The sequence below is a fragment of the Camelus dromedarius genome, chromosome 34, assembly GCF_036321535.1.
Source record: "Camelus dromedarius isolate mCamDro1 chromosome 34, mCamDro1.pat, whole genome shotgun sequence".
NCBI classification, from domain to species: Eukaryota; Metazoa; Chordata; class Mammalia; order Artiodactyla; family Camelidae; genus Camelus; species Camelus dromedarius.
In genome coordinates, this window is record NC_087469.1 from 10,092,645 (window position 1) to 10,233,919 (window position 141,275).

At 54.3% G+C, this 141,275-nt stretch overlaps 1 protein-coding gene across 1 annotated transcript; it reads right to left on the minus strand.

Moving 5' to 3' along the window:
• Positions 1-50,267: 50,267 nt before the first annotated feature.
• NECTIN1 (nectin cell adhesion molecule 1) lies at positions 50,268-112,270 on the minus strand. The gene is made up of 6 exons (XM_031443493.2): positions 111,776-112,270; positions 63,237-63,587; positions 62,390-62,692; positions 61,845-61,962; positions 60,234-60,385; positions 50,268-51,306 (listed from the first exon to the last, which is right to left on the minus strand). The coding sequence occupies exons 1-6, from the start codon at positions 111,852-111,854 to the stop codon at positions 50,759-50,761; spliced, it is 1,551 nt and encodes a 516-aa protein (XP_031299353.1). The 5' UTR covers positions 111,855-112,270; the 3' UTR covers positions 50,268-50,758.
• Between the last annotated feature and the right edge of the window lie 29,005 nt (positions 112,271-141,275).

The window sequence follows — 141,275 nt, forward strand, 5'->3', positions numbered from 1 at the left end:
CTGAACTTATGCCTTTGTGAGATTTACAAAAAGGCATCCCTTCTGGGAGGATGAATTACCAAAGGCATCCTTTCCTCTGGATGGTCTCAGCCTGATGAGCAGGACAAGCTGGATTTTAGTTCCGTTTACCCCCTTGACAGACCCCCTGTACAAAGCACAACCTGTATAGCTCTATGGGGGTGGCCTCATCTAGGGAACAGACCACCAGTCACCCGTCCCAAAGCCACTTCAGTGGCAGAGGCAGGCAAGGGAGAAAGCCATGCCTCAGGACTGCGGGGGACAAGCTAGCCCTCAGGGGAGGACAGGGTAGCCCTTGCTCAGGCCCGTGATGTTACATAAAACTCCTCCCATGAGTGAGGCATCCTGGGGAGGAGAAAACCAGAAGCCCTGACAGGGAATTTGAACTTAGAGTTGACTCTGGAATCAGCTGAGTGTTGACCCCAAAGAGACTAAAGATTTCAAAGGAAAGTGACTCGATTATCTTTACTTGGCGAGATGAAAGGTTCCCTGCTGTATCAGTAGAAATAGGGCTTCAGAACTGCATTGGTTATCTATCGCTGTGTTACAGATAACCTGAATGCTTAGTGGCTTAGAATAACAATCACTTTTATTGTCTCTCACGATTTCTGTGGGTCAGGGACTCAGTGTAGACACAGCAGTGATGGCATGTCTGTGCTCCATGATGGCTGTGACCAAAGCTGGAAAACCCAAAGGCTCAGGGCTGGAATTATCTGAGGACTTCACTGGGTCTGAGGATCTGTTTCCAAGGCGGTGCACTCACATGGCTGGCAAGTTGGTGCTGGCTGTTGATGGGGTGGGGTGGGGCTCATTCCTGTTTGTGTGGGACTCCTCACTGGGGTGCTTTAGTGTTCTCATGATGAGAGGGAGAGAGAGCGTTTTATTATCTAGCCTTGGAAGTTATGTAGCATCGCTTGTGCCACATTCTGTTAGTTAAAAGTGAGTCACTAAATTTGATCCACATTCAAGGAGAGGGGAATTACACTCCACCTTCCAAATGAAGGACTGTCAAAATATTTGAGGACATTTTTTAAACCACCACAAGAACGAAGTTGAATTCAATTACAGAGAGATAAAGAAAATCATATATCTGCACATCTTGGTTATGACTGTATATGTTTAAACCTGCTACACCCATCCTGAATTCTTGGATCTGACCTTTCCTCTCCATCTGCACTGCTACTTCTTTTGTTTGGGTAACCATTATCTCTCACCACGACTCTGTAACAGCCTCATAACTGTCAGAATTTCTCTGCCTCCAGTTTTGTTTTCTATCCTGTTGCCAGAGCACATTCTTTCTAAAATGCAGACAAAAAAAAATCACTACCCATCTTAAAACCATTTAATGTCTTACTTTTTTTTTAAATTGACACATAATTCACATACCATAAAATTTGCCATTTTGAAGTATACAATTCAGTGGTTTTTAGTAATTTCACAGAATTGTGGAGCTATCACCACAATCAATTTTAGAGCATTTTTATCACCCCAAAAAAGAAAGAAACCTGGGACCTATTGATAGTCACTCCTTAAATCCCCTCAACACCCCTACTCCTAGGCAACCACTAACCCATTTTCCATCTCTGTAGATTTGCCTATTCTGCCTATTTCATTTAAATGGAATAATAATACATGTGGCCTTTTGTGTGGCTTCTTTCGCTTAGCATAGTGTTTTCAAGGTTCATCCGTGTGTCAGTACTTCATTCCTTTTTATGACTGAATAATATTCCACATTTGGTTTATCCATTCATCAATTGATGGATATTTGGGTTGTTTCTACTTTTTGACTATCATTTGAATAATGGTGTTATGGATATTAGGGTACAAATTTCATATGGGAATACATTTTCAGTTCTCGTCAGTATATACGTAGGAGTGGAATTGCTAAGTCATATGCAAACTGCCATCCTAGTGGGCGTAAATTTGTGTCATCTTGTGTTTTGCTTTGCATTTCTCTGATGCCTAATGATGTTGAGCATCATTTCATGTGCTTATTGGCCATTTATATTTCTTTGGAGAAATAACTATACAAACCCTTTGCCCATTTAAAAATCAGGTTATTTGTCTTTTCACTGCTGAATTGTAAGAGTTTTGTTTATTATAATCTGTATGCTAGATCCTTATCAATGACTTTCTTTTGTCTATAGGATGAAGTTCAGTCCTCTTCGTCTGGCCTACAAGGCCCTTGCTGATCTTCCTGTGGCTCCGTCTCCTGCCATTCCCTTCCTTTCACTGCTAACCTTTTTTCACTTCCTCATCCAAGAAATGTTCTCTATCACAACTGGCCTTTTTGCAGATGGCTGTTCTCTCTATCAGGACACTGTTCCCCCTTCTTGCCTGGCTCATATCTACATCCTCCACGTAAGGTCCCTCCCCAAGAGCTAAAAAGATAGTAACAGCAGGCAAGTTCCATGGCTGAGTGTTGGTCTGTGTTCAGGGCCCAGCCTCTGTGGGGAAACCTGCATTCTGGTCCTTTGATGATGATAGTGAGGTGGTGAAACTGATTGCAGCACTAACCCAGTGACTCAGGATGGGCAGTAAATCTCTTAGGGTTGGATGCGATTTGAAAGGTCATTTAGCCCAACTTCGTGCTCTAAAGTGGGAACTTCCCTGCAGCATCTCCATCCAGCCTGTCCTGTCCCAAGGACAGCAAAATCAGGATTCTTGGGATACTCCACATTGTCTTTGGGAAAAGGGGATGGTATGTTTGTCTGTAGTCAGACCACCCTGGGCTGGAATCCTGGCTCTGCCCTCAGCTGAGGAATCGAGGGTAGGTCTCCTTAACTTCTGTTAGCATTAACTTGTTTGTTTGTTTAATCTGTAGATTGGGACTAAGTAGTAAAACCCACCTCACTGGATTGGTGTTTTGGCACAGAGCAGGCACTCGGTGATGTTAGTTCCCTTCTCCTACTTGAAAATTCTGTCTTAGACTGACCCTTCATCTGTTTACCTGTGTATTTCAAACGTCCGGTCTTGGAGACCCAGGAAACACATCTGTCTTATCCATGATATCTGTCTCATATTTGGACTCTATGCCCTTAAAAACCTCTCTTCTGCAAACTTCACTTCTCTACTTCCTTTAGCTGCCCTGCTCCAGTCGCCCATGCTGATGTGAGCCTCACGTAGACATCCTGGCAAGGCAGATCTGGATAACTGCTGAATTATCCATGGCTTTAGGTCATTTCTGTTAGGATGGGACCCCTGGCTGATCCACTACACCTTGTAGAGCCTTCTGCACATGGTAAGTAGTACTCAATAGAGATGTGTTGACTAAGCCTGCCGCCCGTGGTCAGAGTGAGTCCTCTAGCCCTGAGTCCCTTTTCCGGTCCTCGACTACTCCTTGAGACCAGGGAGAAAGGCAGACAGCAGTATTGTAGGATTATTCATTCTTTCTTTTAGCATCACCAGACCAGGGTCCCTAATAAGAAATCTGTTAGTTTCCTAGGGCTAAAGTAACAAAGTACTATCAACTAGGTGGCTTAAAAGAATAGGCATTTACTCTTTCAATACGTCCTAGCGTATTGGACGCTAGGAATCAAAAATTGAGGTGACAGCAGTGTTGTGCTCCCTCTGAGTTTCAAGAGAAAAATCTGTTCCATGCCTCTCTCCTAGCTTCTGGTGGTTTCTGACAGTTCACGATATTCCTTTGTTTGTAGAGTCATCACTCCAATCTGTGTCTTCACATGCCATTCTCTTAGGGGGGGTCTCTGTTTCCAAATTTCCCTCTTAAAAGGACACCAGTCGTATTGCATTTAGGGCCCATCCTACTCCAGTATAACCTCATCTTAGCTAATTGCATCTACAGAGACCTTATTTCCAAATAAGGTCATTTTCACAGGTTCTGGGTGGGCATGAATTTTGGGGGGACACTGTTTAACTCAGTACAAGAAACAATCTGTGCTCTCAAGGGGTTCCTAGTCTAGTGGAAGGGGGTCAGACATATTAACAGGAGTGATTCAGTGATGGAGAGAAGGGCATATTGGAGCAGAGAGCTCATGCCAGGGGAAGGGGGAGGAGGACCATCTGAACCAAGCCTCCCAAGGGGATAGGAGTTGGTAAGGGAAAGGATGTGAGATGGATATTCCAGGCAGAGGAAATATGACTAAAGGCATGGAGAAATGGCCTGGGGAGTGCAAAGAACTACTAGGAGCTGGTGATGCTGGAGCATAATGTGGGGGTCAGGAAGTGATGATGAGAGATGAGGCTGGGGAAGTGAGTAGTGCCTTGTACATCACTGGCCTTATCCTATAGGTGATTGGAAGCCATCAAAAGGTTTTAGGCAAGAGAATGATAAGGCCCAATATGTCTAGAAAGGTGACTCTGAGGTCTCTGTGGGATGAGTTGGAGGGGTGAGACGGGAGGCCAACTGCAATGGACTGAATGTTTGTGTCTCACCTCAGATTCATATTTGAAATTCTAACACCCAATGTGATGGCATTAGAAGGGCAGGTCTTTGGGAGGTGATTAGGTTATGAGGGTGGAGCCCTCACAAGTGGGATTAGTGCCTTTATAAAGGAGACCTCAGAGAGCACTTCCACTCTCTTTTCTACCATGTGAGGATACAATAAAACGTCTAACCTGGAAGAGGATCTCACTGGCACCCTGATCTTGGACTTCCAGCCTCCAGTATTGTGAGAAATAAATTTCTGTTGTTTCTTAGCCACCCGGTCTCGGGTGCTCCATCACAGCAGTCCGAGCTGCCTAAGACACCAGCACACGGGCTTTCAGCTGTTGCTAGGCCAGCCTAGAGATGTGAGGTTGTCAGCTACTGATGTGGATCTTGTCTGGTTTGCATGGACTATTCTTTTAGAGGTAAACACTGTGGACTTGCACCACAAACTGCACTTTGCAGATAGAACTTGACCTTTGTAAAAGGAAGGCAGAGAAAGACATCAGAGATTGCTTTCCCAGAACAAAGGTTGGATTTCCAGAGGATCTGAAGTCAAGGCTGAATTTCTCAATGAGCTAGCTGGGCTCCACTTGGCACTTAGACATCCTAGGGTTTGCTTTCCATTGATTTTGCAGTGGGAGCCTCCTCCACACTCCTGGTCTTTCTCTTACACTCTCAGTCCTCTGTCAGGTGCAGTTTCTGGCGAGACCTGAAACTTTTCAAAGTGCCCAGTTGGTAAAGAAGCCCTTGGGGCCTGAGTGACCTAGGAATGCCCCTTTCCTGTAGGACTGTGCAATGCACCTCTTTTCTGGGCTACAGAGATCTTCCATGGGCCAGTGCCAATGTGAGTAGCTGGAGAGTCCAGGCACTGCAGGACCCTCCTCTCCCCAGCCTACCTGTGCCCTTGATGTTGGCTGTTTGGCATGAGAGGCCCCCCCTTTCTTTTAATACCTTGTGTTGCAGCCTGCTTTCTCCAGTCTAGACAAAGGAGATACTCCGCAGGCAGCTGTGGATGTGAGTCTGAGATGTTAGTATCATTGTGAGTGGGAGTTGATTGGCAGTTGAAAGGCCTAGGGGCCAGTCTTTGGGAGCCTGGTGGAGGCCCTCGTCTGGTGGAGGTAGGGCGATAAAAGACGTGTGCAAAAATGCAATCCGAGAAAGACAGAATAAGGGGGTTGTTGGGGAAGTGGAAACTTCCCACGGCAGCCCAGACAACTGCTTTCATTGATTCGTTGATTCATTCTACAGGGAAACACTGTGAAAGACTGAAATGGGCCAAAAAGATTGTTGTGATTCTTGTTTTTTTCAACTTTTCATTGTCTTTGAGCTATTTTACAGCTCTGGAAGTGGTAGGAAAATGATAATAATGCAAATATTTGTTGTCTTTAAAAATGTAATTTAATTGTGTGCCATGGAATGCAATTGATTATTGCCTGTGGATAGTCCCATTTTACATCTATTTGTAGATTCATTTCAGCTTGCCTTATTTGCACGTTGTTATGGACTGAAGGTTTGTGTCTCCCTCCCCTCAAGTCATATGTTGAAGCTGTCACCTCCAGTGTGGCTGTATTAGGAGTTGAGGACTCTAAGGAAGTAACTGAGGCTAAATGAGGTCATAGGGTGGGGCCCTGATCCATAGGATTAGTTTCCTTATCAGAAGAGATACCAGAGAGTTCACTGTCTCCCACTCCCCTGCACTGCACCCACCAAGGAAAGGCCATGTGAGGGCATAGTCTACAAGACAGAAAGAGAGCTCTCACCAGAAAGGAGCATGCTGGCTGGCATCCTGCTCTTGGACTTCCAGCCTCCAGAACTATGAGAAATACATTTCTGTTGTTTATTTAAGCCACCCAGCCTGTGGTATTTTGTTATGACAGCCCGAGTAGACAAAGATACACGTAATTGAGGTTCTTTGAGTTTTCCTTTGAATCAATTGTAACATCTCACTGGTCCCCTCATGAATTAATGAGTTAAAGAAGATTTTTGATACAGGTTGATTTTATGTTTGTATGTGAGAGTCATGATTTTATCCTTTAGACAGAAATCATTCTTTGACCATCAACCCTGCAGCTGACGTTGATTGATGCCTTCCATGGCCCAGGCACTGCTGAGGGTTGAGAATACGAAGATGAGTTTAACACAGTCCGTGTCCTCGCAGTGCTGGGTGTCTGGTGCAAGGCAGGCAGGGAGGCACATCGGGGATTGCCCTAGAGTGACACTGCTGAGTCTGCGTTGGCGGAGGTGGCTTCAGCAGGGATTTCAAGCAGGATTGAGTTTTTCGTAGTGGGAAAAGCTGAGTTTTGGAATCAAGCCTAGGTCCAAGTCCTAAATCTACCACTTCAAATTTACTAATTTCAGGTAAATTAATTTTCTTATCTTTAAAGTAAGAATAGTAGCATGTTAGTTTAAGGGGTTATAAGAAATAAAAGAGGTGCTGTGGACAAAGTGCTTAGCCTCGCACTGGGCATGTAATAAATGCTTGGTGCTTGTTTGCCCTCTCATCCCGCCTTGGCTGGGATTTCAGAAGTGCGAGGAAGTCCCCCATTTTCTTTTGCTCCCTGCTAGATGACACCTGAACTTCCTCTAGAAATGGAAAACCCTTTCATTACACAGCTAGTGAAGGGCTTGCAGTGTAAACAGCCTGGGACAGGAAACACAATGACTGCAATGCACTTTAACGAGTAATTTGCTGATGCCAGGGCTTCTGCTTAGAGAAGGTTTTGATAAGAATAACCCCTTGCCTGTGAGTGCCTTGGAAAGCACTTTCACATCTCTGACCCCGTTTAATCCTCCCAGCGCCTTCTGGAGAGGGCAGGGCCCGGATGATCATGCTTATTTCAGGGAGGAGGGGATGTGGGCTCTGATCAGTGAAATGAACAGCTTGCTCCAGGTTCACCAGCTAGCCAGCAGGGAGCCCGGCTTCAGACCTGGGGCTCTGAACTCAAACAGCTCACCCTTTCCTCCAAAGGGCAAGAGAAGGGAGAAAAGAAAGGAGGGAAGAAATGGAAGGGAGGGGAGGAGTTGTCCTAGAGAAGGGGACTTGGAGACCCAAACGCAGAGAAGCTCAAGGTCAGCTCTGCTTGGAAGAGGCAGAGCCTCTGAGGGTGGTAGATCAAGGTTCTGTGATCTGCAAGCTGCATGGTTTTTAACCACATTCTTTTGTAAAGTGGAGGTAGTAATGTCTATTTCACAGAGTGGCTATAAGAATAAATAGGGTAGAGGAAGCCAAGTGTTGAGCACAACAGTAGGAGAGAGGGCTGCAAGCTGCACGAGGGCAGGGATGAACCTGTCATGTTCACCATCGGATCCCCAGCAATCAATAAAGCGCGGGGCATGCGGTGGGCGCCCCGTAAGTATTCATTACATGAATGAATACGTGAGCAGCCTATGCTCAATAAATGGCCACTGTTGTAACTGCAGTGGAGAAGTGGGATTGCTGGGGGAACTAACCAAGTCTGGGGATGTGGCAGGGAGGCTGGAGGAGGGGTCTGCAGGCATCTCCCAAGTGGCTGTGGGGAGGGCAGGCTCAAGGAAGGACTTGAGTTCTTTGGGTACCAGGGCTCTGGGACATCTCTGCTCTGAATCAAGGGGCCAAGAGCCAGGGTACTCTGCACCCAGGCAGAGGTTATAGGCACACAGGGAAGCCCCCGAGGGCAGAGGGACTCAGAAGCCCTAGTCAGTACAGACCTGCAGGGGCAGCTCAAGTGGGTGGTCCAAGGGCCATGCAAACAGCCCCTGGGCCGGTTGGGGGTGGGCAGAGAGCTTTTCTGGGGTCCCTGTGCTCAGGGTTGGGGGTAGGGGGTGGTCACAGAGGACGCAGAAGGTCCCTAGCTGCTACTGCATTTCCTTAGCACTGCCCCTCCTCTGCCAGCCTGGCTTCACAAGAGACTGGGGTTTTCTTCTGGAGCCATCTCTTCTCCTTCAATGATCCTCTTCGGACCGTGGATTCATGCCCAGATCTCTAATGGATTTCTGTGGATTCAGATGTTTTTGACAGAGTCTTTGGGAGAGGCTAGTGGGACCTTCTGTCCCTGAGCCATGAAATCTCTGGTCTGTCTCCATCTGAATCTTCACTTCTTTCTTTTACAACTCCCTCCAGCCGCTGCCTGGAGCCTCCCACCACCGTTTATTTACTCTTGTTAACTCTCTCCTTACACAACAAGCAAATAAAACCCTCTCTCCCTTGCCTCTGCCTGCCTCTTCTGATAACATCTTTTTTTCTCCATATCATGCTGTCTTAGGTTCTCACCTCTCCTTTGCTTTTCAAACTGATATAAATTGGCTTCCAGATGTTATTCCTCTTGAGGGGAATCACCAGTGATCTCCGAAGTCCCCCCCGCACCCCAACACCCCACACCTCGTTTCTAAATCCATCCAGTGGTCACTCTCAGGATGTTTCTGGAGCAGCACTGAAGCAGCTTTGGACAACGTGGACCTCTGCCTCTTGGAATACCCCTCCCCCCATTGGATTCCCTGATGTGGAGCCCCCAACCCCCACCTTCCCTCTAACTGCCTGGCTTCTCTTGGTATTCTCTGAGATTGCTCTCCCTGGGCCCCTCCCTTTCCTGGGGGTGGTCCTGGGGTTCTGTCCAAGGTCCTCGCCTCCTCTACCTGCACACGTTCTCCCAGCATGAGCTCATTCTCCTGTGGCTTTAATTATCATATATAGGCCTGTGGCCTCTCCAGTGCAGACTTGCCTCGGGAGCAACAAACCCATACACGGAGCAGCTTGTGAATGTCTCTGCATGGATTCCTCATGGGCACCTTCGTCTCCACATGTGTGCACTTGAACGCGTTGTGAATGCCCCTCCCTGCCTGCCCGCCGCTGTGGTCACCACCTTGGTGAACATCCATCACTTATTGCCTGTCAGAAGTCTGGGCGTGATTCTTGGCTCTTCTCTCTCTTTCACCCTCCAAGTTCAAGCCTTCTGTTTGATTTGATACACTTTTCCATTAGGTTTTCCCTCCTAATTAGCTTCCCTATCCACTCCCTTATCTCCTTTCCAGTGCCCCCTCCCTAGCATGGAGGCCTCCCTCTGTTCCAGCCTCCTCCTGGGCTCCCTGCCTCCAGGCTTCCTCTGCTCACTCTCCTCAGCTCAGCTGGTCTCAGGCTCAGCCTCTCTATCCGGCACAACTCCTTCCTTCAAGGTTCCCTCCAGCCTTTCCTCTTTGAAGATTACTGTCATGGTTAAAAGGGATAGTTCTGGAGCCTGACAGACCAGGTTCAAATCAGATGTCACCACTTACTAGCTCTGTGACTTTGGGCAGATTTCTTAGCCACTCTCAGCTCAGTTTCCCTGTGTAAATGGTGGTCACTGTGTCACAGACTGTTGTGAATCGAGTTTGTGTTATTCTAGAGAAAGGTGCCAATTGCTGGCAGAGAGACAGGGATCTTTGCTTTGGAAGATGACACGCTTTGGAGTGTGACAGATTAAGCTCTCCAGCCGGCCCTCTCCCTAGAGTGCAGTCTGGGAAGGGAGGGCCAAAGTGGGGCAGGTGTGAGGGAGGGGCCAGCGGCAGGACTGGAGGGCCCAGGCTGAAGGGAGAGCTCAGCGGGATGTGACTGGTGGAGGAGGAACTTGGAAGAACTGGAGGTCTGGTTTTTAAATTTCAAGTTCTTTGCTGGGCTTAGAAAAGTCCCAGCTCTTCCCCAATGACTCCCAACTTTCAGTAAAATTCCGTTATAAGTTCTGCCTCATGTTAGTAGTGTTTGAGGGAAAATTAAGGAAAAGGCAGAGCCACCTGACCTGTCATTTCTCCTAGGAAGCCTTCCTGGACTCTCCCCATCCCCATCCAACGTCTGGTTAAGTATCCCTTCTTCTGTATGTCAAAAAGAAGTAAAAAAAAAAAAAAAGCCATAAACTCCAGAACTGAGTCAGAACAGAATTGAGAGAGAAGCGGACATCAGAATGAGAGGGAATCATAAAAATGCGAGGTCCTGGCAATTCTTGGGAATCTTGGGGAGCATGGGGAGTGGAACCATATGTATCTGAATCTTAAAGGAAAGAGGACTCTCAAAGCCTTAATGGGACTTCAAGAGAACATCTGGATCATTGAGAATTAAATTAGATAATGTACCTAAAGCTCCTAGCACCGAGCCCGATATGTGGGATACTCTATGAAATTTGGGAGTCATAATGTTTCAAACACATTATAAATCCTATTTTATATTTAGTAAGGATGCAGAAATCTCATCAGAAGTGAGGTGGGCACACATCTGCAGGAGCAGGTGTGGCACCTCCCCTGTGCTTCCCTTGGCACCCAGTCTCCCTGGGGCGGGGGGACACACAGCTGCTAGTGACAGTCTCCAAGCAAGGGACAGTCTTACCGTATCTGGAAATGCCTGTTGTTACTGTTAGCTATACTGTTATTTTCAATAACACTGTTCTTCATCCTCTTGTATTCCCAGAGCATTTGTTGTCTCCATCCTCTGTCACTGAGTACTAATCTTAGATGGCTTTTTTTCTCCTTCATATAAGAAACCTGGTTGGTTTTCACATGTGGTTTATGAAAATAGAATTACTATATTTTGGTCCCATCATGTATTCTGTCTCCTTCCTCCAATTATACTGTAAACTCCTTGAGTCAGAAATTGGATGGACAGTTTTCCTTTGGTTCATTTTGTCTTACACACAATAATGGCTCCACAGATGTCCGTTGCTATCACGGGTGTGAATTCCCTCCCTGGCTGGGCCCCGAGAGCCCACACCTGGGTAGAAGGAGGCTGGGACTGGCCCTTGCTGTCTTTGCCTGTGTCTTCACTCCAGTCTCTTGAGATGGTCTGAGATGCCCAGATGTGGTAATGGAGAGAAGACAAAGTAGGGGGTGTTTGAGAGAGAAGGGTGAGCAGGGGTGAGGGCCACCCCTGGGGCTTGGAGACTGTATTCAGTCATGAAGTCTGCTTCATGAGATCTCAACCAGAGATATGGTCCTTGTTTGAGGAAATGTGAATACTTGGGAGTCACATGGAATTATTGAATTACAGAAGATCGACATCTTCTAGACTAGAAAAGGACCTCAAGTTCATCACATCCAACTCTGACCCACTACTAGAACCTCCTCTTATATCTCTGGTGGGTTTTATTCAGTCTTTACTTGAGCATCTCTAATGATAGAAAGTTCTCTGCCATCAGAGCAAGGACTTTTGATTCCCTTATCATACCTCTTCTCTCTGTCACCCCCTTTCCTCCTTCCTAACTCAGAACCTGATTTTGATGAAGTATCCACTCTCTTCAGTGTGCCAAAGGGAGAATCATAACTGGTCTAAGGAGTTGTAGAAAGCCCATTTCTCTTCCCAGTGAATGATTTTGATAAGGACATGGGTATGTGACATGGTCCTAGCTAATGAAATGGAGGAGAAGCCTGCTGGGGGCGTCCAGGAAAGGTTTCTTTTAAAAAGACACAAGAGCTAGCCTCTTCCATTAGAACTTTGAGCCTAGATGTAATGCCTGGAACTGTGGCAGCTATCTTGTGACCATGAAGGAAGCTAAGTTGAAGGCAGGGTGGACAGACTGGGGCTAACAGCAAAAACATTTAAAAACAAAACAAATAAGCAAGCAAGTAAATAAACAAACAATGGAGGCATTGATGTAGTCATTGAACAGCTAAATTAACAAGCATTGGGCTATATCTACCAATTTAAGCAAACCTCAAAAGCTGCTAACTCATTGTAAACATGTAGTCAAAGAAATAGTTTACATGTTTGTTTACTTGCTTGTTTATTTTATTTTTAATTGTATGTGACTGAATTTTGAACCTAAATAAAAGGACTTTACATTCATCTCTGTTAAATTTTTTTTTCATTTCTGTTAAATTTTACTTTTTGGTTTTGATCTAACCTCTCATCTTTTACAGACCTTTTGGATGACCAACTTAACTATACAGAATATTCCTAATTCCTCTCAACGCTCTCTTTTACCCATAAAGTTTCAATAAGCACACTTTCTTCATTCAGAGAAATGATGAGAGAGTTGAAACAAAGCCAAAGACAGTGTAAAACTCGAACCTCAGGACACCAGTGTACAGACATTTTGAGCCTACCTTGCTGTACCATGCAGCCCATATTTCTCTGTCTTGTCCATATTTGGACAAAAGCCTTGCTGAAATCAGGAGGTAGTGACTATGATACACTGATCCGCCCTGCTCTATAAAAATGGAACTAAAATGAGCAGACCTATGCTGGGTCTGTGTGCTCCCAGGGTTATGACTGTCTGTGCAAGTTTGTATGTGGTGAAGATTGGTCGTCCGTCTTCTCCACGAAGACACATGGCTGGGTCCACAGTTCTGGTTTGGGGCTGAGGGCTGAGGTCAGGTCAGCAGGGGCAGGGCTGGGGAGCTGGCTGGAAAAATAGATGATAGTATAAGTTTTTTCTTACCAAAGGCCAGAAAGTTTATCTCTGCCCCCCTCAGACAAGCTATACACAATTCCACTGCCCTGGTCTTCCACTGGGCCTTTCCCCTGCCAGGTTCCTGACCCTCGGGGTAGGGCTCAATCTTAGTGATCCTAGAAATGGATCTTGAGGGGGTGCTTGAGAAGTGAAGCATTGATGGGGGAGATGGAGGCCCCCTGAACTCTCTTCAGCCCATGGAGTTCTGGATGAAACTGGGAATTCTGGGAGAGATTTATCCTGCCCAGGAGACCGGGGCTTTCCTGAGCTGCGCTGGCTGTGACCCATCCCTGCTCTCCACCCACTGTTGCAAACAAAAACCAGCCTGGTCCCCTGCCTAAATCCTTTGTCCCAGGAGCCAGAAGGCTGACTCTGTGATGACCATGTCTCGGTCCAGTTCTCTGAGGTCTGTGACTGCCAGGCCCTACCGCCCCCTTCCAGCTCTCCAGAGCCTGGTGTCTTGAGGGCAGACGGCAGATATATAGGGCCTGGCCCAGATGCCCCCAGGGCCTTCTCAATCAATGGCTTGCGGCACTCTGGAGAATACTCTGCAGGTCCGAGGGTTTGAGGTCACTAGAAGGTGGGAGCCTCTCCATGGCTTCCTGGGTTGGCTCTTTCCTAGTCGGAGGAAAGCCAGGTTGGAACAGAAGCTGTGTTAACTCCTGCAGGAGGAGGATCTCACAACTTGGGAGCCCCCAGATCTCCTAAATCTCTTCCCCTGATGGTGGGCAAGGGGACCTGGCCAGGCAGACATCCCAGGCTCTAAGTGGCCAGCAGAGCCTGTGGTCTGGTCTGAGGGGCTTAACCTTTTTAGGTGAATGCCTGAGCTGGTGGGGAGTGGGAAGAAGGAACTTGATATTTGAGTTTGGGGGTGATTTGGGGGGTGCAGGAAAGCTGGGGGAGCCACCTCATGGGGTCACCTCTATTGCCCTCTTCCTGTGACCCTAATGGCCAGCTCCCCAGCAGGAGAGGAGGGGCAGCAGTCCTGGGCCTGACTTCAGGGAGGCTTAGGGGGAAGTCAGGGCTGGAGCTCTGTCTGGAAGCTTCAGGGAGAGGACAGAGAGTGTGTGTATGGGGGTGCATACTCAGGCACGCCCACTCACTCTCATCCAGATTCCATGTGTGCCCGGGAAGGGTCACACTCAATTGTTTCCACAATTGTTCACTCACAAAAAAGCCCCGTGTTTGTGCTGGAGGGAAGTGGAGTGTGAGGGCTCTGTGGGTCTGGGTGGAGGGGACTGGGATGCAGGACAAGGCTTCTGTCTAGGGCTGGCCTAGAGCAGCAGCTGGGGGCCAGGGTGAGTCTGGGAGGGGGACGGTGTCCTCTACATGGATGGCCATTAGAGTCAGGTGCCGAGCCCACGGAGGCCAGTGGAAAGAGGCTGGAGGAAGTGGTCTGGGGGCCACAGGTAGGCAGTAAGCTCCAGGTAGTGGTCTTCCCAGAGGTAGTGGTAGCTCGGGAGGGCCAGGGGCCTGGCAGGTCTCGTCCAGCTCTAGGCAAGGAGAGGAAGAAGGAGGGCAGGGAAGAGAACTAGTGATAACAGGGCCAATGGCCCTCTGGGCACCTCCCAGTCCCTCTCTCCCCACCCCCACCCCTCACGTGGGAGGGGGTGGTTATTCTTACTCCAGTGGGGGCAGGGGAGAGGGTTAACCCCCTCACCCATGGCCACATGCAAGTAAGTGGCAAAGCAGGGTTTGAACTCAGGTCTGTCCATGACCGACCTCCTCCTACAGCAGAGGAGGGGCTAGAGGAATGGAAGGGAGGGAGGAGGAGGAGAAGGGGGTTCTCTCTGGGGGTGGTGAGTAGCAGTAGGGTGACTGGGATCCTGAACTCATCTTTGCTTGGCTCCCCAGGACCATGAGTCCAGATCAGTATGTCTTGGTGTCCCAGTCATTCCATCCCCCAGTCACTCCGTCCAGTTTCCGAACCCCCACCTGAGCTCCCTCTGGGGGAGCTCACCTTGGGACAGAGGGGTTCCTGGCTGCAGTACCTGGAGGCAGGGGCGCATTTCCAGGGCTGCCCAGCAGGGGGAGCTCTGCCCCACTCACCCAATTTCCTAGTCTGACTGGGCTGAAGGGGCCGAGGCAGTGACTTCCACTCGGCCCTCTGAAGACAGCTAAAGCAAGTGAGTGGAGGAGCCTGGCTGGCTCTGGTGGGAGGCTTCCTGGCCCTCTTCCCCCTCGCCTTCCTGGCCCTCTTCCCCCTCGCCTTCCTGACCTGCACAACTCCTGTCCTCCCACGAGGTTGGAATTTAAGACTTCAGCAGTTCGGCTCCAAGCCCCTTCCTGGGGTGAGCCTGGGCCTCCCACCTCCTCCAGGCCTAGAAGGAAGGAGGAACATCTGAGATGGTGAGGGGTCCCAGGAGCAAAGGCCATCCTCAGAAAGGGAAAGAAAAACTAACCAGGTCCTGGTGGATACCTGGGCTGCTGGGCTCCTAATCTGCACACCTGCTGCAGGGATTTGCAGGGTCAGGTGCTGACTTGCTTCTGGTGCAGGGCTCCACCCTCAATCTCCCACCCTGCCCCGTGCCTGGCCGGATGTGGACCATGGCTACTTAGGGCCACTTCCAAAGTCTCCACTGCTGAATGTGCCTGCAGAGGAGAGGGGCAGAGGCCAGGCATTTTGGTGGCACCTCCATCTGTGCCATCCAGTATGACAGTCCCTAGCCATGTATGTCTATTTAAATTAAAATGAAAGTCAAGTAAGATTACCTTGACATCACTTGTGGCTAGTGGCTGTGTACTAGAGAACACAGGTGTAGGGCTCCTCTGTCAGCGAGGACTGTCCTACTGGGGGTCCCTGGAATGTGTCGGGGGTTGAACCAGGAAGCAGGTAGGAGCAGGTTGCTTTCCTCACTGTGTGTGTGGGCAGGTGATCTGGAGGGTGAGGTGCTGCCATCCAGAGTCCTGGGAGTAGGGTGTCAGGGAGGGGCTTCGGAGGAAGGGGGCAGACAGCCAAGGGAGGGGCCGGTGCTGAGCTGGTGGGGAGGAGGCAGCGGGTCCTAGCATGTGGGGCAGGCCTGCAGCGTTGAGTCCGGCCTGTGTGCCTTGGCTCTGAGCTCCCATATGCCCATTTACTACCTGGGAAGAATCATCCCCATCAGATGGTGTAGGAAGGGAGCCTGAAGGAGGCCTGGGCTGGCTCTATGGCTCTGCCTTGCTGGCCTTGAGACCTGGGGGCAGGTCCCTTCACCTCCGGAGCCTCAGTCACTTCCTGGTAAAGCAGGGCCAGCAGAGGCTTCGGTGAGCTGTGTGCTGGGGGCTGCCGCTGTGGGAAGCAGAACAGACAGAACTGACTGAAGATCAGCTCCTCGACTCCCGTCCTGAGGGGCCTCAGAGGGCCTTGAGTTCTACCTCCTAGGTTCTTTAAAATTATAATGTATGCGGAGCCTGCTGCCAAAGGAGGATTTGAGGCAGCTAACCCCTTATTTTACAAATGAGAAAACAAGCTTCAGGAGGTTTAGGGACTTACTCAAGTCACGTCTTCCTGAAGTTCCCTGATGTTTGTAGCCAAGAAAAGTTTCATAAATGCAGCCTCGGCCTTCTAGCCCCACCTCCCACCCCATCCAGACGCCATCATCCCCTTGAGGGATGTGGGGCTGGGCTGAGGCTGAGGGTGAGGACTTAGGCCAGAGGCTTGGGGAGAAATAGCCAATGGGGCAGGAGAGCCTAGTCTGGGGACAGAGCCAGTGTCTGGTGGGGGTGATGGGGGCAGCGGGGTGGGATGCTGCCAAGTGGCCACTACATCCTAGTGACGTTCAGGCTTAGAGATCTGGGTTCAGGTGGAGCCTCTGCAGAGTGACTCCTTGGGGATGCTAGGACCCTTGTCCTGCCAGGCAGCAGTAGACCTTACTCCCAGGATTCCTCTGCCCTTGTCTTTACATGCTCCCAGTCCTGGGAGTAATATTGTAATAGCAGTAATGTTAAGAGTAACAACTTATTGGCCATCAACTATAAGACAGGCTTAATACTACATATTTTACCTGTATTCTCTCCTTTAGTGCACTCAACAATCTATCAAATAGATTATAGTCCCATTTAAAATGTAGCTGTGATTCAGAGAGGTTCAGTGACTTACCCAAGGTCACACAGCCAATAAGGGGTTGGTTACATTAGGTTTCCAGCTAGTTCTTTGAATCCCAAGTGCTGGGAGCTTTCCATCAAACACAGTGGCCTTTCCAGCACCAGGCTCTGGCTGAGACTATGCTTCCCGGGGTGCTGGGATATGGGACTCTGGCCTGTCAAGGAGAGTTACAGTCTAAGGTTGGGGGGATGCTCCTGGCAGAGTATGGTCTTTGATGGAGGGGCCCAGCTTTGATCTCCTTTTGAAGTTCTGGCCTCTGGAACTAGCAACTTTGGTGGGGAGGGCTCTGGGAGGAGGGAGATGAAAGGGCAGAAGCAGCCAGGGTGGGAGAGAGAAGGGGGGCCATGAGGGGGGTGTGAAGAGACTGGAGAGAGAAACAGATGTGAACCGAGAACAGGGGTGAGGCAGCTGGTGAAAGGGAGAATGAGAGGCTGGTGGGGAAGAGGCACTGGGTGACAGGAAATGCTGTGGGCGGACAGGGGGCCTGGCCAGGCCGGGGACAGAGAAAGGGGACAGGGCTGAGTGGGCTGTGGGGGGCAGGGAGGGATTCCCAGGACAGAGTGACCTGGCTGCAGAGGCAGGCCGTGGGACCCCAGCTTCCAGCCTCTTCTGCCCAGGAATCTGGGCTGTTGGGTGAGCCTGTGCCATGGGGCCCACTGATCCCTCACCCACCAGCTCCCCTCTCCTCCCGGGGGGGACACCTCTCTCTCTGGCTAGTTCCACCAATTGTTGGTGTCTCATGGTCTGGATGGTCCAACAAGTTTCTGGCCAAGGCCTCAGTGAGGGCAGCAAATGGCCCAGGGGATGGGGTGAGGGGGAGGTGAGGAGCTCCCATCCAAGACTTTTCCTGGGGTTTACAGCTCAGGCCTGTGCCCAGGCAAGGGGGCGGGGTAGATGATGGAGGGTCTGCCCGTGGCTGTACACCTGTTCCTGTCTGACATCCTCCTACCTCCTGTGGGGCTGCTGCAAGCCGAGGGGTGGTGGGGGGAGTGAGAACACGTGGTAGGAAGGGGCCAATGGCTGGCAGCCAGCTAATTCCCTGTCTGGCGGCCTCCTTCCGCTCCACCAAACTGCCAGCTCAAAGCCCCCCGCACACCCCCACCCTGTCCCTTACTCTGTGCTCCCAACCCCCCAACTCAGCCCGGCTTCCCCTGAAGCTGTCAGGTCCTTACAGCTTCTCCCCTGTTTTGGGCACCCTTGCCCAGCACCTTTCAGACCCTGGACCCAAACAGAAGGCCTCCCTGGGCCCAGGATGGCACCCTTAGCTCTGCTGATGGTGGGAATGTTGGGCAAGATGGGCTGGGGGTGGGAGTTGTGGTGGGGAAAGGAGCCCAGTGAAAGCCGATGAGGGAGGTGGCAGAACCCCTCCCTTTCCTGGGTTTCCGCCAGGAGCACCCAGGATTATACCCACCCCGACTCCTTGTACTTCAGAGAGGCCGGGAGAGCTTCCAAATTAGGATTTATGGGATTAATGGCTTTTTTCTGCCTCCCCCCAGCCTGTCTCCCTCACTGCAAGCCTCATGCCCTCCTCCCAGGGTTGGAGGGGGGCGGCGCCCAGGGACCAGACCTCACAAGAAGTCTCTGCAATAGCTGAGCTGCTTCCCTTGGTTATAGGGGCTGGGGGGGCCTGACACCCTGCCTGGCTTCCAGCCCCATCCTCATGCCCACAGCACCCCTTCCTTGATGAAGGAGAGGACAAGTCGGGGTAGAGACAGCCAGTTCCAGAGGCTGGTTCTCCAAGGATGCTGTGCAGGGGCCTTGGGGAGGTCCCTGCATCCCTTTGGGTCTTCACTCATCCACACCCGATGGAGAGGGGAGATTTGAGTTCAACGAAATTCTATCTGTAGAGGTGGTTGGGGGATGAGATGTTGCAGGAGCATGAGAGGTTGAGATGCCGTGGGGTGGAGAACTGTGGGATGTCGGGGAGCAGAGTCCTGGCCCTTCTCAGGTCCCGGGACCCACCTGGCTCCTGGTTGGTGGGGAACTATCTGCAGGGGCCACCAGTAAGTCCCTCCCGAGTCCTTCCCCCACGGCAGCCCTCACGGGCCTTGTGGGACTTATTCTCACACTCAGCACTGCCGTGTCTCCTGGCTGAGCCTTACCTCCTCCATCATACCCCTTTCTCTATCTTCTGCTCATCCCCCAAACCAGCACAGGCACAGGGCCCCAGGGTCAGCTTTCCTCTTCTGTAGCTGGAGAGGTGTACCCTTTGACTCAAGTCTCCAGCCCTATGATACTACATGCTTAGTTTGAGGGGTGTCTTTGGCTTCCTTTGACTCCCCAGGGGAGGCTATGTGTTTGCTGAAACCCCTCTGACCTCACTGTGTCCCCAAGTCAATATCTGGGTTCTCGGCCCTGGGGCTTCCACGTGACTTGGGAACCATCCTGCAGAGAGAGCCCTGTTCACCACTCCCTGAAGCGCAGCCGGTCCCCTTTCAGCTCACGGGTCCTGGGTTGTCATTCTTCTAGGAACCCCTGGAAGGGGCAGGGACCTTGCCTTGTCCCTCTTGGAACCCTGGGCTCTCAGCACAGTGCCTGGCACAGAGCAGGTGCTCAGTAAATTTGGTTGAATCAAACTGTTCAATTGAACCAAGAGGGTATCAAGATCAAGAAGAAATATGGGTGTGCAGCCTTGACCCATGGTTAGAAAATAAAGTGTAGCACCCAGGTATCCATGGCTTAGCACCCAGGGCTAAGAGGCATCTATGATGCAGGGAGTAAGGCCATTTCTGGGAAAGGCGTGTGCCCATTGGAACCACAGAAGAATAAAATGGGGACTGTTGGAGCAAGGAGCCCTAGAGATTATTGGATCCAGCCTACCCATTTCACAGATGGGGAAACAGGTTCCAAGAAAGGAAATGATATGCTCAAGTTAACCCAGAGGTGAGACTGCACTCCAGACCTCTGGGCTTCTGGTCCAATTTCCTTCTGCACTTGTCTGGCACCACCTGCCTCCCCATCCCTGTCCACTGCCAAGGCCCCCAGCTCTCCATCCCTCTGGCCCTCCATGGAGCTGAGCATTTGCACTGCTGGGAAGATGGTGAGCAGAGTGTACCTGTAGTCCAGAGGCAGGGGTGGGCAGCTAGGGGTCACACTAAGGCGGGCTCAGCTGGATGGTGGCATATTCCACAACCTCTTCAGACCCCAGCATGGTGGTCCGTGGCCCTGGCATGAGTTTGAGGGCTGACGTGTCCAGCTCTGCATAGTGAATGTCAGTGTCCTTTGGGCCAGAACCCTAGGAGTGAGGCAGAAGGGAGAGATGGTAGGAGGGGAGTAAGGACCAGATGAAGCGCCCCAGGGCCAGGAGTCGGGGTGAGATGGGGAGGTGTAGGGGTGAGGTGGATGTATGAGGGAGAAAAGTGAACCAGGGAGAATTGTGGGGTATGGAGGGAGGGAGAGAGAGAGAGAACCAGGAAAGCAATCAATCAGTGACAACAGAGAAGACATGGACTTGGAAAAGGTGTTTACAAAATTGGCCACAAGCATTTGTATGCTCTGCTGAGTGGTGTCCCCTTAGACCGCTGTGGGAATGGGCAGAGGAGGGTGGGTTCTGCTTCTGGGCCCGCTGCACTCGGCTCCCAGAGACTATTAGGGCCAACCCTCTCATTTTGCAGAGGGGAGAGACTGAGGCCAAGATTGGGGAAGTGTTGTGCCCAAGGTCAGGGAAGTTGCTGGCAGAGCAGCAGTGGCATAAAGTCGAACTTGGAGCCAGAAGACCTGACTTTGAATTTTAGTTGGGCCGCTTGCTGTGGCTAGTCGTATCATTCAACCCACCTGAGCCTAGTTTTTTCATCAGTAGAACGGAGAAATAAAACAATTCATGACATGAATAATCATTGTTTTTAGAACCCAGGGCTCCAACTTGCACCCCGAGCCTTTTGGTGGCTCTGTCTGACATCTCTTGTTTTGATTTGGAAATAACTAGATAAGAGTGCTCTCAGGGCAGGGGTGGCCACGAAGTTGAAAAGGCAGATCCCTTTCCTGCCATGCACTGGCTTAGCTCTCCAGCTTTCCGAGCTGTGGCTGCGCCTAGCCCCCTTCCCTCTCAGGGCCTCAGTTTCCCCTTTGGCAAAATGAAAGAGTGGCTCTGTGATCTCTGAGGCCCTTCCAGTTCCTATTCCTGGGCCGTTCCTCCCAAGTACCCCCTCCTTATAGCTCACTGTCGATATTTAGGCAGACAGACGGATGGACCTGTCCAGAGAGCAGGGACTGAGGGAGAGGTGGCTCTCCCCAGCATGGAGAGCAGGGAGGAGGGTTCCACGCCATGGCAGGCAGATCCCAGAGACCCAGGCTGGTGCCCCACTCTTCCCCTGGTTGGGGCAACCTGCGAGGCAGGAAGGTCGAATGTCCTGATTTTAGTGACACCCATCTTGCGCCCATCGGTGCCCATAGTCAGGGACACATGGTAGGGCTAAGATTAGAGCAGTTAGCTCCTGATTTCTCAGAAGTGAAAGTCACACCCTCATGACTTTCCTTCCTCAGCCCCCTGTGCTTCCAGAGCCCTCCTGGAGGCGAGGGTGGAGGAAACACCTCTTTTCCAGGAGGAAGGAGCCCAGGGGAGGAGGTTGGAGATACCACCAGAGGCTTGCGGCAGAAGGAGGGGAGAGGAGGCTGAACAGAGGCTGAGCTGGAGGGCCTGTGAGGGTGGCAGAGGGGCGAGAAGGTAGGCTCAGGGCAAGCAGGGTAGTGTGTGAGAAGGAGCTACTGAGGGAAAAAGCCCCAACTCACTTTGTCCCCCTGGGCCCCTGGAGGCAAGGTGGAGTGTGGACTCCCACAAGGTGGGAGTGGTGCTGGCGCTCTGGGATGGCATGGAGACCATCCTGTAGAGGCAGGGGGCGGATACACTGACCGGTCTTCGTTCCATACCAAGGTGCAGCAGGATAAAAGATACCCCTCTGTCCTTCCCAACATCATGAGGATGCCTGGGCACAGATGCTTCAGGACAGGATGTGCGTCCAGGGGTGTCCCTGGGCTGCCAGCCTCTATGGATTCCCACTGAGGCTGTCTGCTGAGAGATCACCAGTGTCCCTAACTTCTCTATGTGGGCCTGTCCCAACTGAGTGCCGTCTGTACTGAGCAGGCTTAACTCTGACCGCCACAGAGGCCTGGGAGATTGCAGGGCAATGGCAAAGATGGTTTGGGACCATCTCCTGCTGGTGGGTGGAGAGGAGTTCTCCAAGGCGGGTAAGGCTGCATTGGAAGCCCTGGCACTTTGCCTTCTATCTTTACAGAATCTACTCAAAGAGGAAAGGGAGCAGTGCCCTGGGACTGCTGCTTGGACTAGGGGAACCTTTGGTGACAGGTTGGGGAGCCAGCACCTTACAGGCCAGGCATGTCCCTAGCCCTGGGCACTGGCCTTGCCTGGGCCCTGGTCCCCATCTCATCCCAGAAGGCACACACCTCTCAGCACAAGTTCAGGGAGCCGTAGAAGTCTCACCCTGAGTTGGTCCCTAGCAAACTCAACCATCAGTTCCAGCCCAAGGTCATCTGTGCCCTGGAGTTCCCATACTCCCTGCTTTGTCTGTCACTGGAGCAGCCGTGGAAGCATGCTGCTCAGATATGCTGTGGGGAGCATGACTAAACGACAGTCCCACTATCACCTGGCCACACAGACCCTGGCTGCCCCCATCCGTGACTGAGCACGGCCGATACCAGTGGACACCTATTCCCTGGGGGCAGGACTCCTCTAAGGCTGGTGGAAGGACGCCCCACTGGCCCAGTGGAAGCTTCCTCAGAGCCACGCTGCCATCCAAGGCTCCTCCTTCCTTACCCTCTCCTTTCTCAGGGCCAGACCTGTGTGGAGGCCAGAAGCTGGTCCCTGCCTTCTCCTGTCCCCTGCCCTTTATCCATCGTAGGCATTTCCCCCAATGAAACTCTTGTACATCGAGTCTTGTCTTGCTGTCTCTCCTTGGAAAACTCAAACGGGCACAAGTAGTACCAGCAATGGTCTGAGAAAGTAGGTGACAAGAGGGAAAACAGATCTGAGCCTGGCATACTCACTGCCTGGCAGCCAGGAGGCTGCCCACCAAGTGGAAAGTAGGGCCTAGAGAATCCCTGGCATGTGGCAGCCCAGTGGTAAAGCCTCCACCAGCGGGGGCCTGGGAGGACATCATGGTGGAGGGGAGTGCTCTTTCAGGCATAGTGGTTCAGGCTTTGAGACGCCCAGGAAGCAACACCAGAGGGGCAGAGAGTTGGCTGGTTATTATATAGTGATATTGGCACTTACAGAGGGATAATGAGAAATTGAGGGCCATTGACAGTTAAAGTTTCAACGTGAGAGCCAGAGACCCTCTCAGGTAGCTTACCCAGAGGCCGCATCTCCTCCTGCCATGGGGCAGTGGACACAGCGGAGGAGCGGATGCAGAATTTGAGAGAGAACCACAGGGCTCTGGAGATGCTTGGCCACGCCAGGCTTGTTAGGCTAAGTAAGGGCTCGGGCTGGGAAAATCTGCAACTCTGAGGTGAGGATAAATGGATAGAGGTCCTTGAGGATGTGTCCCACAGAGGCACAGAGGTGCCCAGCCTTCTCCTATAAGAGCTAACACCATTCCAGGCTTGCCCTGCAAGCCCCTGGGGAGCTGCCCCCACCTCCGTTCCTGGCTGCTAGACTGATAGCTAAGTTTAAAGCCCAGCATGACCCAGCGGGGGCAGCTGGACCTGATGAGGAGGAGAGATTACACCCATGGAGCAAGGAGTGGCGGGAATTCTCTGGCATGTCCCAGCAGAAGCCAGGAGAGCCCTCCTGGGTGGGACTTGGGGGGATAAGCAAGAACGCATTGACCTGGGGCACTTTCTTAGGACATGGGATTCAACAGCCTGGCCAGGACCCTAGAGAGCAGGGCAAATTCACTGCTAGGGGACATGCATTTCCAAAGGTGGAACTGAAATTGACACGCTGACGCCACATTGGGTCTCTGGTCTGTGGGACAAGGGCCAAGTGGAGATTTCTGACACTGCCCCCACTAGCCAAGAGAGTAAATCAAAAGTGATACTGTCTCTGAGGTGAGGGAGAGGTCAGTGTCATCATAAAGCCCTAAAGGATGCAGGGGTGGGGGGCCCTATCTTATCTTCATTTAATTTCTCAGTCTGGCCCTCAGGATGCTAGGGGGCGACTGCCGACCACCATAGACACAGCGGTCTTCTAAATGCCAGCTCGGGGGCAACACTCCGTGTGGTGCTGTGTCCCCCACAGGAAGAACACCAGGGGTGAGAAAGGAGTGGCCCCACTCGCCATCACTCCAGATGGTCCAGGCTGTGGGGATTTGTGCTTCCCCTTCCTGCACCTCTGGGCTCTGCAGGGTGCACCTGGACTTCTCGTGTTGACTTGCAGCAGGCAGGGTGTTGCATCTTGGCAGGGGTATTGGCCTCGACCAGCAGGAGATCAAGCTGCTGTCACATGTGCCACGAGGACAGGTATGTGGAGGGCACAGGACACTGCTTGGGCCTGTGCATGGACATGTGCATCAGCCCTGGCCCGAGAACAGCGTGATTATCACAGGTCTCAGATGCTCAGGAATGAAGGTTTGGGTCGTGGCACTAGGTAAGCTCCCAAGCTGTGTAGGCAAAGTTGAGTGAGGGGAGTTTAGAAGGAATTTGGGAAGGAGAAGATGAGCACAGTTGTGGCCCTGAGATCTACTGGAGCAATGAGGCTCTGCCCCCCGCAGGAAGAGAGACCCCCGAATCACAGAGGGGTAGACCCCTGTGGCGCCAGGCTGGCTCATGGATCCACCTCGGTGTCAGTGTTGGGCCCATGCTTCCCCCGGGCTGCTCCCACCAATGACCAGAGGGGATGGAGACCTGGTGCAGCCGCTTTCTGGTATGAGGGACTCCTCTGTCGGCAACTGTGGCTGGAAGGAGCTCTGTGGCCCACTTGAAGCTTTTGTAGAATGTATGACAGTGCGAGACTCCCTGCTCAGCCGTCCTTCCCTCCTCTCCTTTCCCAGGTGTCAGAGCTGCCTCGTGGGCTAAGGGCTCTCCCCGTCTACTACTGCTCCCTCCAGGGACTCTCTGTGTCTGATCCCATCTTGGCATCTCCTCCTTGGGGGACCCAAACCAACACAAAATCTTCAAAATCTTCAGAACTTAATCCTCCCAGATGTCGTTGCATCCAGTCTTCTACTGTCCATCCACGTTGTTTTGTTTTGTTTTGGGGGAGTGAGTCAAAGCTTTATTGGGCAGGAGGGGCCACAGGCTGGCTGCGGGGGCAAGTCCACAGTAGAGGTAGTCAGCCTGGGTGCTGGCGGCAGTCTCGGCCTCCCACTTGTCCCCGTTGTTGAGCTGCTTCTCCTTGTACAGCACTTCCTTGTGCGTCTCCATGGAGAACTCGAAGTTGGGGCCCTCGATGACGGCATTGACGGGGCAGGCCTCCTGGCAGAAGTAGGCATCCACTTTGGAGCCTCTGGAAGTCCTCCCTAAGATCTAGGCTAGAGTACCCAGCCCTTCAAATGATACCTGCCATCTGAAACCTTGACAGAATTTGAGGGGAGTGTCACACCTCAGTTAGTGCCCTTGAGTGTGTGGACAGCATGGGGCCAGGGCCCACCCAGGCTGGGGCCACCGAGCTTGGACGAACCTCTAATTGGCCCCCCCGGCCCCTGCAGCCCTCCTGCTCTCCTCTGGAGCCCCGTCGGGGTGAACAGTGCGTGCTCTCTGCCTGGCTCCAGCTCACTACTTGTTGGGAAGGAGAATTGATGATAGCATCAATAATGTGACTTGTATACAAGCTGAACCGCCAACAGACCGAGTGCTGGGGATAAATCCTCTCCTGGCCCGGTAATTGCTCTGTAAGCCAAAAGGAATTACACTTCTCTTGGCAACACCACCAGTGCCTCCCCAGGATGCCAGAGTTGACCTCCATACACCACCCCACAGGCTGTCCTCGCAAGCACCCAGTCACCCTGATGCCCCCTGGGTTCAGGACATAGACTGGCCCTGTCACCCAGCCTCTCCTGGCTAGGTGAGTAGACAGTAGCTCACTCTGCTCGCTGTCCCAGGTGGCCTTGTCGAATGCTTAAGCTCATTTGAGGTTTATGTCAATCCAGTATGAGCAGAGCCTAGGGAGGGAAGCCTGTCAGGCAGCGGACAGGGTCAGAGCCATGTGCTGGGGGGAGGAGTGTGCATTGGGAGGGGTAAGGTTGGGGGGAGCTGTCCTTGAGCTGGAGCTGCCAGGCTTGGCCTGGCTCCTGCCGTGCCCCCAGGGAGGGCTGTGCATGTCAGGCTGAGGGGGCAGCAGTCAGAGAGCGGGGCCGAGAAGTCGTTAGTGGGGATTAGGGCCAGCTGCAGCTGTCCTGTTACATCACAGCGAATTTTATGGCGAGCCTGGGCCCACTCTTCAGGAGATCCCACTGGAGTCTTCCATGACTTTCCAAATTGCTCCCTGCCATCATCTCTCCCTGCCATGGCTCAGGCCCCCTCCCTGCCCCATTCCTCTTCTGCTCCCACTCTTCTTCCATCCAGGGCTCCGACAAGGTTATTGACTCCTGCTTGGGCCCGAGCCAAGGGAGAAGGTTGATTTGGAGAATTCTGAATGGGGCATGGCTTTCTCTTTTCTGGAAACATCGGGGTCTCTACACTCACTCCTACCTTACTTTCAGGCCTGGGGATAATGTGCTTTCTCACTGTTGAGGCAGGGGTGGGTGAGATGAGGCTCTCCAGGTGGGAGATTCTGCCCTGCCTGGTGCTGGTTGTGTGGCCCAGAGGGACACCTGATCCCCAGCTCAGGACCCTAAACCCAAGCTTTCAGAGCTGCCTTGTAGCTCTCAAGGCCCCCGGAGCTGAGGGGCAGGCAGCCAGGCAGCAGAGCGGGGCGTTCTGCTGTGCACAGGAAGTCTGAGGCCGAAAGGGCTCTGCATCAGCTCATGCCCACCCTGAGGGTCTTGAAGCCTCTCCTCTGTTTTCAGGTAAACTCCCCACAGCTCTGGCCATCACAGTGACACTGTGTGCCTGGGCCTCAACTTTGGGGCCTGAGGACCAGGGGTTTGAATGACACTTTCCCCAATTACTTGCTGGATGAACTTGGGCAAGCCTCTTGACTTCACTGAGCCTCAGTTTTCTCTAAAATGGGGGCAATAGTAGGATTTACCACATCGATTGTTGTTAGGAGTCAGCAGAATAGTGTTTGAAAAGTCTCAGTAAAGTGCCTGGTACCCAGTACATGCTCTGCCCTTCCACGAGGATCCCTCTGTCAGAACGGGCAGGGCCACACACTGCAGCCTGGGATGTGGGGGTGTGGGCGCCCTCACATGGGACGAGCTTGTCCAGCTGCTGTTTGAGGAATGGACTTTGTGTCCACAGTGAGTTCCAACTCACTTCCAAGCCTCTAGGTTGACTGAGGAATAGTTAATGGCTAGTGGTCTTCTTACCCCCTGAGTAGAACCAGAAGGTGGGGGTTGGGTTGGTCCTCTGGACTTGGCACCCTGGGATAGAAATGCTATCTCCCTTGGGGCAGGATTTGGCATCTCAAAATGGGCTCACTTTGGCACTTCCAGGTGAGTGGAAGGATGGCTGTGTTGTGGAAACAAAAACCTGGCTCTCTCTGCAGTGCCAGGAGAGAATGTGTTATCTTTGGGCCCAGGCGGTCTGGCCTGGGCCTCTGGGCTGGCACCGTATGGGTACTGCCCCTGCCCCCAAGTCTGCTGAAAGGAGCAGCTTTGGGCAGAGGTGGCAGCCATTCAAGTGGACGCTGGCCCTCTGCGCGGCTAGGACTGGGGCCAGGAGGAGGGGCTGTGGCTGGCTTTCTGGCGGTCATTGGCAGGACCAGGGACTGGGGTGCAGGGTATAGAGGGTGTGGGCCTAGGGGAGGGAGAGCTGGACATCAGGTTGGGGCTTCGCCTCACTGGAAACCGCACCCTCCTACCCTGGCCTGTCAGCATCCCACGCCCGCTTTGCCCAGGGTCCCTGCAGTGGTGCAGCCATGAGGGGCCTCCCCTGTCCCAGAGTGGGCTGCCCAGTACCCTTCCTGCCCCATCTCCTCAGCCTCCTCTGTCCTGTTTCTCTCTGAGGCAGCTGGGCTCATGGCCAGGGTGGGTGGAGCTGGGTTGGGGGCAGCAGCCTCGAGGTTCAGTGGTCCTTACCGAGGGGCAGTAGGAGGGGGAGGCCCTCAGGTCATAGTAGTGGGTCTGCAGGGGCAGCTTCTGTGGGTCTTCCTCTTCCTGCTGCTGCTGCTGCTTCCTGGGCTCCAGGCGAAGAATCTAGAAGAGGGTGAGCGGCTGCACGGCCTCTTCCAGGCCCCTGCTCCAGGCAGCCCTCTTGGCCCCCCAGCTGGATGGGGATTCCCCTGCTCAGTCCACATGCACCCCATCCTGGCAGTCACCACTCCAGTGATGTCCAGGAGGCACAAGGGGCGCCTGAGCGTTTAGTTTTGCAGGCTCTCCCGGGGGTCAGGCATCAGTGGTTTATGTTTTTTGTTTTTCTGACTGAATGAATGGGCTGAGAGGTGGAGGTTGAGGTTCCCGCAGGAATCCTGGGTAGGAAGGGTCCTAGTTTGTCATTTCTCAGCATGGGGGAGGGGAAAGCCCTAACCATGGTCTCTAGCCTGGACCTGGCTTTGTGGGAACCAGCCAGGGCTAGTGGTGCTAGGGACGGTTCAGGGACCCGTGGAGTTGGGAGGGCTCCGCCTTCAGGTTGGGCCCCGTCCCTGAGGCCCATCTTCCATTTTTTTCTCCCCACCCCCTCATTCTAGGGACCCGGACCCACCTGGATGTCCTCAGGTGCAAGGTGGCTCTGCCTGTTGGGAGAAGGCTCCAGCTTCTGGGAGAGGGTCAGGGCAGTCCTGGAGGAACAGAAAGGCTCACATGGGGGTCTCTGCTCCAGTCAGGCCACCTGACACTCACTGGCCTCTGAGCCCTCCTCAAGGATGACCCCGAGGCTCTGTTCCCAGGCGGCCTCCTGAGTAGCCAGAGCTTGGGGTGTGGTTAGCGTAGTGGGGTGGAGGCTGAGAGGCTGAGAGAGCCCCCTTGCATCTTCCCAGGTGTCTCTACCCCCAGCCCAACCTGACCTAGCCTGTCCCTCCCTCCAGCCTGGGCACAGGAACCAAGCTAGGCACCCTAGCTTGAAGGACAGTGGGAAATCCCTGTGGGCCTTCACTCGGGGCCAGGACCAGGGTGAGGGGACTGGGGCCTCAGGTGCAAAGCCTGTGGGGGCACCGTAGGTATCAGACATCATGATAAAGAATGTTTTAACGCAATATTTAAAAAATCAAAATGTGAAAAATCCATGATGAACAAAATATCAACATTATAAGTAAAGACGAGATCAGTAACTGGGCCATGCCAAGCATATTGGAGCCTGAGGCAGAACGAAAAATCGGTAATGCTGATCCTGTGTTTAAAGTGTTGACATTTTGTTCATTGTGGATTTGGGGCATTAAATTTTGATTTAAAAAAAAATTGCATAAAATTTCTCACAGTGACGGAGGTTTTTGGCACCTCGTTAAGCTTGGTGTCAGAGGCGAGAGCCCACCCAGCTCCCCTGGCCCAGGCCCTGCCCTCAGCCTTTATCGGTGGCCGGGAGAAGGTAGGCTTGTGTGAGGTCTTTCGCCGCTGTGCCTCGGTTCCCTCACCCTTAACCTATGGATTATAATCACACCTGTGCATCTCAGAGTTGCATCTTCATAACCCAGTGGGAGCCTTTATAACCCAGGGTGGTGCCTGCACACAGCAAGTACTCTGAAGAAGGGTTAGTTCCCTCCCGCCCCACAGGTGGCAGGAGGAGGAAAGGAGGCCTTGGGGGCAAGGTAGCCCTGAGTCTCTTATGAGTGCAGGTGTTTCAGCAGGAGACTGTGGGAGTGGGCAGCAGGGGGTGGGGGGAGTTAAGTGGGAGAGGATGGGCTTATCTGCACTCACCCGCCCCCATCCATCTCCATCTGGCTCTTCTGCTGCCGGTGATACAGAAAGGAGACAGTGAGAGCCACACCAAGGATGAGGACCACAGCCACGGTGCACCCCAGGAACCTGGCCACACTTCCTGGGCCCCCCTGGGGGAGGGGCTTTTCTGGAATCAAGAGACCAAGGCAGAGAATGAGAGAGAAGGGGAGAGAGAGGGAGGCCGGGCGGGGAGAAAGAAAACTCCTGGAGTCAGAGGGGTGGGTAAAGGGTAAGAGAATCAGACCCTGAGGCAGTGCCCTGCCCGAACTCTCCTCTTTGCTCCCCTCCCCCATCGTACTCCAGTTCTGTCTCAGTTAGGGTAGGACAGACCTTATATTCTGGCTCCCTGGGGCCCTATAATCCCGGCCTCTGCTCTGATCTTGGGATCTGGGGCATGGAGGTGGGGTTGGAGGATGGGGAACACAGGGCAGGCAAAGGGGTGCTCAGAGATGGGGGTCCCCACCTCCTTGTTCCATCTCTGGCCCTGCAGGGAAGATCCCTGTTGAGTTTAATTTCCTTCCCCTTCCTACCCAATTAAACAAGCAAATGAACTAATTGGTGCTTTGCCCTCCCAGTTCTGGAAAGAGCTCAAGGATCCGGGGAGGGGAATGATGGGGATTCTTGGGTGAAAACTAGCCTGTCCAGTACCGAGAAACTGAAAAACCCAGAGGGCCATGGTCTAAGGTGAGGGGTCTAAGCCCGCCTGCTGTCTGGACCCCCCTGGCCATTGCCCTGGGAGGGCTGGCCCATGGATGGGACGTGGGACTGGGCTATGCAGCAGTCCCTCTTGCCTTGCTCTGTGATGACCGGGGCAAGTCCCCCAGTACCTCTGGGCCTTGGAAAGAAAAGGGCTGGGAGGCTGTGAAGATGTGTTGAACAATTTCTCAGCCTGAACTGGGGCTGCTGGCCATCCCTGAATATAAGGACATCACGAAGCTGCTGGGACTGAGCTCGTGGCCAGGAGCATGTGCTGCTGTCCAGCCGGCCCTGCTGGCCCAGGCTTAGCGTCGGAAGCCATGGACAGCGCCAGGCCTTTCCCTTCCCTCCCTCTGCTGGGCTCCATTTCTCACCTCTGACCTTCCCAACACTCAGGGAGGAAGGGATGGAGGAGAAAATCATATACACTCCCTTCCCTTCTTCCTCCCCATCCCGTATTATATATAATTAAACAGGAGAGCACCTGAATAGAGACGCTAAATTGCAGTTTGCAATAAACATCATGGAGCCAATTTTCCTAAAGTGGGATTGACGGGCACCTGCCTCTCTGTCTCTGTCTCTGTCTCTTTGCTCCATCCCAGTGCCCTGAAGGAGGGGCTGTCTGACAGAGACCTCAGTAACAACCTGGATCCCAGTGAATCTGCAGCCCTTCTGGCCAGGCTCCTGACAGTAACTGGAAGGAGGACTCTTAGGAAAGGCCCTGGGCCCAGCATCCATCCCTCTGCAGTCAGTAGGCTGTGGTCCCACTGGAAGGGCAGTGTCTGCTTGTGTGTATCTGGGGACTTGGGAGCCCCAGACTCCTCCGTGGATCCTGGACACTCCCCAGCCCCTGCTCTCCTCTCCTTCACAGACCTCTTGGGCTGGGATACTGCGATCAATTAAACAAACCTTGTTCCCTTTCTCTAAATCTTAGCTTCTTAGCACCCACCGTAATCTCCTTCCTGTCTCTCTTTTTAATCCTCAAGCTTTCCTGCTTCCGCACCTGCAACCTTCTGACTCTGCTTCTTCTTTGGTTTTGGAGGCATTTATGGAGCATCTCTTGTTCCAAGGCACTGTTCCGACACTGGGCAACAGAGTGTACATACCCTGCCTGACTCATGAAGTTCAGGTTTTTCTCCTGCAATAGCCAGCTTAGCTGGGTGGGCCAGCCCTGCATGGGATCCCAGCCAGAGGGAGAGACAGCTTCATGTCACCCCTGCCTTGGCTCCCTGCTTCCGGGTGCCCTTTCTCAGGGGTGCTCACCCATCGCCCCCTCAGTGACTCTGGGGCCACGTAAGCAAGAGAGGGAGGCAGCGGTCCTTCTTGGGGGCCTTATAGTATGCCTGCAGTGCAAACAATAATATATGCCAAATGAGTTTGTAAAGGCACTAATGTGGTTGTTTGGGAGGTCTAGGGCCAGAAAGGGTGCAAGCAGGGCCCAAAGGTTCCAGGACCAGAGTGGATAACTGATTTTGTTCCCTCAAATTGCCCTCTCTCCATGTCCCACCTTCTCAGAGTATAAGTGCCAGTTCCCTTGCAGCCCCCGGGCCCTGCCTGCTCCACCTGGAGGGCCCCGTGCTGGTGGAGGAAATACTAGTGGAGGGAAAATGGGAAATGCAGACGAGAAAAGGGAAAAGCAAAGAGGAGAATCGACCTGAAGTCTCAGGCATGCCAGGCACTGCCCAGCACCTTGGCTGATTTGGGTTTTCTTTGATTCTCACATCAGGCCTGCATAATTAATGTTATTTCCGGTGAGCAAAATGAGGCTCAGAGAGGTTAAGTGATTTGCCCAAGGTCGCCCAACTGGTCAGTGGCAGAGGGGGCACTGGAACCAGCATCTGTGTGACATTCTCTTATCAGGCCGTGGGGTCTTAGCGGTCCTGGTCCCTCACGTGCATGGAGCTGCCATCTTCCCACCCTCTCCAGACACATCCCTACCTACCCCCTTGCCCCTGGTTGCTTTGTCTCTCAGCCTCCTCCCCTTGACAGCTGTGAGGTGGGGGTCTGGCGCTGGCCCCAGCTGGAGCCCTGGCACTGAGCCCCCAGACACTCTCTGGTTACACCGGGACAAATCCGTTCCCCAGCCCCAGCTACACTGGCTTTAAGACGGGACGGGTCACCTACAGGCAGCTGAGTCCAGCCAGGGCTGGAGTGCAGGAATCAGGGTGTGAGGGAGGAGGGTGGGAGCCTCCACCGAGCATCTCCTGTGGGCTAGGCTGGGTACTGGGCCAAGGCTGGTCATGTTGGCCTTACTCTATTGAGAAGGCTCAGAGGCATTAAGTCAGTTGTCCAGAGTCCCATAGCCAGGAACTTCATAGCTGGGATTGGATCCAGGTCGATGTCTGAAGTCTCTCTTTTCCCTACTGTGTCAGCAGGACTTGGTTGCTCTGTGTCCTGGGACCTCCCCTCTCCTGGCAGAGTCTGCATCTGTCCTGGCTCAGGCCCCAAGGATGGCAATGACCAGCTCCCTTTTGCCTGTCTCTGGGGTCACGCCAGTGACATCCCCTAAGCTTCACTTCTCTTACCTGTCAGTTGGTGACAGGAGCTCTGGTTTTCCCGTCCCTCAGACTAAGAAAGTGAAATCCCCAGTTGCGAGGTAAACACAGACCTGGATTCCAGTCTTGAGGGGTGAGGAGCTGCGGGCCAGGGACAGTCATGGGCTTCTTGGCTCTTCCTGGAACCGGACCTGCCCACTGCACTGAGGTCTCATGGTGGGGGAGGGAGGAGCTTTGGATCCCACCCAAGTGTCCAATAATCTCAGCCTGCTTCTCCCCATCACCCCCACCTCAGCCAGGTCCTGAGCCTCAGCCTTTGGTTGGTGGTGGAGACGCAGACCTAGACCCAGGCAAGGCCAGCTCCCTTGCCTACCTTTTGCCTCTCCTTCAGTTCTATAAACATGTCCTGACACCTTCTACGTGCCAGGCGCTGTGCCAGGTGCTGGGGATCTTGCCCTCTGGCTAATGGAGTCAGACAGGTCCCCAAAGAAGCACTCTGTTTTATGATTCATCCCTCAAGAGACGTCTGTCCAAGGTCCAGGATAGGGGTAGGGAAGAGAGTGATTATTTCTGGGAGTTCATGACTTCACAGATAAGGGGTCTTCTGAGCAGGGTTTTGAAAGCGTAATAGGAGTTCACCAGGAGAATACAGGGAGAAGAACATTGTAGCAGGATGAGGAGTGCTGCAGGGACATGTGTGTGAGATGTGGGGTATACCAGGGAAAGTTCAAGCATTGGCTATGGCTGGGAAACGGGGTGCAGGAGTGGGTAGGAATCCAGGGAGAGGTATGGAGCGGGCCGACCTGGCTCAGAGGTTTTGATTTTATCTGTGGGTAACATAGTACCCTCTCTCCTGCTGCCCCTGCCTGGGGACAGACACATTGCATTCTCAGGGGCTGGACTGACCCGGGCTCTCCTGTGGGCCACCCTTCCCAAAGCCTTTTCTCTTTGGCCACAGAATTTGCTCTGGTTCTGCACTTAGGTGGAGGTCAGTTTGCCATCACGTTCCTCAGACCTCCTGGATGGAGGCTGGGGGCTCTGGGCTCTGGAGCCCTGCCCCTTTATCTCCCTTGCCTCTGACTTCTGTGTCATTTGCGTGGATAGACATGAATTATGAAAAGTGTTTAGTACAGGGCCTGGCACATAGTCAATATGTGATAAATGGCTGCTAGTTTTGTTATTAGCTACTCAACAAATGCATATTGACAGTGGCGATGTTGGTGCTTCCCCCCTCCCTGCCGTCCTGTCTTCCTCACCTAAGCTGGCGCACTGGGCCAGGTTACACCGGCGGCCACCTTAGCAGATTCACATATGTAATATGATGCCTATATATCTTACGTGCGCTTTTACTTATATTACCTCATTTGGTGCTCCCACCCCTTTGCCTCTGTTGATAGGTGGGTAACTGGAGGCTCGGAGAACGTTAGTGAAATGCTCAAGGTCACACAGCTCACTGATGACGGAACTGAGATGGAAACCCTGGCGTCCGGGACCTTGGTGTGGAGCTCGGAGTGGTCCTGATGAGGCTCTCTCCCCGTCTGTCTGGAGAGGAAGACAGGCCAGCTCCCTCTTGAGTTTGCCACTTACTGTAGCTGTAGGATCTTGGGAAAGTCACTCAAATTCTCTGAGCCTCAGTGACCTCACCTGTGAAATGGGAATCACTACAGGGTTGTTGTCAGGTGTACATGAGCTCAGGGATGTTCGAGCCCTCAGCCCAGTGCCTCTGCCCAGTCAGTGCTTCATAAGCATTGGTCCTAGGAGGGCAGCTCCCAGGCAGCTGGGACGGGGACCCCTGCTCTAATCCTGCCTGTTGCCCAATCTCATCCCTGCCCTTGGCTTTTCCTAGTCCCTTGCGGGTCACAATGCACAAACCCCAACTTGTCTAGGCATGTGTGAGCCTTAGGGCATCCGTGTGTGTGTATGTATGTATGTGCATGTGAGTCTATGCATGTGAATGTGTGTGTGTGTGTGAGAGAGAGAGAGAGACTCTGACACTCCTTCGGGAGCGTTGAGGACAGTCACTTCCCACTTTGCACACCTGGAATGTTCTCCCCAGTGTCACCAGGGTTCCAGCCTCTCCCACCCAGCACTTCACACCTTGTCATTAGGAGGGAGAAGGAAGGCATTGAGGCTAACATTCCTAGAAGCCCGGCCCTCACCACAGGGTTTGCTCTCAGAGCCCCCTCCAAAGTCAGGCCCAGCTGGAGAGAGTTACTGGGATTTCACGCACATTCCTGAGGGGAGAGGGACTGTTGCCCTGCTGGGGACCCTGCTAGGCAGGGTTCTGACCCCCAGCCCTCTTGGAGGCAGAGAGGTGAGTGAGGATATGGCCCGGTCAGGTGGGGAGGGCGGGGAGCTGATGGAAGCCACTTGTCTGTCACACACCCTGTGCTCTGGGCACTTCCTCCCACCCCTCTGGGTGCCCTCTTCCCTCACCTGCCAGCTCCTAACCCTTCCCTCCCCTTCTCACAAAGGGCTGCTTTGAAGGGGGAAACTGGGACCAAATCTGAGGAGGCTCACATAGCACTGGGGAAAATAATGGCCTGGATGCACCAGTATTTCTAGTGCTGTGACCTTGGCTGTTCTGAGCCTCAGTTTTCTCGTCTGTAAAGTGGAGAAGCAGTAGAAATAGGTGAGATGACGCACATGGACAGCCTGGCACAGGGCGGCCTCTGGCGACAGCAGTGTCTCAACATTAGCGGTGGTGCTAGTTTTCTGATGTTGAAGTACGGTGTGATGAGGAGAGAAAGTTCTCTCCTTTGTCCAGATGGTGGTGGAGGGACTGGCCACCTGTTGTGAGCTCCAGATTCTTCCAGCACCAGGAAATCTTCCTTCATCACCTGCCACTGCTGCCCTCTGCAGCCAGCAGGAGAGCTGGGCGGAGCAAGGGGTCCCAGGCTCAGTCCCCACAGAAACTAAGTCTTGCTGGCTTGGCATCTGTCACCTGAGGTCCCAGCCAGGCTTTCCGGCCACCTTCCCACTCTCAGCTGCTGGCACCGCACAGCCACTCCTCGCACTGATGGACCCTCCACTGTCTCCTGCAGGTGGGGATTCCAGTGGATCAGGGTGTCCCTGAGGGAGCCTTCTCTCTCTTCTAGTCTGGTTGAAGTTCTTACAACCTTGGCCTGCCTCCCTGAGGCTGGGGTGAGACGGTGTCAGTGACAGTGTTAAAGCAGTCAAGTCTGACCCTGCCCCACTGCAGCGTGGTGTTATCAGCACTGTCCTTGGAGCAGAAAGATGTGAGGTCAGGGGCAGCTGGGACACTCCCTAGGCATCTGGTGATTAGACTGAAGGCTGCAATGGCCAGTGATTCCAGAGCAGGCCCCAGCCACAGAGCACAGTCTGGAGCCAGTTCAGGGTGCGAGTGGTGGGTGGGGGGAGGGGGCAGCAGCCTGTCTGCTCCTCCCCCACCCCGATATACACAATGCCCCAGGTCGCAGAGACAGGCTGTCCCCTGAGCCCCCTGCTCCCTGTTTTGGGGGCTCATTACTCCTCCCTTCACTTACCCACAAACCCCAGGACTTGCCCTGTGTGGCTTGAGGGATGGCCTGGGAAGGGGCTGTACTTCTAGCTCTTTCCAGCTCTTCCCCTCCTGGTACCCCCTCAACAGTCTCTGGATTTGGGGGGATCCTCCACCCCACTGCCTCACAGCCTGAGCTTCCTGCCATGACAGTCAATGCCTATGAGGATAAACTTCTTCCACTTAATTTTATCTGACACAAGGTGAGCATTTTCCAAAAAGAATGTTACTAGGAAAATAAGAAGAATAAGAAATACAAAAACACAGGGACAGCCGAGTTCATGGAGAGCCTATTTCTTCTCCTGATGTAATTTACCATCCAGCCACAGACTAGAACACTCCGAAGGTCAGCGCTGCTGGCAGAAAGCGCGGGCTGCCCTGGGAGGAAGTGAGGGCTGTCACTGGAGGTATTCTAGCAGGGCCTAGACGCCTCCCTGGTGGGGGATGACCTTGAAAGCTCCCCACATAATGGTGATGCTTCACTTCTGCGCAGAACTTCATGGTTTACCAAGGGCTTTCACTTGCTTTCTAGTGTTTTTGGTGTGCTCCTGGGAAATAGGCAGAGCAAGGATTAATATCATTGTTTTACAGGCAGGAAAACTGAAGTCCAAGAGAGAAGTGGCTCTTCCAAAGTTGCAGGGAGGTGGTGACCACACTTGCTAGGATTCAGGTGAGCCCCGGGGAGGGGGTGCGCAGAGCTGCTCCACCCTCAGGGCACCTGTGGTTCTTTACTTGCATCTCCTGTGGGAGCCAATCCCCCTCACCTGCATATTTAAGAGGTGGCTGGAGGTGACTGGAGTTAATGGACCCTGAGCAGGGAGGGGGAATCATCTCCACAGAGATAGTTGGTAAGATGGCTGGCGGGGCGGGGTGGTGTGTGGTGTGGTGGGGGTGGCTGGGGGATACTCTTGAGGCTTCTGGGAGGGTCTGGGTTGGGAAGGGGACGGGAAGAGGCTAGAACTCCGTAAGCAAAGAGCTGGAAGCCGAGGGGCTGTCTCCCTGGGAGTCTTGGGTGTCGATGGTCTAGCTGTCTATCCATCCTGCAGGACCCCTCTCCTTGTGGCGAATCCCCAGATCAGTGTATTGAGAGTAACCTCAGCACCATCTGAACTGAAAATGAGGGGATTTAGATCTGGAAATTCTTATGTTAAAACGTCATGAACTTCAATGCTGCTCCTCTGGGCCTTGCCAAGGTGGAAGGCACAAATGTACCCCACTCAGGAGCTCTGGTTCTTAGATGGGCTGTATTGGGGCTGGGGAGGGGATGAGCTCCAATACGTTGGGGTGGGGTGGGGTGGGAGATTCAGGAAATCCAGAGGACTTCAGAATCTGGACACATCTAGAGGGTGAGGAGGAGTGGGCTGGCTTAGTTCTGCCAAGTTCTCTGGGTAGCACTGTGGGAAGCCTCAGAGAGAATATTTGATTATCTTGTTTACAGCTCTTGAGGGGAAAACCATCTTTAGAAAAGAAACAGGGGACACCTCGACTCTGGTGTGGGAGAAACACTGGAAGACATTGGACTTGGACTGGGGTGGGCATCTGGGTAGGGGGCATGGGGCTGGGTGCAATGTGGTGTGCACAGGCCACGTGCATCATGACGCCGGCCCTTCCTGCAGCTTTCAAGGTAGGTGGTGTTGTCTCCATTTCACACCACTTGCCCCAAATCACCAAGCTACTAAGAAACAGATCTGGTGACTGAGCCCAGGCCTTTATGACTTCAAGCTGGGCCCGTTCACCAGTGTTTGCGTGTGCCACAGCTGTGCCCCGAGACTCTGGAGTACTGCCGCAAAGGGGACTGTGTATGGTCTGTGCATGTCATGAGTTATAAGCCAGTGTAAAACTGTGACCATGGTGGCATTTTGTTTCTCTTTAATGGGAGACTCATACAGTGCAAAGAGCACTTGGCTTGGAGTCAGAAGGCCTGGGTCCAACTTAGGAGTGTCCTTAGCACCACCTGTGTGACTTTAGGCCAGATGTTTAACATCCCTGAGCCTCAGATTGATCATCAGCTAAATGGGGCCCCTTCTTACCTCCCCAGCTGGCTGTGAGGGCCCTGGGTGCCGCGTTCCCTCTCATGGCCCTCGGCACCTGGCCTAGTCTAGTTGATTCCCGCTGCAAACATTTACCTGGAGGTCCTCCCCCGTGCTGGATATTCTACAACTTTGCCAGATCACTTCCATTTTACAGAGTCATCCCTGATACCATCTTTTCCCGGAAGTCCTTTCACATGAGCCCCACCTGCCTCTGATGACTTCATCTGATACCAGACGTGGTTCCTACAGGCTCAGTGGAACTCCGCCTGGGATACCTGCTGCTTTGTGTACTGGATGTGTCAGGCCCAGGGTCCCCCCAGGAGTTATGCTGGTGTGGCTCCCTTTCCGGGCTCTCCTCCCACTCCGTTGTCAGTACATGGCTCTGCCCTTTAGGAGAGGCTGCGGGCAGTGGGCAAGGTAGTAGAGTGGTTAGAGCATGGCCTCTGAGGCCAGACTGCCTGGGTTCAAAGCCCAGACCTCTTCTGCCCCAGCAAACTGTGACTTTGGGCAACTGTCTTCATTTTTTCGTTTCCCTAGTAATGATGGTAATAATAATTTTAAGTCCGAGGTAAGGATTTAATATCATAAAGTACTTTGAACAGTGCCTGGTACGTAGTGATATTATAAGTCTTAGCTGTTATTAAAAGATCTTGATGTACTTTGTAATTTCTAAGCGTTATATAAATGTAAGAAATTCTTACTGTTGTTAGCCTTCTGGGACTCACTTTCCCCATTTGAGGGTGGGGCAAATGATCTTTGAGGATCCTCTGGTTCTAATGGTCTGTAATTCTAAAATAGGTAGATAGATGTCTTGCTTTGGACCTGCATGTGTTGCCCTGTAGGGGCAACAGAATAGGGCACAGCGTGGGGCACCCCAGGAACCGGGCTCAGGAAGGGAGAGCTGATCACCTGGGAGGTGATGGCAGAAAACACCCAGGAGGAGGCAGCTGCTGTCGGAGGGCGAGCCTCCCCAGTCAGGGAGGCCCTGCAGTTCCACTCGGCTCTGGGCCTGGTTCCTATGCGGGCCTGCGATGTCTCCGGAAAGAGCTGCATGTAAGGGACCCATACTTTTCATTGATCAAACCCCCGGATCTTCCTAGAGTGAACCTCTGGAGGAAAGCCTGGAGGCAGATAGCCGCCACAGTCCTTCCTGGGGGTCTGGCCACCCCTCCCCAGCGCTCCCTAAGTGCACTGTCAGAGGAGACGTGGGGGGCCCGCTTCAACAGCAGTTTTCTCAGGGGGGACCCCTTCTCTGCTCAGCTCTTACAGAGGCTTGGATCTCTGCTCTGCTTTCAGGGCAGATCTGTCACTTCTCTGCAGAAGAGGACAGCATGGGGTGTTCTCACCAGGGAGGGGGCTGCTGCCCACCCTCCCCCACACGCCCACTGCTGCAGAGCCGGTCTCCTCTGGAAGCTGCTCCTGGCCATATCACTGAAGGCACCTGGCCGCAGGATCAGTTACAGTAGACAGAGCTGATGAAATGGGGTGTGGTGATTCATCACTGTTCAGGGCTGCCGCGGGATCTTCCAACCTGGCCCTCACTTTCTCCAGGATTAGCCCAGGAGAGGTCACCAAGCTCCCATCTCCCAGGTTCTTTGTCCTATACATAGAAAGTCATGGAATCAGAGAGGCCTTGCTCAAAGTCACTTGGTGAGAAGTAGAGAGGAAGCAGAGCTCAGCCTTCCGACTCCCAGTCCAGGCATCTTTCCAGCATGTTACCTGCCTCCCACCTGTGGTCCAGCCCTGACCACCCACACTTCCTTGCTAACCCATTATAGTCATCAGTGAAAACCCCATCTGAGTGTGGCTCACTATCCCCTGCCCTTTTTTTGATGAAACCTCAGGAAATCTGCATTGCTTAGGAATTGATCATGGGGAGCAGAGGAAGGTTTCCCAGCTAATTCCACCCAGTGTGGTCATGGTGACACTTCAACAGCTTATTTCAGCCGCAGGGAATTGCTTTGTGTTTGTGTCAGAATTCCTGATGGCTGGCCCTTCCTTCCTGCTACTCTGGGTCTCCTCCAGGGCACACTCTATCCATCCTGTCTGCACCTCCCCACTGCCTCCTAGGCACCCAGGACAGGGTCTTCAGAGGACCACAGCATGACTGGATGGACGCTAACCCCTCCTCCAGAGAATGCATGACAATGGGTTTTCAACTTTTTTTTTTTTTAAGTCTAGGACTTCTTCAAAATTCCAAATCTCTGATAGTCATATGAAAGGGCTCCACATCTTTAGTCATCAGGGAAATGCAACTTAAAATCACAGTGAGATACCACTATGCACTTGCCAGACGGCTAAACCTAGAGGGACAGATGACACTAAGCTTGGGTAAGGAAGTGGAGGCATCAGACCCTCATATACTTTTGGTGGGGGTAGAAATGGACACAACTGCTTTGGAAAACTGGCTGTATTTACTAATCCTAATTTCATGCTCTCTTAGGTATATACACAACGGAAATGAGTGTTAATGTGCCCCAAAGTTACATGCAAGAATGTAGCAATTCTATTCTTAATTGCTCCAAACTGGAAACCACACACATATCTGCTGAAGTCAGAATAGAGGAATAGATTGTGGCACATTCACACAATGGAATACTATACAGAAAGGAAAACAGCCACACCAGTGCAGCTCACAGACATCATACTGAGTAAAAGAAGCCAGACACACAGGTGTACACTTTGTCTGATCCACTTATGTGAAGTTCCAGAGTCGGGTGAGAGGGAGCCTGAGAAGGAGCTGGAGCAAGCCTCTGTGTCTTGATCTGGGGGTGATGACATGGGTGTACACATATGGAGCTGTTCCCTTAAGATTTGACACTTTACTCTTCATATTCCTCAATAAAATTTTTTTTTAAGTTTAAAAATAACATAGTAAAACCTTACACAGAGTCCTGGTAAGTAAAACAGTGGGAAGTTCTTTCTTCCCACCTTAGGTGGCTCTGGGGGCATTTCTGCAAATGAAACTTTGGAGGACTCTGCGCTGGAGTAAATGTGGCCTCCTGTTCCCACAGCTGGCCCCAGTCCCCCCACATGGGGTTGGCCCAGCACAGGGATCCCCACCAAGAAAGACCATCCCCTGAGGGACACATTGCAGCCCTTCCATGCCTGTGTCCCTCTCACCAGCCAGTGGGTCATGAGGTGGGATGATGCGAATCAGGGAGGAAGAGACTAAGGGGATGGTGGCCACCAGAGCCAGGAAGGCACAGAGCTGGGATTCTACTCAGGACTTGGCAAATGTCCTGACACCTGATGTTTCCGTGCTGGGTTCTGTTTTCCTGCTGCAGTTTGCTGCTGCTTAGGGAAGATGCACGGTGGTGGAAATAATGGTAAGAGATACTGTCATCCTAGCTTAACTGAGCACTCACTCTGCTCCAGGCATCGTGTTAAGGACTTTACAAAGGGGTGATTCTCCTTTAGTCCCTACAGCAGCTCTCGGTGGTAGGTGCCCCTATTATCTGCTTTACAATGAACTTTTTCTGTGTACAACTATCTCTGTTCATCCCAGCAGTCTGTTCACATGGATCGAGAAATAAAGTTCAGGGAAGGCAAGCAACTCGCCTAAGGTCCACACAGGTGATAAGTGGTAGAACCAGGGATTGAATCAGCGTCATTGGACCCTAAGGCCCTGCCTCTTTCCTTTTACCAGGTTTTCCATAAATGTCTGGTGTGAACTAAACTGATGATAGAACCAGCCTCTAAAAGGATCACAACAGGCTGAAATGCTGACTCTGTCATTAAGATAAAACATAGCAGAGATGCACTAAAATCACATTTAGGGGAAAAATTGCCCAAGCACAGGGTGAGAGAGACCTGCCTAGAGGCAGCACATGTGAAAAAGACTCAAAGGTTTACTCATCCATCCAACCATCCATCACCCGCCGAGGAATTTAACCACCAGGGTTGAGCCCACCTGGCTCCACGCCACCACCATGAGGTCAGCTGTGTTGGCTGTGCCCACAGCGTAAGAGAGGGTAGGCCAGGCTCAGGGAGGACGCACGGATAATCCCTCATCCCCTGCTGGTCAGATCAGTTCCAGGAAACAGTATTTATTCCCTCAGAATGAGAGGGAGCTGGTAATGTATTTTTTTCAGCAACAGCTGGAGTAACTGGGATTTTTTTTTTTTAAATGTAAGGGCTATTTTTTTTTAGAGCAATTTTAGGTTCACAGCAAAACTGAGTGCAAGATACAGAGATTTCTCATACCCCCTGCCCCTCTATATACGCACAGCTACCACTACCAGAATCCCACACCAGAGTTGTACATTTATTACTATTGGTGAACCTGTATAGATACATTATGACCACCCAAAGTCAAAAGGTAGCTGGGATTTTTGATGTGGTTTTGAGAGCTTTTCCTGTGTTGGGCGTTGTGCTAATGCTTTTCTGTGGCTGCTGGTCAACTCAGCCAAGACTTGAACCCAGGTGTGCCTGACTCCTAAGTCCGGGTTCCTAACAGATGTGTTGCCAAGTGGCCTGATGGCTAGAGCAGAGGGAGAAGTATATGAGAAAGAGGTTTGGCCAGGAGTAACCATCTCCGAATATGTGAAGGACTGTCCTAGGAAACCCAGACCGTGTAGCTTCTCAGGGAAATACCTAGACCAGTGGGTGGAACTTGAGGGACATTTTTTCTGAACAGAGAAGTTGCCCTCTGATGGTAGGGCTTAGTTCCGGAGGTAGTGAGCTGCCCATCTCCAGAGGCACCTGGGATGCCTGGAGGAAAGCCTTGCCTCCGGGAGGTTGGAGCACCAACCTGCAAGTCTCTTGACTCTCACTTGGATGAGTTCAATTCAGTTCAACCTTTACTGAGCACCTGCTCTTCCTGCCCTGGGCCAGGTGCTGGAGATGAAGAAGACAGGATCCCAGCCCTCAAGGGGCTTACAGCCTCGCGGGAAGGCAGCTTGTGTGGTTCTATCACTTGCTGCCTTTCTTTTCACCCGTGGAGGCTCTTGTGGGGCTGAGGGTCCCGGGCTTGTTGGACCCCATGGAAAGGAGCTGACCACCAGCTGAGGGGAGAGTGGGTGTGAGGGGTTCAGGCTGAGGGGATCCCAGCCTGCCAGTCTCTGAGTCAGCCATCCCCAAAAGTCTTGGCTCCCTGTGGAATAGAATACCTTCCTCAGACGAGGCTCTCGAGGGGCCCTCCCGCCAGTCCTCGGGCAGAGAGGAAAGGGCTTACGGGGCGCCGGTGGGCCACCTTCCCCTTCTGCCTCTCTCCGAGGGCCCTCCCTCACCTGCCTAACAGGGCTCTAAGGGGTCTGTTGTCCTTTGTAAACCTCGTTTGCTTCTTCCAAGGTGGATAACACTATGGAGCAAGATTCCCATTTGGAGAGGGCCTGTGGGACTGGCTGCCTGGCTTTTAACTCAGAATCCTACTTTCTCCTCCAACAGGCACCCAGAGACCAAGTGCCCAGGAATGGTCTAAAACCAGAAAACTGGCTTCGTTAGCATCAGAAGCATGGCTGCATCCTGCTCCCTACTTGCCTCCAGGCTCTGGCCTTCCTTGCAGACACTGTCTTCCAGGATCCTGTCTCAGAGGTAATGAGGATGGCGATGATCAGTGATGATGAGATGGGAAACTGGGACTGAGGCGGCAGTAGCTGGGTGATTTGATGAGCTAATACACATTAAAGTCTGAAAGGATGCGTTTGGAAAGCTTCCAGGTTGGTGAACACATGCAGGGACTGGGAGAGGGGTCCTCCTGGAGAGGGCATGGAGACCCCATACCCCTTCTGAAACACCTTGCCCTATGCATCTCTTCCATCTGGCTGTTATTGAGTAGTATTCTTTTACAGTAAACCAGTGATCTAGTGAGTAAACTGGTTTTCTAAGTTCTGTGAGCTGATTTAGCTAGCAATAATTGAACCCGGACTGGGGGACATGGGAACCTCTGATTCATTCCCAGTTGGTCAAATCACAGGTCACAACCTGGACTTGTGATTGGCACTCAGAGTGGGGGCAATGTTGTGAGACTGAGCCCTTAACTTGTGAGATCTGATGCTATCTCCAGGTAGATACTGTTAGAATTGATTTTATTGCTTGGTGATGTGGGAAAAAAACACGCCAGAATTGGTACCATCCCACCTTGTCCAGGAAGTCTTCCCCATGGGCCCTGACTGACTCTGATGGCTCAACTCAACACCAAATATGGCTCCCGGAAGCCCAGTTGATACCCTATGGGCATTCACACTATGCTGGGAGAGAAAGTGAGACTTGGGTCAGATCTGGTATCTCCTCAGGAATTAGGCTGGTGCCACCCCCTCCCCTGGTTTCTTCCTGCTCCTACTGCTCTCAGAACATGGCTTTGTCCTTGACCATGATTAACACATGCTTTCTGATGATCTGGTTGCCCAACCTTAGTTTCCTTTCTAGGTTTCAGTTCTCTATGTGCTGAATGAGCATGTTGGACTAGAATGGTCTCTTTTTGAGCAATCAATATAGGATGCTAAATTCAAAGGTGGCCTGGAATACTCTTAACATGGCTCTATTCTGGAGAACTCCTACGCACCCTTCAAAGCCCAGGGGAAATGTCACATGATCTATCAAGCCTTTCAGACCTTCCCAGACAAAATTAGCCATTCCCGTTCTGTGCTACCATAGCACTTTATATATAGCTCTGCTTCAGTTCACAGCTAGCATGGCATTGTTTTGGGGTTTGGGACCCTGGAGGTTCTGAATTCTTTGAGAGTGGGTACTCTGGGTGGGACTATCACAATGTCTCACAGTGCCTGGCCCAGGATGGCCAAATGAATGTATCTGTAGATAAATGAATCCCTCAATTCATCAAGTTCGTTTTCTTAACTATCTGCAGGAGGTAAGGTAAGGAGGCTGGGAGAGAGGTCTCCATGGTATACAGAGAGGAGCTTTGCCCCCCAGCTATCTCAGTTCTGGGCCCACAGTCGAGGCAGGGCAAAGGTGGGCACACCCGTGGGGGACCTCAGCCACTCAGGTGGATCCTGTCTCCAAGCCATCCAGCGTTTGGTCCTCTGCTCTGCTGAGTGTAGGGGTGGGGGGATGGGGGCAAGGGCTGAGGTTTGGGCAGAACTAGCCTAACAGAAGTAGCAGAAAGTTCTTCCAAAGCTTAGCTCAACTGGAAAGCTAGGTGTGTCCTGGCCTCCTGGTGTCCTGGGGGATGGGGCCGGGTCTGGCTTCTCCAGCCTGGAAAGGCTGTGCCTGGGACTAATTGGCTTGCCCTCCTTCCGCTGCCGGAGAAAGTCTTGGCTAATTTGCCGGAACGCTCTAGTTAAATGCCAATTAGGACATTCTGTCCACTGCTCTCTTCCAATATATTAATAATGTAATTAAGCATTTATTGCCTGCACAAATTAAAAATTAACTTAAACGGACAGCCTGGAAAACTGAGGAAGTGACCGCTTAAACAACCAATTTGCATCTCATTCAAGTATCAACATCTAGGCACAGTCTGGGGTGCTGGGTTTGGCTTTCCAATGAGGGGTCCAGCTAGCTGCCAACAGCTGCTGGCTTCTCCTGCTCAGGCCAATTCCGCCCCAGTCCTAGGTGTGAAGGGTGTGGTCTTGCCCCAGATGGGCGGGAGGGCTTTCTGCTAGGCAGCCACCTTGGCTTCCCGCATCCCCATCCCCTTTTCTCAGGGGTGTTTGGTGTGGATTTCAGTGAAAGGAGATGCTGCTGGGGGTGGCTGGGAGGGGGCAGTCACCGAAGCCCCTGCCACTCCCACCCCAGGATCGATTTGTCCTGCATTCCAGTCCGGGAGATGGGAAGCAGATGGTGCTGGAGTGGGGAGGAGGGGAGGTGACCAAGGAACTAGGAGACCTTCCCTCCAACCAGCCCCCTGGAGGGAGGGGGGTGGGGTCTCTGAGAGAGCTTGCGGGGGGATGGGGCCAGCAGTATCCTCCAAAAAAAAATGATGAAAGGATAAAGTTCCTGTCTCTTCCCTGTCCCCAGGGATCTGTCTAACACAACAGGTGTGACACTGCTGGTTTTCTTCTCCAAACAGCCACAAGGGGGGACTTGGCAGGAGGAGCAGGACAGTGGGGAGTGAGGGGAACTGGAGGGGCCTGAATGGGAGCTCTGCAGCCCTGGGGCAGGAGGGTAGGAGGGCAGGGAACACCAGCCAGCACTGGGCCCTCCCTCCGCACCGTCGGCCCCCAGACTCTCAGGCCTCACATTGAAGGCCTCTCTGCCTGTGCCCCCGCGGCCGAGCCCTCCTGATCCACGGTCTTCCCACTCATGTGGAGGGCGGTTCAGCAGCAGCCCGTGCGCTGTGGTGAGGACCCCGGCAGGACTCCTCCATTCTCCCTTGGGGCGTGGATTGGGTTCCTTTGGCCTGTGCAAGGGGGCTCTTTTGGGGTCTGAGTCATTGTCCCAGAACCATGGGACCCGGGCAAGGGGTGGGGACTGCCTTCCCTTCACCAGGGTGCTGGCCTCACCCCGGCTGTACGCTGTCCCGCCCCCAAGGCCGTGGGGAAGGGCCCGGTCCCTAAGGGAGATGAAAGGAGTGACTCGAGGCAACTTGTTTTAAAGACTTTATTTATAAAAAAGTACATTTTTTTTCCTCAATACATTTTCAATCCATCATTTTTTTTTTTATACAAGTAAAAGGGGGTGATGCAAACACCCCCTGGGTTAGAACCAGGAGAATCTGCTGGACCGTCCCCGGGACCAAAGAAGAAAACGGTGACTCAGAACCTGAAGCAAAGGTGGTGCATCACACTTGGGGACTAGGGGGCGGGGAAGAGGGCAGCTTCTCCTGGATTTTGTTTCCATTTATACAAAAAAAGAAAGCCATTTTTTTTTCCGGCCGCGAATCCCATTCCTCACAGCAGGAGTCAGAAGAGCAGCAGCACGAGTGGTGTGGGGGCTCCTCTGGCCTTAAAAACAGGCAGCAGCAGTGAGGCCCCAAGATGCCCTCACCGCCTGGGCCATGGCACAGGGGCTGGAGCAGGTGTCCCTGCGGGCGCGGAGCCTGGAGGAACCCACCTACTTCTCACTAGGAGAGGGTGCCAGGTGGCAGTCAGGCCTCGGAGGTCTCTGTCTGGCTCCCTGGGGGCCTGGCAACCCTCCCCTCCTCCCAGGTGAGCTGCCCACGTCACCTAACACAATCCCCGATTCCTCTGCTTGGAGGATGGCGGAAAAATTATTGCATCAGTGACTTGGGCACGTGGGAGGAGTTTGGCAGAGGGGGCAGAGGCCTGGGAAATGGCCCCTGAGTCTCTCTTAGGGCCCGAGCACTGAAATCACTGTTTTGCTGAAGGGCTTTCAGCAGGACCAGCCCATCCCCCTGGCCTGTATGTGGGGCTGTGAGCACGCGCCTGTGCTGGTGCCCAGGCACCTGTGCTTAGGTCTGTCAGAGGGGTGTGCGCCCCTAGGTACGCGTGTGCGGGCCCCAGGTGGCTGCACGCGCGTGCCTGTGGTCCCCCATTCTGTGCTGCTGCTCTTCAGATCCTTCTGATCAAAGAGGACTCAGAGGGTCTGTCACACATTAGAACAATATCAAAATCTTAAGGAAATAGGGGTATCGGTGGAGTGGGGTGCGGGCAAGGATAGGGAGGGTAACACGAGGCAGAATGACAACTGGGGAGGTCTTGGCACAATGAAGACCAAGTTTATTTCACGTCCAGCAAAGGCAGAAGCTCAGCTCACGCTGGGGGCACGGAGAAGCAAGACATCCTTGTCTCTTGATGGGGCCAGACCTCCCCTGTACCAGCTTGGCTGTGTCTGGGCCTATCTCCCCACAAACTTGGGGCACAGAAAACCCTGTCTCCCCAGGCCCCAGTGCCAACCCTGGCCTCATACCCACTCTTGGCCCTGGGTAGCAGCTGCCTGCTGGGCAGGTTGCTGATGGGCCCCTGACAAGGCAGGAGCCTCCCACGTGGCCCATGCATGTGGCCCGGACCCCACAATTTGTGCTTTGCAGGAGGGGAGGGCTAGGAGGTGTCTTAAGGGGGACTCAGTGCTTTGGCTAGGCCTGGGGGCCTCCTAAGTCCATCATATAATGAGGAAGAGGAGATGGCAGTGCAGGATAAAAAAGACACAAGAGGAGTCTTTTCAATCTTGTGATTTCAAGGGGACACAGTGCCTCTGTCAGGCAGGCCCCTGGGATTTCCTCCTGCCTGGGGACAAGGGGACCAAGCGGAGGGGACAGAGTGGTGTGAGGTGGGATGGGGCAGTGATGTAACATGGAAAAGGTCCTCTGCCCTGGGGGGACACATGCTGCTGGGACATGCAGCCCAGCTCCTCCACCAACCTCTGCCTTGTGGTTAGACCCCAGAATTTTCTCCCAACTCTACCCCATCCAGTACCCCCAATACCAAGAGGGGAGAGCCGCCCCAGGGCTGGCATGGCTTCAGACTTCTGCTACGTGGCTACTGGGCGGCCTGGGCTGGGGCTAGGGCAGTGGGGGCCAGGTGAGAAGGGTGGCCCATTTGGTGGGCCCAGGGTTGCCAGGGCAGAGAGAGAGCTGGCTGGGGGTCCAATAGCAGCACCAGGGAGGGGAGGAGTAGGGCGGGGGCTGGGGGCTCCCTTGGGAAGCCTATGGCAGGGTAGATTGGTGCCCGTGGGGCACAGAGTGGTCTGCCTCCCTCCCCCGACACTTGTCATCCCACAGAGCCCCTGCACCCTGGGCTGAGCTACCCAGAATCCTGATGGGCAGGCATGAACCTGCCTCTCCCATCCTAGAGTCCTTCCCATCTAGAGTGCTGGGGGGACGGGGTGGGCAGATGGAGGAACTGAGGCACTTTGAGCTGGGGGAGCTGAGAGAGGGCTGAGAGGGGTCTTCCTCCATGGTATAGATGGGAAGACCATCAGTCTTGGGTGACTGGCAGGAACCCAGAGCCCCATCTAAGGAGGGAACCTACAACTCAAAGGGAAAGCTTCTCCAAGGCCCCCGCTCATCCAGAATGGAGACCAGGGACAGCTGAGCAAGACGGGGAGGGTGGCAAGCAGGAGCTTCAGACTCAGGATCCCTGGCTACCCCACTCCCCTTGAACTTTCTGCCAGGCCCGGAACATCTACGTTGACCTTTGTGGGTGAGGAGCTGCCTACACTCTCCAGGGTCTTATCAGACTGTGTCTGCAGAGCTTCTATCGTGCGAGCTTTTTTCTCTGTTGCCCTCCACATCAATCCTCCTTCACCTGTAACTCCTGGAGGTAATCCCCTCCTGGGATCCCAGCTCTGACTCCCCGAGAGAATCAAGAGTTAGTTGCTAGCACTTGATAGATAAGGGAGAAATCTGAGGAACTTCCATGCTGTAAGAAGCAGTGAAGGGTCAGCCTGAGATCCTAGGGTCGAGGCACCAAAGGGCCTAGTTGCTGCTACCCTTGGCAGCTTCTGAAGGCTGCCCCCATCCTCAGCTGGAAGGAAGGGGGAAGAGGCAGAGCAGAGAGGCGGGCCTTGGGCAGTGTCCAGCCTGGGTAAGGCATGTGACCCCAGGGGAGCACAGGAGTAGACACGAGTGGCGTGTGTGTACATGTGGGTGTGTGTATGTGTTGGCAGAGGTGTATGGATGTGTGGGCCAGAGTCTACCTGGAGCCCCGCTCTGTGGGGAGCGGACTGGGGTAAAGAGGAGGACACACCAGATCTGGGCCAACTAAACTCTCTGGAGGCCAATGAGGAAAAAAAATGTAAAACCCACCTTGCCAGGAAACACACTGTCCAAGGCCGTAGGTGGGGGCCTCAACTTGATTCACTTAACAAACAAGGACAACCCTGGGTGCTCTGGAAAAGCCACCCCCACCCCCACCCCTTGGGTGCAATGGCTGTCTAGACGGGAGGCCGAGCTCCCGCTGCGCCAGCTCGTGGCGGGGTGGGGGGGTGGGTGCCAGGTTCCCTCTCCCAGGGAAGGAGGAGCAGCATCCAGGGTTGGGTGGCTGAGGGGTGGGGGCTCTCCCTCTTGGAGCCCCTTCAGCCCTCCACCCGCAAGGGAGAGGACACAAACAAATTCCAGTGTTGGGGGGGAGGGCTGGCTCCCCAAACCCTGGAGGGATGCCCAGGTACACAAGACGAGAACAGGGCTCCCTGCAAAGGGCAGCAGATGGGGTCAGGAGGGAAAGGTACAGCAACACCAAAGCCACAGTGAACACAACTCCATGGGGGAGGGTGGGGGCCAGGGAGGAAGTCAAAACAAAGCCAGGTCCAGGCCCTGGGCTCCCGGTTCCCTGGGGGCGTGGGGCCAGCTTTGGGCAGCTGAATGAGTCTCTGCTGAGCTCCTGGAGGAATGGGAGTTGGGGGGTGGGCAGGGGGCGTGCGGGTCGGGGCTGGGACCCAGGGGGTGCAGACAGAGGCTCTGGAAAGGGGGGCTACACGTACCACTCCTTCTTGGAAATGAAAGACCCGTCGTTCTGAGAGACCATGTTCTCGGCCAAGTCCAGCTGCTCGGGGTCGTACTGGTAGCCCAGAGTCCGGTCCCCATAGCCGTCCTGACGGGCCTCTGCCTCATCCACGGTGAAGTAGGGCCGCTTGGCATCCTCGTCGTATTTGGGGTGAGGGCCGCCCACCTTGCGCTCGCCCCCACCACCGCCCTCCTCCTCCTCTTCCTCCTCGTAGCTGCTTCCACCCAGCGGGCCGGCTTTCTTCTCGTCGTCTGAGTCCTCGGGGTACTGCAGGTTCTGGGCCATGGGCGGGTGGTGCTGGGGGATGCCCGCCTTGCTGTAGCCGTTGCCGTACACGTGCTTCTTGGTGCTGTAGTCACCCTTGAAGGTGTGGCGGCGCCGGCGTAGGGCCACCACTATCCCGCCGACCACAATCAGCACCAGCAGGATGCTCCCCACCACGCCCCCAATGATGGCCGTGGGCACTGGCCCTGCGCGCCGCCCGTGTTCGGGAGGAGACGGGGTGTAGGGGAACTCTGGGTGAGGAAAAGAGATGGAGGGGGACAGAGTCAGTGTCTGCTCCTGGGGAGTCAGGAGGTAAGGAGGGAGGGAGGCAGGGGAGGGAAAGCCAGGAAGTGGGCCCAAGGCCCAAGGAAGATTCTAGTTCCAGAGGCCCCGCGACCACCCCACCCCTCCAATGTGCTGCAGCGTTGGTTGCTAGAGCAAGGGAAGAGAGAGGCAGAGACAGTCCCATAGCCCCAGAACCTCCCTGCTGACTTCTCCTTGGAGGGGGTGCTTGCTCACTCATGACCCAGTGTCCACTAGATGCCAGTCACTGCCACGACCCCCCGTGAAACAGGTATGCTATTAATTTTCATCCAGTACACGAAGATATGGGGCTTAGAGAGGTTAAATAACTTGCCTGAGGCCACCGGCCAATCAGGCATCATTGGTTCTCTTGCACAGAAAGCCCATGCAGATCTCACCACCGTCTGGTCCGACACCTGCTGGTCACTGTGCCCCGGCACCACACCGTGGCTTCCGAGATTCAGAGCCTAGAGTAGACTGGGTGCCCTATGCCTATGTTATCTGCTCCCAGAGTACAGGGAAGAGAACGGGCTCCCAGGTGCTCGCCCTGTAGATACATCCTGAGTGCCAGAAACCCAGGTTCTTGGCTGCGTTCTGGCCCTGCAGGCTAAGGGGGGAACCAGGGCGTGCAGCCATCCAGGGCTGTGATCATAGGATGCTCAGCATGGCTGCGCAGAAAGGGGGAGTGAGAGCATGTGAGCAGCACAGATGACAAGTATACACAAGAGGGCACGCGCGTGGGCACAACGAGCCCGCACACCTGTGCTGATGTGATGAGTGTGTGTGTACACACACGTCCACGCCGAGGACAGAGGAAAAACAAAAAGGCAAAAAAGGTGAAAAGAAAAAGGAAGTGGGTGGGTGGAGAGAGAAGGCTGGGTCAGTGACTTGGCCAGTGGGGCCAGGCCAGAGGCCTTTTAAAAGGGTCCCCAGGGGAGGCTGAGGGAGGCGGTTCCCAGCACCACCACAGGGTGGCACTGGAGACCACCTCTGGCCTTGGACCGAAGGAACTGGTGGGCAGGTCCAGGGCAGGCCTGGAGGGCTGACCTCGGCAGCTTGCACCCCTCCTCTCTTCAGGCCAGAGGAGAGGGTGGATTTGGGCATACGGTCAGGCCTCTGGGAATCGGTTTCTGCCAGCTCACTCCCTGATTCAGCATCACTCACTCCGTGGGAATCCTGTTCCTCCTAGGAGACCAGTCCCTCCCCCTGGGGGTGGAGCCAGTCCTGTGTGTGTGAGCATGTAGGGTGCTGTCTGCAGCAGGCGGGAGCAGGGCAAGGATTCTAGACCAGAAGCGGGAGGGCCTTCCAGGAGTTCAGGCTGGAAGAGCTAATGAAAACACTGGGGCCAAGGAAGGGATGCGATTTGCCCACGTCGAATGGCTGAGCGGGGACCGCCCAGATGCTCCCATTCCTGGCTTCCCCACAGGCGGGAGTTGGCAGAGAAGCACAACCACTGAAGACTCAGCTTCCCACTTGTCACCACCATGTCCTCAGTGCAGGTCACGAAGTGACTGTCCAATAAATATTTATTGAATATTTGTCCTCACCGCCCACTTCCAGAACAGCCTCCCTGAACCTCAGGCTGCTTCTCCTGGTTTACCAGGTCCCATCTGTTTACTGCCTTGAAAAGGGCTGTGCACCTGCTCCCTGTGAGATGGGAGCTGCCACCACAAGAAATGCCCAAGGGGCAGCTGGCAGGAACCTAGCTGCCTCTGTACTTTCAACCTGCTGGCTCCCTCATCAGTTCTCACCCCATACCTGCGTGCTCTCTCCTCTCGCCACCTGCCTCATCATCGCTCCATCCACCCGCCCACCCACCCAGCAACATGTATGGAGCGTAGACTTTGCTAGTCACAGGATACGAAGAACTAGCCGCCCAGCTGAGGAACCAAACGACACTCTTAGAGACAAAGCAGCACGTGGACATCAGGGTGCTGGCAGTGCTTCGGGGGTGCAGGGAAGGAGAGCACTGTGGCCTGGTTTTTGAAAAGGCCTCTTGGAGGAGAGAAGACGGGCCAAGTTGAAGGATGACTAAGACTTGGAGAGGCCAACAGAATAAGGAAGGCGTCAGGTGGAGGGGCCTGCCCTTCCTTTCTGACATGCTTCCTTTGCCGTCTGATACAACAAGTCCTCGATCCTTGTCCCCTCTGAGTGTTCTGTCTGCAGACAGCATTGCTGGGCCTTCTCTCTGCTCCAGCCGCCTGGCTGCGGGCTCTGTTCTTGGACCTTCAGCCCTTACCCTCTGCTTTCTTTCCTAGGGATAGACCTGATAGCAGTGTCCTGAGTTACCTTCATCCTGCTGGCTCTCCAACCCATCTTGGGTAGCTAGCTCTCACCCAACTCTGGGGCTTAATCTCCAAAGGCTTCGTGGATAGCAGACCCAAGCTGTGGCCATGGGACCCTAAGCCATTGGCTCAGAGGGTCAGCAAAAACACTGGGGTCAAACTCTTTGGGAAACATTGGTGCAGACAAAGCCTCAGAGCCCCTCGTCTTCTCAGGCACACTGTGAACTGTATGAGGAGCACGTAGGCTGCAGTGTTTCCTAACCTACTGGAGCATGAACTCTGCCCCTCCTGATGCAAGGACCATTCACAGGACGAGTATTTGGGTACCCACTTTGAAAACTCTTTTTTGTTTATCTAGCACATCCTCATTTGGAATTCTCTCTACCACCTTAAAGCCCATCTCTCTCAATCCTGGTTCACCATCTTCCCTCCAAACCCTCTTCCCTTCAACACAACTCCCACCACCATTTGTCTGCTCTTCCAGCTTAGAATCTCATTTATCTCTGGTGCTTCCTTCTTTACCTCTTGGGTCCAAATCTGCCATCAAACCTTGTTAACGTTTCCTATTTAATAGATTTTACTGTTACAGTAGATTCCTGAATCTCCCACCTTCATTCGGTCTCTGTCCCCTTTTAGTCCCTCCATCCACAGTCACCAGGTTAATTTTCACTGTGTAGACACTACCACTCCCTTGCTCCAAGACTAGCAGTGACTTCCCCCTTGCCTGTTCATCCACACCAGGCTGGTCTTCAAAGCTTCCATCACACAACTTGATCTTGGGTTTGGCCAACTCACTGTCCTTGCTGTCCAAGTTGATTCTTCACTGTGAACCTTTGCTCATGCTGTTCCCCCTGCCAGGAATGCCCTTCCTCATCCCCTTCTGCTCATTTCAGTGCTTCAGTCCCTTCTTTGTGCAGCCTTCTCTTCTCCAGCTCACACTTTCCTCTTGAGAATTTTGATTTACCCATGATCTGCAGCTCTCATTTGCTATAAACAATAGCTTATTCCATGCCATTAATCACATACTGACATATTAGAGTAAAGCCTGTAATAGAACACCCTGCAATAAATGCAAATTAGGATCTACCATGATTGGCTCTGGTCTGTCTGCCAGTTTCCAAATGGCTAAAGTTCTGTTCTGCGGGAACGGGGAGAGGGGTTGAGGAAGTGGCAGCCTCCTGGTAATGTGGGGCTGACTCAATTCAGCCTGTTACAATTGTGTACAATGTCAGCTCCACTATATTTACTTTTGTCCTTTCTGTAGCAACAGACACCCAAGGAGAAGTAAATCCCTCCTACATTTTACTCAACTGGATTGAATTTTTTTGGACGCCACGAATCACAGTACAGTAGAGTTTACCCATTTCACGAGAGTGACTAGTGTCCCAGACTAGTCTGTGAATTTGAATTCAAGGTAAATCTAGAAGCTGACCGCTTCTCACCATCTCCATCACTACCGACCTGATCCCAGCCACTGTCACCTCTTACGGAGACGATCACCTTCTCACAGAGGCCTTCCCTAACTACCTTTCTGAAAATGACAGCTGACGAACCATTGCCCCCAGCACTTGTGAACCCCTTACCTGCTTTGCTTTTCTCCGTACCATCTTCAAAATGACTATATAACTTTTAAAATGCATTTTATGTGTTAGTTGCCGTCTGTCCTTCTGTGCTAAAATGCAAGCTCCACAGGGACAGGGACTTGGTTTGGCTCCCTGTTGTATCCCCAAGCACCCAGCCTGCCTAGCTTGTGGCCAGAGTCCAAGAACATTCGGTGAATGAATTCTACAAAGGCAAGGCCATGTCTGAGAGGTGAGCCTCTAGGTCCCTTTCTCCTCTCGGGCCTTCTGTTTAACTTTCCCCCGCTAAGTCCTAAGTAGCTTTACTCTTCCCTGGGGATTCTGGGGACCAAAGGGAACCCTGATGATTTTGCTTACTTAAAGGCCAGCCTGCCTAGAGGCAGGAGACGGGTTAACATGACCTTCCAGCATTGCAGACTTCAAAGTGAAAATGCAAGGTAAGGGTGCAGGAGGAGTGGCTATGGGGACCTAACTCATTTGTAAGCAGGGGTGGCTGCCTGGTGTGGATGGAGCGCCCTCCCCTCTCATCCCTCCAGCTGTCACATTCAGCTAGTAGCTCCTGTCTTTGTGCCAGGAGCAGAGCCTCAAAGGCCGCAGCTGGCAGGAGAGAGAAGAGCTGGGCCATGGGGGTCATCTGTGCTTCCTGGTGGGGGGCCCAGCCGGCTTCCCTCACTTCCTCTTATAAAGAGGGCAGCCCGGCGGCCCCATTCCTGAAGGCTTGCAGCTTTCACCCTGGGACTGCAGCCGGCTGGGACCCTGGGCAGTGGAGGTTCTGTATTTCCTAACTGAGGGGGGGTGGGCTGGAATGGGGGCTTTGGATGGATCAGAGGCCACATGAAGGTTAGGGTTTCCAGCCTGGATCTAGGATCTGAAGGAGGTTTGGGATCAAAGAGGATGTTGGGCTTGCTTTGCAAACCAACGTCTGCTGCCTCCTCAGGCAGGCAGGCGAGGCTCTGGCACCAGAAGACTAGGCCTGGAGGCTGGGGGAACTACAGCTCCCAGAGTGCGGTGCTGCCGGCCCAGGGACGGCGGGAAGGCCTGAGGTCAAGCTCTGGGAAGCCCTTCTCCCCATCCTGCAGCTGCAGCAGCTGTGCACCACGGCGGACCAGCAGGCAGGGCCTCCGCAGGCTGGGGGAGAACCGAGACCTCCCAGGGGTGCGGACACAGCTGCCTCCTCACAGGCTCCCCGACGGCCGGGAGCAGGCACGTCCGCCCGGCGCGCCGCCGCGGGCCCCCTCCTGCACGCTCAGCATGCAGACAGTCACTGCCTGCTTGTCAGTGCACGTTTACACACTCAGAGGCACACACCCGCACTCACAGGCTCACATGCCCGGGCACGTGTGTGTGCCCGGGCATGCACACTCACAGGCTCACACGCCTCCTCCTGGAAGGACCTCGGAGTCCCACTAACCCTTGGGCTGAAGAACCGGCCTAACAGGCAGACCCCCTGGCCTGCGCCCGCAACAGCACTTCACTGGAAAGGGAAACTGGGACAGACACCCCGCAGCGCTGCGGCCTCCCTGCCCCGCTCCTGGAGTGCCCTGTACACTCTTCTGCAGAAAGCCCCCGCCCCAGGGTCAGTGCAGCCTCACTTGGCCTCTTTGGTCTGGTCAAGGCCATACCCTCGCAGCGCCCCCACCCCCGACTCTCAGCATTGCCCCAGGAGGGAGAAGGGAGGGGAGCCCATGGGTTTGTTTTGTGACTTGGGGGCCAACCCCATGAAACTGCTCCTGGGAGTGGGCTTCTCTGAGGGCCCCAGGCCCCGTGCAAGTGTACATGCAGATTCCGGTGAGCCTGTCTCCTCCGCTTTCTCAGCGGCACGGCCACAGCCTAGGCCTGTTGTTTGCCTCTAGGAAAACCCTCATCGTACATACAGCCCCTAACTGGTCCCCCAGTGCCATCCATCCAGCCTCCCAGGTACTCAGTCTAAACCACCCTCCTGGCCACACTGCTTCTCTGCTGAGAACCCTTCAGAGGCTCCCATGGCCAAGAGAGAGGAAGTCCTGCTTCTTCGGTCCCTGGTCACTCGGCTCCACTCACCCCTCCCCGCCGCCTCCCTCGCTTGGGAACCTCCACCATCCATCACTGCCCCCGACTCATCCTTGTCAGAACAACTCAAAGGCCACCTCCTGTGGGATATAGGACTCCGAGAAGCCTGTGCCAAAGTGTGCCCGTGCAGGCGATGCAGCGTCCCTGTGCATGCGTGCCCTGCACACGCGTGTGTGTCTGGCACGCACCGTGCCACATGCCCTCTCCCGCCGTGCTCTTCATTTCCCTCTCCAGATGTGCCCAGGGCAAAACTATTAGCCGAATGGATGGCCAAAATAAAAAATTAAATTTTCACTTATCTATCTCATTCAGGCATTCCCTCCAGACCAGCGGGGCTTGGCGCACAGGGCATGGCTGTGCCCCCCGGAGACTAGCCAATGTGGGAGGAAGGCTGCTGGGGCTGGTGGCTGCATGGAAATTGCCCTCGAGTACAAGACCATACAGCTCTGAAAAGGCTCAGGCCGCTGGGCTGAGTCTTCCTGAGGGGGCTGAGAGACCTTCCCGCAGGACGGCCAGCTCAACAGCTCCTGGGCCATCAGTGATTCAGTGGGCATCACGCTTCCCTGGCTCCTAACTGGGCTGTCAACAAGAGTCGCCTTATGCAAGGCCCTTCTCACCACCCACGTGTGCGTCTTTGGTGACCACCCCCGTCCCACTCTGTACTCAGGGAGCACAGGGGGACGAGCTGCTTGCCTCTTCCAGCCCACCTGCCCGCAAGGCCACCTGGGCCTGACCAGAGATCCCACAGAGGGCACCCCTGGAGCAGTCAGGCCCCAGGAGATGGCTCACCTGCACGGCTGGTTTCCCTCCCTTCCTGTCCTCTCGTTTCCCAGCCTGGGCCTGGGCAGTTGCCCCCTTTCCTTCCTCCCTGCTCCTGGACCTGGTGTGACTCCCTGATGAGCAGCCCTGCAGTCACGGTTGCCTGCAACATCCTGAGCTCTGGGAGAAGGGAGGCCCCGACCTTCCTGTCCCGGCCCTGCCTCTGGGGTTGGGCAGCACCACTTAGCCCCGTAAGCCTAGCAGGGCCTCTGGCCGGTTTGCTCCTGCTGGGGAGGAAATCAATGGGAGGTCATTGCTCCTGGGTTTCTTGGCCTCTGCCCCTGATTTCTCAATCAGCAGCTTCCCCAGAGAGCCCGGGTGGTGAAGGGGGATGCAGTGGTGGGATGGGTGGTCCACTGGGGGAAGGCATCCCCAGGCAGGGAGTCCTCGCTGTGTGCCAGGCAGTGGAACACGGGTTTGGTGTGATCATCAGAAGCCTGAGATGAATACGATTATCTCCGTATTACAGACTGGGAAGCTGAGACTCAGAGAGGGGAAGGGCACACAGCCAGGAGGAGCCAGTATGTGAGCACGCTCAGGGCAAGTCTGTGCTGTCCCTCTTGTGACCTGCCTGCCCACAGGTGGTCACGCTCTCTTAGGACCACTGATCTGCCGCAGGGCCCCAGGGCCAGAGCTCAGGCACCTAGGAGGCTCTTACTAAGCTTTGCTCAGACTTTCTCCAGGGGGTGAGAAGTGTGTGGCTCTGGCCTTCCTATCCTTGCTAACCTGTGGGAACCCCCAGACCCTAGCCTGGGGGAGGGGCTGTCTCAGCTTTCCCCAGGCTTCACCTCTTTCATTTCCACTACCTCCACTAGCCTCAGAGCCAAAAGCAGGGAGTTGAATGAAGAAAAGAGCAAGTGATGAGTGACTCCACCCTCCCCCCAAACCCTCGTGAGAGTGAGGACAGAACAGCCCGGAGGACAGGCAGATGCAGCCCCTGGACAGCTCTGGGCTGTACTGTCTGCAGCTGTACCTTGAACGTAACCACAGATGAGGCCTCTCAATTCCGAGAAATAGGCTCAGAGCAAATGACACCTCAGGACTTGGCCAAGCCCTGCACCCGGAGCCCAGGAACCGCTGCCCAGCTTCCTGGGTCCCTGAGTCTGGTGCAGCATCTCCTTGGGGTCACTTTCTGTGCATGACACACACCCTTTGATGTCACTTCCTGTCCATCTCAGTAGCAGCAGTATGACATCACTTCCTGTCCTAGGAGGTTCTTTCAGTCACTTTCTCACCCTGCAACTAGCTCAGGTTCAGGGTTAAACACACCCCAGCTGTGAAGTTGTGATGGTAATTTACCCCTCTATTGGCCTGTTTTGATCTTTCCATTAATGTGATAATGACAGAGTCAACATAGTAATCACAGAATGTGGGCCATTTATGGACAGACTGGTCTGTGCTAGCTACTTGGCCTACATTATGTAAATTTTAACAACAACCTTCAAGGCATGTCATGCTATCCCCATTTTACAGATGAGGGCTTGTCCAGGGTCCCAACTGTCTGACGTTGGGACCCACACACCTTTCACGTCCCATGCGATGTCTCCCCCAGAACATCCCACCCCTGGTCTCCCTTTGCCTGAGGGGTCAGGTGGCTGCATCTCCCTCCCATCTGCACTGACAGGGGAAAATGCAGGGAGAACAGCGATTCATTGGCAGGGCACACACACCACCATGGCTTGGCTCTATCCTGGCTTCCCCTCCGGTATCCCTGCTTGAGGTAAGCCTCGCCCTCCAGCACATGCGAGTTTCCTGCGGGAGCAGTGCTGGGGGGAGATGAGTGCCTCTTGCAAGCCCACCCCACCAAGTCGGCGTCACACTGTGTGCTCTGGAGGCAGACCCACGGGTGGGCTCTAACCACCCCCCCACCCCCAACAGCACTGCTGTAGATGACAGCACTGACTTCCTCCCTCCTAGAGCCTCCCTCCTGCCCCTCTCGAATGGGAGTCATCCTGTCTCACACACAGCCTTAACACAGGAAAGAGAAAAAGCAAAGCAAGACCAACGGCCAGAGCTCAAGGGAGAACCAGAGAAGCAGGAAGAGATGCAGACTTCCTACAGTGACACAGCCCACAGGTGGGGAACGCTGGCGGCGGAGAAGGTGGTGGGTGGGGAGAGGCAGGGAGGGGTGCAGCTTCCTACCTGTGACATTGACCTCCACCTGGCCCGAGCGGGTGCCGATGGGGTTGGTGGCCTCACAGATGTAGGTTCCTGCCAGGCTGTAGTTGATCGGTCCTCTGAAGAAGAGAGTTCTGTTCTGGGCCTCCACGCCCTTGGGGAGGGAGCCATTCAGCCTGTGGGCATTGGGAGAAAAGGCAGAGGGTTATGACTCTCTAGACCCAAGAAGCTGCCCCTGTGTTACCCACCCAACTCCAAGTCCTCTAGCCCTCTGGCTGAGTTTAATAGGCAGGGTCGGTCTTGGAAGGAGCAAAAACAATGAAACAACAATAATCTCTTGCATTTGGCAGTTTTGTATTACTCAGTGTTCCATATTTGATCATCACAGTACTGAGATGTAGGCAGGACAGGTAGATTCTGGCCCCACTTAACAGATGAGAAACGAGGTTCAAGGCCAGGGAAACACAGTCAGTGACAAGTGGAGGTCTAGCCAGATCTTTGGACTCCTGGCACAGTGCTCTTTCTACTAGTCATGGTTCCTGGCAGTTGGTCCTTGGTTTCCCAGGTAATGAGTTAATAATCAGGGGTCCTAACCCCAGATCTATTGAAGCTGCATCACTGGGGTCATGGCCTGGAATTTTAACAAGCTACTCAAATAAGGAGATGTGACCCACGTTTAGTAATTGGGTTCCATTTCACTGTCTCATTTTCTTGCTGGGCATGTCACAGGCCTTTTCGTGTGGGAGGACATCCTAGAACACAGGGGACCCTCTTCCTTCTTCCTGATCCTCGATGCCACAAAGCTATTATTCTGTTGGACCTAGCAGCTCCTTGGTCCACAGAGCTGATATTGGCAAGCAGGCCCTGCCCTCTCGCACCTTCGCAAAAGCGCCTTGTTCAGGAAATGGATGGTAACAAATAGCTAGGGTGTGCCTGTGCCCTCTACTTCCTGGAAAAGGAATGGAGACACAGTCTGGGCAGCTGTCTTCTGCCACTCGTGTCAACCTGCTTCTTGGCTTCCCCACGCCCATCTTTCTGTGTGCTCCATCTAGCTCTTCTCTAGGAATAATCTTGGCTCAGGGCATCAGAGCTGGCTGGAGGGGGAGACTGGACCCTCTGAGGTCCAGGCTGGAAGACTGGGAGCCAAGGATGGGATAATGGGAAATGGGGTGAGCACTCCATGAACATGCATTCTAGCTGACTGCTGCCTCCTCCCTGAGAATCTGGAGGTGCTAGAGAGAAGGAGTAGGAACAAAGAAAGATCTAGGATGCTCCAGAAAGCCAGCTTCCCTGGGGACACCTTGATAAAAATAAATACTGGGGGCTGGGGTGGGAGTGATTCAGACTGAATCACCAAAGAATGACAAAATTCTTTATTAGGGAGGAGAAAGAAGGCAGATCACGAGGGAAGCCCCCGCTGGCAGAATGGTTTGTTCCACTGACCCTGATGCTGTCAAATATGGGGGTATATGTGTGTGTGTGGGGTCTCTTGTGCCACATCCCCTTCTCACTGAGAAATCTGAGCCTAGACCCTTGTCTCCTCCCTGCCTAAGGCTCCTAGAGGTGGGGTGGGTGGGCCTCCCTGTAACTAGCAAGGTACCTTGCAAGGTGACCGGCCAGTCCCGCAGAACTTACGTGGTCCAGTGGTACTCGGTGGCTGGGGGGTTGGCATCAGCCTTGCACGTGAGCTTAACATCCATCCTCTGCAGGTACCAGTTCCCATCAAACCCCTCGATGGTCACCTCAGGCTCATCTGTGGGGCAAGAAATGATGTTTGAAAAGGGTAAGGTCAGGAGAGCAGGACTTGGGAGCTTCAGATGGGGAAAGGCTGGAAGGGACAGTGACATGGAAATAGCTGGAAGAGGGGGAGGAGTGAGAGGGAGGGTGGAGGTCATGGACCCTCAGAGCAGAAGCAGCAGGGGAATGAGGGAGGAGGAGAGAGAGGATGGGCAAAGGGAGGAGATGGGGGAAGAGAGGAGGGTTGGACAAAGTACCCTCAGAAAGAGAAAGGGAGGAGGAAGGAAAAGAGGGGAGGAGGAAAGATAAGGGGGTGAGGGACAGAGTGGGTGGGGAGAGTGACAAGAGGTGAGAAGCAAAGGAGGAGGTACTGGTGAGGATGGGGACAGTGGCGCCTGCCCCAGGAGGCCCAGCCCTGCCCATCAACACTCTGCTCCGCTCACACTGCACGTTGAGGGTGAGGCTTTCCCGGAAGCGGTCCATGTGGTAGTTGACAATGCAGGCCAGGGACTGCTGGTGGGCTTCCCGGCTGGGCACCAGGCGGTAGCGGCTGATGACGGTCACCGTGCCATTGGGGTTCCGGATCTCCTGGTACTCTGCCTCGCCCTTCAGCCGTGTTTCCCAGGACACCACACTGGGAGGCTTCCCATTGGCCGAGGTGCAGGTGGCCACTAGGACCTTGTCATCTTGCCCCTTCTTGGCTCGAAGCACTGCCTGGGTGCCCTCTATCCAGTTGGTGGGTTTGGCTGTTGGGAACCAGAAAGCACCATGGGTCCGGCTCTGTTGCCTCATCAAAGATGCACAGGCCCCAGAGGGTATGCACCTGCCAGGCCTTGCTTCCGGTCACCTGAGCATCCCTGCCTCTCAGCTGTGCTTTACCAACACGCTCCCAGTGCTTCTCACAGGGACCTCTTCATGTCTAACCCACGGCCTTCCTGCTCTACTCTTTGTAGCCCCTTTTGTCAGGTGGCAGCCCTCCTGGAGTCTTGGTATGCTCTAGGCACACGACTCAAGTGGCTCTTTCCCTTACCGTGGTGTCTGCCTGCTTCCTGGCCCCCCCGAAAGTGCCCCATGGTGGGGCTCCGACCTGAACACGGATCCTCAGTTCTGTCCGCAGCTAAGGCCTAGCCCCTAGTGAACTGGGACAGTCTCACTAGAAGGGACTGGAAATGCCACACCCAGACCATAGGCGCATGCCAACCTAAGGAGAGCATCCCGGGCCACTGAGGATGCCAAGCCTCCAGGCCACAGGCCTCACCCAAGCAGAGGGGCGCGGTCAGGTCAGCTTACCCATCACAGTGAGATTGAGCTGGCTCTCTCGATTGCCGGCAGGGAAGGTGGCAAACTCGCAGATGTAGACGCCCTCGTCCTCCAGCTCCAGGCGGGAGAGGCGGATGGTGCCGTCGGTGAAGGAGGGCCGCAGGAACTCCACGCGCTCGCGGTAGGGGGCCAGCACTGAGACGCCCATGGCGGGGTTGTAGATGGCCACGTTCTGCTTGGAGCCGTTGGTGGCCTTCTGCCACGTGACCTGGGTGATCTTGACGCCAGGCAATGGGTTGGCAAAGCTGCAGTGCAGCACCACGTCCGTGCCGATGAAGCCATACATGGAGTCGTTCACCTGGACCACCTGGCTGTGGGCACCTGGTCAGGGGAGATGGCAGAGGTGGTCAGGGACAGCCACGGCCCCCAGCCCAACTCCCTGCGCACTGTTTTCTAGCAGTCATTATTTAAAAAATTCTGACTATAAAAAGAATAATTGCTTATTAGAGAAACACTGTGAGCGATACTGGAAAATGGAAGGAAATGGAAGCAACCTGTGATCCCACCACTCGGACGTATCATTGATGACCTTACAGGAAGCATCCCCTGTGACAGTTTTCTCTGCATATCTAGGTAACGACCTTTTTTTTTTTTCTTTTAATAGAATCAGAATGCACCTGTACATATGGTTCCATAGCTGCCTTTCCACTTAGTGATATGTTATCAAGGTAGTCAATATCCTTTTTGATGAGGAGGGTGGAACAAGCTGCTTTTTGAGCAGAGGCCCAGCGTCTGCACCCTCCTGGGCCTCAGTTCCCTCATCTGATAAACGAAGTGGATAATCCAGTCCTTGCTACCTCGCAGGTTGCTAGGAGAACCAAGTGGTATGATGGATGAGAAAGCGTCAGGAGGCAGGAAGCACTGTGTGAGCTCTGGGGCCCACAGTGAGTGGCCGTCATTATGGCTACCCCCACTGCCTTCTCCCTCAGGAAGGGCTGAGTGCCTAGGCCCTGGGGTGCGCTGGCTCGGCCCCTCTCACCCGACCAGACAGAGAGCAGTAGGCGCTGCATGAGGCTCCGCCCCCTCTGGCTCCTGCTTGCCTTCACAATCAAGTCTGGAGGTCTGAACTTGGCATTCAACGTCCTTGTCAACCAGGCCCTGCCTTTTTGTCCACATCTCTCCATACATGAGGCCTTCCAAACCCCATCAGCTTGGGCCCCTCCTTGGAACACGCCATGTTTCTGTGTCTCCTGCTTCCCTCCTCCCACGTATGTCCCACTTGCTAAGTCTGTTATCGGCACCTGAGTCACGTCAACGAGTGATTCAGTCCCAGCCTCCCGGGAGCCCAGAGCCTGTGGATGCTACACTCCTGCTCCTGAGGTTCCCTAGAAGGCCCCGAAGACCCTTCCCCTTCTCCACTATGGCTATCCCACTCCAGCTGACTCCTTTGGGAAGCTTCCCTGATCCTCCCAACTCGATTACAGCTCCTTTCTGCCTGGGAATGTGGCTGCTCACACCTCTGACTTCTCCACCAGATGGTGAGCTCCTCCGGAGCAGCATCCGTGTCTTGCCCATCGCTGCATCCCCAGCGCCCAGCCCAGCATCTGGCATAGTAGGTGCTCAGTGAATGCTCATGGCCAGACACATGGCAGTAACGCCGTGAGAGGGGAGCTTTGCAAGGAGGCTGTGATCAGCGGCATCAAATGAATGAATACATTCCTAGTTTCCCTACTGATTTTGCTTTATTCCATCCAGAATGGCTTTTGTTTGAACTTTTCCTTAACCCTGAACTTGGCTCAGCTTCTTAACTGGGGGCGGCCACCCCCTCCAGTGGGTTCACTCCTGAGCTCTGTCCTCGGCCATTCCTTGAAAACTTACTTCACTCAGTTCATTTGTTGGACACCATCAATAAAATCAATGCCAGGCCGTGGACTGACCCAGAGGCAGGGGGATGGCCTGAATGGTACCCCCAAGGGAGTGGAGACTCGGGGCTCACACTTCCCTCTGTGTGATGGGATGGGAGCAGGCAGACTCCTCTGAAGGCACCAAAGACCATGGTCAGTGAAGTGTGCTGCCCTCCACTCCTCCCCTCAAAAGGTACAGGCCGGGTCTCTCCAGGTCACTGCAGTATCCCCTGTGTTTGGCACACAGTAGGCACTCAAGAAATGCTTGCTGTAAAAATGTATCTTTGGTCCTCCAAGCCAGGCCCTCGCTTTGCTTGGAAAGCTTCCCTGATGCTCCCTCCTCCTTTACGCCCATTCACATCCACATAGCCCTCCCACCTGGGGTATCCCCACCCCACCCCGCCTGCTGTCCCCTTGGCTGGTCTGTGGGGTTCAGACGTGTCCCCGGCAGAGAACACTGTGGGCTGGTAGAAGAACCATGGAGGAGGCACCCAGCAGGGAGACATGGGGCTGGGGGGAGGTTCTAGTCCGGCTCTGTCTTGAGTTCATCTTGGCACCTTAGCTGGTCACTTCCCCTTCCTGAGCCCTACTGTCTTCCCCTGTAAAACAGCAGGCTGGACTCCCCAGTCTCAAAGGTCCCTTCTGGCCCTAACTGTCTGATTCCCTGAACTGCGGCCCAGCCCAGCTGGGGCCCCACCCCAGAGACAGTCCCACGGTGAAGTCAGTGGGCCAGTCAGCCCAGTACTCCTGCTGACTGGCCAGCTGGCAAGCACTAGACCCTAGGCCTCCCAGCAGGATATGTGGGTGCTCCTCCCTCCCCATGAGCCTCTACTCACCAAGCCTGCTGGAGGCTGCCCAGCAGCTGAGATAATATGGGTATAATTGGGGAACTTTCAGCACACAAAGCCAGGAACAGGAAAAGCCAGTTGGGAGGGCTGGGGCCACAGGCAGGGGGTGAGGGGAGGAGGGGTGTGGGCACCGGGATCCATCTTGGGATGTGTGCCAGGGCATGGTGGGTCCTACAGTGGGCCGCAGCCCCCTGAGTCTGCCTTGACCCCATCTCCTCTCACCCACCCTTGGGGTATGGGGACAGGCGGGGTTCAGTGCCTGGCTCACAGGCTGACTCTCATTCGCCACGTTCTCAGCAGTGACCTCACCCTGCAGCACTGTGAGAGCCAGGAGGGGAGACGGCTGATAGTGGCCCAGGGGTGGGGAGGGGAGGCTGCTGCAAGGGGTTCAGGCGCCCAAGAGACCCCCTCTCATCCATCAGTGCCTCTGCAGGCCGGGCTGGCCCTCCCCACCCCACGTCTGTTTGGGGACTCAGACTGCTCTCTCCTGTCTGGTATGGCTCCCCCAGAAGCAACCCTATGGGGGGCAGGGCTGTGAGGAAGGTGCCTGGGTGTCCGCTCGCTGCACACCAGGTGGGTTCCCCAGGCCCTTGCCCCCTCTGCCCCAGTGAGGAGTCGAGGGTGCGGGGGGCGGGAGGGAGCAGGCGGGCTCGTCCTGACACGGCCTCTCTGCCCACAGCCCACTGGTAGCCTTGTCCACTGTTTTCACTGGAAGCATCTTTGCCATAAACGTTTTTGCTGCATAACTTACTGGCCGTAGGCAATTTTGCCGAAAAAGATAAAATAATAAAAAATAAAATAGGGGCATTAAAAAGGACATCATGGAACGAGAGAAATGAATAACTAAATTAAAAACACTTCATTTCGAAATACAAAATATTTGAATTTAAGATGTGTGTAGATTCACGGCAATTCAGTGCGAAGGACTGATTTTATTTTGTAGGTTGTACCTGAAGCAGGAAGCGCTTGTCTTCCAAGTCTTTTGTTCATAATATTTTATACATTTTTTTTCTTGTTGATTTGTCTCCTCATCTGGCATCAAACTTTTTCTTTTTTGCTAAAATTTCTTCCTTTATTAAGAGAGGTATCAGTTTCCAAACACCAGGATGCGTGACTGTAACTGAACTTTGTATTGTGAAAGCGTCCACTCCGTTGTGTGTTCTTGGCACATTGTCCCATGTTCTTTGATAGACTTTCCAAAATTCTGTGGGAAACCCGGAAGCAACTCTGTGCCTTCAAGGCCCTTGTTTTCTTTCTCCTCCAGTGTAGTGTGTGTTTGAAAATACAAAACCAACTCTTGGAGCAAATCGTCGTCTTCTGTCAGCTTGATAAAGCCATCAGTAATGTCGCTAACTGGAAGAGACCCTCGTGCATCTCAACCAGTTGAAACCAAACTGTCAAACCAAACCGTCAACCAGTTTTTTTTTTATCTTTCACAGTGAAACTGCCTCATGGCCAATCAGTTATGCAGCAAAATGTTTGCATTAAAAATGCTTTGGGTGAAAGTACCTAGAACCGCTGTCAGTAGGGCCAGGGGAGGGGACCCTGGGGGCTGGGTGTAAGGCAAAGTTTGTAGTATGGGGTTCGGGGGTCATTGAGGGTGGGGACCTCAGAGTTGTGGAATTGGGAGGGGCTGGGAAGACTGACAAGGTCTGAAGACTCTCCCTTACCCCTCCCCCTACACCAGGCTTAGGGACCCAGAATCCAACACACCTGACTTGGTCTGAGGATGCTGGGTGGAGGAGAATGTCCTTTAGACTGGGCAGATTGGGAGGCTTTCAGAGAGGGGGGCACACCCCACCCTAGCAACTCTCACAGGCAGGTCAGTAGACTGCAGTCAGTGAGAGAGCACGGCTCACCATGGAAAAGGGAAACAAGGGGCTGGATGGGGGCAGGGACCCAGGACAGGGCACTCCTCTGTGGAGGAAGAGATGGATCGTACGCTCCCCCTGGAAGGCCTGGGAGAAGGGGCGGGCAGCAGGGGGAGGCCCCTTAGAGACCACACAGCCCCTCTCCTCGGCCGGTCTAAGCTTTTCCACCAAGCACTCCAGCACCAACAGCCGGAAAACTGATGCTTGTGTCTCCCCTACGTTGCCCAAGCAACCTTCCTGTCACCGTCCCCACCAGGCAGTATGGTGGGTTTGCATTCCTTCTCTATCTCTTATGAATTAACCTCTCTGTGGCTCAGCTTGCACTCAGGTTGCACATCTGTAAAATGGGGATTACGGTAATACCTACCCCATAAAATTGTTGTAATGATTAAATGAGTACATGTGAAACTTAGAGGACAGCACTTAATGCAAAATTAAATGCTCAGTATATGTTCATTGCTATCATCATCATCACTATCATCATCACCACCACTGTCACCATCATCACCACCATCATCATCATCATCATCACCACCATCGCCACCACCATCACCACCATCATTACCACCATCATCATCTTCTCTCATTTATGAAGCAGTAGGCCTCCCTCCCTGGAACTTCATTCAACAAATATTTATCAAGCATCTACCCAGTACCTAGGCACTGTACTGGATACTCCTAGCCCCCCTCTTCCGGGAAGCCCTTCTGGACTCTCTTCACCTCCTACTTAGCTGACACCTCTATTCATTGCCCGACTGCAGATAACACAAATCTGTACCCCTTTCTTTCCTCTTTCCTAGCATGCATGTCTAGTGTAATTTCTGTTGTGTCCCTCTATCTCCCAACAGATTGCAAGTCCCCATGGGAGAAGGAAGGAGCAGGCTTGCCTTGGGTTGAACTGATCATGTCATGGCTGATGCTGGATCCAGGGCTTGGAGAGTACCCTGCAGACTCTCCAGTTCCCCAAGCAGCTAGGGCTGGTCTACAGGAGATACATATCTTCTTCCTCACAGGCTTCCTCTTATGTGAGAAGCAGAGGCTACCCTAGATGTGGGAGCCAGGACCACCAAAATGGTAGCACCATGGAGCTCAATGGACTATGCAAGCCATCATTTTACAAAGGAGACCAAGGCCAAGAGCAGTTGGATCAATTGTTCAGGGACACAGAACAGCAGCGCCCAGCCCAGTCCTCTTCCCACCCTGCCATAAAAATAGACTCAGGTTCTCAATCTAACTCCGCAGGGCCTCATTCTGGGTGGTATCCCTCCTGCAATGTAATCTAAGCGCCGTCATTGCTTCTTTTGAGAAATAGCACCTGTTATGATACTGTGGCCACAGTGTCCTGAGGCCACCCTGCCCTGGGCTTGGCGGGCACGGGGGTCAAGGAGCTGGAGTCCAGCGAATGGTGCTAGGTCTGAAATGGACTTTTGGGAGCCCAAGTCGGGGGCACCCATAGGAGGCTGCTCTGGGCAGAGCAGGAAAGAGCCAGAGAGGTAGGGAATGAGGGTGGAGAGACTCACAGGAACCTGTGTCCTTGGCGGAGCGGTTCTTGCATCCCAGGGTATCAAAGGATAAGCCTGTTCCTTCTGGCCTCAAGCACTGCCTGTCTCTCCCTGACCACTCTATGAGCTCCAGGGCCTGGGGCCCAGGTGCCTGGGGCCTGTGCACAAATGCCTCAGTTTCCCCACTGGTGCTGGGATTGGGCAGTTCAGGCTGCCTTCGTGGCTTCTCAGAAGTGCTGAGCCAACAAGGCAGGCGTCGGGCCGGCCCCCTGAGACGTCACAGACCTGCAAAAGCCCCAGCTCAGCAACAAAACACAAAGGCTCCTCAGTTGTGGCCGACAAACCTGCTCCCCAGGGCCCTGCCCTCCTGCCATCGAACTAATCTGAGGCTGGGGCCACGGGTTCCCACGCATTGGGGTGTGGCCCAGGGAGGGGGGGTGCTCTCCTCCTCATACCCACCCCAACCAGTTTCTCTTCCCAACCTTTGAAACCTCAGACCCCCTTCTCCCTAGTGAAGCAGCCTAGGACTGGGCCCATGTAGTGGATGAAAGCGAGGACTGGGGAATTCAGGGCTCTCTGGCCTAGGCCTCTTCTTTCTCTGTGCCCTACTCCTTTCCTGAGATTCTGCCCGGGTGCCCTCAGTTGCATGGGCAGAAATGGCAGGCCTGACCTGGAGGAAAGTGGAAACACACTGGGTAAGGGGCACTGGGCCCCCCAACGAGGGCCTCCCTGAAACCAACATCCTTTAGGATCCATCTCTAGGGCTTTCCAGGGATGCTCCCCTGCTCCCTGCCCTGGAACTGGCAGAAAGGAACAGGATATCCGTATCCTTAGCTAAGTGCTAAGTGGGAATGACTCACCCACTGTTGGGGGGGGGGGAGGGGGCCTCCAGACGAAACTGCTGAGTCAGCACAGTGACCTAAAGGTTATAGGTCCCCACCTCCCAGCGCAGCTACTTCTCTAAATGTCAACTCCCAGGGCTGGCTGGCTCCTCACTTTCTGATGCCAAGACCCAGCCACCTGGGGGACAGGCTGGTGAGGTAGAAGGGTGAGATTCAGAGGGAATCTCCTTTCTAGGCTCCCCTCCTCTGGGAAGGTTTTGCCAATCAGTGTCACCTGGACCCAATCTTTCTGCCAGCAAGAACCCACGTGAGCAGGAGGGCGCTCACTGAAGTCCTTTGCTCTTGTCCTGTCTTGTATCTATGCCCTGGGCACGTTTGCCTGTTAGTCCAGGAGCTCCCCAAGTGACCAGGCTGCACCTCCAGCATCCAGCCTCCAGCCTCCCCTTCACACCCAGGATGGGGTCCAGGGTGAACCAGGGCAGAAGGCTCAGTCAGGAAACAGAGAAATGATATCCCTAGCCACCCCTGCCTGGGGCTGGGCATGGTGGGAAGGTGTGAGAGACAAGTCTAGGCTGAGTTCCCCTGCCCTGCAAGGATGTTAGCTCAACACTAACGCTTCCCTGGCCTCCAGCAATGCAGGGGCTTTGCATGGTGGGAGTGGGCCCTGGGGGATTCTCTCTGGGAGCAGTGCCTGCTGGGATGGCCCCAGGTGCCTTGGGGCCTTGAGTCCCCTCCACGTCCACCTTGCCAGCAGAGGTGATAACATCCCGTGATCCCACAGTCAGGGGCTAATTGCTACTGTGCAAACCCAGGCGCCTCCGCCCCTCATTTGGGGTCACAGAAACTGCCGATGTTTTCCTCTTGGCTGATGCACAGCCCCCCCAACTCCCCACATGGAGCTGGTTAATGATGGGCTGTGGGGCTGGCGCCCGGCGCCTTGGGCAGATGAGCACAGTGCGTGGGAGACGAGGGGGCGCGGCAGCCTGGGAAAAGCCCCAGCAGGAGCCGGAGTGGGAACCCAGGAGCTTCCCGACAGGCTGGGCCGGCCCTGCTCTCCGACAGTGCAGAAGCCCCGGGGTAGTGGTGGCGGAGGGGCTGCTCTGGCAAGTCCTATCTCTCTGAACCCCAGCGGGACAGGTTGGGGGACAGGGATGAATCAGGGACCTGAGTTTGCCTTCTCTCACTGAGGAGCCAGTGACCAGGGACACCTGGACTGCTCTACAGGCCTGTATCATGCCAGCCGCTCAGCCCCAAAGCCCAGGGCAGGGCTCGTCCTGAGCAGCTCCTGATTCCACTGGGGTTCCCGGGAAGAGGGAGCCTCTCTGGGCTCTGCCCCTCTCCATCTCCAGCTTCACCTCCCGGTTCTCTCTGTACTGCTCATCTCATACCTGCCTCCTTTCCTCCGGCCAGGTGGTGGGGAGGGAGGGTACCTACTGGAAATTGGAAGAAGTGGGCTCTGGTCCTCACTACTTGGTCGCTTTTTTTCTGTATGGACTTAGGTAGGACAGTTTGCTTCTGTGACTTTAGTTTCCTGTTCTGTAAAACGAGCGTTGGACCTGTGACCCTGGAAGATTAGACTGTGGATGTCACCCGTCCAGCACTCTGCCCCCGCTCTGCGCTTTCCCTGGATCAGCCTCTGGAACTTTTCTATGAAGTGGCTGTTCTACCTCTGCATACTGACCAGCTCCTCCAAGAAGACCTCCCAGATTGATTAAGTGCAGGGCCAGGAAAATGCAGGCTGCACGACAGCAGAGCCGGGGTGCACAGGGCTCTACCACGGCCACATGATGACCAAGTGCAGCTGATGCTAGCTGCTAAATGCTTTTGAATTCATCTTTGTTCTCCTTTCCCACTGGCCCCAATCCAGACTCCTTCTAAGCACTCCCCACCCCCAACCAGCTCAGCCCCTTCCCTGTCCCCCCCACCTCCAGCAGAGTCTCACTTCCTTATTTTCTCAACATTCCTGGGCTGGGACCAACCCAGTTAGGTAAATCCCAACCCTCTTCCTTTGATCCCAGCACCTACCATCTCATCCCTGCCCCCCTACCCCTGGCCCCTTCTTCTCCCAAGCCTTGCCCCTGGTACAGGCTACAGTCACCTCTTACCTAGTCTACTGTACAAATGCCAAGTATACATACCTGCCTCCAGGATTCCCCCTCTGACCCATTCTCTGCTTTCTAAAATATAAATCATTCCCTATTTAATATCCTTCCATGGCTTCCTGAAGCCCTCAGGATCAAGTCCAAAGTCCTTTTGGGCTTTGGACCTCATCTCAGGCATCCCAGCCTTCAGCCACCTCCTCCCGCTCCCCTCTCTCCCCTGCCACATGGGACAAGACCACCAGTTCCCTGCCCTGCTACTCTCTCCTCTAAAAACACATACCCTACTACCTGCCCCAGTCCTCTTCATCCTTCTCAATGACCTTAGCCTTGACTTTAGGGGAGGTTTCCCCCCGTTTCCTCCACTATGAGTGAGGTGTTCCTCCACCCTGAGGGCCCCGGTACCCAGCATACACCTGTCATAGCATTTGCCCTACTGAGTGGAAAGACCAGGACTTCAGCCCAGTGCCTGGCATACAGTAAACGTCAGGGGGCCCCAAATGATTGGTGGGGAAGGCTGTGAGCCAGCTGGGGTCCCAGGCCAGGGTCAGCCATTTCTCAGGTCTGTCGGCAGCTTCCTGGAAATTGCCAAGGAGCGGGGTCATACAAGCAGACACAGCCCGGTGTGGGCAGGTAGGGCTGGAGGACGGAGACAGAAGCTGAGGCCTCACCCCTGCACGGAAGGGAAGCAGGTCAGGCCTGAATCTCCTCCTTTTGATGGAAACAGGAAGCGACACCCCCAAAGGGTGTAGGCCTGCCTGACCTCTTATCTGCCCCCAACCCACATCCTGGGCTTACTTCCCACTTGTCGCGTCCTGAGTTTCTTTCCTCTTGCCTCTGCCCCAGTTCCTAGCACCCAGCCCCACTTCCCTCCTCACTCCAGACCATAATGTGAAAATGCTCTTCTCACCCCAGCGAGCTGCAGCCCTGAGGCCCTGTTCCCAAGGTTTCAGCCCTGCAAAGCCAGCACGCTTCCCAGCGCCACACCCCTCCCAACACAACCTGGATTTCTTCAGGCCCGGCCTGGCTTTTGAGGCCTCAAAGACCTGGAACCACCTGGCTCTGAGGCCAGGATTCAGACAGGTCCCGGCTCTGAGGCCAGCCCTCTCCACCCCAGCTGCAGCAGACGACACCGTCTCGCAGCAGACACGCGGCAGCCTGGATTCCCCTCAGCAAGTGTGCATTTTTAATGACACATTTTGGGGAGTGTAGGCAGCAGCTTCTTTGGAAGGCTAGTGTGGGGGTGGGAGATGTTGGGGGCTGCCGAGAAAGCAGAGGGAGAACTCCCCAGGCCTCCCCAGGAGAACCTTTTAAAAGCTCAGTGGTGACAGATGCACTGCCTCAGCCCTGTGGGTTCTGGGTCGACGGTCACCACCTGTTTAGAAGTGGAGGTTCTCAACCTGCCTCCTACCAGGAGGGGCCTGGCCACCCCGGTGCCCAGCTCTGCCTAGCTCTGCCCAGCTCTGCAGACGCCCCGTCCAGCTCCAGGCAGCTGCCTTACCGATGGCTGGGGTCTGGGCCTGTGCGGGGAGGGGAAGGCAGTCAGCAGGTAGATGGTGCCAGCTTTAGGGAAGGCTCATTCTAAAAAGATGGGATAGGGTTGGAGACTGACAGGGAGGGGCTAAGAGGAATGGGACATATATAGGTAATTCATCCACGAGCACTACTCTGGATTCAGATAATCTAGGCTTGTATCTGCTCCTTATTAGCTGGGTGACTCAAGCTGCATCAACCTCTCTGTGCCTCAGTTTTCTCATGTATAAAATGGAAACAATTATAGTACTGTCCCCTAGGGGGGATTTGAGGATTAAATGAGATAATTCACGTAAGCACAGTGCTTGGCACACAGTCGTGGTACACAAGTCCTTGTATTATTTTTTTTTGTTGCTATGATCATCTTGGGGAAAGGAGCTGCCTAGGAGTCAGGTCAGCTGGTTTCCATCCCATCCACGTGTGATCCTGAGCAAGTCCCTGCTGTGACGAGGCCACTCTCCCAGAGCAGAGGTCCTCCACCTCGGCACTGCTGACACCTGGGGCCTGATCATCCTTGCTTGCGGGGACCGTTCTGTGCACTGTGGGGTGTTTGGCAGTATCGCTGGCCTCTACCCCGCTCCACGCAGTAGCGCCCTCCCTCAGGTGCGACAGCCAAAAACATCTCTAGACATGGTCAATCCTCCCTGGGGGGCAAAACTGCCTCAAAATAAGACCACTGGCCTAGAGGAAGGGGCGCGAAGCTCAGGCAGGGGCTGGATGTGCAGGGCAGCCAGGAGCCAGCTGGGTGCAGAGGGAAGCGCCCTGATCTGTCCGGGGGCAGAGGAACTGCAGGTTCCCGTCTGGAGAGCCTGCTCTCTGCCAGGCAGGAGGAGGGGCAGGAAGGTGAGTTTGGAGAGAACAGGAGACCTGGGGGAGTTTGGACCGACTGTTGTTTGCTCTCAGGGTATGGAGTGGTGAGCAGTCCTCAGAGAACGGAAAACATGGGAAGGGAGAGCCAGGGGCAGAGACGCAGACAGGGAGACACGCAGTGCAGGCGTGGCTGGAGCCCCTGGACAGGGAGGCAAAGAGGCCGCAGAGATAAGTGGGCTGTGTTTCTGGGAGCAGAAACCAGGTCGGGCAGCATCGTTCTTTGGCTGGTAAACTGCTATCATTTCGGAAGGATTTTCACCTCATTTGGTTCCTGCTTAAGTGAAATCCACAACATGTGTTCTCTGCATTAGTGGAGTGTTTGTGCTTAATTAGTGGCAAATTCTTTCATATTAAAGTCATTAAGTTTTGCCGTTTGCTCTTCTCACACCAGGCTGGGCTCGCCTCTGTCTCTCCCTTTAACGCAGGCGGCCTGATGGCTGCCGCGCAGGTTGTTCAGCCTCGAGGCCTCGGGAGGCGAGCGCGCACGCACGCGCACAAGCACACACATATACACATGTGCACACCACCCCCTCCCTGTGGCATTTGGACCCTACAGCACCAGTCCTTATGCCTGTTCCACCCTGGACTGGCATTCGTGGCTCCCAGCACCTCCGTCCACGCCCCGGGCTCCTCCACGTGGGTGCGAGCTCTGCCTCCTGCTCCCCCTCCCACCTCTGGGGGCTCCTCCTAGGCAAGGCTTTAGGGTCAGAATTCTTCCTGCAGGGAGGGACTCTAGGGCTGGAGTCGGGGGGACCGTCCAGGTCGCAGGGTATGGGCTGGGTCACTGCTGCTCCTGGAACAAGCAGAGGAGGCAGCTCTCAGCTCAGGATGCCATGACCACGTACTCCAGGGCCACATACTCCAACAAGGCGGCAGGGCTGTGGTCGGCTTGCACTGCTGGTGCCGTGGAGAGGGTCCCTGGAGGGATACAGCGGTGCAGTGGGGAGATTGGCTCTTGATCGTGCCCTGAAGGAAGGCCTTGGTCTCACCCATCTCTTGTGCTGAAATGCAGCGGCCTCTGTGAAGATGCTTGTAGCCACAGCATGGTGATGCCCCTGGACTCTTGCACAGGGAGTCGGGGTCAGTGATTAGGGCCCAAGGCAATTGCTTCCCTCCACCGGCTTCTGAAGCGGCTTAAAAAGGAGAAGGTGGCTGAGAGGGAGAAGGTGGCAACAGCAGTCACCAAACCTGCTATTTCATTTCTGGGCAGGATGTGGCGGTCTGGACCAAACGAACGATACTGTAGCTACATTGCAGCCGGCTTAGCTATGACATAATGTTCCCAGGCAGGGCTGGAGGGGCCGGGTCTCTGCTGAGCCCCCTCACTGTACAGATGGTACAAGAATGGAGCTAGGCCTTGGGGGTGAGCTCCTGGGACTCTCTCTGCAGACCTCGGGGGGCATTGGAATAGGGTGTTCTGGGGCCTGCAGATGGGGCCTCCTCTGGACTTGGACTCGGGTGCCGCGAGAGGGACTCAGGTGCAGCAGGAGCGGCCCTCCCTGCACAGTCCCTTCTTGATGAAGCCCCTCCCGAATGTCTCAGTTGCCACAACCTGGTCCCAGACGCCAGCATGTCAGCCTCCCTCTCCATACCTCCCGCTTCAGGGCTGTCTCCATCCCCTAAAAGCCTCCCCTGACACCCTGTGAGCTCTGCTCCTGGACTTCAGGTGGGAGGGGAGCGGTCTTGATCTGCCATGCTCACTCCGGGCAGTATTAAACTTCTTTACTGGGCAGGGTTGAGACAGCAGATAAGAGGAGGAAGCCGGAAGCAGGGGACTGGAAGTCACTCAGGCCACAGTTTCTGTCTGACTGACCTTCAGTGAGTGTTGCCCTAGGCGCCTCCCGTAAAAGGTCTCCAGCAGGAGGTGGGCCAGGAAGGCAGGCCCCTGGGCTCCAGATCAGGGCTGAGGGCCTGCTGAGGTGGAGAGGAGGGGGCAAAGGCCAGTCAGTCCTTGCGCTCCCCTGGCCGATGGGAGAACCCAAACCCCACACAGGAGAGACTTGCCGATGCCTCAGAAATTCAGGCTTACGTCTGGGTGGCATCTGAGTGGGGTCTGGACCAGAGGATGTGACAGAAGTGAGCAGAACTCCATGAAAAGGGGAGGAAGGGTCTTTCAATGATCCTTCCGTCACATTCAGAACCCTCCCCCCTTTTCATACCCTCCACGTTCAACTTGCTACCACCCCCAAGCCTGATTCTCCCCCTAGTCCAAGGCTCAAGTGAAAACGAACATTTCTTCTCCAAACATAAGCAGTCGGTGCTGGATCCCCACCACCCCAACCTCTCTGATAATACCCCTGAGCTGTGATATCCCCAACTCACTGTACCCACCCCAGTGATACCCAGAAGAGCAATCTTCTGAACCACCAGTGTTAACCCCAACGACAGCCCCAGCCCAGTTTCGCTGTCAGTGCCAACCTAGGCCACAAGACCTGGGTCACGACCCTAACCCTCAGGCTAAACTCTTCTTGGTTTTAACCACAGAATGAAGCAGAATCCTACGTGTGGTTCTAACCTCAACTCACTCCAGGTCTGTGAGTTTTGTGGCATCCCAGAAAGAAGGCAGTCATGACTAATGGTTTTCTTCCTACCCAGCAGTCCCCTACTTGGGATGGTGAGAGAGAGCAGGGTCTTCAAATGGTCCTGACAGTGCGTTGTTGGGAAAGGCCTGTGTGGGTGGGTATGCCTGACTGCGGGCTCACGCTGCTCCCTCCTCCCACTACCCCACGGCCTGGGACCTTGTGGACATGTCCAGTCCCTGGGCTATCCCTTCCCCAACGCCCAGGAGGCTGAAGGGTAGGGAGGCACACACTCTCCAGTGTCCTGATGCAATTTCAGTATCAGCGATCACTAATAGAGGGACCCACCGACGCGTCCCACAACCTTCCTGAAGCCCAGCCTGTTTCACCTGTAAAATGGGCCTAAGCACGTCCAGCTCTTTGGCGGGGGTAAGGATGGAGGGAGGGCATCTGTGTCAAATGACCTCCGCGGTCCCGGGCTACCTCCTGCCAGGCCCCACTGTGCTCCCAGCACTGGGCTGCCATCCTCCCTTCCTCCCCCTCCCTTCTCCTCCTCTTCCCTTCTCAGTGGTACTGAAATCATCACCCTCTTCTTGGCAAAATGCTGAGAGGAGCAGGTCCCTGCTGTTGTCACAGCCTGTCCTCTTCCTGTCCTGCTGGGCAGGGGCAGGTTGGGTGAGGGGACCCAAGACGCAGGCGGAGAAAAACCCAAGGCCTGGTCACTTCCCCTCCATCCTGCCCACTCTCCCCCGCCACTGGCAGTGCCAGAGCTTTGAGTGTGTGTGGGGTTCTTTCCCATTTCCCCCGCCCCCTCTAACCTGCCATCCCTCTGCCTAACACAAATCTATCAAGAGCCTCGCCCAGTCTCACTTCCAGCTCAGACTTGTTGGGGTTTCAGGAGTCACTGGGTAGGGGCCCGGCATGCCAGGACCTGCTCCTCGCCCTGCCTTGCAGAGAGAGCTAGCACGTAGGCAGCGGGGCACAGCGCCCAGCTGCAGAGATGCAGCCCAGCCTCTGCGGCCACCTGCTTCCCTTCCCCTCCCTACCCTTCCCATTCCCACGCCCTTCTCACCCCGCCCACTGCACTGCCCAGAGTGGTCCCCGAAAGCCCAGGAGTGGCTCTGGTAGAAGTGTGGTGTTGGGGCGGACCCCCATGTTCTACCAAGTCTGGGAAGGGTGCTGCCTGCTACCTACAACCATGACAAGACTGGGGCCATCCCCTTAGCAGCAGAAGCCAGGGTTCTCACATGGTCCCCTTCCTCCCTAGGAGACAGAGTACAAAGAATGATGTCCCGGCCAGGCCCCTGCCGACGGACGGCAAGAAGAGTTGACACATGTACGTACACATGTACCGGTCTGTGCCAGGCCCAGGTCTGAATGTTTACAGATATTAACTCGCTTAATCCTCACAACAACTCCAGGAGCTACATACATACCACTATTGTCTGGATCACAGACATGAGGAAACAGAGAGGTCAAGTAACCTGCCCAAGGTTGCACAGTCTTTGAACAGATTCAACAGGGCAGTCTAGCTCCAGAAGTTATGCTCTTCCCCACCACACTGGCTTCCCATGGCCTCCCTCTCTCTCCTTCATAGGAAGATGAGTGGCCAACACATACCTACCAAGCCTCAGAATTGTGGGTGAGGGTGCACACAATACACGGGACCCTGACCCCATGGGGCTGGGTCTGGGAAGGGATCTTAGTCAGGAAGGCAGACATGCCACCCCCTTTCCACCTCTCATCCAGGCTCTGGGTGAGGCTGAACCCCCAGCTTCTCTCCTATCAGGCACAGCCCTGGCCAAAGGGACAATTCTGGGCACTGCAGACACCTTCTTCCCCTGCTCTCTTACTTCTGGTCCAGGAGTTAAGACATTTGACTTCCAGTCCACTCTCTGCCTATGGATCTTCCTCTTTCTGTCCCTGGGATTCCCCATCTGTGAAAGGTGGGTGGTCACATCTTCCCCCATTGCCTCCGGGGCCGTGGGGCTGTGAGGACCAGGCCTGCAAAGGGCTAAGACTGGCCACCATTAATTAAGCACCTATGATGCATCAGGCATTGGCAAATGCAATCTTACTTAATCTTCACAGCCCTCCCATGGGGGGGGGGGGAGTCCCTTTAGCCTCAGGCCCAGAGAAGAGAGTGACTGCCAATGTCTGCCTTTCCCAAGGCCCCAACAACGTAGGATTTTTCTTTTCCTTCTCATTCTTCATCCCTGCTCCTCCCACCTGGCATGCACCACACCCCCAGCCCCGCCCCGCCCACTCTAGGTTTATCAGCTGCCCTGAAGCCTGGGAAGTGGGCGGAAGGCTCATGACACCCCTCCCTGACTAGGGGGCTGGAGGGCTGAAGGGGGTCCTGGGGGCCCGGCTCAGCCCCCAAGGTGAGCAGGAAGCTTGGACACATCTGCCCACGTCTCCCCCGGCGGGCTTCCGGTCAGAGGCTGCTGGGATGGCTTGTCAAATTAGCTTAATGAGTGAGGCCCCAGCTTTAATGGGCCTCTGCTTTGCAGCCCCGGCTCCTGCTTTCACTTTTAATGCTGGGAAAGGGTGGGTTTTCCTTCTCTCTCATTCCCATGCATTTTCACCCCGGCTAATGGCTCCTCACTCAGAAAGGCCCCTACAACTGCTAATTGGGTTTAATTACTGGGGTAATTAATGATGCTATTGGAAAACTGAAATGTTGTGGGTGAATTCTGTGTATAAATAGATAGGAAAGTCAAAGGGACAGAGAACTCAGAATGAGACCCAGGGAGGAAGGACCAGGCTGAGAATCCTTCAGCTGTGGTGGGGGTGGGTCCCTTTGATGGAGACCATCTGGCCGAAGTTCTCCGGTTTATAGATGAGGAAACAGAGGTGCAGAGAAAAGCAACTCATCCAAGGTTGCCAAGAAGTTGGTGGGGATGGGGGAAGGAGGAGCTGGCAAAGCTGGGCCCCAGAGAACAGCAGAACAGCGGTGGGAAGGTGGGAAGGTGTGACGTTAGCCTGCCTGGACTCTATGCTGTGATAATGGATGCGAGGGCACCTGGGGATGGTTATCAGCCAGACACCAGCCCATAGTAATGTACTGTGGTTGTTTCTCTTGTTGTGGTTACAAAGGCCCTGCCTCTGGGTAATTAGATAAGCAAATAGCTCATCAAGCCAGGAGCCAGGCAGGTGTAGAGAGAGAGAGTGGTGGGCAGGTAGTGGAAGGCTAGCTCCTCTACATCACCTCCAGCTGTAGCTCTGTCTCCTGGCTGGTCCCTAGGGAAAGGGCTGGGCGGGAGTCTCTTAAGGCATCTCCTGTGTCTTTCCTGCTTGGCTTACCCCACCAGCCTCATCCCGAAGTGATGGGGAGGAGGCTGAGGTGGATAAGACATTTGCCCCTCGAACTTCAAGGTGACTTACAGGTCTTGTACTATTCTGGGGAGGGAGGAGGCTGGGGGGAGTAGCATGAGACGACGGGAGGAGAGAGGACTGGCTGCCTGGGGGTGGATGTTTGGTCCATTCTAGGTTGGCCCACATGCCCCCATGGCCTCAATGATGCCTCCATGCGGAGGGCCCCCCAAATCCACCTGGGCATCTCACTCTCCCTGTGCCTACACTGAACTCCTCTCCAGCTGCTCCCTCACCCACCTGCATCCTTCCCAGGGCCCTATCACATCAGTCACCTCATTATATTCATTTGGCCCTCTTTCCCGTGAATCTCTAGAATACAGCCTTTGACCTCCCAACCCTATTGCAGCTCAGCTAGGAATTAGGACCCCACCACTCATCTGGAATCCTGGCCAGGATAACTAAAAACAGCAAACCTTTAATGAGAGCTCACTGTCTAAGAGGTATTGTTAGGCCCTGATCCTCATCTCATCCTCACAAAAATCCTCCCAGAGGAGTCCTACTGTTCATGTTGGGAAACTGAGGCTCAGGCTGGTGAAGTGGCCTGTCCAAGCCACAGCTGCTCATAAGTGGATTTGAACACAAATCAGATCTTGCCACACAAGTCCCAGCTCTCCAGTGCCTTGGGGTAAATCTAAGGCAAATCTGAGCTGCTTATCAGCCTTCACAATCTGTCCCTGCCTGTATCCCCAGCTTCTTCTCTGCTCCCTCCCACGTCCCCACCCTCCACACCGGCCCCTGTGGAAAGATCCTACCCAATTCAACATTCAGGTCCCACAGCCACCAGCTCTCCCCAGGCGCACAGTGCGGGTTATCTCTGAGTTACTCTGAAGCCCCAGCACCCTCACAGGGCAGGACCCTGATCTGTGTTTGCTCAGTGAACTGGGAGCCCAGCTAGAGTCAAATCTCAGAGAACAGACTTGGGGACGGGGGGCTCTGTTGACTTCTCTGGTCGCTGAGATCTTTTAATTAAGACTTCTTAGGAGGCTCACGATCAAAGGAGGACCAGACTCCCTGGAGAATGTCATGATTATTTATAAAAAGGAAGGATTCCCTATAAGAGAAAGGCTGAGAGGCCCCATATATGGGAGATGCATCCATCCAATTCCAGGCCCTTTGCAATCCTGTCCAGCCTGTCAGGGCTAATCCCATCCCTCTGCTCTTCCAGCCCCATTTGCCCTGATGATCCCAGATTCTGGAAAGATCCAGAGCAAGGTGCCACCCATTTGGTGGATGTCGAAACTGAGACCCAGAAGAGGGAGGTGATTGCTCGAGGCTATGCAATAAATTAACTGAAAGCAGAGAGCGAATCCAAGCCTCTTGACTATTCTTTTACTTTGGTCTCAAAGGGATGAGGGAAGGGGGATGGCGTAGAAGCAGCCCCCAGCTGAGTGAAGGCCTCCAGGTAGGAGTCTTCGGAGGGCTGGTTGTCGTCCCCTACCTGGTGCTTGGAGACCCAGGCTGGCCCAGACCAAGGTGAAGATGGGCAGCACCCCTACTCCCCTGAGTGGTCCCAGGCTGGGCCCCTTGGGGGTACAATCAGGAGGTGCTCTGGAGTTCACCCCCTGCCTGCCCCCTGGGGATGGGGGCGGAAGAGGGAGGGAAGCCTGAAGAAGCAGGTCAAAGCACATCCTCCCCACGTGCCCCACCCCCACTGAGAGCGAGCAGAGCCAGAGCCTGTAGGACCAGAACCTGGATGCCCTGCCCGGACACGTCCCAGAGAACAGCTTGAGTGGGAAGTGAGGGAGTGAGACAGGGCGGGGTTTGGGGGGGAATGAAGGGGAGAACAGAGAGGGGCGGGCAGGGGGCTGGGAGGTCTGTCCCACCTCAGAGGGCATGGGGACAAGGGCTGGCAGGAACCAGGGAAAGGGTGCGTTCCCAGGGTGGGAAGGGAGCAGAGTTGGCTTAGTGGGGCTTTGGTCCAAGCCCCCCTCCGCCTCGAGCCCTCCCCACCAGGTTACAGGCGCAGACAAGTCCAGGAAGCAGGCCTGCTGGCTGCAGATAGGGGCAAGGTAGGAAGAAGCATCTAGCCTCCATTGTCTGGGGAAGAACCTGTGAGGCTTGATAATAGTGAGATAGCTGTGCCACTTCACCTTGACAATGAGCTACAATCCCCAGGAGGCCTGGCAGGCAGAGGTGGGGGGAGTTGCCTTTATCTGCCATCTCCCATCTCCCCACTCCCCACCTTCCATCAGGCCTGACAACTCTGGGTGCTGCCCACCGCGGGCAGGGGAAGGAACCTCTCACATTAGACGGCTGCAGGGGGTGGGGAGGTTGGGGTGAGGATTAGGGTGGGGAGACGCTTTGAACCCAAGAAAGGCTGGTGGGAACTGGTTCTTGACTCATGGCAGAGAAAGTGGGGGATGGGATGGTCAGGGCTGGGGCCTTGTTTTTTTCTTTTATGAGATGTGAACTCAAACAATTAAAAACATGCATTTTATTTTATACCATCTGCCCGGCTGTGTCTCTTCATCTTTGCTCCAGCCCTGGTCCCTTCAGAATGGCTGGCATTTTGCAGCAACTTTTCATCTTCAAAGTGGTTAGACAGATTGTCCCTAAGTTTTTACAAGGCTCAGCCCCCCTCCTTTACAGGCTCCCCCACCCCTAAAAATGAGTATTTGTGCTTCCTGCCTCCCAGAAATCTAGCAGTAAGTTATTTTATTTCCTCCAGTACAAACTCAACTCTCCCTACGTACCAGGCACTGGGAAGTGTTTCCCATTTAGGATCTCATATTTTCCCTTCCATCCTTTGGAGCAAGTATTGATATTCCCATTTTACAGAGGAGGAAACTGAGGCCCGGTAGTTGAGAAATATGACAAGTTGCATAGCTAAAAAGTGGTGGGTCCAGAACTTGAGCTGCAATCTTCTGGCTTCTGTGGACTTTCAGAATGAGGCTGCCGTCTGTCTTCAATTGGAGCCTCTCCTAAAACCAGATTCCAGTTTTCTGGGCAGGCAGTGCTCAACTCACTGGCCAATGACATTCATAGATTCTCTGAAGATATGCTGAAGTGAATAGGATGGATTTCCCCACAGGACAGGGTGGGCATCAGAGGCTGAAGCCCTCAGTGACCTGCCCAGTCTGGGGCTCCTCCCAGCCCAGCTCCGGGAGCAAAGATTGGGGTTTTGGAGTGGCTGAGCTCTCACTGTGGACGCAGGTGAGACAGATACCCGGGAGCCACACCTACACAGGCCCTGCCCTGTCCTATATGCCGCCCCAGGCACCAGTTAGCAAGGGCTCCCAGTGGACGTGGGCAAGAAAGCATGTCCTTGGAAAGGTGACATCTATGCCTGACCCTCTGGGCCAGGTGGCAGCAGCAGAGGATAGCCATGCCCAGCCAGAGGTGGAGGTCTGAGCCTCTGAACTGCCCAACCAGAGGTTACAGAGAGGGGCTGTCATCCTCTGCCCTCTGCAGCTGACAAGGTTTTACCCCTCAAAACTCCACCTGGGTGACTAAATAAATCTCTTCCCCTTCTTTCAAGGTCTTCATAGTAGGAGCTCCTACCATTTCCCCTGGGAAACTGCTAAAATGTTCATTGACAGAGAAGTTCTTCCTAATGTTTGTTTTCAATTCCTTTTAACTACAATGGAAGCACGCTTTGTCCCGTGGTGTACTTGGACCAGAGCTGGAGATCAGGCAGGTCCCCCTCTTAAGGAGGGAACAGGAAAGGTAGGGAGGGCACTTGGGTAGCAGACAGACCTGGGCTGAGCTCTTCCACTCATCGGTAGTGAGCCTCAACTTTCCTTATCTTTAAAACAGACTTAATATTTGATCACAAAATGGCTATAAGAATTCAATAAAATAATGTTATGTTCATGGAGGGTGTGACACAGAGTAACTGCTCAGGGGGTGGCAGCTTGTACGTAGGTAATTTGGGGTCATGGATAGAGCCAGTAAGCTGAGACCACCCCTCAGGCCCTCCCCCAAGGCCAAGGCTAGCCACTTCCATTTGCCTGGGTTCTAGTAGCTGTCTGGTGCCCCCTGCAGAAGAATGGGCCGTCTCAAAGCTCCACGGCACGTCTCAGTTGATATTCCCCCCAAATCAGCACACTCGCTCTGGTGCGTGGCCTGGTCCTGGAGTCCTACGGCAAGTGGACTGGGGAGCCCTACAAAGTGCTGGCTGGGGTGTGCTCCCCACAGAGGGTAAGGGGCCTTGGTGGGGGGAGGGTGCCAGCACAGACCTGTAGTCACACTGTGGGCCCAGAGGATGCAGAAGAAAGAAGGACCAGAGGTTCGACGTGGGCTGAGGGGCTTTCCCCAACCTCCTTCCCCAGTGCCGGGAGTCTAAGAAAGTTCAGAGTGTCCTCACGGGAACTCTGGGACTCTTTCCCATGTCCGGCCAGCAGACGCCAACTCTGCCAGCTCCACCCTCTCCCTGCGTCCTTCTCCCCACCACCCCAGGCTGGCCACACCCAGCACTGTCAGTGCCCAGCCCTGAGTCCTGGAGAGCAGGGGCCCCCATCCCACCTGCCTGCCGTGCCCCTGCACTCTGGCACCTGGGGCCTCTGGGCCTGGCCGGAGTCACAGGATGGCTGGGAGGGCCCCTTTCTGACATCTCTCCCTGCTCCCTTGTTGCTCACAACTGTGCAAGGGCCGGTGGCAGGAGGCTGGGGTAAGGCCTTTTGAAAGACACTGGCGGACTCACTGGGATCGGCTCACCTGGCTCCTGTGTCCTCAACACTAACTTCCAGAGCAGGCATTGGGAGACAGCAGAGGGGGTGGAGGCTCAGAGGCACTCATCCTGGGGCTGCCATGAGCCAGTGAAACATGTGACTTTATCTTTTGAGGCCTGAGTTTCCTCATTTTAAATTCAGGAGCTGGACAGTTGATGCTGCCTTCAGGTTCCCTCCAGCCTGGCCAGTCCTGGGGCGGGGCTGCGGGGTAGGGTACTGGCTGGGTTGGGGAAGGTGTTCACCGATACATGTTCCCAGGGGCTGGGAGCTGCCAGCTAGCAGAAATGGGACCTCTGCAATGCGACCACAGCATGGCAGGCTAGAGAACAGACTGGATTTTGCAACCAAGGCGTGGCTGACTCTCAAGGCCTCCCCCCCAACCTCAGCCCCGGTGTGGAGAGGCATTTCTCAGTGCTGGTTGTTCTCTGAAATGGAAGGGCTGGGCCCCATTCTGGGATGGGGGTGGAGGGGCTGGGTGGTGAGGGAAGGCACCAATCCTGCAAGACGAATTCCCACCCTTGCCCAAGTCAAGGGGCAGCTGGAAGGAGCTCCAGGTAGCGAGGGGAGGCTCCTGGGCTGGGGATCTTGAGCTCAAACCCAGGAAGTGAGGTGTCTGTTAGTAAGTGAGACTCTGGCCCTGAGTCAGGTTTCTGCAGAGCCCAGAGGTGGGGGTGGGATGGGACAGAGCATGTGCCCAGCTGAGTTCTGATCCTCCCTCTGCAGCGAATTTGCTGTGTGGTCTCTATAAGGCATGGAACCACTCTGTGCTCCCTTCTGGTCATCTGTGAAATGAGAATACCAGTGACTGCTGCTTAACGCCTCTTGAGATTATTGTTAGGGTCAAACCAAAATGACCTTGTGAGTATGAAGGAACTCTGGGACCTGCCCAGTGTTTCACTCGGGCTTCGTCTCCCAGAGTGACATCTGAGAGTTCCATCTCCCTGCGAGCTGGCCGAGCGGAGCAGGTACTTCCTGCTTCGCGTTCTCCCAATACCTGGTGGGGGCAGGCGCTGACTTGGTTTTTCAGATGAAGCAGTAGAAGCCCAGAGTGAAGTACCTGAGACCTGGTGTGGGGGGGGGTTTCTGGGACTCAGCACCCCAGGAAAGTAGACAAGAGAACTTGGTGGGGTCCTTCTCAGCCTGCAGTCCCTAGAACGGAACCCCAAAGCCCAGATCTAGCTTCTTCCAGACTCCTCCCTTTCTCCTGCTCAGGGGGGCAGCTGGAGAGGAGATGAATCTGGGGGAGATGTTAATTAGTTCTGACAAATTAATAAAGAAAGCCTCATTTATTCTCCAGATCTAATTTCCTTCCCTGCGCTTTATTTTCCCACCCAACAGGCTGCTGATAGGGAAATGGAGGGGAAAGGTGGTGGCGGTGGGGTCAGTCTGGATCGGCGCAGCCCAAATCACCCGGCCTCCTCCTCGCCCCTCCACTGCTCCAGGAAGCCAACCCCAGACATTAAGCTGTCAAACCACTCCCAATTATCTCCCTCTACGCTCCCCAGCTCCAGGGGCGACAGTTGTAGCAAGCTGGCGTTGACTCATTCTGTCACTGGCCTGCCCTGCTCTGGGAAAATGCAATTTAATGAAGTCTGATGGCAGGACTTGGGCAGACAGGGTCCCGGGAAGAGGGTGGCACCAGCTTGGGGATGGTGGAGAGACTCTTTCTGTGGGACAGTGCCTGTGATCTGACATCATCTCACCTTCGGAGCCAAGCCGAGACCCAGCAGGAGGGGTCATCTCATACCTCCCCTGCCTCCGCTTCTCTCTTCTGCAGTTCTGAGCAACCAAGACATTGACCTTCTCCACAAGGGCCTCCACCTCCCTTGGCTGCCCGTTTTAACAGCGTATGGTCATGACAGCTGGGAAATTCTTCCTGCTGTTTCATCTTGATCCCTTTCGCTGAAAAGCAAGTGCATTTCCCCATGCCCTTTGATACAGCGCCTGGGAGAGGGGCAGTCACTGCCAGACGCCATCCAGGCCAGTCCAGGGTTGGGGAAAGAGGCTGTCTGTGTACTACCAAGCCAGCTCTGTGCTGGAAGAAAGTGTCTACCCTTTTGATTTTGGCTGGTCTGGGTCTGGCCCTGCCATTTGCCCCCATCCTGGTCCTACATGATCGGGGGCATTTGCTGGAGACCTGAGTTCTTTCTGGTTGAATAGCAGAGAGGCTCCTGGGTTTAAAGCCCAGCTCAGCCCCTGGCTAGCTGGGTAACTGCAGACTTTCTGTATTGTACCTATTCTTTCATCTATAAAAATCGAGCAAATACCAGTAACTTCCTCAAGGTTGCTGGGAAGTTTAAATGAATTTCTATAAGCAAAGCACTGAGAGCAGAGCTGGGCGCGGGAAATGTGAGCATGACGTGCCGCTGCCCATCAGGCCTTCTGTTGATGCGGGGCCCACCCCCCACGTGCTCTTCCCTTTTCTTTTCCCTCTCTCCAGCGTTCCCTCATCCGTTAGGATCCCCCGGACTGGGTTAAGCCCCCTTGCTGTGTGTTCCCACCAGGCCACTCCTTTGGCCATTGTCACACCTGCAGTATCCTGTTTACTGTCTGTCCTCCTCCCCGCCCCCAGTCCATAAGCTCTATGAGAACACGGATGGTGCCCGCCTGCTCAAGGCTGGATCCCAGCACCCTGCCAGGCCCTGCACCGGGCCTTAGTGCTCAGCCACTGAGAGCTGACTGATGGCCGGCATGTCTGGGAGGCCAAAGTTCTGAGCTTGCCCCACCCCAGTGGAAAGAGTATGGGACCCTGGTAGGTCTGAGAATGCTCCTGGCAGAGATGGAGGGGCCAGCAGTTCCTGCCTGGCTCCACTCTGAGGCCCAAAGGTAGTTGGGAGAGCCTTCATGCTAGCTGCCGGGGACAGAGAAACATCTTACAGCAAGAGCATTTGGACATCTCCAAAGCTCAGGGAGCAGCCGGCCCCTCAGAAGTCACAGCACCACATCCTCCTGTGCCCCTCTTGGTCCCTGAGTGCCTAGGACTTCACCAAGTGGTGAAGCATAGTCGCTGGTCCCACATACATCACTGAGCACTGAGGATGGGCCAGAAGAGACTACACAGGGACGACTAGTCTAACCCTCTTGTGGTACAGATGGGGAAACCGAGGCCAGACAGTGCCCAGGGTGACTCGGCCAGCAAGTGGCTGAGCAGGACTCCTAACCCGGAGGCTGGTGCTTCTTCCCCACAAAGCACCCTTGGCCCATGTTAGCAAACCCACTTCCTGTGTGACTCCTACATTCGATCCCTGTCACCCTGCATTATTGCTAAATTAACTCCCCGCTTCCACGCTCAAAGGGAGATCCCAAAAGGATCAATCACATGCGATGTGAGGTAGCTCTCTGCCTGGTTAATTTAATGCACGCTCGGCCCTTCCAGACGGTCCACTCCACCGCACCACGCCTCTTCTCCAGGACCAGTCACCGCTCTTCCCACCCACTTGGGCCCAGCTCCTGGGGGAACCTGCTCCAGCGAGCCCCTCCAGCTCCCGGCTCGGGGATCCCACCCGAGCACCAGGGGACATGGATCTGGGGTGGAAGGAGCACCTCACCCGAGGCCACACAGCTGGAGTTCCCTGTTAGCCACTGTGCTCCTGCTGGTGCACCCAGGGCAGGTCTGTCTCCCTCTTCCCTCTGGATCTCTCCCAGGCCCACCCCAGTGTTTCTTGAGATGGAGAGAGCCCAGAGCTATGAGAGAAGGGCTTCTGGAGGCACAGGGCCGACCTGAGCATAGGAAGGGGTCCCTCAGGCCCTCCAAGCTTCCGCTTCTCCACCTGTAACTTTCCTAAGTGCTGTAAGGGCTCAGAGAACATCCAACTCTCCTCCTCGGGGCAAGGACAGGCCACCCTGCTCCATCTCAGGAGGCTCTTTCCAGCCAAGTGGACAGATGCAGAGAAAGGGCTAAAAGATCAGCTATGCCTGTGCACACGCCAGGGAGTGAGGGGAGGAGGCGGGAGGGGACCCAGATGAGCTGGGACACGAGGCAGCAGGCGATCAGTGGGAGCCAGGCCAAGACCCAGACTGCCCTTGGCTGTGGGCGGTGAGCTGCTCCCAGGACCAGACAGCCTGTATCCTAGGCCAGGGTGTCAGACTCGAGGCTTGGGGAGGTCTCGAACATTCTTCCACTCAGCCCGGCTGGAGCTTCTGTGGGAAATGTGCACAGCTCTGGCTAAGAGCCTGCCACTCACATGTGGAATTCTCCAGCGAGTTCTGGGCCTCACTGGACCTTCCTCATGCATAAAACAGGGATGAGCACCCTAACCTGCAGAGGTTGCCAGCAGGATAGGGTGAGAGCATTCCACAGATGCTATAAAGCCTTGCAGGAAGCAGGGGTGCTGTCAGAGGGGCCGGGATGCGCTCGTCAGGGACAGCCCCTGGAGCGCGCTGTGGTGAGCAGGACTTTCAGGGGACCATGTGGGTGGTTTGTATGGACATGTGCGAGGGCTACTTGAATTTAGATCAAGGGTGGCCAGCGAAGGCCTCACTGAGAGAGGGGACATCAGAGGAAGGAACCAAGGAGGCGAGCATGCCAACCATGTGGCTGCCCGGAAGAAGAGCATTCCAGGCAGAGGCAGTAGAGGTGCAAAGACCCTGAGGCGGGTGTGTGTTTGGTAAGTTTGGCCTGTGTGGGGAGGGGTGCATGGGTCAGATGCTGGAGGGCCCAGACTTCTGTGAGCGAGATGGGAGCCGTTGGAGAGTGTGAGTGGAGGAGGGACATGAGTTAGGTCTGGACAAGACTGCTGACACTGGAGGGAGTGGAGGCAGGGGCACTGGTGAGGAGGCTCTTGCAATCACCTGGGACATCTCATCAGCGTCTACAAAGATGGGGAGAGCCAAGGCCAGAGTCAGGGGTTGGGGGGTGGGGGCAAGCTGCCTCCAGGTCTCCGGAGCCCACCTCTCCCACCTCCCCAGGTAAGACAGCTGGCAGCCCACTCCGTCTCCCTGCAGACAAGCTGTCTGCCCCATCCTGGACCTGAAAGGGAGGCTGGGAGGGGCAGGGGTGAGGAGGAAGCCTGCACAAAACAATGGCCTTGAGCCAAGACAAGAGCGGTGCTTGTTCCCCTTTATTTATGATTGTTTTAGGGAGAAACAAAGCCTCAGCTCGGCCTGGAGCCAGGCCCTCACTCCTCTCTCTCCTTCCACCTTCTCTTCCGTTCCACCTCTTCCCTGGGCACAGGCCTTCCTCTGACACAGAGAGATCAAATAACTTTTCACTCAAAGGGAAAGATATTATCTCCCCTTACAATTCAGCACCAACACCAGCGGCCCAACATCCCCAGATTAAAAGGCAATTAGGCAGCTTTGTTTTTGCTGGGGCAGAAGGTCTGCCTGGCACCCTCCTTGGGAATCGGATCCCACCGTGAGGAGGGCTGGGGCTCTGGTGATTCCCCGCGGAGAAGGCTGCTGGCCTCACCTTGGTCCCCACCCCAGCCTGGCCCCCCAGCAGCAGGAAGGACCCGCTTCCCTCAGCTCCAGAACTGCTGGGTGCACAGAAAGATGGAGGGAACCCCTAACCCGGCACCACACTCTTTTCTCTACATACCCAAACCCTCGGAGGAGGGGTGAAGGCTAAATTTGTTCCCCTCACTCCCCTCCCCTGAAAGAAAATACAATTCTGATTGCTTTCTAGCCTATTTCAAATAAACAGCACAGAATTGTCCCCATCAGAGTTTCTAGTCCCTTGAGAATGACATAAAAGACAAGAAAAGAGAAGGGGCCTTGGTGATTCCTTCAAACTGGAGACCCCAGGCCTCCACTTCCCTCCCTCAGTTAATTTGTGCTGATAGCACACGGGAGAGCAGATTCTCCCTCAGCCCTTTCAGAGCACCTGAATGTCCCATCTCATTTAATCCTCACGCAAACCCTTGGAGTAGTATTGTTACCATCCCACTTTTATACTCAGTTGGCCAATATTTATAGGAAGAGAAACTGAGGTTCAGAGAAGACACTCAACTCTTCCCCATGGGACTGGGTGAGGAGGGAGAGGGTTTTAGAATCCATCATTTGCCTTCTGGTAGTTTCTATCTGGCAAGGACAATAGGACCACTGGTATCCCTGCAGGCTGGGGTGGTCAGGGAGAGTCCATCCGTCCTGCAGTGACCCTTGAAGGATGCGGAGCTTTTCACCAGACGCAGGTGTAAAGGCCACCGCCCTAAACTTGTCACAAAACTCCCTGGGCAACTGGGCTCTTGCTGACTCCACTGGCTTAAGTCTCACGCCGCCCTCCCCCTCTGTGTCGGGCTCCTCCTCCAGAATGTCTTAGGCACCGACTCCCACATGCCTGTGAAGCATTACTGAGCACATACTATGTGCCAAGCACAGCGCTAGTTCCTTTGGGTAGAGGTGATAGTGATGTTGTTAAGAGGCAGGAAGGTAGAGGAATAAGAAAGAATATGCCATTTTTTTTTTCTGTGCAAGTTCAGTCTAGTAGGGGACCAGACATGAAAACAAATAATTACTGAGTGGTAAGTGCTGTGTTCTGTTTGTTTGTTTTTTCAAATATGAACCAAGATTGATGGGAATTCAGACGAGGAGTGATTCTGAGGGTGATGGAGGGGCCACAGAAGAGGTGAGATGTTTAGCTGGGTCTTGCAGGATAAGCAGGGGTCCCTCAGAGAAAGAAGGGAGAGGGAAGAGGGTCTTTAAAGGCATAGGTGTGGCTAAATCACTGGCTACGTGGTGCAGGGGTGAAAGGAAATGGAGGTGGGCACCAGTTAAATGAGGGCTCTGTGTTAGGCAAGGGTCTGCACTTCACCCTGCCGGCAACCGGAGCTGTTTCAGCAGGAGGAGACGCAGAAAGAGGCACATGGGATGCTCAGCAAAAGACATCAGCCACAAAAGGCCACACACTGTATGATTCTACTTACATGACCTGTGCGAACACGAATCTAGAAGCATGGAAGTAGACAGTGATTGCCAGGGGTTGGGGGTGGGGTGGGGTAATGGGGAATGACGGCAAACGGGGCACAAGGTTTCTTTCTGGGGTGATGAAATGTCCTATATTAGGAAGTGGCGATGGCTGTACAATTTTGTGACTATACTAAAACCTACAGCATTGCACACTTTAAGAGGGTGAATTTCATGGTATGTGAACTGTGTCTCAATAATAAAAGAAGAGGCACATGAAGCAGGATGGATGGCGGGGAGCTAGATCCCACCCAGTCGAGGCAGGCCGGCTGCTGGAAGACCTCTGCAAGGCTGCAGCACCCCCTAAATGTGGAGGGGGGGTTCCCTGCTCAGCACAGCTGCACTGAGGATCGACTTTCTGAAGCCCGAGGCTGTCATTTCCTCCCTCCTCTGCCCAGGACTGACTCTGCTGGGGTGGGGGGCACCAAAGAGACCCAGGGACCCCTATCTCTGGGCAGGCTCCTCTCCACCCCTCACCACCCGGCATCCAGGAGGTGTGGCCGCACGTTATGCCTGGGACCAGAGCGACAGACAGGTCACCTGACCAGCCACATCACTTATTTTTGAAGACAGGCGGGTCCCCTGGTAATAGAGCAGGCACAGAAGAGGCCATGCCATAGATGGGGAAATTAGGGCAGAAGATAACACCATGAAAACAGAACTGCCTGTCTAGAAATAGGAGAGAAAAAGCCTCACTCACGTCCCAGTGTGTCAGGGCCTGCCTGAGTTCCTGGGAATCCAGGGACCATCCAGCTGCAGAGGCACATTTTCTCAGCCAGGTTCAGGGTTCTTCTATCTGCCAGGCACTTGCTGGGGCCACTCTGCCATCAGGGTGAGGGTGGGAGAGCCTTGGGGGCAAGGGGCTCTAACAGAGTCCTTCGTGTGAGCCCCTGAGAGTCTCTAACAGGGCTGAGGGAACATTCACTCCCATGGAGGGAAGCAAGGGACCCCACTCTCAAAGCCCTGTCACCTGGAAGGTCCATGGGGACTGAGATCCCCTGGACACTGGCGGGGAAGGGGAAATGCATTAGCCATCACAAGTGGGTTGAAAGTTCTGATGCTTGTAAAGTGGTGTGTGTGTGTGTGTGTTTGTGAGAGAGAAAGAGAGAGAGGGGGAGAGAGGGAGAGGGAGAGAGAGAGAGAGAGAGGGAGAGAGGGAGAGAGGAGAGAGGGGGAGAGGGGGAGAGGGAGAGGGAGAGAGAGAGAGAGAGAGAGAGAGAGAGAGAGAGAGAGAGAGAGGGAGAGAGAGAGAGAGAGAGAGAGAGAGAGATCCGTGGTTGAAGGAGATTTTAAGATGCCTGGATGGGGAGATGAAGTGGTTTGGAGGCAGGGGTGGCTAAGGCTCAAAAGTACAGGCCAAAACTATAGGCTTCACACCCCAGGTTTCCCTTCCAGTCCCAGGTGTGGGTAGAAGGGCAGGGCTAGCTCCCCAGCCTGTGGATGGCAAGAGCTTATGAATGGAAGCAGGAGGGAGCCGTGTGTGGGAAGCCCAAAGGAGCCGGTGAGAGAGCAGGGCCGGGCTGGGCTGGGAGAGGGATGCTGGGGCTTCCGACACCCTGGCAGGCAATGGCTTTATTTTTACTCTGGGCTTGGGGGCGAGGGCAGGGCAGAGAGGAAAAGGCAAGGCGGATCCGGTTTGAGGGGGAGGACCTTGCTGATTTTTCCCAGCATCCCCCAGGCCACTTCTCTCACCACAAACCTCAGTCTCAAGCCACTTGGTTGTCATGGAAACAGGATGGAATAGAACAGATGGTCTCCACTAGCCAAATTCCAATTAAACAGGGCAGAGATGGATCGGGAAGGGGGTGTGATGTGAATAGGCCACAGAAGGCTCTGCCCTCCAACCCAACTGCCCACCGTAGGCTACCCCAGGATGCACAGGAAGCCCCTGGTCACTTCCAGCAGACTGGAGGCTGGGGTCAGAAGGGAATTTTGGGAGGGGGATCTCAGGTTGGTGGAGAAAGCTGCCCGGGGGGGGTCACCACTCAGCTCCCCTCACCCTCACTGCTTCAATTCTCAGAGGTGGGGGGCTGCACTGGGGGGACACACATATTACAGAAACACTGCAACAGAGACGTGCGTGCATACACGTACACCCAAGCACACGTGTGCAACTAAATGGTGCTGTATACGTGTAGACGTGTATGTATGTGCACGTTTACAGGCACAGAAACACATGGGGCGCATGCAGAAAGGTTGAACAAAGTCATTAATTAGAGACAAACTCTTAGAACAGTACAAAGAAAGTGCTTTAGGAAACAAAATAAGCACTTTATTTAATAAACGTGTATTAAGAATCTATCAAGTGCCTGAAAGTAGGGATTATAAACACACACACACACACACACACACACACACACAAGTGATATGGTCCTGGGCTCAGAAACACAGGATAAGTGAACTATACCAGGATCATGTGCTATGGTAGGAATGGTCACAAGTGCCAAGACAATGCCAGGAAGGAAATGATGAATTTGGGGGGAGGTGGGTTAGAGAAGAAAGGACCGTGAAGGATGAATGGGACTTGGCCAGGCAGGGAAGTAGGACCAAACTGATGGGACAGCGCAAGCAAAGGCCTGGTGGAATGAAAGGTGAGAGATGGCGTCTCTCAGGGATGGGTCCGGGGCGCATGGGGGGGAGCAGCATGGAAGAGCTTGTGGAGGACAAGACCCCTGAGAAACCCTGGTGTGGATGGCACAGATGCCGACTCAGACACAAACACCCGCGGCTAGTAATGCCCCAGCATGCACCAGCCAGGGGGACCACACATCCACTCACAACTTCACACACACACACACACGCACGCACATGCACACGCACAACCACAGAGCCCCCTGCTCCCCATGGCTCCACGCATGAGGAGGACTTAGTAAATGTTGACTAAATGGAAAAAAGATGCTTTTGTTTGTTGCAAACCACATGAGGTGAGTATGGGAGGTGGCGGGAGACAGGGAAGCAGCAGAAGTTCCCACATCTTAGCTGTGGGGGTTAAACCAAGTGCCAAGAAAACAGAGAGGTGCGCGGAGGAAGAAAGCTCATAACTTACTGGGCTTGAGAAGGAGGGGAAGCCAGCAGCTCCCATCAGCTTACTGTACATTTATGGAGCACCTACTGTGTACAAGGCATTGAGCTAGAGCCTGCAGAAATTGTAAGGCAATCCTTACAGCTGTCCCCTCCTTCAAAGAGCTCAGTGTCTAGGGTGATGGAGGAGAGAAGGACTGTACCAGACGACACAGTACTTGGAGACTGGGGAAGACGTCAGGGGAAGGGGCCATTTGGGAACCAGGTATTTTCACATGTTGGGGCCCTGGGCTCAGCCAGCAACAGCAGCCAAGGCCCAGGGGCAGGAGTGGAGGAGCTGGGCGCAGTTAACTTTGACTGGAACCTCAAATGTGTGCATGCCAAGTAGGGGGAGATACTTGAAAAGAAAAGTAGCTTCTGGCAACAGCAAGAACCTAGACCAGGGATTCTCAACTGGGGGTAACTCTGCCCCCAGGGGACATTCAGCAACGTCTAAAGACACTTTTTATTGTCACGTGCTGGGGGGTGGAGGGAGGATGCTACTGCCATCGACCTGGTAGAGGCCAGGGATAGTGCTAAACATCCTATAATGCACAGGACAGCCCCACACAACTTATCTGGCCCAGGACGTCAGTAGTGCTGGCTGGGGGTGAGAACCCTGACCTAGATCGTGGAGTCTGTGGCACTGGGGGGCCCATGAGGGCTTCAGGCAGAGCAGGAGTGTGTCACGCCCCAACTTCTCCTCGATTTGATGGTGTGCAGGCCACGCAGGAATGGGCAGAGGCCTCTGGGTGTCCCAGAGGGTGGTGGTGCTGGGACTGGGGAGGGGTCCTGCAGAAAGGGAACAATTAAGAACTGACAACACATCAGAAGCAGAGGACAGAGGAGAAGGGGTCGCAGCATCAGTGAATGGCAGAATTGGGGTTCCGAGCAGAGAAATGCGGAACAGGGCTGTGTCCTGCGAAGAGGAGGATTGTACACAGGGCATGAAGCGGGGCTATCCAGCCGACAGACAAGCTTGCCCGGGGCGCAGGTCAGGCTGAGACTGGACAGAGAAGATTGGAGGATGGTTCTCTTGAGTCCAAAATCCTCCACGCGGTCTTTCCAGTCTCTTCCTTGGCTGTGGGTTCCCAGCTCCCTCATCCTGAAGACATTCCAGAAAATTCTAGTCTTCTTTCATGTGTGTCCCCATCTGGCCTCCCTCAGGCTGCCCTGGTCACTCTCCTCTGGCGCCTCCTCCAGCCACTCCTACTCAGACTTCAGGTCTCAGCATCAAGGCCACTTCCCCAGGGAAGCCTCCCCCAGGCTGGGGCCTGGGTGTCTCCTTCACAGCCCTGTGCATACTTTAATCACTGGAATAATTCCCTGGACAGCTCCATGCGCCACCCCAGAGCGGATGACACCTGTTTGACAGTAAGTACATCACAACTCCGCCCCAGCTCGTGCCAAGGACTGAAACAGGCAGGAGAGGCTCCCTGGGTCCCTCGCTTCAGCTCTTGCCTCCTTCCCTTGGTCTCTTTCTGCCCTTTCTTTGCCACCTGCCCCTCCCCTGATCACCCGGCTTACAAAAACAGTTCGAGAAAGAATTGCTCTGATAGCCACCAGGATGGGGTGGCAACAGGGATCCAGGAAAAGGCACAGAAACCCAGACAACCTCCAGTGGGAAGTTTTCCAGCAATTAGAGGGAAAATGCCACCAAAAGGCCAAATCTCAAAAAACACGTGGCCCCCTCTCCTCCTTACCTTAAGCCCCTAATCCTGCTTCAACTTGGGAAGTTACCTGGTTTTCAGGTTGTTCCCCCAACACCCTGCTCCCCGCCCCTCCCCCAGCACATCAGCCTTTGAATAAAGCCTTTAACCTCAATTTAAGTCGCTAAAAGTACTTTTTCTCGACATGCAGTACCTGGCACATAATAGATGCTCAAAGAACCTCTGTTGACTAATGGACCTCACCTAAAGGACTAGGGAAGAGTTACCCACAGGATCACCCCAGGACCGCATCTGACCAGCAGAAGGACCCAACCAAGTGAGCCAGTGGGGGCCAAGAGGAGTGAGTACTCAGATGCTCTCTGGGGTGGTCGCGGGCTGGCCCTCCCAGCAGGAAATATCTGGGTGCATCCAAAGAGTCTGTCAGGGGAGGCTTGCAGGTCACTAATCTCTCTTGGAGATTAAAAACCATGTTGATTCTGGAGACCAGAAACTAGCTGGGGGAGGAGGTGGGGCGGGCAGGGGGACAGTGTCTTTCCAGAGGCCTGGGCAGAACCTAGAAGGATCTCCAGGGTTGGAGGTGGGGAAGCTGAAATTGGGGAAAAAACACTAATGATTTATTAACTAGAGTTACTAATTATTAACCAGTTGGACTTGAGGGCCCAATTTCTGGCTTCTCGCCTTCACCAGTGTTGGAACTCCCCACCCCCGACCTGGCCTGCCGGCCCCTCCCCGCCCCACCCGCACAGACTATCTCCAGCCTGGCCTTGCTCTTTATCTTCCCCTGCCCTTCCCCGTGGCTGTTACTACTGAATGTCAACAATATTCCCTGCCCTGGGGTGGGGGGAGGCAGGAGAGAGGGATGACAGTGATTGAAATTGTTTTGGGGGAGGGTGTCTAGGTGGTCTGGAAGCAGCCACAGGGAGGACCCATCCCCACCCCAACCCTCAGAGGGTAGCTCAGCTCCTCATCTCTCCCCCGCTCAGACTCAGGGTTTGGTAAGGGGAGGTGTCTGGAGGAGGGGAGGGGTCGCACTGAAGCGTGCCACCCTGCTGCAGAGGGGTCTGATGGCAGGGGGAGTGACAAGGAGCAGCAAGCCTGTGGGACACGGGTGAAGGGGCTCTAAGCCATGCCTCCTGGGTTTTGGAGGGGGCTGAGTAGGATGGAGACGTGTTGGGGGACAGACCCTGAGTAATCTCTTGGGGTTCAGGAAGGAAGGAGGCTTCTGGGTTACCCTTAGGATAAAGGGAAGCCCAGACTCTCCAGGGGCCAAAGACTCATTTAACTGTTGACCATGGGAACCACAGCTAAGAAGCCCACTGGGGTCTTCCTGTGGGGTTTTTAGTGCCTGGACAGTACAGATGGACTTCCCACTGCAGAATCTGTACCATAAGGTCAGATGGCGAGGTGCCTCACCCGCCGCATGCTGTGGCTCACTCTCCCGGTGCCGTGACATGCCACAGAGCCACTGTGCCATGGCATGAAGCACTGACCGGCGACATGAGAGGCTGCCGGGAGATCACCCCACCAGCAGCATCCCCATGTGCACCGCCTCCCACTGGTGACCACGCCCATTCGAACCGGCCAGACCCATGACCACTAGGGCACCGGCTGCTAAGCCAATGAGGGGGCTGCCCCCACAGCATCAGGGTAAAGGGACTGCATGTCCTGCTCCTCAGCCCCACACTGTCCCCCACCCTCCCCACTGTCCTCTTTCTGCCCTGAATCTCTGCAATATGTTCCCTCTCTCGGGCCCCTCACCAGCTTAATTCCTTAATTCCCACTGGAGATAAACAGATCTTTCACTGCAATTTATTGTTAATCCAAAGGAAAACAGCGGTGGGAAGGGGTGAGGTGGAGGTGGGGAAGTGTGAAGGCAAACACTCTGCCTCCTCCTGACTCCTGGGGACAGCGGTTCCAGCTGGGGAATCCTAGGCTGAGCTCCCTGGGCCCACCTTTGGAGCATCACACCTGGTAGTGGGGAGCTAGACAACTCGGTCTCTAGGAAAGCGTCTGAGATGGTCGGTGTGTCAGACTTGGCTGGATGAGCTTATGGGAAAGAAGACTCTGGGAGCCAGAGGCTGTCTGTAAAGGCCTGAAGGACCCCCATGCAGAATCAGATGCAGTCCACACAATTCCAAGGGGGCAAAAACAAAACTAAGGTGGGAGCTTCAGAGATACAGATTTCAGCTCAGCACAAGGAAGAATTTGGGGCAGGCAGAGCTGTATGGGCTTCTGTGTAGGGTGGTGAGTTCCCCATCACTGCAGGTATTCAAGCTAAAGCTGGGCAATCAACCAACAGGTAGGGATGAGGTTTTATGAAGTGAATGGGCATGACATTATTTGACTCCCCTTCCAATGCCGAGACTCTCTGGTTCTGTGACTCGCCCTTCTGATCCTCCCCACCTGCCCCTGCAGGGCAGGAGGTACCCTCAGCTAAGAGCCCAGCTAGTGGGAGGCTCTTTCAAGACCTGGGGCTGGGAGGGGATAAGTGGGCTGAGATGTGTAACCCACCTTTAAGGGTGAAGGAGCATGTAGCCCCCTGCCTAGTCACACCTGCCCCTTTGCGTCCAAGCAGGGAGGGCTCAGGGAGACATGAACTCATAAGGCCCCAGCTCTTTCCCTGTCTCCCAGGCAGCCCACTGCTGCAGGGGCATTAAGAGGTGGCACCCTCAGGTGTCACCTGCTGTGTGTGAGGTCAGGGGGCTGATGCTGTCCCATGCTGGGCTGGAAGCTCTGGGAGGCACCAGTACACACACGGTCAAGTAGGTGCAGGAACGGGCCTGCCACCCCTCCCCCCTCACACGCCCAGGGCAGTGGGATTCCCATCATCACTGCACGCAGCTCTCATGGCAGCCAGACTCCTGCATCTGGGGTTCCTTAGTTGAGGGTGTATAACTCTTGCTTCTAACTACCCTTTAAAAAGGGAGCACTGGATGGCTCCAAGGAGTCACCAGGCACCTTCCCAAGTGACCATCTGAGCATGGGGGTGGTTTTCCAGGAGCCCAGGAGCCTGAGTGCCTGACCCCTCCTGAGTTCATGGCTCTGGAGAGGTCACAGGAGCCCCGCTGAGGGACATCCCCCACAACAGCGTGCTGGGTCATGAACTGCTGGGAGGACTCCTGGCCCTGGCTTCCCAGCCCCAGGGAAGTGACCTCCCTCTAGACACAGGGTCCCTGGGCAGGCAGTAGCTAATAACAGCCAAGTGGTGTGAAGACTCACTCTGTACCAGGCACAGTGCTAATCGCGCCACATGCATCACTTACTTCTCCTAAACCTCCCGTTATCACATCCCCATTTTACAGTGATGAGAACTCAAGTTTCGAGAAGACAGGATACAGATATACACATGGCCACATGTAAGTAATAAAAGGCAGAGACCACTTGGCTCCAAAACAACCAGTTGGTTCAGTCAATTTGCTGGGGAAAAAAATAGTCAAGCCAGTTGTTTGTGATCCTATAGACAAAACAATTACCTAACACTGACCTTCTGCATGCTCTAACTTGTGGCTGGAGGGCAGTGCAGACCCTGCCTCGACAGTCATCATCTTTGACTGCCTGTCTCTCCCCTCTTCTTCCCCTCGCCCCCCAGGATCTGGACTCTGTCCCCCCAGGCAGCTGGGTTAGAGCCCCAGCTCCCCATAGAAGAGAAGATGGCGATCAGAGTCTGATCAGGAGCAGACACACACACACGCACACACACACACACGGAGCATATGACCTCGTGCGTGTGCGCACACACATACACCCATAAACCTCTCTCATACACACACAGAGGACATAAAAACACTTGTAAAGAAACACATAAACCAGCACAAATTATCATTACAGTGCAAACTGTGTACATAAGTGCCGAGGGGTTAGGAGTAATGGAGTGATGGGAGATGGGAGAGGATAATGGAGCCATTTCCTGCGAAGGGTGTTTCTGAGCAGAGCTGGGGGGTGAGGTGGGGGGGTGGGGAGGTGACCTCCAGAGAAGCTACCTAGTGGCACTGTCTGTTCCCTGTCCCAGGCTCCCAGGGAGCCAGAGACCCTTCCTAGTTATCCCACAGCAGTGCTGAGAGGTGGGGGTTAAGGAATGTGTCTGCCTCCCCTCTTCCATCACCATCCCCTCATGACTACCCACTTTCAGTTCTGACCTAGAGGCCCATTATCTGACTCCTGGGAGGCAAAGAGGGTTGGGAAGGGTGCTGGGGCCTGGGCAGGGGCGGGCACAGGGGAGCAGGGGCAGGGGGCTGTCATCTAAGTTCCCCAAAGGCCCATCCATCAACTGAGCGGAGATAATCAGAGTGCGCAACCGGCCCAGGACACTGATTACTCTCTGGGCACCGTAAACACTGGGAATAAATCTGGGAAGGGGCCGGGTAGGAGGTGTCTCGGGAGCAGGGCCAGCCATCCTGCCTGGGGAGGGAGAGGCAGCTCATCCATCATTCTGAGAGATGCAGCAATCTAGGCCAATGAGATCAGGACAGTTTGGGGGCGGGGGAGGTGGGCAATCATAATAAAATAATCCAGTGCAATGTGGCTGCTCCGCTCGGATCTTATTTATACTCGGGGAGAAGTCTGTCCCTGCCTCTGCTCCAATTTTTACCTAGGAGCTCCTGCAGAAGCCTCTGCCATTGACTCAAAACCCTCAAAGGAGGCCTGGCCTAGAGGGCAGACAAGAGGGGCTTGAAAGTGGCTTGGCTCGAGAGCGCCGTGGGCATCACGGACCCTGGGGCAGGCAGGCTCTGTGCAGAGCTGGCCCCTTTGTGCTGATGAGGCAGTCCGTAGGTCTGCATGGAGGTCAGCCGGGTCTTAAGTCTTCCTTCCCGCTATTGCTTCCAAGCACTTCCCGGGTGCTGGGCAGATTCCAGCGCCAGGAACTGATCACACAGCTCTGGCCTGTGTCTGGGCCGCAGAGGCCGCGCCGTAATTCAAGCTAACGGAGCATGGATAATCTAGAACAGCGGAGGGTCGAGGAGGAATTTCTCTTTGGCATTGAAATATATCAGATGACTGTTTTGCAGCTGAGTTACCTTCCTAATTAAGCAAGGGAGTTTGTGAGGCCTGAGCCCACGAGGTGACCTGCAGGGTCAGGGTGTGTTGGGAGGAGCCCTGGCCCCAGGTGACCCTCAAGAGGACAATCCCCACGTGGGCCATCAGGAATCCACCCATAGCCCTTAGCACAACACTGGGAAAAGGTTTAGATTTTTCTGCTCCCACGATCCTCTGTCCTGGGACAGTTCCCTACCCCAGCGGCAAGGCAGCAGAGGCCTCTGTCCCTGGCTCCCTGTCCTGAACCTGCCTGGGGCAGAGGAAGCACCAAGCCCTTTCATCCTAGAAGATCAAAGCAGTCAGCAAAGGTGAACACCCTAAATCTCCTCCCTGCCGCTCTCCCCAGGTAGAGGCCCCTCCCTTGCCATCTTCTGGGATCTCTGGGTGAGGGCAAGAGAGACGGGAACCTTCCAGAAGCTTAGGATAGGCCCTGGCATAGGATCAGCTTGCTGAGCCATGGACCCACCCAGGATCTGGGGCCAGCCTGGGAACACCTGCTGGAGGCAGTTCCAGACAGATTCTCTGAGAGGAGCTATTACACCTGCCTCTAGTCTCACAATGAAACATGGCAAGAAGCCTCCAAATGACATCAGTGATGCCCAAAGGCTCAAGGGATGAAAGAATGATAATGTCAAGATATTTCCCTCCAGCAGAGCCACACTATACTCCCAAGACACAACAGTGACTGTAGCAGGGTGTACCAGGAGCTTAATGATTATACCTCCACTACTTGTATGGTATCCAAAGGATACAGTAGTAACAGCTGCCAAGACTCTCTGATGATAAGTGCTAGTAACTCCCCAAATGCTCCACGGAGGTATCAGGTTATTCCAGCACCATCAAAGAAAGCAGGAGGGTAGGTTATAAGATGCTACACAGAGGGGTGGGCATTCTGGAGGCAAGGTCCCGAGTTACCCCAGGCTTAGTAAGCTCTCCTCCCTCCGTCACCCAGAAGAGAGGCAGCTTAGCCAAGTGGTAGAATCATGAACACTGGGCCTGACCTCTTGAATCTGAACTTAACTAGCTGTGTGACCAGGGGCAGGCTACCTAACCTGTGCTTGGGCTTGGTTTCTTCGTAAGTTAAAAACAGGGAGATGTATCTTCCCCAAAAAGGAGGTATTGTTATGAAGATTGAATAAGTTATTAAACGTAAGATGGTTGACAACAGTGTCAGAGTGCCCAAGACCTCTTGATAACAGTTTGCTATTATTATCATCATCACTATCCCAACAAGCAACCGTGTATCCACCGAGCACGTACTACCAGCCCACGGTGTGGCCAATCCTGTGCTAGGGGATTCCAAGCCCCATCAGCAATGGACTCTATCCTTTTGAAGCTCTCAGTCTTATGAAGATAAAACTCAGGCCCCAATAACTATATTGCAAGATGCAGAGTGGTTATTGCCTCAGGTAGCATGGATGAGGCGTGGGGTGGGAGGGCTTTGAGATGACAGAGGATATCTCTAGCTCAGGGTGGTTCTTAAAGGCTTCATGATAGAAGTGGCTCCCGAAAACTCAGTATTTAGATGGGAAGAAAGGGAGATTTAGGGGGAACAGCATGTGCAAAGGCACTGAGGTGAGAGAGTATGGGGATGGAGGGGTGGGTAGCTGCCATGCAGGGAGGGGTGGTGGGAGCTGCGCCAGGGAGGGGGGAGTCATCAAATGCTTGTGAGCCTGTGAGTGTCTTTCTCAGGTGCATTTTTGGTATATTCATCCAAGAAGCAGTGTAGGCAGATTGGAGCCAGAGAGCCAGAAGTCAGGGAGAGAGGGGAGCCCGGGGCTGCTGCAGCAGTCCCCCAAATGAGGATGTTGCTACAAGCCTCTCCCGCAGTGGGACCCACATCAAGTGGCAGCAAGGCTGGCTTGGCTCTGAGGCACCTTGTCTACTTCTCCTGACCTAGCAGCAGATAGCATTTGCCCAGGAGATACCAGGAGCAAGGGAGGGAATGCCTGGGGCACTGCTCTGGGTCAGAGAATGGAACCCATGGAGGCAGCTTACCCACCCACTTGGGGCTTGAATTCCAGACAAGCTGCAGGGCCTTACAGGGGAGCGTCAGGGCCCGGTACAGCTCTACAGCCCCCTTTTCTCCAGAGCAGGTCTGAGTCGCACGTCTGCCCAAACAGATCAGCGGGCGCTCCCAACTCCCGCTGACTCATTTGGCAGGCGCTTATGTGCTGAAGTGTGGGCTGGCCTGCATGACCCCCGCAAGGCGCACACCAAGTGTCTGCTCGCTAAGAACCAGTTCCTCCGGCCCGGCGCTCTCTTTGCTCGACAAGACTGAGGCACCAAGAAGGGCAAGGTTTCTATGGCCCTCATCTTGTTTTGCATGGTGATATCCTTGAACCCTGGTAGTATTCTGGTGATGGGTTGGGATGGAGGGTTGCAGGGCAAGAAAGATAAAGCAGGGGTGTAAGGTCCAGGCAGAGAGGAAGCTGGCTGTCAATAGGCATGAGAATCTGCTAAGAAAGAAATAATTCTGTTTCTGCTGGGAAGAACCCCAAGATGGAACCAATGCTCCATCACAGCAATTGTGGGCAAGTTACTCCACCTTGGGGAGAGGGGTGGGACCAGGAAGCCCCTGCCAAGGCTGCCAGCTGATGAAACTGCATCTATAGGGGATGAAAAATGCTTCTGCCATGGGGTCCCCAGGTCTCTACCCTCACCTTTGGACAGAAAGATGGGCTAAGATTCAGGCCAAGGCCACGGGAAGGACTCTAGACTCCACCTCTGCTGCTCAGACATGGCTCTCAGGGTATCCCCAGTCCTGTGGGTGGGCCTGCTGTCCCCCAACCCCGAAGGCCCTCCTCCATGGAATGATGATTTGCTCAGCTGCTCAGCTGCTCCACCCAGAGAAGGCAGACCCCTAATCACAGCCCTGGGGGGAGCTGTGTCCTTGTCTCCTTAAGGCAAAGGGCAGACCTGAGGGTCCAAGTGGGCAGGAGGGACTCCATGTTTCCAGGTTTGGGGAACACGCACTCCAGGAACGTGAGGGTAGGGGTGGGGAGGGAGGACCCCACTTAAGCCCATAGATCAAACTCAAACTCCCAGTGGGACATTCTTGTGTTCATGGCCACTGGCCTGTTTTGCTGCCTGGGCCACGCCTGCAGCTGTGTCCCAACGGAGCCACCAAGCCAGCGGAACTAATGTCCTCTAATGAGATCCGGGCCAGCGTGGCCGGGCGGGTTTTATTGTCTGTGGCTTGGTAATGAGACTCCTCATAAACTGGGAATGAAACTGGGGTCTGCGTGGACCAGAGAGGGGTGGGGGTAGCCCAGAAGAGAGAACTGACTCTGCCTACCAAATCTCATCCCCCTCCCACTCTCTGCTGCTCTATCCAGTTCACAATGCCTTCTGAGCATTGCCCCGGGCCGGGCCAGGCCCACACCCTGGCTCTGTGCCTGCCAGTGCCTTGAGGCTCTGGGCTCACACCTCATGGGCCCTGCCCATGTCTCAGGCCGGATCCCTGGGGATGATGCTCTAGCGTCTGGAAGGACACGGATCCCTCCCAACCCCCTCACCCCATGCTGTTCTGTCGCTGGGCATCTTGTGCTCTGTGCCAACCCGGGCTCTGTGGTCAGCTCCCACTGGGCCACCCTCCAACCTTACCCTCAACTTATCCCTCACTTCCCCAGGGAGCCACCATGCCCTGGCTTGTTGTGGGGGAGAGTATGAGCTAGTGGTTGCTGGGGGGGTGCGTGACGAGCTGACCGGACACATTCTGTCGTGGCCTGGCTCAGCCTCTCCTGCATCTGTCCATCCCAGCCTACTTCATCTTCCTTATCTACTAGATGTGGAGTCAGAAGGCCTGGCATCTAAGTTGCCTACACTGGCATGAGATGGTCAGCAAGGTACTAAAACTACACCTCACTTTCCTCATCTGTAAAATGGGAGAACTACTGATACCCTTCACATGGGGTTATGGAGAGGATTGGCTGAAACTAGGAGCAGTAAAGAGTGCCATAAACATTATTCCTATTATTGGCAAAAGGATTCAGTCTGCAACAGGAGAAAGAGAAGGGGTTTTCTGCCAGGGAGGAGGGCATGACCCAGGGAGGGATTTTCTACCTCTCGGGCTGTACTATCCTGCCGAATGAGATGGTACATACAGTGGACTGCAGGGAGATGGTCCTGTGGCCTGCCCTTCCCCCAAACGTGGAAGTTCACAGGAAGGCAGGGGCTGAGTCCCGGGCCCTCCGTGCCAGCCCCAGGCTGCCGCCACAGCCAGAGCTCCAGATGGGCAGTGGCGCCCAGCTGGGCCCCAGCCAGGGAGCGGGGCGGGTGCCGGGGAGGGCCCTTGGTGACATGCTGCAGAACAAAGGCGGCCCAGCACCTGCTGCTTGGGCAGTACATGACCACCAGGGCTGGGCTCGGGCCACCCGAGTCCCCGGGGGCTGCTGCAGCCTTTGCCATCATTTCCAGGTGGGGAAGGGAAGTCGGCAGTGGGCAGGGAGCTGAGAGGCTCTTTCTCAAGGGGGTGCAAAGTTGGCCCTGCCTGGCTGGCAGACACAGAGGGGGCCAGGACCACTCAGAGGAAAGGTACAGAGAAGAGGACTAGCTACCACTACTGCATATTAATCGCATGCCTGGCAATGCATGGAGTGCTTTTCACAAATCACTGTCTATCTAATCTTCACAAACCTCCCTTGAATGCTGTATTAGCAGAAACCCATTTTACAGATGGGAAAACTGGGGCCTACAAAGTGACTTAATCAAGTCCAGTCAGCTAGCAATTGGTAGGGCTGGGATTTAAACCCAGTCCACCTGGCCTCTCTTTGCTGTTTTACTCTGCTGGGTGGCCAAGATAGGGTGACCTCCAGGTTGTGGGGAGAGGGACTACCCTCTTGGCTGTGACTCTGCCCCTGAAGAATGTGAAAGGCACAGATCCCATAAGCCCCTGAGAACTTACACCTCTTGCCCCCTCCCCCACCCCAGGATAAACCTTGGGATTATCCATCGCCTTGAAGAGTCTACAGTCTGCTGTCAGGAAGACTTTCTTTGTGCCCTTCTTGGGTCTCTCCTATTGCACTGAGTTCATCTCTCCTTGTGGATTGGGTCAGGGTTCGCAATACTAGGTTTGATGTGTTTTCGCCTATCATTTCCCTCTCGCCATCTCCCAGCTCCAAACGGCACAAGAGAGTCCAGAGCTTACAGGGTTAACTGGACTAAGGGGTGTTATCTCCAGCTCAGGGCTTTCCCTCTGCAAGGTGATCCCTGCTCAGATCTTAAGTTACCTCCTGCCCCAGCCAGCACATCTGCTGCTGGCTCTGCAGACCTGGTCTCTATGGAGAGGGGCGGGCATCATGGGGGAGAAACACTTGCCAGCTGGACTTGGGCACAGGGGCCTGGGCCCCCAGGACGGCCCTCTTCCCTACTCCATGCCCCTCATTTCCACTTCCCTTTCCAACAAGGAGGCTCCCACTTTCTGCTGCATGAACTGGGATGCCTACAGACACACGTATGTTGCCGGCCTAGGCACGCATATGCTTCTGCAGGGCTGTGCACGGAGGGCCAGAGCCCCCAACCCATGCTCCTTTTTAAATGCCCAGAGTATACCACCTTTCCCCCAGCTGATCCTTTTCCCCAGGTATTCATGCAGGCATGCAGCAAGCAAAGATACATACCAAAGTAGTAGCTGAAAACCTATCTCCTACGACCCTTCCCAGGTGGTCAGGAATGCTGAGAAGCAGGGGTGAGCCAGGCCTCAGTTAATACCAGGTTCCAGTGCTACTCTGTTTGCCAGGGAGACAAAAGGAGGCTGACAAGAGAGAGAAGTCTCCCCAGATGAGCATCTCCTCATGAGGATGCAGAGGCCCCAGTCTAAAGTTAGGGACAGAGCAGAAAAAGAAAGCAGTGTCCAGGCTTCTCACCCTCAAAGGACGTGGCAGCTTGCCTTGGAAGGAGCTGGCTAAGGGCAAATCCTAGGTCTCCTCCAAAGGCACCCTCACTGATACTCTGACATAAATACAGGCTCAGAGCAACTCATAAAATCCTAGCTGGAAGGCCATAAGAAATCAGCTACATGTGGACATACATTTGATGTTTATCCGTGGTCCCAGTCCCATGGTGACCCACAGATCCCAGTGCACGCCCCTCCTTGTCCTAGTCCCCATGGGTCTGCACGTGCACAGTGAACTGTAGATAACCAACACGTGCACACACAGTCTTGCACACCTGTGTGTGCATCCAGTCTATAGTGAAGGTGAGGTAGTATGCAGGTTGTCAGAAATAGTACAGCCTAACTCCCACAGCTGGCTAAAGTCCATTTGAACTTGGCCCACTGGCTAGCATTCAAAGTTTAAAAATAAAAATCAGCAAAACAGGTGAATATACAGACACCTGCTCTGTCCCCTCAGTAGGTAGGAGCCATTCAATTTACCAGGCTAATCAGGAAAATCGAAGGTATATTCACACCTCCCTTGGGTATTTTCTGTTTGTGCTGAACAATGAACATTAGTCAGCTGCTAAACAATGGCGGTATCATAGCCACAGCAACTGGGGCTGACCCTCTGCCCACCCGCCTCCCCAGCCTGGCCCACTGGCTCAGCAGTCAGCACAAGGGTTCTGGCTAGAGACCATCCTGGCAGCATACAACTGGGTCCTGGTTCAGGCCGATGAGGTGGATTCATTGTGCAAAGCTGAGCGCCCGAGAAGGGAATGGATAGCACAGTTCTGGCCAGCATCAAGCAACAGGGGGCTGCCCATCCCACAAACACAGAAAGGCAGGTCCCGAGACCCCCTTGAGGCCACTCAGCCCAGGCTGCTGGGCCCAGGCTCTGCAACATCTCCTCCACGGCTCCAGCCTTGACTGTTCGGCCTTGAATCTGATTCGGAGACACTCCACAGTGCGGCCTCCAAAACGGCCACTGGGATTCCCACTTATCTGCACTGCAAACCCCAGGCCAGCAGAATTGGTTTTGCTATAAGGTCCTGCCCAGCAAGCCTGAGCACACCACTCTCCGTGAGCAGTCGGGAGACAGGAAAATAACCCAACAGTCCTGACACCTCGAGTTTTGAAGGAAAGCACCATGACAGCGAGTTCTGCACAGGCTGCAGAGAAGGGGTGTGCTGCGGCCAAGACAGGTCTTCCGAGGGTGTGCATGACACCTGGGGTGTGTGTTCTCTTTCCAGACAAAAGGTTTGGGGAAGCCAATTAGGGAGGGTGTGGTGTAGGTGGGACACCAGCTCAGTGCACCTGCTTCTGAGGCAGGCTCTCTGCCTCCCCTCCCGGGCTCCTCCTGTCCCTTTGGAAGGCAGTCCCCATGTCCCACTGGCCCTCTCCTCTTAGTGAACAGGCAGGGACCACAGATTGTCATCTTAGAGGCTTGCGGGGCCTCTCCATCCTGCCTAGTAAAGTCTGTGTTGTTAAAAACATACTTCTGTGTTTACACAGCAATAGCCAGATTTGGAGTGTTTTGAAGTCAAGGGCCCACCACCGCCACTGCGGGCTCACCCTCCCCCCCACATCGGGCTCCTCTCCTCACCCCTCCATGCTCCCTGACACAGCCCAGGAGAACCCAGAAAAGAGCATCAGGCTGGCACATCCCCAGAAACAGCAGCCAGCAATCAGGAGGCTGCCCAAGGGTGGTGGTAAACGGGGTGTGGGAGGGCAACTTCTGGGCCCACCAGCCTCTGTCCAAGTGTCATATGGGCACTACCACATCCACCTGCCTCCCTTCACAGAGGCAGCAGGGGCACTGGGTGGAGGAGCTTGGCTGGTCAGGGAACTTTGGCTTCCCCACCGAATGACGCTACCCAGCCATGACAATTATGATCAATCAAGGAGCGCTTATTAAGTGCCTCTCTGAGCTGGGGTTCCTTCTCTGTGTCCCACCCCCTCAATCTGGATTTTTGGTGGGGGCAGTGTCCACACCTGAGCCAGGTGAGAGTGTCACTTCCCTGCCCTCACTTCCTGAGTGGGATGGAAAAGGGCAGCCCTCCAGCCCCCCCAAAGAAGGGAGGGAATTAACTAGATGCACCGCACCACCACAAAGCGGGGGAAGAGAGTAACAAAAGGAGGGGAGAATATGGGGGGTGGGAGTTCACTCCCTCTCCCCAAACCTTCCCGCTCTTTGTCCGATCTGGGATTAGGTTAACCCCTAGTATGCCGGACTAACCAGGCCCCAGGAAAGCTGCCCTTTTGCTGGGTTCTGGGTATGGGCAGTATGGAACTGAAGGGTTCCCAGAAGCCCAGTGGTCGGACAAGTGCTAGAGTCTGAGCTTCCAGTATCTCCTGCCAGCTTCACAGGAGGTCCAGTGTGAGATCACTCACTCTCAGCATAGTCGCCCTGCTGGTGAGGGGCTCAATCATGCCCCTTTTTTAATGGGCAGTGACGTCTGTGTGTCCTGGAATTTACCCCACCCCACACCCACACACCTAGCAGGGCAGCGACCTCCCCCAGGCTGCTGGGGGCACCATGGTGCCAGCTTTCACAAACCGCTTTCGGTGTCAATGGCCACTCTGAGACATTTGCGGAGCCCTTGCAGTGAGCTGGCTGCAGATGAGGTATAAAGGTGAATGAGGCCAGGTTCCTGCCTTCCGAGAGTGCAACCCTGCCCCACAACTTAGCAGCCAGTCTGGCCCCTCAGGTAACAAACCGCCCCCCGGGTCTGCAGCATAGCAGGTATCTCTTTTCTGTCACTGCCGGCGGCGCAGCCGAGATTTAACATTCTTGCCCCAGCAGAGCTGGTCTCCGTACTCCCACCCCCTATTCTGCCACCTAAGGCCATGGCCACGTGCTCCTGCCAAACCCCCACTCTACCCACTATCCCAGGCCCCACCTAGCTAGGGTGGAAGGTCGTCTCAGGTTTCTTCCACGAAGGCTGGAGGAACCCTCCCAACCCCCATCCCGACCCACGCTGGTGTCGCCAGCCACCGTGGGAGCCGGGCAGCTTCCCCAGGGACACAAAGAGTTAAATCCAGGCGAGGGGACTCGGTCGGATTTGCCTCCTAAACGGATTTTCCAGTTCATTCCCCAACACAATACGCCCGGGCCGGTCCCAGCCTCCGCCCCCACCCCACCCGTCAGAGGGGCCACCGCTGGCCACCCCCGGGGTCGGGCGTCGTGTTAACCCCTCGGCCGCCAGCATCTCGAGGAAGGACACGCGGGGCACGCTCGGGAAAGTGGGTCATGAAGCCACCTGGCTGGCACCAAGCCCGAGGCACCTTCTGCGGGGAGAACCCCCCCAAACTGGAATTGGAGTTCCGAGGCGAAGACCAGCCCCGCGCAAGGCGGGAGGTTGCGATCCCGCGCGGCCCGGGCCTCACCCTCCCGGAAAGGGACCGCAGGTGAGCGAGAAGCCGCCGCTGCTGCAGGAGCGGGCTCTCGGCGCCGGTGGTGGGGCGACGCGGTGCGGGAGGGGGCCCGAGCTCCCGAAACCGTCTGGCAGAAAGGCCGGCGAAAGAAAAGAAGCCCCCCCTGCTATCCTTCAAGCCCACAGCCCCACCAGCTCCGAGACTGACGCCCTCCCCCTGGGGCTGTTGTCTCGTACCCCGAGACGGTGATTACCGTGATTATTTTGCATTGATGTAACATGCAGTGTTTCCAAACTGCTTCCCGAGCTGAGAGCTGGTTATTAAATAAATAGAACGCTATTACATATTATTATTTTGTGTGTGTGGAAAAACTGCGCGGAGAAAGTGCTTTCTTGCTACATTGAGACGTGCTCCTGACTGCTTCCCTGCTGGGCAGCCTGTTCGGCTCCTCAGCCTCTCTCCTCCGTGCCACCCGCACCCCCCTTACCTAAGCCGTGACCCAACTTTTCTGGCTCCTTTCACTCACTACAATCCAGACGTGCCCGCCAGCCAGCTTCCAGCTCTGGGGAGGCAGTGTATGGGGGTAAAAAAGGCAGAGGCAGAACGCGCTTACCTGGGAGGAAGAAGGCGGTCAAGCCGAAAGCGAGTCCCCACCAGCGTCCGGCGGCGCCCGCAAGCCCCATCCGAGCCATCGGGGGCCGGGGATCCGGCGAGAGGGGCCGCGAGGAGAGCGCTCCTCGCGCTCCAGAAAGCAGCCTGGAATCGAAGGCGATCCCTGCTGGCCGGTGGGCGCTCCGAGGATCCAGGCCAACCTCAGCCGTCGGCCGGGCGGGGTGGGCTGGGTAGGATCTGCGCGGCCGCAATCCGGGCCCCGGGCCGCCGCCGGCTCAGAGGCTCGGCAGACGCCCGCCGCAAGTTGCCCGAGTCATGCCCCCTTTCTCCTCCTCCGCTCTCCTCGCGCCGGTCCCCGCCCTCTCCTTCCACGCAGAGCCGGGCTGGGGAGAGGGACCCACCCCCGGCGCGCCCGGCTGCCGGGCTGCGCGGCGCGGGCTCCCGGCCCCCGGCGCGCTCACACCCTCCCGCTCGGCTCCAACTTGAAGGCGTCCATGGCCGGCCGTCCTTCGAGGGCGGCGGGCGGGTGGCGCGGTGGGCTCGGGGCCCAGGCGGCCGGCGCGCGGCTAGGCGGCCGGCGTCCCGGGCGGTCGGGCGGTGAGGCTCCGCGCGAGGAGAGCCGGCCGGGGACGCCGCGTCCCCGCCGCGCCGCCGCCGCTCGCTCTGCCGGGTCCTGGCGATCCGCAACAATGTGGAGCTGCCCGGGCGCCGAGTCGAGCCGCGCTCCCTCCTCTCCCTCTTTCTCTCACTCGCCGAGCTCCAGCCTCTCAGCCGCTCTCCCCGTGATGTCAGCCCGAGAGGGAGGGGTTAGCGTTAACCCCCTCCTGGCTCCCACGCGCGCCCGCGCTCGGCCCCGGCCTCCGCCCCGCCGCACACACCTTCCGGCCCGAGATAGAGGCGGGTCCCCGGCGAGGGCCGTGGGGTCCCGCTCCGGCCCGCTGGCTCGGGAGATGCCCCTTCGACCGCCTTTCAGCCGGGCAGAGGGCGGGAGGGCTAGTCGGCCTCCTCTGCGCTGACAAAGGGAGGCAGTGACCCCTAGCGGCCGGCGTTGGGGGAGAAGCTGCTCGGCGGGGGTGGAGTTAAGACGCGGTGGAGGCGGGGCTGTGGAGGAGCGGGCGTGCAGTATGGAGAATACAGGACCTAGCAGTGTCCGGGCCGAAAGGGCTTCTACAGGCCCTCTCCTCCAACCCTGGCCTCATTTTACAGATGAGAAAACAAAGGTCCAAAGAAGAGTAAGGCGAGTCGCCCAAGGGTCCAAGAGCAGAAAGTGGCAGGGCTCGGACTAGAACCCAGTAGCCAGAGCTCCCTCTCCTGTGAACGCTAAATGGAGAGGCAGCTATGCAGGGACCCTCCGGAAGCTGCCAGAGAAGCCGGTGGTGGGCATTAGCGAGTGAGATGGGCCACGGCGATTTCTGGTCTTTTCTAATCCTTCGCTCCCTACAGGAGTTCCTTTTCCAAAACTCGAAGCCCCTCACCCCTCTCCAAACAGAGCGCTAAACTGAGTTCTACCCCCTTTGCGGGACCTCTGTTTTAAGTGCCTTGCGGGATTCCCGCGAAAGTGACCCATCCAGTCAGTGTCCGTGGCAAGGCAAGGACTCTCCGCCCCATCCCGTTCACCACCCGCCACATCCGGGTGCGGTTGGCTTCCTGCCAAGGCGTCTGGGTCCTCCTGGCCCTTGGCAGCCCAACCCGAAGCCTGCCTCTACTCCTTCCCGCTGGACCCCGTCCCCTCCCCCAGGAGGAGACAGACAGATAGACAGAGTTTCCCACTAAGGCGAAGCAAATTTTCAGACGCCTGACCAGACAATGCTCCCTTTGCCCGTTGCTGCCCTTTGCCCAGCTGGCAAGAGCAGAGGGGAAGTGACCAGTTCCTGATAAAATGTAAATTCTAGTTCCTGGGAGAAGAAGAGCAGGAGGATGGGCAAGAGAGCACCACTTTCCCACTATTTGGGATCTAGCCCTGGAGTGTCTCTTGGTTTCCTGCTAAAGTCCGTAGTCTAATTCAGTGCTCACATGAACACTCACACTCATGTGTGCATCTTTCACACATAACAGATGCAATCGGTCTTTGTACCAAACACCACGCCAAGCTTGGGGATGCAGAGACAGCGTCAGTGCCCTAGGGCACTCAGTCTAGTTAGGAGCTAGTGGAGGAAGGTGGACAGAAACTGATGTTATAAACAAGCATTTAAGGTGTGTGGTGTGTCCCAGAGATGCACATACAAGATTTGGTGGATCTTGGAGGAAGTGCCCAGTTCAGCCAGGGAAGGCTTCGGAGGGGGGAAAGGGACACAGGGGCTGAGTGAGTCATCTATCAGACAAAGGCATGTCCTGGAGGGGAGAGGATTAAGGAGACTGAATTTAAGGTAGCTGTAGCCTGAGCCTAAGGCTTGGGTAAAGAAGAGACATGCAGTGAATGCTGGGCAGCCACTAGGAGGAGGGTTTTACGCTAGTGAATGCCTTATCCATTTGGTTTGTGGTAGTCCAGTCTGGCCCTAAATATTTTAAGGACCAGGGCTGGACTGAGCTCACTGTGGTGGCCTCAGACTCTGCCTCTGAATATTTGATTCATTCCCCACTGGCTGTCTGCTCCTCCAGGGCAGCACTATGTTGTAGGAGCTGAATGGATGGGTTGAGGGGGCAATTCCAGATGCACCAGTGCCCATGGGTTCCCTGCTCAAGTTCTCCCACCTCTCCATCCTTGGGCAAGTTTTCTTTGATCTTCTGCTCTTAAGTGGGCTTCCAGAGAGTGTGTCTAGGGATTGGTATGGCTGCCTGGGGTTGGGTTGGGTGGAGAAGATGGAGGCAGGTAAATGAGATAGTGTGGTCGTTCAGTCATCTTTAAACAAGCCCCTGAAACATGCAAAGCACTAACATGGGTGCCAGGTGGTGTGTGTGTGTGTGTGTGTGTGTGTGTGTGTGTGTAAGTGTATGCATGTAGTGGATTGCAGGAGACAAAAGGGAACCAGGAAGGGGCAAAGGAGAATAAGATAGAACTTGTTTACTCAGACAGATGATTCACTGAACAAATATCTTTTTGAGCACCTACTATGCTATGTACTGAGGATACCAAAGTGAGGAAGAGCCAAGACTCTATTCAGATAACTATATTATAGTATGGAGGCCAAAAAATGCTGGCATCTAGAGGAGAGAGTGGGTGAAGGCTTCTGGAAGAGGTGGCCCTGAAGACTGGATTAGATTTGGACCAAGGGAGATGGAGGAGAGCATTTTGGTGGAGGGAACAGCTCATACAAGGACATGGAGATGGGAGAGGTAGGGGGCCTATTTGGGAACAGCAGGCGGTCCAGTTTGTTCTACATTTTGAAGATTAGAAGAGAAAGAGACAGGTAGGTGCAACCAGATTGAGAAAGGTCTGGAATGTTTCCCTCAGTGGCAGAAAGAAGCACAGGAGACTAAGTTCTGGTCCCTACCCCTAAGGTGGAAGGAAGCCCAAGAGTCAGTTTTGCTTCTTTCCTCTTTTTCAACCACCATTCCATTCAAAAGTAACTGTTGCATCTGCATCTAATATATGTCTTAAGTCTAGTGATTGACATCGCTCCATTTCTGCTGTTATCACCCTCGTCCTTGCACTCATGATTTCTGCCTGATCCTTAGGCAGTGTAGCTAGTGCACACTGGGGAGGGAGCACAATGTAGTGGTCAAGCACTCGGGACCCTGGAGCTAGATTACCAGGATTTGAATCCTTAACCCCCGCCCCCAGCTGTGGCACTCAGTAGCTGTGTGTCCTTGGGCCACTGACTTAACCTCTCTGTGCTCAGCTTTCTCATCTGTAAAATGAGAGGAAATAAAGTACTTACCTCATGGAGTTGTGAAGATTAAATGAATTGAACACATTAAGTGCTTGGAACAATGCCTGGTGTACAGGCAGAACTGTTTAAGTGTTAGTCATCATTATTACTATAATCTCTCACCTTGCATCCAGCTCTGCTCCTCTCTGCCACAGTGCCAGAGGGATATATGTATTTTAAAACATTTTAAAAATTTTTGAAATAGCTCAGGATTTACAGAAGAGTTGCAAAAATGGTACAGAGTTTCCATATGCCCTTCCTCCAGCTTCCCCTAATAGTGTTTTACATAACCATGGTACCTTTGTCAAAACTAAGAAATCAGCATTGGTATAATACTATTAACTGAATTACAGATTTATTCAGGTTTCTTGTTCTTCCACTAATGTCTATTTGTGTTCCAGGATCCAGTCTATAACACCACATTGCATTTAGCAGTGGATTGTCTTCTAATGCAAACGATTCGGTCCCAATGCCTGAGAGCCCTTCCTTGGCCTGCCAGCCTCTGAGGCCAGGGTCAGGTCCTCTGCAAGGCCAGTGGGGCTGCCTGCTTCTGCAGCCCTGTCTCACTCTGCTCCAGGGTTTTGAGTAGGAGCCCCTGGGCTTTCCAGACGTTCCAGCCACCAAACTTGCTTCCTCAGCCTTCACCTAAGCGGTTCCATCTGCCCCAATGCTCTTCCATTTCTTTTGGCCAGCTCCTTAGCTGTCCTAAGGCTCACTTTACCCAGGGTAGCCCACTCTGCCCTGCAGACCAGGCAGGTCCCCTCCTACGTGCTCTCTCACCTTCCTTTGCGTACCTGTGACCACTTCAATGGTTGTTTATAATACTTGATTCGCTCCCCACCAGGCTGTTGGCCCCTCCAGGGCAGGACCACATTACTCTTGTCCTCGGCTTCATTGCACCTGGAACGTGCCTGGCACTTTGTAGGCACTTAATGAAAATGTGTGGATTGACTAACTCATATCCCGTGCCGCTTTCTACCAATCACTTCTCCTCTTTGGGCCTGTTTTCTCATCCGTGGACTGAAGAATTTAATTTTTTCAGTGGTTTTTCAATTGTGGTTTGAAAGCCCTAGAATATCCTGGGGTTCCCGTTCCCTGCTTCAGTAGAAGCCATGTTTAAAGAGCATATGGTTTCATGCTCTTTAAACACTGGGCTTCTGAGAAAGATTCTTCTTAAGATTCTGCTGCTTAAAAAAGTTTGACCCCCCTGACGTGTTATTACATTATTTATTATGTATTGCAGATAGTTGCATCATTTTATAACTCCATGATTTTTTTTTCCTGAAGGCAATGGTAAGCCATTGAAGGTTTCCAAACAGAGAGTGTTTATTGAGAGCTGTTGGAGCTGTGCTTCCATAGATCAATCTGGCAATAACGTGGGTAGGACAGACAGATGAGTACTGGTCAGTGAGGGAGGAGGGGAGCGAGGAGAGAGGGTTGTCATGGAAGCCAAGTGAGGAGAGAATTTAACGGAGGAGGAGGTTGCCAACAGTGTCTGATGCTGCAGAGAGCAGGTGGGAATCAGAAGAGGTCTTTGGAAACAGTGGCAGAAACACCTGTGACCTTTGAGAGAGTAGTGTGGGGAGCAGAGCAGGGGCAGATCCCAGATCAAAGCGGGAGGTTCTCGCATGTGGAAGGTGAAAAAGCAGAGGCAGTTGGTGTCCACCCTGCTCTTGAGAATTTCGGGGGTGGGTGGAATGAACAAAGCGATCAGAAGCTTGGAGAGGATTAGCACAACAGAGACCAAGGGGCTTATTTCCCGCTTCGTGATGGGAAATCAAAAGCTCCTGAGCGTCTTGAGGCAGAAGGAAGAGAGCTAGGGACAGCGGGGCTTGGCGAAACAGGTGTAGCCAAAAACACAGGTGTAAGAAGCGAAAGAGGGTGTACTTCATGGAGCAGACACTGGAGGAGGCGTGGCTGCTGGGACTGGGGTGGAGGAAGGGTCTGCCTTGGGAAGGAGAGGACCCATCTTCCTCTGAGTCTGGAGGGAAGGTGAAGAGAGCAGTGAAGATGGAAGTTTTGGGGTGCAACGCAGGGAAGTTAACAGTAAGATCATTGTAGTAAAGGTAGGAGTTGGAGTTAACTGCGGAGAGACTAGAAGGTGGCTTCAGAGCTCATTAAGGAGAAGGCCAAAGCAGGTGGAAGGGAGGTGTGATTAGCAAGCTTCCAAAACCCAGAGGGGAAAAGGAACAGGCATAGCCCGTGTGCTTTCACAGAGAAGAGTCACGATCAATGAGCATAAGTGTTGGGGAAGTAGATTCAACCTAGTCTACGAAAGACTATTTAGGGAGCCGACAGTGGGGTGAACTCCCTGTCCCTTTTCAGATGGAAGCCCCAGGTCCATTTATCAGGGATGATGTAGACAGAATTCTTGCCCTGGTGGGGAGAGTAGACAGGATAAATTCCACGTCCCCTCCCGGCTCTGTGACTCGATGACTTCAGGAATGACAGCCCGCTCAAAGGACAGGACTCACCTTTCTCACTTTCCCCATGGCTGGGGGCAGCAACTAGATGGAGACCCGCCCTGAGGAAGGTGCCCTCCCCGGAAAACCATCCCCACGACCCACCCTCCCTCGGCTTCTACTGGCTCTTCCAGAGAGGCAGCTGTTGGGCTTGGGAAAGGCCCAAAGACAATACAATAATAACTTCCCCTCCTGGCCGCCTCCCAGGCCCCTCTGTGTCATTCAGTAATTGGCTAATAAAGCTCACTTTGATGTGAAGAGAGTCCTATTAAAAAGTCCCCAAGGTTCCCCAACCCCCTGAGATCTATGGATAGGACGAGATAAACCTGAACATACTTTAGAGTGATATGCCAAATGTAAGTCACCCTCTCCTGTGTGCCAAGTCCCCAGTCTAGGGTCAGTTGAGGCTGAGGGTGAGGGGAGAGGAGAGGAGAAGGAGGACTCCAGTAGAGGATGTACGGCCAAAGTCCTAGCAGCCCCGGGGAGGATCCACTGGCATTGGCGCCCCCTTCCCCAACCTAACAGGCCAGCCTCACCCCAGGCAGTGCTCCTGGGGGGTAGTTGGGAAACCACAGCATCTAATTACTGTTATCATTGCCCTGGTAGCTGTGGTGATTATGATGGTGCCTCTGTATCCCACAGTGCTTAGCAACATTTAATTATTGTTGTTCTTCAAGAGATCCCCGCAGAGCCTCCCCATTGCCACGGCTGCCATTGCTCTTGAAGCAGTAGATCAGCTGAATGCAACTGCCCCCCCAGCTCCAATGATCTACTATGTCAGAGTGGTACTATGATGGCTAACATGCAACCAGCCTCGCCCCTGTGGGCCATGGTGTCCCAGGGATCTCCTGGCTTTGGGGGCTGGAGTTCTGAGCAATGATTAAAAGGCCCCAGTTCCCTCTTGAACCACCCAATTCTCTGGAAAGAAGGGATTCTAGAAAGTAAATTAGTCTACACTCTGCCTCTGGTTAGAAGGCTCTCAATATATTCCTGTGAATCACTACATCCAAAATCCTAAGGAATTCTGCATGTGATCGGAGGAGCATTCTTAATTTGGAGTGGGAATACTTAAAACTCAACAGTGGTGCTAAGAAGATGGTTTCGGTGAGGATCCATCCGCAGGGACCAGGGAGCTCAGAACAAGAGATGGGAAGGGGATGGGCAGAACTCCAGCTTGGAGCATGCCGATGGAAAAAGAGGTGAAAGGGGAAAGACTTAGAGAAAGGAAGACACTCAACCTCCCACCCGCATGCTCTCCACTTTGACTGTTCTTTAGATCTGGGGTGGGGTGGGTTGGGGGCGTTGTGGTCAGCATAATTAGCAGGATGGACTACTCATCTTTTTTTTTTTTTTTTTAAGAGCAATATAGAAGCCAAGAAATGGAATTTATGGTAAAGGAGGAGCAGAGATCCTGGGTCAGCCCAAACCCTGCAGAGAAAGTTCACAGCGGACCCCCCGCCCTGGGAGCGTGGACATGAGGCTGCATGTCCTTCTCTAGGGCCCTGATCTTTTCAGGATCTGATGAAAGCTGTGTCCTACTGCCCTGCAAACGGCACACATGCACAAGGACAGTGTTTACATGGCAACCGCAGGAGCCCCCCAGCTGGGGCCCTGAGTTAGCAATGCCTGCTGAGAAAGGGGTCTTTCAGGAAGGAGGCAGCCCTGAGCCTAAATTCCCTGTGATCTGGGCTAATGAGGGGTGCTAGTGACATGGAGGGACATGAGGCAAATCTGAACCAAGGTTCTGTAATGTGAAGTGAAGAAAAAGAACAAGCTTCATACTTCGACTTCACTGCAGTTCTGTAAAAAAAAATACGCACCTAGAAAGAGAAAAATGCAAAGGCAACATGGGGAATGGGAAACATTTTGTGGATGATGGGTTTTTATTTTTAAAATTCGCTTTAATATCATTATGAAGTTACTTTAATAATAGATTTACTTTCTTTCTATGTTGTGTAAAATGCTTTTCCTCCAGAAATGAGCCTCTGAATTGTATTTGATTTAGGTTAATATTAATGCCTTGTACTCCGTGAGCACATGCTTCTGGGGAGAGGTGCTCTAGGATGGTGCCAAGTGGCCCATCCACAGGGTAGACAATGCCCAGGCGGGCCATTGAATTTTGAGGCCTCTCAAGAGGCAGTTGAGCAGGGAATGGACATGTGATTAGGAGTCAGGAGTCCTAGGTTTGCGTCCTGGATCTGCCAATACTAACTGGATAAGAAGGGTGACCAGCTGTCCCATTTTGTCCAGGACTGAGGTAGTTCCTGGGACATGGGACTTTCAGTGCTAAAACTAGGAATGTTCTAGCCAAAGCAGAGCGAGTTTGTCCGCCCCTATTAACAAGACACTTTAAGGAGGGAGGAACAGCTCAGTGGCAGAGTGTGTGCTTAGCATGCATGAGGTCCTGGGTTCAATCCCCAGTATCTCCATCAAAAAAACCAAACCCTAATAATAAAAAAATAAATAGACCTAATTATCTCCCCCCCAAACAAACAAAAAGACACTTTTAACCTCTCTGTGCCTCAGTTTCCTCATTTGTAAAAAGGTGCTGGTGACTTCCAGGACCTTTGTAAAAGCACTTTGTAATCTATACCAACTTCACATCTGTTGGGGGATGATATTTTTGGTGGGGTGGGATCAGGGGGAGGGAGTGGGGGAAGGGCTGGCTCTCCCCAGCCTTGATATCTGAGAGACCAAGAGCCCGTTCAAATGCACACAGCGATGTACACATGGAGAGCTTAAGGCAACTCTCTCAAAAGACTTTTAACAGTAATTCGTTTAACAAATATTTGTCTACCACCTGTGAACAGGTACCATGCTAGGCACTGGGGTAAAGCCACGAACTACTGAAACACTCTCCCTTCCTTCCTGGGGCCAAAGTCTAATGTGGAACAAAGGGTCCATTAGGAAGTGGGACGAGAAGGAAGTCTAGGGACCGATAGAAGTGTCAGTGAGTGGGGACCCTTCCATAATCTAGGGGGTCAGGAAAGGTCAGGGAAGCTTTCTGGCAGAGGTGAGCTGAGCCCCGAGGGGTGAGGACTGGCTAGCCGATTGGAATGTCGGGTGGAGAAATCAGGCAGAGAGGGAAAGGCAGCAAGAAGGGTGCATTGAAGGACTGAGAGTAGTTCGGTCTGGCTGGTGTGGGGCAAGGGGGAGAGGGGGTTTGGGAGGTGCGTGCCCAGGTTCTGTGGGCCTTGTACACCGCTATGGAGTTTGGACTTAATCCTGAGGGCGGTGAGGAGCTGTGGTGGGTGTGGCAGAGCAAGGATGTTTCACACCTGGCCACGGGGGCCCCAACCCCTATTGTGCTAAGATGGCCTTCCTGGGCCAGGCACCGGCTTTAGCCTGTTACGGCCACGTTCTCCGGACCTGAAGGAGCCAGCTGTCTTTTCTGCTCCCCAAAAGCCCCGAGCCTGGCCCATCTGCTGAGTGTTCCTGAGCTTCAAGCCTGGTGTAATCAATCTGTACCTTCCCCTGGTGAGAGCCCTGCTGCCTGGTACAGACTGGGGCTCCAGAGAGTAGGGTGACGCCCCCCTCCCAAGCACACTGCTGTCACCACCACGTGTGTGTGGGCTTGATGACTGCATGGTAGTGAGCTCAGGGCCTCCCAAGGGCTCACGTAGCCCAGGCAGCTGATAAATAATGAACAATTACACCAGCGACCCAGGTACGGGGAGGGGGGTGTGCACCCGTATGCATGTACGTGCACACACATGCGTGTACACGCTCAGATCCACTGACGTTTGTGTCCACATGTGCACTGAAACTCAGGCAAGCCCTCGGAGAGATTCCCTGCTACGTGCATGCGACGAACAGGCACGCATGACGTTACACTCACCCGACACGGCACGCAGATGTTGCTGACATTCCACATCCAGCCTCGCTCAGATGCCTGCGCACCTACACCGGCCCAAGCCCTAGATCGAGTGTTTAGCTAAGTGCCTGGCACATGGGATTATGACTTATTGTTATATTTTAATATGATATTATACTAAGACACTTGAACGTGTGCCCGTGTACCAATATAGTCATAGCCACATACTGGCCCCATAGGCTCCTTTAAAGGCAGACACTGATGCAAGAACGTCGTCCTTCCACGACACTGGTGCATATACCCTCATGTCCACATGACACCGGCTCACGCTCAGAGACGTGCAGGTTGCCCTGATTTGCTCTCTCTGTTGCACCTACACCCAATCACAACAGCAGTAATAATAATAGCAAAACCAGGCTGGGTGATTGCTTTATATTTTCCAAAAGGCTTTCAGGCCTATAATCTCATTTGATCCTCACAGCAGCCCGGTGAGGTAGGTGGGTGGAGCAGGCATTACGCCAGGTGTACGGTTGAAGAAGCAGAAGCCAGAGAGGTTAAAAACACCATCCGGGAGGCGACCTGGAACCTAGATCTGACCTTCTCTCCGGAGCGAGCTTCCCATGGCCGCCGGTGCCTGTCTGACAGCTTCCAGCGCTTGCGATGGAAAGCAGCAACCCGGGCAGAGGCCTGCTGCTGGATTCTGGATTCCTGGTCAAAACATTTCCCGGAGTCAACCCGGGCTGAGAAGTGGGAATTGGAGGCTGATAAAAGGAAACCGCCATCATTAGAAATCCCATAAAGTCTCATTTACAGCTCCTGTCAGATGAAAGGAGCAATTGACTGTGTTGGAGGGAAAAGCAAATACTGATTTCCTTTAGGATGGCCCGGCCTTGGACAGCTGATCTCGGAGGGCCTGGAGGGCCTGGAGTGGGGGGGTCCTGTCCCATTTGGGCTCTCCCCATCTCTGTGCACTTCCTCTCCCGTCTGTCTGGACTGGCCTCTGGGTCCTTCAGCTCGGGTACTAGGAGGAACAGAAAGAAAAGTACAAAAAAAGGTGCTTCCCTTCCCTCAGACCCCTCTCCCCTGCCAACCTGCACTGCAGTGGAAGCCCCCCTCTTTTGCTCTGTCCTGAGCCTTCAGGACCTGCTCACCATTCTGTCCCCCACCTGGGGCAGAAGCGGGTAACAGTCTGCCAGCCCCATACCTGGCCTGCCAAGTCCATGGAGGCCAGGCCCGTAGGCCTCAGCTCCAACCCCTTTGAAAGTGGTGAGACAGCTTTCTACAAAGGCCCATGCTCTGTTGGGGAGGAGGCCTTCCAGTGAAAGAGCAGGTAGTATGATCATCCCTTCTTTTGCTTTTGATTGTGCTGTTGCTTCACTTTGGTTTCATCATCACTGTGCCTTAGTTTCTCCATCTGCAAAATGGGTATCATAAGACCAACCGTCCAGCACTGCCATGAGGATAAGATGAGGGGTGTGAGCCCCCAGCACCGTGCCTGGCACACTGTTGGGTTCCACTATGTCAGTCTCCTGAGTGAGGGCCTCCACTGCCAGGGCTTGAGGGGTCCCATGGCAAGAGATGCTTCCCAGCCTCTTGGGTGTGCCGGCTCTGGCTGGGAGGGAGGGAGGGACAGGGAGGGGACATCTGTTTGACACTCTTGTCAGCATCCACTACCTGGTGTGTATTTTCCCAGGAGCTGATTACATTACAGCATGTGTTGATAAACATTTGGAGTCAGAACAGAGTGGAAACTGAGCGGAATGTTAAGCGGGTGGTGGTTTGGTAAGGATGCTGAGAAAGGGCTGGTGATGATGAACAGGAGGTGGTGACAAGGGGCCCCATCTGGTGGCTTCTTAGCCAACAAGGCTCCTCTGTCTGCCTCTCTCTCCCTTCCCTACGCTCCCTGCCTTGGACCCCAGCAGGGCATCCAGACATGGCCCCAGAGGCAGCATGTTACAGCAGGATTTGGGTGGGGGTTCGACTCAAGCAGTTAGGGGTTCCAGTCCTAGCTCTGCCACAGACTGGCTCTGGGCAACTTGGGCCAGTTCCTTAACCTCCCTGAGAACTCAATCTCCTCTTCTGCAAAGTGGGCTTAACATCCACTCCACAGAGTGAAGTGAAGACTAAATGAGAAGACATCAACCACGCTGACACATAGAACTAAGTACTGAGTGACGTTGGTCTTTCCGCAGTTTACCCAGAGAGAAAATGTCGCCCCAGCCTTGATCATGCTCTGAATGTTAGGCAACTGTTTCCTCAGTCTACGAAGAGGAAGTGGGCTCCTGTTCTTTATAATGCAAACTTCCTCACTTCCAGTCCTGGTTGGGACTGGAGCAGGCAACCCAGGATGAGTGTGGGATCTTCCTCCCTAAATCTTTATACACCTGTGCAGGGATGACAGGAGCGGTCAGTTAATTATTTGTGTAGTTATCTGCCTGGTGTCTTTCTCCCTCACCCGTCCACAAACTCTCTGAGGACAGGGACTGTGTTACCTGGTCATAATCAGATGCTCAGGGCTTAGCCCCCTGCTTGGCACTGGAAGGAATGGGTGACTCGCACCCACCCGAGTGGCCCAGAGCAGAATGGTCAAGATAATCCTTATCAGAGCTCCATACTGCCTGATTCCATGCTTGTTTCTGAACTCAGAGCACTGGCTGTACTTCCCACTTGGCCTTTGGCATAGATTACCTTGCATTAACCTTTCTTGGGTCTCTTTTCTCTCTGAGGTTGTGGGCTTCAGAGGACTGGGGAATTTAAACCATCAAGAGAAGGACACGCAACCAAGGACGGAGGCCTTAGAAATTCGATGGACGTGAATCAATGAAGGGGAGAATGCTGCTCCAATCTCCCTCCCCACCTCGGGGCACCAGCCACCCCAGCCCACCTCCAGGCCTCCTGGGGCCTCCGAGGCTGCTGGGGTGGCCCGCGGTGGGAGGAGCCCGACTGCCCAGCGCCACCTAGCGGGCGCTGGCAGGGCGGAGGGGGAGAGCACGTCTTCCCGGGACTTTGAACCTGGCGGCTGGCTGCCTCACCGCGCAGAGTGGAGGAGGCTCCAGCCACTGCCCCAGCCGCCGCATCCTCTATGTCCAGAATGTGGGCCCTCCGCGAGGGCCCTGGCCCCTGACGGCAGCAAGTCTGGGTCGTGCGTGCCTGGGTGCCTACGAGGTGGCCTCCCACCCTTTCCCCCATGCTTCTTGCCGTGGTTCCCATACCTTCTCAGCCACAAAGAGGCCTTTGATTGGGAAGAGTAGCTGGGTTGTGGTAGGGAAGCTGGAGGGGACGTGCGGCGGATACACACACACACACACACACACACACACACACACCCTGCCTCCTGCAGCGCAGGGCTGGGTGCACTGGTTCTGGGGAAATCTCTGCCTCAGGGGCAGGCAAGTTGTCCTCCTCCTGCTCCGCCTCCTCCTCCTCCCCAGCCTAATTTTTGCATCCACCTTTGGGTTGAATCCGATGCAAATGGTTCATCCCAGGCTGGCCCACTGTTCCATTCCCCTCAATGTGTGTCTCCTGTCCCAGCAAATATGTTCATGGCACTTAGGGGCCCTTTTTAATACCAGGCGAAGCCAGTATTGTTAGGAAGGAGGAACCACTGTCGCAGCTGCTGCAGACAAATAATATGCAGTAATGCATCCCGGGCTGATAGGAGGGTTTGAACGTGCTGCGGCTTTATCAGCACTCGGCCCTCGCCGTGGAAGGGCTAATAGATGGCGCACAACTCCCAGGGGAGGTGCTGGGGGACTGGGTGAGACGAGGTGCCAGGCCGGAGGAGGCAGGGGAAGGAAGAGGTCTGGCTGGAGGAGGGGCTTTTGACCATCCTACAAATTCTTGCTTCATTACTTCCTATCACGGCATCCAAATTCTGGGCATCCTGGCCCTGTAGAAGCCAGGACTGCCCCAGGTTCCCAATCAGTCCATCTACATCAGAGGTAGAACCAACACCCAACTACTTGCCCCATTCCTGGTCACCCGGCCCCCCTGTCTTGGAGCTGGCCTGCCATGGGGGTGGGGAGGCTTCAGCTGGTGTCTGTAAAAAGACAGCTGGGAGTGGTAGGAAACAGGCTCCTTGAAATCCGACTTAGTGCCTCCCCGAAAGCTCTTGCTTGCCACCTAGATGCCTGTGTGTACACAGGATTAGGCTGGGTGCCGGGAGAGGGGCTGGCTGGGGATGCTGGCTTGCCTGGTTTAAAATATTCCTTCCTGGTCCCCAAAACTAGTGTGGAGCCTTGTATGTGTATCCGCACTGTGGGCAAGGCTGTGCCCACATGGGTGCTGGGAATGTCAGTTTATTCACATCTTTACAGTATCTTGGAGTTGGAAGGGACTTTGGAAGAGATCCCCCACCCCAACCCTGCTTCTGTCACATCCATGTCAAATGCTCATCTGGATTTTGCTTGGTTGCTCCTGGTGACAGGGAACTCACTACTTTCAAGGCAGTCCACCTCTGCTCTGACAATTGAAATACTGAGTTGAAAACTGTGCCAGGCAGCCTGGACAATGCTCCCCATCTCCCCATTGCAGGAAAACAAGACCAGGACAAGGTGTCAAGAAATAGCACCCCAATATAGAACAGCCAGTGTTTACTGTGTGCACTGCGCTAAGTGTTGCCCATATATTCACTCTCATGATCTTCAGAAAACTCTGTGAAGTTATGTTTGTTGTTATCCCACTTTATTGAAGAGGAAACTGAGGCAGAGAGAAGCTAAGGAGCTTGCCTGTAAATTCACAGCCAAGTAGTGGCAAAGCCAGGATTCTAAACTAGGAGGTCTGGCTCTGTCTGAGCTTAATCACCACATCATATTGCAGGCACCACCCAGAGAGAGAGAGAGTGCGCCCGTGTGTGTGCACGTGTGCACATGCACGTGTGTGTATCATTTCCAGGAAGCAGAGCTCAGTGATGTTATAGGCAACCAGGAAACCAGGGCAAGAAATTAAGACGTGAGGAATTGCCCTTATTCTTCTTTCTCTTCCTCTCCTTCTTTCAGCCCCCCCCCTCCTCTTCCTTCTCCTCCTCCTCCTTCATCACCATTGCCCTCACCTTCAAAATTAAAAGTCATCTTTTGAGCACTTTTGTGTGTTCAAGGGCTCTCTGGAAGCAAGGAATTCATCTAGGAGTCTCCAGGCCAAGACAGATGTACTGGCCTAGACAGACATTAGGGGACATCTCACAGTGAAGTAGCTGAGGATAGATGTCGCTGTGGACGGGGAATAACTGGGGAAGAGCTATATTTATGTTCCACACCAGCCAAAGTTTAGGTGGTGCACGGTTCAGAGAGTTTTATGTTCAATTTTATGTCTAGACAGAGTTTGGGATGAGGTTATCACTTCTCCTCTAATTAGTGCAAGAAGGCTTCCCCAGGCGCTGCTTTCGGGAGCTCTCCTGCTGTCTTGGCTTTGCCATCTGTCCCCAAGAGTGAGGATAGCGTAGAGAAGGGTGAGGGAAGAAGCACTAGATTGAGAGCTGGGATGTCTGGATCTTTGGTCTTGGGTCTGCCACCAGCTTGGTGTGTGACCTTTGATAAATTACTCCTCCCTCCTGGGTCTACACTTCCTCACTTGTAAAATGAGACGTGAAGGCTTGTGGGTTTATTAGACCCCTTCGATGGGTGTACTGCCTAAAGTCTAACAGGGCTGTTGCGTGCCGTTGGGCAGGTTGTGCACTGTACAAGGATAGTTGGCCAAAGGGTAGACGAGGCTGAAATCCAGCCTGTGCCCTTCTCACCAGGCTGTGCACTAAGGTGGGGCCTGCTTCGGTCTGGAGAAAGAAGTGACTTTTCCTAATTTGTGCAGAGGCACCACATGGATCATCAGTGGCCCTACAAAGCCCCCATGCAGATCGGGATAGTGGTAAGAGGAATTTCTTTATCAGAAAGGGAGATTGTGGGTTGGGGGATTGAGGGAGGAACAAGGAGAGGTTCCTCGGTCCATGAACCGCCAGAGAATGCTGGGCGAGCAGGGAGCAGTAGGAGCTAAACTTTGGATAGAGAGGGAGACTGCAGGGGGAGGCAGGTCTGAGCTGACCGTGGGCGACCCACGTGGGATGGGCCCTTGGGCTGAGTCAGGGTATCCTTGGGGCCAGTGGTTCTCCTAGTCCCCTTGACCCAGCTCACTCCTTTTCCCCATCCCTCAAAGCAGCTGGTCTCCTTGGGGTAGCTCTTTCTTCTGAGCCCCCTTTACAGGGAGGCAGGGAAGGGTCAGGTTTTTTACAGGGCCCTCTGAGAGGGCTGTAGAGGGTGTTTCCTTATCCAACAAATGGCTGTGGAGGCCCTCTCTGGGGCAAGGCCTGTGGTGAATGGACAAGCGTGGGCCTGCCCTCAGGGAACTTACAGTCTAACAGTGCTTTTGTCCCCAGAAAGCTTCTCTGCTCTTAAGAATTCATGGGATTAGGTTGGGCCCACTGAGATAATCCAGGATAGTCTCTTTCTAAAGGGCTGCATTTTAAACACGTGTGCAAAATTCCTTTGCCATATAAAGGAACATATTCACAGGTCCCAGGGATTAGGGCCCAGAAATCTTTGGGATCCACTATCCTGTTCCCACAGTATACTTGAATTTTTTCATATGATGGACCAATGAGGTAGGTCGTGTTATTACCCCATTTCAGAGGTTGGGAAACTGAGACACAGAGAAGGTAACTTGCCCAAAGTTACTTTGCAGGTAGTGATGTATTCAGATTCAAATTAAGGCAGCCTGACATCAGAGTTGTGCCTTAATCACTGTGACAAAAGCAGAACCAGAGAGCAGGAGGCAGAAGATGTCCAAGTTTCAGGTGGCATACGGCCAAGTCCCCCTTGATCAGCTGAGCAGTGGTGCACGGGTGTTTACTGAGTACCGACCAAGTGCCAGGTCCCAGGAGGGGCTTTCGGGGGGTGTGATGGGGCTCGGGTCTGAGCCCCGGCACTAAGCTCATTCTCTCTCCACATCCTGTTCTGTATGAAGGGATGGCCCTCTCCTGCAGAGGTCAGCTGGGAGAAAGGATTGTGCCCTAGAAGGCGTAAGGCTCTGGGCTCCGGGTGGGCTCAGGTGGAGGACTGGGTTGCCCCACACCCCGCAGGACCCTGCTGGACCAGCCCAGAGCCCGTGGGGGCCGCCTCACCAGGCTGACTCTTCCTGCCCATCCATCATGATGGGGAATGGGCCCTCAGTGAGCCTGGGACCTGCAAATCAAAGAAATTAAGACCAATTAGAGGGGGAACCAGCAGCCCCTTGGCAGGGCTTCCGGCCACAGAGGCTGCTCGGGTACTTTATGGATGTTTCCTCCCATTTTGTGGTCCAGCTGGGAGGCAGAAACATGCCAGCTCAGCACAAGACCTCGTCTAGATGCTTCTGAGCAACTTGGAGGGAGGGCGCCTCTTCAGCGGGATCCGCAGCCCCGTCTCCAACCCATACAGATGCTGCTTTCCCAGCCCTGGGGACCGCTCAAGGCAGCATCTAATCCATGGGGCCCTCTCAGCCTCAAACACTGCTCCGCTCTCTTCCTGCTTGGCTCTGTTCTCCACCCAAGACCTCTGGAGACTCGAGCCCAGAGCTGGAGGAAGGAGAAACGCGATGGCAAGCCACCTCGCCGCCCTGCCCCTCCCTCTGTGCTCCCATGTCCCCCGCCCCACCCCCGCTTCCCTGCTGGGAGGACTCCTGAGCAAACCCTCCCCCTCAGGAGGCTAAGCTCTCAGAAGGACTGTAGATCTGAGGAGGCGGGCCCCAGGGCGTCCTGGGGGTGGTGGCAGGATGGGGCCGCAGATGCAAGGACAAAAGCAAAACAAATTCTCCAGCTTCCTGTCCTTTTCCGCCTTTAATCCTTGTCCCCTCGCCCTCATCCATCACCCCACTTTCTTCCTGTGAAGAGGACAGAAACCTGTGCGTCATGGGGAGGGCTGGCACCAAAGGGGCCCCCAAAAGGGCAGAGACTTAGCTGGATTTGGGGGCAGGGGGTCCGGGACAGAGGAAAGCTGGTTGTCTGAACCCTCCTCTGGGTGGGAGCTGTGACACCACAAGGGCCACCCTGTGTCTCCACTCTACCCTGGGGTCTGGTTTTTCAGGATAGGCCGACTGCACTGGGTTGAGGTCAGCTTCTGAAGAGAGAGACCCAAGTCGGGTGGAGGGGCCACCCTGCCCTGAAGCTTCTGAGCTGGCCATCAGCTGACCTTCTTCCTTCACTTCTTCCGTCATTGTGGGCAGAACAGCCCTGGACTCCCAGCCTCTCCTGGCTCAACTGCAGTTGGAGGTTTCTCATGCAGGCACTGGGGCCAGGCGGTGTGTCAAGCGCGGAAGGGAGACAGAGCTGGACAGGGTGGCGTCTACACCCTGGCTTGCACGGGCGAACCGGGCAGGGGGGAAGGACCAAAGAGCAGCCTAGACCAGGATACTGGGAGACAGGTGGGCGAGAGAGGCCGCACGGCAAGTGGATCAGGCTCAGCCCAGTACCGGCAGCTCCCCTGCAGCTGCGAGCCCATCCCTCCTTCAGCTTCTAGGTGGTTCCGCTCCAGCCCTCTGCAGCCTCGTGACTCATCTAAGTGGCCCTGGACACATGTCTTAGCCGCTCTGTGCCTCAGTTTCCTTTCCTGTAAAATGAGAATAACAGTAACGTCTACCTCATAGGATTATTGTGGGGATTAAGTGACATAAATCTGTAAAGTATATAAAACGGTACCTGCCACACAGAAAGTGTTCTGTAAGTATTAGCTATTATATTATTACTCATGCTATTAAAAAAAACCACAGTATGTTGTTTTAAGGCTGCAGGGTCTGCAGTCAAGCAAACCTAGGTTGGAGCGCTAGCTGTCCACGAATACGCTGTGTGACCTCGGGCCAGTGGCTTAGCCTTGCAGAGCATCAGTTTCTTTTTTCTGTAAAATAGACATAATAATAATAATAGCAACTTCATGGAGTTGTTGTGAGTTGTTGTGGTGATTAAATGAGACTGAATGTATTTACTGAACGAACTATAAAGTCCCAAGCTCAGTACATTGCTTCACCTTCCGGGCTGGCTGTTAGATTTAGGACAGTCTCTAAGGGAGCAGGTAGGACTCCTGACAAATAGTCATGACCTTCCGAGTGGCTGCAGTTGATCAGATAATGTGAGCACCGGGAGCAGGACTCCTGGTTCTGTCCCTAGCTCTCCCAGGTCCAGAAGCGGGGTGGTGGTGGTGGCAGGCAAAGTGATGGGGTCTCGGTCCTGCCCGGGCTTCTCACACTGAGCGGGAGCAGAGGCACTGCCGTGGCCAGACCCGTGAAGGACACAGACGGGCTTCGTCCTCGGTGGGCGTCTGCTGATGGCGATGACATACCCAGGGCGGTCAGACTCGGCGGGGAAGAGCGGGTAATTATCACACCCCAAAAAGCCTTCCCTAGCCCGCAAACCTGCTAGGTCCCCTGTTATACACCCTCACAGCTCCCTATCTTTGTCTTAACTGCTCTTGTCACAATTTGTAAATATGTACATTTCTTTAGTGATTATTGAATGTTTGTCTCTCCCACTGAAACATAAGCCCCGCGAGAGCAGGGACCGTGTCTGGATGGCTCACCATGGGATCCTAAGGTTTGGACCCGCACCTAGCGTGCAGTCAGAGCTCAATAACTTTTTGATGACTGAATAAATAATCATAGCAGTTAGTCTTTATTCAGCTTTTATTATGTGGCAGCCATTATCCTAAGCCCTCGACATATATTGACCCATTTAAACCTCACAGTGCTTTTAGGAGGGAGTTAAGAATGCTATCTAATTCACAGATGAAGAAACGGAGGTACAGAGAGGTTGAGTTACTTGCCCAAGGTTACACAGCCATCAATTAGTGAGGCTGGGATTCAAGCCAGGCTGGGCTCAGAGTCCATGCTTTCAGTGGCCATGCTGTCCTGCTTCTCTGAAGGAATGAATGAATGAAGCACATTCAATGTTTATAACATGTACCGCATTTGGGCAAATGAGTTTGTGGGGAGTGAATGGCGTGACCCCTGCAGGTTAGGCTGCCTGGACCTGATGAGCAGGACACAAATGGCCTTTCAGGATCCTTTGGAGGGAGTCTCATTCCAGATGTGCAGCCCCGCCATGTCAGGTGCTGCCGGGTAGGGGGTGATTGCGAACTCCGGGGTCACTAACTTGCCCTAGCTCCTGGCTCCAGCTCTCTAGGACTAAGGAAATGCCAGGAACCAGGCACGGGCTTAGGAACCTGAATTTCCTGTCCTGGACTCCACCTCCTCCCAGGCCTCCTGTGTCCCTAGAAGCACCAGTTGATAGGGTGGGAGTAGGGGCACTGCTTTGCCACTGCAGGAGTGGGTGAGGAAGGTGAGCCTGGAAATGTTTCTATTCATCTGGTCCCTGGTACCTGCCACATCGGTCCCCCAGCTGTACTTCTTCCTGCCTGATATTCTTGCACCCCCTTCAGCATTTCTCTTCCCACTGGCTTGATTCCTGGCATGTCCTGCTCTTTCTTCTGGCCAGACCTCCCCCTGGTGCAGTCACCTCCTGCCCATACACTAGGCTCTCCCAGGAACCTTCCCATCGTGTGTGATGAGCAAACAAAAGGAGCGTGACCTCTGCTGTCCTCTCGGCAACCAGCCTTAGCTCCTGCCCTGGGACTCCTGTCCTCCAGAGAGGAGGCATGTTTCAGCACAGTCCTGCAGTCCTCAGCACCGTTGATCCCGTTGGCTACGATTGAGGGGTGATGAGGACACAGAGCCTGGATAAAGAGCCAGTTGTGGGGCCTGGTGAGACAGGCAGCTACCTGGCACTGGTCTGTGCTACAGAAATATTAGGAGGAGGAGAAGCCTGCACTGACTTGAGATTCTCCTTTTAGGGAGAGTATAGGGTGTGGGTGGAAGAAATCCCTTCATCACTTCCAATGGACTGGAGTTAACCCCTCAAGGGACCAGATGAGAGGAACCACAGATGGGCACAAAACTGCCTTCTAAGAGGCAACGGGGGGAGTGGGGAGTGGGTCCAGTTCTCTTCAGAGCTCTGGCTTTGCTAAGTGGGAATGCAAGTCAGGGGCCAGAGCTGAATTGCTCAGGACACAGGAGGGCATGGCTCTGTCCTGCAGTGTCCTCCTCCTCTGCCCTCTGCCCACACCTCAGGGCTCATCTCACCCCCAACCCAACAGGGAATAAACCTTCCAAGAACATCGCTGTGAATATCCTCCAGCTCTGGCTGAAGCGAGAAAGCTGAAGGCTGGTGGTCGTGGAGCAGAGGACCTGTGTTCTTGTCTCGGCTGTTATTAATACAAGTTACGTGTCTCGGAACCTTGCGTGTTCACTTACAACCTGGGGGTGAGGTGCTCAGACCACATGACATCTAAGGTCACTTCCAGCTTTAGGGTTTCAAGAAGTTGGTGCTGCTTGGGAAGCCCCTGGGGCTTAGAAGCAAAAACCTGCCCCTGCCCCAGGAACGTGAATTAAGAGACTAGGAATGGGAGGAACTACTTTGTGGTTGGCACAGTGCCAGGGGCTTCACGCAGTTTATCTTATCCTCACAAGAGCTCTATTTTTTTTTTTTGGATAGAAGAAATTAGAACTTCAGCCTAAGTATTGCTCAAGGTCACATAGTACAAGAGGCAGAGGTAGAATCTGGAGCTGGGCTGTGTAACTCGAGGTCTGTGCTTGGCACGATGCTTGGAGACAGAAGTGGGTGTGGGAGGTGGGGGGGGGCGTGGCAAGGTGGTTGCTGTATCCAGAGCAGAGAGACTGTCCCAGCCTGGAAAATATTGTCCAGGGACACTAATCCCTGGGGAGGAAGGAGGAAACTCCCTAGCCGAGGTGTGGGGCAGTGAGCCAGGGAGGTGAAGGCCGGAGAGGACCTTTGCAGCAACTGAGGGAGGCTGGCAGCAGGGGTCCTAGCGAAGAGGACATAGGGGGCTGTCTGGCCCCGAGAAGTGTGAAAGCATGTCTGTGAAGGGTATCCAGGGCTGGGGGCTGCCCTCCCTCCCCACTCTCTCTTCAGGTCCCTGGGCATGCCCCGCACTGCACACATGCACGGACGTGCTCTGACACCTTGTGTCCCACTCCCCCATCACAGACACAAATGGCCTGCACCCTGGCTCGCTCCGACAGCTCTTCGCCTCCTGGCTCTCCCTTTGGTTCTCCTGTTCCCAGCTCCACCCACACCACTTTGTGTGTGAGTGTGTGTGTGCATGCATGCACGTGTGTCTTCCCCCTCAGCCTGTATGATGCTCTGCTGCCTGTTGGCTTCTCCTGGGTTTGCACAAACACATATGCACAATCTAATAATGTCTCTGTATGTGTCTACACACACACACACACACACACACACACACACTCCTCCTTCTGTCCTTCTGCTCTGCTGCTTGTCTGCTGGCCTTTCTTTCTCTCAAATCCAGACACAACTCTGGGTCCCAGAGAACCCCATGAATCTTTAAAGGGCCTGGGCGATTTCTTCTCTTGTTTTCCTCTTTGCTGCTTTTCTTGCAGGCTCTCCCAGCCTGGCTGCAAGGCTGGGCAGGCGCCCTCCTGGAAGTGGCAGCCCAGGAGTAGCTGGCCAGGGAACGGCGATGGGGGCGGGGCAGGCTGGGTTGGGTAGGGATCTGTTTGCCTTGGCTTCTCTTCTGTGGACATTTTTGTCCACTTGCCATGATGCTTCATTGGTTTCAGCTGATGTCATTCTGGTGCCTGGGAGAGGCTTGACATCTACGTAGAGCGCGAAGGTGAAGGTGGTGGTGGGGGGAGACTGTTGGGGGGGTGCAGAGCATTGACCCAGGAGTCAGGAAACCCTGGTTCTAGCTCCAGAAGAACCTTGGTTCCCTCATCAGATATACAAGGGGTTTGGAACAGATGATCTCAGGTATAGTTCTAAAATGTTGAGATTCCAGGAGACCTCTGCTTTATTTTATTTATTTTTATTTTTATTTATTTATTTTGGTTTTCTTTTTTGGGGTGGTTAATTAGGTTTATTTATTTGTTTTTAATGGAGGTGCTGGGGATTGAAACGAGGACCTCATGCATGCTAGGCATGCAGTTTACCACTGAGCTATACCCTCCCCTTATTTTAAAATATGTCTACACCCTGATCATTCCTGATCTCTCTCTGTACCTCGTTTGTATGCACAGGCATCATAAATACAACCATGCAGACACACACGTGCACCACCCCTACCCCATCCAAATACAGCGACACTACATTTTTCAGGAACTTCCCCAACTTAGCTGGGCCCCAGGCCCCTTTACAGGGTGGGGGTTGCAAGCAGAGGGGTGTGTGTGGGCACATGTGGGCGCACATACAGGTATGCACGCACATATGGGGCACCCACACACACACACACACACACACACCACTTTGAGGTGCATCTCTGGGTTGAAATGTGACCCCCCCCCCCCATGACAATGACCTGGGAACTCACCAGCCTCTCCACCCATTCCCACACCCCCTCCCCTAAGAGTAAAGACCTGAATCCACAGACTTATTCTTGCTGTGCTCCCCGCCCCCTTGTCTGTAAGAAGAAAAGGGAGGTAGGAGAGGCCCACGAAGGGGTGTGGAAGGAGCATGGGAGCCTCGAATGTCAGAGCCAGAAGGGGCCGCCTTGACCACTAGTCTAATCGACAGTTTCCAAACGTTTCATTTAAAGTGTGGAACTCAGGTTCTGACCAACTCTTACCTGGACGTACAAACAAAACTGGTTAAAGCTGACCTGCTGGGAGCAAGGTGGGTAGGGGCTGGGGCCAGACTACTCAGCACCCTCCGCCCCCATCACCACTCCTACTGCCTCTTGAGTGAGCGAGCTTCCTGCAGCCCTTGGAGCTTTGACAAACAGGGCTTAAAACCCATCCATCTAGCCCACTGGTTCTCCAGTGTGGTCCCTGGACCAGAAGCAGGGGCATCACCTGGAGACTTACTAGCAATGCAGGTTCTCAGGAGACACCCCCCCCCCAACTCCTGCTGAATCAGAACTCGGGTGGGCCCAGTGATCTATGCTTAAGCCCTCCAGGTGACTCTGGTGCCCTCCCATTTGAGAAGCCCTGGGCTAGTACAACCCTCTGGCTTTATAGATGAGGAATGGAGGCCCGGAGAGGGCCCTGTCTTACCCAAGGTCTCAGAAAGTGGCATATGGTCAGACTATGACTCTAGGTCACATGGCCTGTCTGCAGATGTCTACATGACGAAGCCCTGAAATATTCCTGCCTCATTGCCCTTCCTTTCTCAGGCTGGGCTGGAGCCCTTTCCTTCAAGGGGGCTGCACTGAGTGGTGGGCAGTGAGAGCAGCCCCTGGGCCTGCACTTATCGGGAGGGGTGTGTATAAGGGCCCTGCTGAGGGTGAAGACTCCGGGCGTGGCTGGTCATCACTCGTGTATTACATCTAGGGAGTCTTCTTGGAAGAGGCAGATTCCAGAAAACAAGACTTCAGGAAACAGAGGTGTGTATTTGCACACAGGCCAGTGTGCGGGAGTGGGGAGGGCAAGCTTGGCCACGGAGGAGGAGACCCAGGAGGGCCCAGGCTGGCAGGGGAGGGGCTGGCCCAGGGGTGGGGAGTAGGAGGAGTGGAAGTACGCAGCTCGCCAGCCCTGCAGGCTGTTCCCCAGAAGCCTGGGGACTTCTCCAATGAATTAGGGAGCATTTAACATCTCCGGCTAATTAGCCACTGCCTGCTACCGAGGAAGGAGGAGAGGGGCGTTTGGAGCCAGGCAGCTTTGAAAGGCAATGCTGCTCCTTGACAAAGCCGGCCTGGGGAGGTTTCAAAGGCAACTTCTGAGCGGCCCGCACGTTTCATGTTCATTAGATCCTCGCTTCCCAGGCTCCAAAGACAAACAGTGGGATTTAAGGGTTTTCTTTCCTTTTTGGAGACATTTCATTCTGAGCTGTGAGCTTTCAGCTGGGGAGGAGGCAGAGCCAGCTGAGATGCTGGCTCCTCCAGAGGAAGAGCCTGGCTCCTTCCTCTCTGCACACTGGCGGCTTCCCAGGGGGCCCCAAAAGCTCTGCACCAACCCCCACCAGGAAGGCTGGTGGAGGAGGCCCCCTGCTGGCTCGGCGTGGGCAAGTAAAGGTGCAGTCCAGGAGCTGCAGGATGCGTTCCCCCTGCAGCACAGAGGTCCTCAATAAATGTTTACTGAATGAGTGAGTGAGTGATGGAATGAATGAGTGTGCCGCTCATTTCCCTGTTGCTCCCGGATCCATTTCTGGCCCTTCTTTGTCCCAGTTTGTGGCATGGGGAGCTACATTTCCCAGGCTCCCTTACCTACTGGCTTCTGGTTGGGTTTGGCCAACAGGAGGCACTGGAAGAAGGCAGAGAGCAGGAGGAGGGGAAAAGTCAGGATATTTCTTCCTGTGCTCTGTTTCCAGCTAGGACTCTGGAGCATCCGTGTCTCCTCTTTGGCTCCTGCTGAGCAGCCCTTTCCTGCACACCCCAGCTCCCTCTGGCAGGCCTGTCACTGGTCCAGCTTCTGTCTGGGTTCCTCAGTTCCTGGGATCCCAGAACACTGCCTCCTCCATCCAGCCCCAGGAAGGTGGTAGCTTCTCCTGGTTGCTGACCTCTGGGTTGTCCTCCCTCTTCTGCCACTGGAACACACAATCCCCGATTTAAATCCCTCTGCTTGAAAGACCTGGTGTGGCTTCTGTTTTCTTAGTGAACTCGCTGCAGTGCATGAGGAACTGTGCAGAGAGAAGCCTGTGTACGAGCAGCAGGTCTGAGCAGGTTCTATCGGCCTGGGGCCTGGAGTACTACAGACGTGGCAGCCATGTTCTGGGCAGGACGCCCCATCCTTCTGCAGAGGCACATGTCCCGTGCAGCTGGAGCCCTGGGCACCTCCCTCCTAGCTCAGTGTTGCTCATTCTCTCTGACTCTGCTGCAGAAGCATAAGACGTGGCACAAAGGAACAGCGAGGTTTGAAGAGGAGGAAGCCATCCACCGCCCGCCGGACCCCGTGCGGGCCTTTCGTCTTTGTCTCTGTGAAGGCTTGCAGTGACCCCGTTGGGTGGATCATCTTGTCCTCATTTTATGGAGGAGGAGGAGACTGAGACTCTAAGAGCTTGAGCGACCTCTTTCCTCTTTCACCAAACGGTCCCTCCGTTCTGTCCGTTTGGTGTCACTTTCGTGCCTCTTTTCACAACCCCGCCCCTCCTCGCTGTTTCTGTCTCTTTAAACACTTGTGGTCCTTCGCCAGTCTCCTACCTGGGCTGCCTGCCCCCAGCTCACCTTCTTTCCACGCATCCTCCACACCCTGCCAGGGTCCTTTTCTAAAACATAAATCGAACCCCATCTCCCACTGCTTAAGCCCTGGCAGAACGCCTCACCACCGAAGGAATAAGGCCCAATCTCCTTGGCAGGAAGCACGACCCCTGAGATCTGGTCCCAGCCTCCTCCCCAGCTGTGTCTCCTCCCTCTCTCCCCACTCCCACCCCAACCATAGTTCAGCGTCATGAAGCCATAGGGAGTTTCTCTAACAGAGAAACTGGCGATCGTACCTCCGTGCCTTTTCCAGGCTGTGCTCTCAGCTCTGAGGACCTCCCCACGCTTCCTCCCCATCCCAGCATCCTGGGAAGCTCTGGCTCTTTCTTCGAGACCTGTCTTCGGCATCTCCCTCTGTGGGGACACCTTGCAGCTCCCTTGCTCCAGGTGGGTCCCTTCTCCTGGCTCCCACACACTTTGTCTTCTTGTTTCTGCTTTGTGTCCCTCACACTGCACTGCAACCATCGGTTCACATCTCCACTTCCCCTCCTAGACTGCAAGTTCCTTGAGGGCGGGAACTGTGTTTCATTCATTCATTCCCTTATTTAAAATATGCGTGACTGTGACACTGTGCTGTACCCCAGAGATTGACACATTGTAACTGACTGTACTTCAATTTAAAAAAAATGCTTCCTGAGCACTAACTTTAAGCCAGACCCTGGGACACTTGGCTCGTGTCACAGAGTACGTGGTCTAGCGTGGGATCATCAGTCACACTAGTAATAACAATAAACCATCACACCAACACACATATAACTGTAGGTTACGGTGTGATATCCTGGGTACCTGGTACAAGGTGTTCAGTAGATTCTCCTTTTCTATCCCCGCCCCAGCCCCGTGCACCAGGACGCATCCTCACCGTTGTGTTTATAGCTCTGCTCCCACAGTGGGGACATTTGCCCGCCATGGGCCTGGGAGCTTTCTGTGGGAGAGACTCTGTCTCTTCAGCTTGTGCCTCCAGGGCCTGGCACATAGTAGGTGTCTGATAAACGTGGGTTGAGTTTAAAATGGATTCGCATCCCTGTGTGTGAGTCGGGATGGCCCTACTATCTGGAGGAGCCCAGGCCAGTGGCAGTGGTGTCAGAGCTCTGCACGTGGCTGCCTTCCTCTTCCTGAACACCCCCGCCCCCATGGCCACGGAAAACAGGAAAAGGGGAGTCCTTTCAACTAGGGTACTTACCAGCTATGTGACTTTGAGCAAATCGTGGAGCCTGTCTGAGCCTCGATTTCCTCACCTGTAAAGTGGAGATAATAATAGCACCAATGTACTGGGTTCGCTATGAGGAGGCTTAACACACGGAAAACATTAGAGCCTTGCCTGACTCACAGCAGGTCTTCTGTAAATCGGCACGATTACTACTATCATTACCATTTCTACTGCAGGATCCCATTGAATGCCTTACTGTCACCGGCATGGTCTCCCCGCCGGATCCCACACCCGGCCCAGCCCCCTCTGGCCTTTCCCCTTGCTAGGAAGCTGTGGGTAACTGGGGCTTAATTAAGCATGCTTGACTGGGATGTGATTAGCGGCTGCTGTGAGTCAGCAGAGGGCCAGGATGGGGAGAGGACTCGGGGGGGGGGGGGTGGCAGAGGGAGTGGAGCAGAGGCTGCTGGTGCCTGGGGCTAGATTTCCAGGCTCAATCGTTTGGCAATTGAGGGGGACAGGGTGAACGATCCTCGGGCTCACCAGCCACCCCACCCTAGCTCCAGAGCTGCAGCTGTAATTGCTACTCCTCTTTCATTGCTTACTTCCTGCTGCTGGGCATTGTCCTGGGTGCTGGGATGGTGGAGTGGACAATATGGACACAGGTCATTGCTCCCATGAAACATGCAGACTGGGGGAGGGGCACAGAGAAGTAAATGGAGAGTAAAACACTCTTTGATGTCTGCCACCATTGGGGGGCAGTGCCCGGGAGACCCCAGGAGGAGCTGGCTGGCTTCTCCCTGCCCCGAGTATCTGGTCCTGCCTGCATTGCCTCCCAGCATGCAATGGGGCGACCTTATTTCCTTGCCTGGCCACCTCCCTCCCCCACCAACTGTAGGTAACTGAGGGCACGGACTAAGTGACATCATCCTCTGTACCTCCAGCTCTTGGCACACTGCCTGGAACATAGCAGGTGCTCAAAAAACTGTTCGTTTGTTTGTTTGAATGAGCCCCAGCTCAGGAAGCAACTAGCTGTAGGGCCCCTAGCCCAGGGGTTGGCAAACTGTAGCCTGCAGCCCAGCCCTGCCTATAGCCAGGCTATTTTGTATAGCCCTCCAGCTAAGAACGGTTTCTACACTTTTCAAGGGGTGAAATGTTTATAAAAAAAAAATCCAAGAATAATATGCTGCAGAAACATCTGTGTCTGCAGAGCCTAAATTATTTACTCTCTGGTGTTTTACAGAAAAAGTTTGCTGCCCCTCGGTTCAGAAGCCCCCTCCCTTCTGCACCTCCCTTTCTTCATGTATGAGATGAAGAGTCTGGTGTAGAGTCCACGAAGTTTCCTTGATGTGAAGTCATAGGATTCTGCGTTCCACCGTCCTTGTCTCTGTCCACGAGGGTCTGTGTTGCATTTGTATCCCCAGCAGCCCCCACAGTGCCCGCACACAGCAGGCACTCAGGCGTTGCTGGCTGGCTGGTGTGGTGACAAGAGAGGGAGCTCAGAGCCTGGCTCTGTCACCACACAGCTGTGTGAGTTTAGATGAGCAATTTAACTCCCTGAGCATCAGTTTTCTCACCTGAAAAATGGGGGTCATAATTTAGTATGTACTTCCTAGGGTGGCAGTGATGTTTAGAGGAGACGACTTAAGGTGCAGGTGCTTTGTAAGTTCTCAGTGCTGTTCAAAGGCTGGTAGCTGTGGCTCCTGTTATTACTAGACATACATTATTACTTAGTTCTGCTTCATACAGTTGAACTCATAGGGTGGTTTCTGTAAGAAGGATGATTTGGTTCTTGAAGGTCAAGGTGGATTCTAAAGCTGCCCAGTCAGAAAGGCCCAGGGTGAGTGGAGTCACTGATGGGGTTACCTGTGGCTTTGAGGGGGTCCCCTGCATAATCTTAGTCTGCTGCCTTCAGACTATGGGAAGGGACAGTTAGTAAGATTTGGGGATGGTGAACCCCCAGAATCTTGATCCCTGTCCATTCCCTGGGGCAAAGGATGGAGCCAGATCCGCACAGCAGTCTCAGCACTGTCCCCACAGTCGCTTCTGCAAGGGAGAATTTGGCTTTCCTGGCAGCCTGACTGCCCATCCCCAACC

Excerpts from the sequence above, each read along its gene's own strand:
- NECTIN1 (XM_031443493.2), bottom strand. The coding sequence starts at position 111,854 with ATGGCTCGGATGGGGCTTGCGGGCGCCGCCGGACGCTGGTGGGGACTC. Across the intron at positions 62,693-63,236 it reads GCTCAATCTCACTGTGATGG|CCAAACCCACCAACTGGATA; the intron begins GTAAGCTGACCT and ends GGTTCCCAACAG. Across the intron at positions 60,386-61,844 it reads ACCGAGTACCACTGGACCAC|GCTGAATGGCTCCCTCCCCA; the intron begins GTAAGTTCTGCG and ends CAATGCCCACAG.